The sequence below is a fragment of the Diospyros lotus genome, chromosome 3 (assembly GCF_014633365.1).
Source record: "Diospyros lotus cultivar Yz01 chromosome 3, ASM1463336v1, whole genome shotgun sequence".
NCBI lineage: Eukaryota > Viridiplantae > Streptophyta > Magnoliopsida > Ericales > Ebenaceae > Diospyros > Diospyros lotus.
Window position 1 is genome coordinate 12,452,216 of NC_068340.1, and position 144,179 is coordinate 12,596,394.

Here is a 144,179-nt window from a genome sequence, read left to right on the forward strand (position 1 = left end):
AACTAGTAGTAGTTAGTAGCCTCTTTATGACGACGTTGATGAGCTTGGACCTAACATTTTCGGTAATCAACATCAGCATTGAGTATTGGCAACATTTTGGGGTTTAGCTTTCTTTCTCTCTTTCTTTTTTCGTGTAATTGTATGGCTTGATCTTTTTGTAACTGTATTGAACATATGGAATGAATGTTATATTTTGGGTACTTTAATGTCTCATTCCTTTATCTTTACTCTTGATTGCATATCAATCATAAATATTTCAACCTCTTGCAACTGTTTAATAATTCATCAAATCGAGATAAAAATATCGACTCTTAATTATCATCTCTTTCAAAACCTGATAATTTACATCCTTAGTCAAGCCACACATAGCTGATCATCAGATAACCCCGAGCTATTAATAGCATTTTTATTTATCAATAAACAATTCCAATACATCTTACGAGAACACATCCTGGTATTTCTCTCATTACCTCAAGTGCCTATACCATATATTAACAAGCTCCTTATTTTCTTAAATGATTGTCCTAAAGATTTCTCACAGCTACCGGAACAGCAATCCATAGTCATATCACCAGCTAGTGGCACACCTCGCATTCCAGTTCATTGGAACTTTAACCCCTTACAAGGTATAAACCCTATTGTGTTGTTCTAGATCTTCAGAATATGACCGTCTCCCATGCCATGTGTTATGATGCTTTGCTTAACGAGTCTCCCGTACCTTACCACAAGCCATCCATCAGCCCTTTGCAGTAGGTCCCTAGATCCAGATCTGTTCACTGTGAACCCAACTAGTAGTGTCGTCACGTTGCAAGGGTTCCTTGTCCTGACTCTGCAAGTCACATTGGTTGCACCACTGTCACCTCATCAATTGACGCAACTCATGAGTCATGACTTAGCCATCTTTGGCCTCTCGTTTGATTGAATCCATTGGATCCTTGTTCTACATATCTTATTTCCAAGACACTAAACGATCTTCGAAAATCCTTATCCTTCGATCCTCAACTCATCAGGTAGGCCCTGTCACATCGGACTAATTGACTGCACTCTCACCCTGCAATTAAAACACAATAAAAACAAATCATAATAAAACTTTTATATTTTTTTTTATTTTAGTGAGAGGTTTATACTCGCTAGTGTACGAGTGCAGTTGTAGTCCAAATTTAAATTTATATTTTATGGATGAATCCAGGTCATCCACTGAGAGATTTATTTATGGCAAAAGAAAAAGAATGTCACACACACGCACACGCATTTGGACAAATTGGCAACAAGGTTTTTTATGGTTTTTTTTTAGACAACAGATACTAGAAAATAAAGTAAGGCAGAAATTGAAATAAACATTAAACGTAAAAATATGAATTTGGATAGTGCTTGAGTTAAGACAATTTCAGTACCAACCCGTTGATTCCCAAATTTTAGCATAAAAGATTAGCAACATTAATTTAATTTCAAATATGAGGGTTTGTTATTAAATGCAATTAGAGATGATGATAGTTCTAGTTTAAGCAATCCCCATACATGATATGCGGGATTCTAATTTAAGCAACTACCATAAATCCAATTACAATTAATATACAAAACAACTAAATTAATCATCCGGGTTTGGATATGATAGCGTTTCCAGTTCTAGTAACTCTCATACATGGCATGAAAGCTCTAAGTTAGGCTTACGCTCCAATCCAAACCTAGTGATTTTTTAATAATTAAGACACACTCATACTGAAATTTAAATTAATGTTACTCATTTAAAGCGCAGCTTTCTTTGGGAATCATTGGCGTTGGACACTTTCCTTGCCTTAACCCAAGATTAGATTTAGCTACTCATCTCCATTTATAAATTAATTGACAAGAATTTAAATGACATAATTTGAATAACAGAATTTAAATGACGGGAATTAAAATAGTAGAAACTAACCGGCCATTTAGGCGGTGAACATTTAAATGACAAGAATTAAAATTACAGAAATTTGAAGGCATAAACTAACCGGCCATTTAGGCGATGAAAAATAAAGTAATAATAAATAACATAAGAATTTAAAAGAAGAAAGGAAGAAATAAGATCACAAGAGAAAAAAAAACTAAAGAAAATGAGAGAGAACAAAAGCAATTCTCAAAGAGAGAATTTTAAGGAAATAACTCAACTTTGATTCAAGAATAATAATCACACTTACAAATGCAATCAAGTGAGCTATTTATAGGCCACAAGATGCAATACAAACCACAAAATTTCAATTATTCAATTAGACATAATTATATCTAATGGGCACTCACACACTTAAAGTTAAATGGATTTTAGCTATAATACACACCTAATATTAAATCGATTTTAGTTAAAATACATACCTAATAAAGCACTCATAAAGTTAAATGGATTTTAGCTATAATATCCACCTAATAGTTAAATGGATTTTAGCTAAAAACACACCTAATAAAGCTCTCACATAAAAAAATAAAAATAGATTTCTATAAATTGATTTTTAATCTTCATTAGGATTAAAAATAATCATTGGGCCTTCTCCAAATAATATCTTCCATGGGTTGCTCAAATTGGGCCTTAATTCTTCATGGGCTTGAATTCTTCATGGGTTTAATTTTTCATGGGTTTGATTTCTTCATGGACTTGAATTCTTCATGGACTTGAAGTCTTCATGGCTACAAAAAAAAATAATTTAATGTTATTAATAAATTATATATTATATATATGTATTACACATGGCACATATATATATTAGATTATATTATATATATATATTACATGCATGCATATAATGATGTATATGTATTATATATAATTTTATATATTATTATTATTATTATTATTATTAAATTTTACTTTAAAATTTCATTTCATTCATTTTTCAATTTAAACTGCATATAACCATAAAATATATATTAATATCTAATTTAAGCCATTTTTAAGATCAAAAGAAGGGTATAATTATAACAAAATTTTTACAAAATTAACCACTAATCACTAATTATCCATGATTCGATCATCCTCGATAACACAATTATCCCATCTTTTATTGTAATGATTTTGGCTAATGACCTCAAATTAACAGTCTCTAAATCTCTCGAATCCATAATCATGGTTACCGAGTCAACCTTACACCCGAATCACATCATCGGACCCTAACTTCATTAGCTAGATCATTTTGCTTGTATCAGTTTCCATCAGGCTTCCATTATTTACTGAGAATAGTAGTCGTATACTGAAATAGTGTTTATTTGTGAATAGTACACCAGGTAAGTTTCTAGGAAAGAGAGGTGGGTCACAAATGGACACACTTAAATACCAAGTCTTTCCTTAGCCATAACTTTCCTAGACATGCACTTTCACTACATCACACTTGAATCCAGTAACTTTTGAGACTTCGATTATCCATCCCCAAATCTCTAAATAAATATTTCTAAATCTAGGTTTTTCTAAGCCTCGGGTTCATGGATTCCTGATGATATTTCCTAAGTTTTCTTATAGTTCGCTCTGATACCAATTGTAACCCCCATTTTTTCGGACGCGCTATTACTTGGGACAATTCTGGGATAATAATTTTTTTTCTTTCAAACTTAAATCTAAATCGCATCATTCCTCGTATCCGTCCAAGAATTTCCAATCATTTTCACACATCAAATATGGAAGCAAAGATCGAACCCGAAATCTTAACATTGATCATAAATTAGATCTTACATTATGGGGACATAAAATTCTCAACATGACTTAATACATAACATGAGTTCTCAACTAATAATAACCCTAAATAGGGTTCTACATGTTGTCGAGTTACCTCGATACTCACGCGTTTGCCTCAAAATACGTGCATCACCTTGATTTGCGTGCCAACCTCAAAACACCCTAATCATCATATTTATTTAAATAAGTATTAAAACATATTTTTCCATAATTTCTTGAATTTGCTTTCTATTTTCTTCCATTTTTCCTTCTAAAAATTTAAATAAATACCTTTGGGTCTATTTTCTCCAATCTTTTTTCACAACAATTCATTAAAGTCTAATGACATCAAAGGAACATTACTAGACTTACCTCAAACTTTCATTTATACGTAAAATGAGGCTGGTCGGTGCGAAAACCGAGACAACGAGAATGCCAAATCCAAATCATCATGCAAAAACCCTCGTAAAATAATTTTCTTGATTTTTCTAGAATTTCTGCAGAATTTTTGGATGAATCACCCGCCTGCACGTGCCCACATACGCCTAGGGCAACTTGTGGCGAGTGAAGGCCAGCGCGTGGCCGGCACCCGCTGGTCGTCTTTTCCGATGACGGCGATGCCGGTGTTGCTGGTTTCTTCCACCCCTCGAAAGCCCTCATTCAGTCAATCAACATGGTGCTTCTTGTGCCTCGAAAGGAGCTCGGGAGAGGCTCCGATTTGCTTGCCAAGGGCTTGGCCCGCCGGCCGGCCTCCCAACTCCTGTGAAGCCCGAAACACCATCAAATCTTCACCAAAATGCTTCTAACTTTCCAGAAAGCATGCTTAGGCTATGGGAAACAAAAGGCCTTATTCTCCTTGCCCAATTTGTTCGATAAAGCCCTCGATTTGAAGTGCCATTTCTTAAAATTTTCAGCCTTCATGTACGTCTATTTATAGGCATCTTCAATGCTTCAAATGCCCAATATTAGCCAACCCATGAGCCTTAGAGCATATACCTGCCCTAGATCGACCTTCAAGCGGCCTCAACCAACCAAAAATCCCACTTGTAGACGCGCGACAAACTAGCCAGTTTTCTGGTCGAATTTTCTTTAAATTCTAGCCATCCAAGTGGTCATTGTCAGCTAAGATTTAATCCAAATGCATTCCCGACCATTGCTTGTGGGTTCCCCATGGCCAATTTGGTGAATGGAATGGTTGGTCGGCCATTGTTGCTTTGGATGTTTGTTAAAATTGCACTTTAGCCCCTAAAACTTTGGCTTTCTCACTTTGGCCCATTTTTATGTAGCCCTTAAACTTTCTATAATTGCATTTAAGACCCTGAAGTCCTAAAGCATCCATTTGAGCCCCGAAAATTCTGAGAAAACATCTTTTTGACCCCCCTCTGATAATTTTGGAAAACTGCACTTAGGCCCGAATCTTCGTTTTGGCCTTAATTCCTTTCGTTTCTTCATAAAACTACTGAAGGGTTGTTCATTATGAAAAAACAAAGCCCCCTCAAGCTTCCCTTGACTTCCCGAAAGTCGTCTATAATAATTCAATTTTGTAGCCTAAATAACAGTTGCATTTTAGTTGTACCGAAAATCGTTTTAAATCCAATTTCTTCCAATGCCATAAATCATGCCTCGGAATGCTCGACAAAACCATATCATTTTCCTTAGATATCTCGGCTCCAAGGCACTCCCTACAGTCGATTCGGTACTTATAGTTGTTATCGAATGAATTTTTCGATATTCCAAACTTACTTAAATTACATGGTAATCTCATGAAAATATGGGTTCTTACACGAGCCATCAGATAACCATCCCCAACCCGTAGAAGAACTCCACCTTGAAGGCCTGAGCCTTCGCCTGAAGAAGATCATCAACAACAAACCCACCTGACCAGATCGCTAATAGCATCGGCAACCTCACTTGGCCGAGCCCACAAGGAAACCTCTGCCAAGGTCACGAAGTGCAGCCAATGCGGGAACATTTTATAGCTAAGCAACCATTTTTTTAGGAACTCGCTAATAAAATATGCTTCATTTAATCATGAACAGTTGCTTCCACTTATTACTTATTATCTCTTTACACAGGTACAAACCCAAGTTCTTTTTGTGGCAGTCTTCGAGATCGCTAGGTATATCCCCGTCTTCCAACCAACTTGGTATCACCTCAACCTGCCGTGTATCAAACAGGCGTGGCAAACCTTGGGTCACTCCGGTCTCACTTAACCCAAGTTATCCACAATCTCGACTCACCTAACACTCACGCTAGCAAAAGCAAAAGTTCAAATTGAACCACGGGTAAAACTGACAAAGTATCGAGGTATTCCAATATTCCACATTTTACCAAATATTTAAATACGAGTATTGGCAGGGACCCTGGACCTCGAGTCTAGCTCGGTCCAACCTCAAAGTCGTGCCTTGTAACAAATAGGTACACCGAACCTCGAGCTAGCCTTAGTCCTTCATTAAATCATAATCAGTCTGCCCTGCGCGGGCCTCGGGCACAACCCTATCATTGCTCTAGGCACCTCGAGTCTGCCTTGGCCCTATTGAGCAACGCCTAGTATCAGACAAGGGCACGGGACCTCAGGCCAGCCTTATTCCTCCTTTAAACCATGCTCGGGATCAAGGCCAACATGGTCAGTCCGCCTCACGCGAACCTTGGACATAGCCCCGTTATTGCTCTAGGCGCCTCAACCCTTCCTCGTCCCTATCGAGCCATACCTTGTATCAAACAGGCGCATAGGACCTTGACCTAACCTCAGTTCTTCTTTAAACCATGCTTGGGATCCAGACCAACATGGTCAGTCCGCCTTGCGTGAACATCAGGCACAGCCTCATCATTGCTCTAGGCACCTCAAGCCTGCCTTAGCCCTATCGAGCCACGCCTTGCATCAGATAAGTGCACAGGATCTTGAGCCAGACTCGATTCTCCTTTAAACTGTGCTCGGGATCCAGACCGACATGGTCAATCCTCCCACGTTGACCTCGGGCACAGCCCTGTCATTACTCTAGGCACCTTGAGCCTACCTTAGCCCTATCGAGCCACTCCTTGTATCAAACAGGTGCATAAGACGCCAAGCCAGCCTCAATCCTTTTTAAATTGTGCTCGGGATCCAGACTGACATGGTCAGTCTACCCCGAGCAGACCTCGGGCACAACCTTGTCATTGCTCTAGGCGCCTCCAGCCTGCCTCGACCTTATCGAGCCACCCCTTGTATCAGACAGGAGCACAAGATCTCAAGCCAACCTTGACCCTCCTTTAAACCATGCTCGGGATCCAGAGTAACATGGTTAATCTGCCCCGCGCGGATGTCGGGCACAGCTCCGTCATTGCTCTAGGCACCTTGATCCTGCCTCGGCCCTATTGAGCCATGCCTTGCATTAGACAAGCACACAGGATCTCAAGCCAGCCTTGGTCCTCCTTTAAACCATGCTCGGGATCCAGACTGACATGGTCAATCCCCCCCGCACAGACCTCGGGCACAGCCCTATCTTGCTCTAGGCGCCTCCAGCCTGTCTCGACCCTATCGAGTCGCACCTTATATTAGACAAGCTCAAAGAACCTCGAGCTAGCCTCGGTCCTCCTGTAAACCGTGCTTGGGATCCAAGCCAACATGGTCAGTCCACCCCTCGCGAACGTCGGGCACAACCCCGTCATTGCTCTATGCGCTTCGAGCCTGCCTCGGCCCTATCCAGCCACGCCTTGCATCAAACAAGTGCACAAGATCTCGAGCCAGCCTCGGTCCTCCTTTAAACTGTGCTTGGGATCCAGACAGACATGGTTAATCCCCCCGCAGTGACCTCGGGCACAACCTCGTCATTGCTCTAGGCACCTCGAGCATGCCTCGGCCCTATCGAGCCACGCCTTATATCAGACAGACGCATAAGACCTCAAGATAAGCTCGGTCCTCCTTTAAATTATGCTCGGGATCCAAACCGACATGGTCAGTCTGCCCCACACAAACCTTAGGCAAAGCCCCGTCATTGCTCTAGGCGCCTTCAACCTGCCTCAGCCCTTTCAAGCCACGTCTTGTGTCAGACAGGTGTATAGGACCTCGAGCCAGCTTAAAGTTATGCCTTGTAGCAAACGGGCAAGCTGGATCTCGAGTCTACCTCAGTCCGATCCTAAAGTTGTGTCCTATAGCAAATAGGTATGCCGGACCTTGATCCCAAAGTTGTGCCTTGTAGCAAATAGGGTCACATGACCTCGAGCCTATCTCGATCCGATTCCAAAAAGTACCTTATATCAAGACACGACCAAAAAGGCTAAACGACGCTATCGCCAAAAAGAGCATGCAAGACACAACAGAAAACAAGGTACATAGAAGACACTTACATTTCATTACGAAATTGTATCTGTAGTAATTTTATGTTACACTCGCCTATCGTGCTATAACCGCTACAAGGCACAAATGCCTGAAAGCACGCCCGAAGTAAAAGCAAGGCCAAGCAGCAGTCGCTACAGGACACGCTGTAATATCCTGTATTACATGGTATTGAAAAATAAATAATTTTTGGTTATTTTGAAAAGACCTCGGGTTGTCCGGGAAGCCCGAAAGTCAGTTTCGAAAATTAAATAATAAAATTACCAAATTAGCGATAGAGAGTGCCCCAAGACTTGGATGTCTAGGGAAAAGGGCAAGAGATTGATGAGTGTCTCAAGATGAGTATAATGATGCTGGAAACAATCCGATCGAGAATAATTTTTGAAATAAATTATGTATAAGCTCGAATGGCTGCCAATACTGAATGGTCGTAGGGGACCTCCGAGAAGTTGTGGGGTCCTTAGGGGTGGTCCAATTTTACGAGGAATGCAACCCTGAATTTTTCAGGTGGAATAAAGGTCCTGTTCAGGTGCAGGGATGAAATTAGCATTTTTGAGTAAAGGTTGATTATTAATTTTGGAGAATTAAGGTTTTTGGTGGCTCAAGGGTAATTAAATTTAAGCCTTAGAGGGTCCAAGTACAATTAATAATTCTTCAAAGGCAATTACCCATTTTTTTTAAGTGAGATTATGAGAAATTGGAGGAATTAATGTGTAATTATACATGTATACATATATAGGCGTGAGCTTCTTGAAAGCTTCGTGTCTTTCCTTTGAAAATTTAACAGAGAAAGAGAGAGGCCGAGAAACCAGAGTGAGGCAAAGCATGGAAGAGAAATGGAGAAAGATGGAGAGATCGCGAGAGAGAGAGAGATCAGAGGCGAGAGAGAGGGCTGATTGTGGCTAGCTAGAGGGCCGAGTAGTGACTGGCAGCATTAGCAATGGAACCTAGAGCAACGACGGGCAGCGGCCAACAACAACCATGGTTGAGGCAGAGGCAGCTCATGGTGGTTGAAAGGCGGCTAAAGGCGGTTGTGAGCGATGACCAGGGGTCGTCTTAGCTATCGGAGATGGAGTTGAAGTGGCCATGGCGGTTGCGACAGCTGTTGTTACGTGCACGAGATTGGTCCACAGTGGTGGCTCGCGGCGATCGGTGGACGTGGAGGCACGGTAGTCGGTGGCAGCTAGCGATGGCAGCGGAGCTAGGCCAGGCGGTGGCTAACGATAGCATACGTAGGCAGCTCAAAGAGGAAGAAGAAGGAGAAGGCGGCCGCGAGAAAGGGTGAAGAAGAAGGTGAACAAGAGATGAAGGAAAAATAGAAAAAAGAAAAAGAAAAATAAAAAAAGGAAATTTGGAAAATGGAGAAAAATAGGAAAAAATAGCCAAAAATTCCAAAAAATTGGGAAAATTTTTTGAAAATTAAATGGGGGCTCGATGAGTGTTTCAGAGGCTTGGGAATGGGGTGTGGAGTGCAAGGTGGCATCCTAGGAGACGACGCTAGTGTGGACGTTTGGCCAGATTTTTCCCTTTAGATGGGTTAAGATAATTAATTTATTTCTTTTCAAATTACTCCCATTATGTGAGATAGTGTGGAATAATGTAATGTGAAGAGTTGGTTCGATTATGCCCGTGGTTGGGGTTGGTTGGTAGTTATTGTCGAGTGATTTTGTGGTGTATGGCGAAATTGAAGGCATAGGTTTAATGTTTGATTGTTGGGTTTGTGTGTGGCATCTAAGTTCGACCGGGGAGGTGGTGATCCTAGAAGCGCTTGGAATTCGTGCCAAGGCAGATCAGGCTTTGAGCCAGGTAAGGGATGACCCCAAAGTAGTGGTCTTGCTTGCATTTGTAAGTGTTTCATTATGAATTGCATGTAGTGGTCAACATTTGCATGATATGGGTTCTAGTGTACCTATGGCCAAATGGAGGACTAGTGTTGTGGGAATGGTTGGTCAATGCCTTAACCTAAGGAGGTTATGAGGGCATGGAAGACTACCCGTTTGCATTGCATTTTTGCATTACATGCTCTCTTATGCTTCATTTACTTATGCATTGTACCCTTACTGAGTCTTTATGACTCATGAGGTTTTACCTCATGTTATAGATGTTGCAATTCCAGATGCAAGTAAGGAGGGTTTCAGGAGGCTGATGTGGTGATTAGAGGTGTTGTCGGGTTGTTTGTTATGCATTTATGATGTATACATACTCTTGATTGTGAATGTAAATGCTGTTAAGCGCTAGATGTATCTAGTTGTTGTAATCACCATAGTGTGATAAGTAATTGTGAAATTGCTTGATTTATATGGCTTGGTTGATAAAGCTGAGTCTCGGATCAGGTAAGGATCGAAAGTTACATTCCCATAAATTCTTAATACTCAACGAAGTGTTTGTTATGCTAGCTTTGTGCCTGGGTCACCTTTAGCTTGTTGTGAGACAAGCTGAAGAAAGGTGAAGCTCACTCAGGTTTTGAGTCCTGTTCTGCTGTGTTTCTTTATTTATTTTTGGGACCGATTCCTCGAGTGGAGCGAAGGGAAGGACGAAGCCTAGTGCCCAGCTAGGGCGTTTCCTATTGAAACATAGTCCTACCTTTTAGTGTTTGGTATGTCGGGTGAGTAATCGGTCTATTATTCACGAGTGGCACCTGTAAGTGGGAGCGAGGCGTTACACGCTCTCCTCCTATAATCGTCAGTAACCATTTTTTTCACAAGCCGCTTGGCAAGGGCTAAAACTCTTTTGTACTGCCTAACATCCTGTCCCCAAAGTGGTTGGATTTAGCCGGTACGATAGCTGCTCCTGAAGAAAATCCAAGAAGAACTAGCACCCATGCGATGTCGAGATCTCCCACTTTCAACCTTGGAGGAATCAAACGGTCCCAATTTTTCTAGGCTGGTGATCTTAGCATCAAGGATCGAAGTACTCAGATGCTAGAGCACGGTGCTTTCTCCCGAGGTAAAGTCCTAGAAAACCACATCACATATTCTAGACATGACATGTCTCACCCATTCTAGTACTGCCCTCCCGAGACGTACTTAACCTCAGACCTCTCGGCCCCTGTTGTGCTGATTTTGGCCCCATCCACGACATCGTCGGTAGAAACACCTTTCTCAAATAAGAAACCCCGCTGTGAGCTATCAACCCTATTTCCCTAGTTCCCCAGAACCAGGGCACAAATGAAAGTTGACAGCACGGAAAGGAACTAACGGCTTTCTTCCCCCTTTTATAGGCATAATCGCCCAACGGTCAGAAAATCCTCATCATCTCCTAAAAATTAAATATGGTTAGGCTCCAAAAAATCTTGCCATCAATACAGCCATACCCTCACCTCGAAAACCGAAAGGCTACTCCCATTGTGACCAATAAACTTCTACCACGTGTTAAATAAGACAGCCAGACAATGAAACGCTTCGCAAAAAGAAACGCGTCGAAGGGTCGCCTTATTTATAACCTCAAGTCTCGTGCCACGCGCTTGAGTTCCCCCTAACCACTACAATACCACAGAGTTTGTACTCCAAACACTTTCCCCTGAACTCTAAGACCAGACACAAACCCTAGCACTTAACTTAGGAGCCACTGCGGTAGCATTTAAAGACCTTAACCTGGCTAGGAAAAAGCTTGACATACCAAAATCAGAACAAATGAGAGGTCCTACAAAGAAGAAAAACAATTAAACCTTCCATTTCAATTAACAAGTCAGAAGACGGAAAAAATAGCGGACCGCGATATCATAAGCCTTAATAAAACCGGGTTGCCAGGAAAACTCTTGAAAACCTACATTACTATTAAAAGAAATAGAAAAATCAGCTCGACTCGGCCTGAGGCTCGGCGTCATCGGCAACACCTTCCTTAGCTCAAGCCACATCAATTCCTGAAGTTCCCCTTGAAGTCCCAGCGGCACTCCCTTCTTCAGTCGAATCAACAAGCCAGCTGCCTTCGACCCTCATATAGGGCTTGCAAGGCTGCAGGTCTAGGCCAGGAAAAAAAAAATTCGAACATAGAGTAGGGCTTCCTCGTAGCCCTCCAAATAATCGACTGCAACCTCCAACATCTGAGCCCTGTCAACTTCTACCTTTAGTTGGGTATCCTGGAGTGCTGCTTTCAAATGGGAAACCTGTGCCCTCGAATCTGAAGCTCTGCCCTGGCATCCCTGCGCTAGCGGCCGAGTCGATTTATGACCTCATGACAACGAACCAACGATGCCTCCATCTCTTTCAAGCACTGACTCAAGCCGACCATCACCCTGGTGACTTCATCCCCCACCTCGCTTTCTGCCATCTCTTGAACGCGTGTTATCTCATCTCTATGTGACCGTTTGATAGCAACCATCTCTGTTTGGAACCTGAACTCCAACGCATGGCATTCTGCCAATACCCCAAGAGCCCTATCCTCCACTTGGCGGTACGTCACTTGTTGGTCCCCTAAAGTAAAAGGGTCATACATGCTTGCAGAAGGTGCACCAGCAGATTTCTCAACCCTTCCGGCATCCCTCGAGCGTTTCCCAACCAACGACCTCCTCTCATCGATAGCAAGCCCCTTGGGATGTAACACTAAAATGACACCAGAAGTAGTTGAAAGAATTGGTGCGACGGTAAAAGATACAAGATCAATAACCAAGAAAGTGACATCTACCTCACCGGATCCACTAAAGGCCTTTCTCGTGCCCTTAAAGATAGCCTTTAGCATTTCCCTACTAAGATGGGGAGCCATCTCGCCTCAAGTAACAATCAGAAGGAAAGGACTTAGGAAAGAAACGCGCCTTCGAAGCAAGAAGGAAGAAGTAGCGATGGAAAACCCAGAGGGGGATACACCATTTATACTGTCCCCATACGGCTCGTCTAGAAGAAAGCCAAGCGCCATCAGGCGCTTAGTAACCGCTAGGGCATGCCACTTGTCGCGCATTCAATCTCTCAAGGGAAATCATGAGCCATCGCTCGTACCTACAACACTGTGTCTCCCAAGCATGACACTCCATGTAATACCCAGTATTAAATATTAAGAGAATTTTTGGAAATTATGGGATCAAAATGGAATTTACAATAGTTTCGGGCTTAAGTGCAATATTCAAAACTTAAACAAAAGACGAATGACTAAGTTAGGATGAGCCAATTAAGGTGAAATGGCACAATTGGGCGATATTTGATAAAAATCAAGAGATTCCGAAGAGTTGAAGTCAAAAGCACACAATTAGGAGCGTCCGGGCAAAAGTGCAGATTTTGTAAACTGCCCGAGGGAGGCCGAGATGGCAAGTTTTTCAGAAATTCCAAAGGGAAATGGAAAATACAGAACTTGAGGGCCATTGTGGAAGTATTAGAAAGTCTAGGGGTATCTAAGAAAGGGAGGAAATTCAATTAAAAGAAAGCTGGGGGCTAAAATGCAATTTTTGCAAAATTTCTTAGTGTGAAACCGACCGGCCTCCTGTGGCCGCCGGCAGTCGCTTCTGGGGCATCGAGCAGGTCACCCGGAGGCTCTAGGCTAGCCTCCAGACGATGATGAGCTCGATGGGAGCTTCCATTGGCCGGAAAAGGGTTGGATTTGATCGGAAATGATGGCCAAAAAGATTTCCGATTTGGACGAATCTTTCAAGGGTTATAGCTCTCGATTTTGTGTTTCTCGATTGGTTTAGAGGTTAGATCTGGGCTTAAGGGATAAGGGCGAGCAAGATAGAGTGGTGAATCGGGTAAAAATCGAGTATAAAAAGGGGTTCCCGGCCGAGGGTTTCAAAAACAAAAATGGCCAAAATTTCTTGTGTTTTTGCTTGAATCGAGCTTTAGGGATAAGGGGTTTTTGTTCCTTAGGTCGAGAGGGTCATTTCTAGAGCATTTGGAGTCGATTGGTGTAGGATAAGTGGGTCATTTTGGAGTTGGCCGGAAAATCAGGCTTGTCGATGCCGTGACCTGCAACTGGGTTTTAAACCCACCTTCGGCCACTTTTTCCGATGAGTAAAGGTCCATTGGGGTCGCCTTGAAGAGATATACAAGATCCTGTAGAAATTTGGAGCGTTGGAGGTCGCCGGAGCCGAAGAAGAAGGCCGGAGAAAAAGACTGTGCAACGGCGCGTGGCTCCCACTCGCAGGACCTCGGGGTGGCGCGTGAGGTAGGGTTTTTCTGTGTTTTTAATTTCAGAATTTAGGTAGAATTATTTTAGGAATTATCATGGAAAAATATTTTGTAAAAGTTGATGTTAGGTATTTTTAATGAATTTTTGAAGGTATAAATGCTTGAAAAATAAATAAAAATAGAGAAAATTGTAGAAAAATAGAAACGTTGATTCCAAAGGTCTTGAATGGTGAAATAGGAGTCAATTGGGTCGTTGGAAAAAGGATTACGCGATTTTCAAGGTATGGCACATTTTTCGAGGCAAAATCTGGACTTTTCCGAATTGAGGTGAGTGGTTTGATTCTAGCTTTACCTTGTCTTGGAAGTGTTTTTAAATGCTTGTGGTGAGTTCTAGCGAGCGATTTCGCCCTCCTAGACTTAGATTGTTTTACCAGGCTTTTACTTATGTACACTGTGTCGACATTCGCTGCATTGCATTAACTGATTTACTTTAAAATGTTGGTGCATGGCGTGTGAATTTTCATATCGTTTGGGGTCAAGTTTCTTTGCATTGTTGGGTTCATACGGGGCGGGACGAGGTCTTCTTGGGAATGGGACACGGTTAGTCCTGGTGATCGGGTGACACGGTAGGGCATCCGGGACTGGTAACCGAATGACACGGTAGGGCACCCAGGGATTAAGTATGTCAGGGAAATTTCTCAAGTTTGACGTGACATGCATGTTGTCGTTTAGTATGCCATGCTCATGTGTCTTTCATGCATTATATAAACTGTCTCATGCCTTCACTTAGATGTTTCATCATCTAACTTGGGTTATGCCCCTGGAACATTCAACGTTCCAGTTAGGGACAACTGCGAGGTCAAGGACGAGGCCGGAGAGCCAATAGTGTTTATGTGATAGTCGTTGTATGAACAATCGTACCTCGGTGTTGTAAACATTTTGTAATGATGTTATATGTATGTTGGTAGGAAACATCTTGTGTGTAACACGTGGTAGGCCACGTTATTTTGATGGTTAAGTATTCCGCTGTATTTATAATGTCTCGTTTAGTTATGATTTTGTTATTGTTAACTAAACAAGTAAGACTGGAACTCTCGGGATATATATATATCTGCATGTGAAAATTGTTCTTGAAATCACCGCGGGTGCCGGCTGTAGTTTTGGTGACAAGTGTTTCATCTGCATGTGAAGATTGTGCTCTCAGGCGCCGCGAGTGACGGACTCGAAAAAAAAAAAAACCAGGAATTTCCTTATAGTGACACGCCTGTATAGGGTGGGGTGTTACACTCCATACCCCGAAGTTCCATGTGTTGTATGTTAGAACATTGGGCCGACCATAACCAGAGCATTACTCCCAAAAGCCTATTCAATCCTCGACGAGGGTAGCTCTGTCTTTTCCTCTACCTTTCGAGTTTGGGTAGCAAAAACTAAGTGCGAGCTCTGCTATGACCCAAGTACGTCCCAACAACAGCTCAAAACTATGCCTATACACATTCAAGATAAATCAGTTAGCCACCACACCCAGATATCACCTCGGGCCCTCTCGAGCATAACGCCTCTAATCTCAAAACCATACGCACCACGCGCGCCATGAATCAAAGCATAAAGAGAAATGCTTCGTCACAGAAAGCTAAGCGGGCTCTAGATGCCTTTAGAACCAACATCTATTCAAGTGAGATCGTGCGTCAACTCGGCCATCCATCTCAGCCAGGTCCTAATGACAATCCAACTCTCCAAAACTAGTGTATGCAACAAATTACCCAGACCTCCATTCTCTAGCTCGAATGCTCGTTTCTCAAGCATCCGATTCGGGCGTTGTGGACCTTCCAGGCCCAATCTTGGCCCATCTCCCGGTCCAATCAGGCCCCTCCCTCATGTCCCATCTCTCGACCCAATCAAGCTCATTCCTCATGACCTAATCTCGGCCAGTATCTCAGCCCCATCTTGGCCCTGCGCCAGCCTATAACAACTTTATTGCAACCTATATTGGGTATCCGCGCACCCGCTCCAGATCTCATCCTTATTAATGATGAATCTCATCCACATTAATGAGGGTCCCGTCGACACCATGCCACGGCTTGGGAACCTCCACCGGAGTCGAATACTCAGTCCCATCACTTGCAAACGCACGACGCATGCATGAGCACGTCTCCTTCTCCTATATCAACCATCTCTCTTCATTGCCACTCTTTTACCCTCTTACTCACTCAAGAGTTATAGTGCTTGCAGGTGCCAACCACCCCCCAGACAGACCAGTCGTCAGAGCCCACTCCCTGCCGTTGCGATCCCATCTTCGACCGCTCCCTTTGGTTAAGAAGGAACAATTACCAACTTCAAATTATATTTTAAACCCAAAAAATTCTATAATATTTTCCCCCTAATTCCCTTCTATTTAGAAACTCAATAAATTAAATATTTTCCATTAAATTTCTTAAGTTTGCAAATCATTAATAAATCATAAATAAATTATTTTTCAAAACTTACCTCTTAATTCAACCACGATGATCCTCCTCAATTGTCCCAATCAAAGCTCTCAATCCCCCGGGTTGCTAATTAATCATCAAGGAACCATTTTAACCACAAAAATAAATTTTTATTCTTCTCCAAAATATTGGGATGTTACACCATAACCATTCTTCCTTGCACTTAAACCCTGACCCTTTTAGTCTCATTAGGTTTAATGGTAAGGTCAACTCCCTTTGTAATAGCATACTTAGACACAACCTCTCTAAACTCATCCATACTACAAAAATCATACCCAACTCTTAGTAAGGAATTTCAGTGTTTGGATCATAATGAAGATTTCTATCTCTGCATCAACTTCCTTCACTAGACTCAACCTCATCTTCAAAGTCTCCCTCAGTACCCCTTTTGCTATCAAGATTAGAGTTATTCTCATAAAGTTCACCACCCCCAATTACACCGCTACATATAGTGTTCACAACAAGTTCCCCTTGGAACCCCACACAAATACCTGCTTCATTTAATGATACATCCCATTCCTTTGCATATCTAGTACTCATTTTGTAATCCTTCATCCTCTCTTTAACTGTCCTTAACTCATTATCAACCTCACTGTTAACCCGACAAACCTTTACATCATTATCTTGTAGTCCATCATTATTTTCTTCTTATGAGTTAGTCTTTTCCTTACTATTGTCCCTATTACTATCAGCATTACTTTCCCCAGTGCTTTTCTCTAACCCCTCAAAACTAGATTCTTACGCCCTACTGATAAGTGGCTTAAACATGTTGAATTCTATCATATATTCAATCTATTCCCATTAAATAAATATGCTAAATTGTCATTTATACATGTTTTGTAGGGATTATCCATATTTGAGGTGAGGTATTCGGATATAAGGCAAAAACGAAGGCATATTCAGATACCTGGGGAGGTTATCCGAATACAAGAGACACATTTGGATACCAAAGCCCACATCCATATACAAGACCCATTCAATGAAAGATATCCAAATAGCCTGAGCTAGCTATTCGGATGCATCCCTATTTTAAGGCCATTTCAAAGAATTCACAAGAAGAACATGGTAACACCTGATAGTAAATTCTCACCAAATGATGGGCCGTTTGCGAAAAATGATCCTATAAATACACATCGTTGTTGATTGGAGGGGATATTATTTTTTTGGAGAAATCAAATTTGAGGGTTTTCATCAATATAGAGATAGGAGTAAACAAGAGTTCATATTCTATCGTTTCAGTGTGATCTTCTTACTTATGTTATGTTATTTCATTGTTCTATTAATTATGTTCGTATTTCTATCCTTTATTTCCAGTTATTTAGAGTTTGTGTTTACGATCCAATGCAATATATATACTACTTCAGTTACTGTATCTCTTCATTTTCAATTAAATTATGTTATTTTATCTCCTATGTTTACTTTTACAAATTACAATCCATGTTTTTTTTTTTTTTTTGATTAATCATCCAAGTAACATTTGAAGATGTGTGGCTAAATCCATACTTAGGCTAAGGCAATGATAGTGTCCAATGCCACTGATTTTCCAAGAAAGCCAAACTTCAAATGTGTAAACAGAAGTCTAATTTAAATTGAGTAGTGTTTGTATGTTGAATGTTTGGGCATGGATTGGAGCGTAACCTCAACTTGGAGTCTTCATATCATGTATGGAGGTTACTAGAACTAAAAATGCTATCATATCCAAACTCAAATGAGCAATCTGTATTCATATATTTTGCATGTTAATCACATTTCAATTTATGGTAATTGCTTAACTTAGAATCTCTCATATCATGTATGGAGATTACTAGACCAAAAATTATCATTATCTTGAAATGTATCTAATGGAAAAACCTCAAGCTTAGTTCAGACCTTTGTTACCATTTTTTTTTATCTATTTGGGAAATAATTGGATTGGCACTGAAATTGTCTTGACCTAAGATTACTTATATTCAGTATCAGTTTAATTCATTTATTGAATTTAGATTATTCCAACATATTTTGCTCAACCCAAGTGTTCTGGTACGTTCATTTTCTTCCATAAACAATCTCCTAGTGAATCGACATGGACTTATCCAGAAAATTAAATTGTGCTACACATACACTTGTACACTGGTGAGTATAAACGCTTTACTCCTGTTTTGATGAATAAGTTTGCAAGGTGAGTAGTACAGCACCTACTACCCTTAGTTGTTAAAGGGTTAACCTCATTTTCTATATACTAAACATATACATTCACAATATCACCATCTGTAGTTGTCACACAAAAGTCTATCACACCTTGATTTCCCTCATTCAAAGTGTAATGCTAGACATCACCACCTATAATCCACCCATAGTAAATGGTCAAGTGGTTGGTGTAACCCAACTCTCTGACATGAGTTTGCAATTCAAAAAATGACAGTTTTCTGGGTTTATAGTGTCTACATTTTGAAAGGCACCAACATATCTCTTCACCCCATAATCAATTATAAGAGTACCCCTATGGTTCCACCTTAACCTCACCACCTTTTTAGCCATGTGCAATCACTTTCCAAATGTTCAAATAATATAATAAACAAAAATAAATTCAATCAGGACCAGCAACACACTAAACAAAACCTAATAAATTATTACCCAAAACCATAAATAAACCCTAACCAACATCAAAACTAATGTATAACAAAAACCCCAAAAGAAATTCAAATCTGCAATAAACAAAGAAGAACTTGGTTTTCTTTTTATGAAACAGAGAGATACACATGGAGAGAAAAAATTATAACACAATCAATTTAGCGGTGCTGGTTTTCTTTTCAACTGCGTTTGTTTTCTCTTCATTGATGCTGGTTTTCAAGTTAAAACAAAACAATACAAGATTTACCAAAAATAAGACCAATAAATAGAGAAAAAAGAGAAAAAAAAAACAACATAAATCATGCCTCTTTAAGTTGAATCGAGAATGACATTGAGAAATCACAAATTGACGGTGGTACTAAGTAATCGAGAATCCACAACAGTAAGTGGTATTGAGTAATCGAGAATCGACTACAGCAAGGTAGCAATGATTTTCTTGCATGGAAATGGTGACATTCAACAATCGAAGTTGAAAATTGACAATGGCATCGAACATCGAGCACTAAGCAATCAAAGTTGTGAATTGACAGCGACATCGAGCACTTAGAACCGAGCAATTTGGTAGTATTTGAGCAATCCGAGTTGTGAATCGATGGTGGCACTAGGCATTGAACAACCTGGCTATAAAAGGGATCAATAATAAGGGGATGGTCAGAGAGAATGGGAGTAATTGTAAGCTGCAATGGGGAACAATTATAAGGGCTCGCGAAAGGTATCCTCACCAACGGATAGAAACAATGTGTGTGATTGGACGGGAATGATGTTAAGGGTTTCGATGAGCAATCAGAGTTATAAATAGTGTTTAATTTCATGATAAATTATTTAGCATTTCGGTTACATCAGAGCGCGTGTAACTCATGCGTAACATGTTGCTAGATGAAGTGTGTGATTGCTTTGAAATTGAGTTCAAAGGCATAATAGATTCACTTTAAAGTTGGGGGCAAACAGCTAAAATGGCAAAGTCAGTGGGCATTTTTGTGGGTTAGATTTCAATATTTTTGCAATTTATTTGGTGGATTTTTGCTTTAGATGGTTCTGACTTTTGACAGGCAAAACCAATCATGGGTTCCTATGACCAAAGCTTTTCAATATTTCTAATTTTTATTTTATTAATTATAAAAGGTAAGTTTAATATTAACATTATTAATAATAAGAGGGTGTTATGACAATTTGAGTAAAAGTATAAGAATTAATTTAATAAAAAATAAACTACAAGGGTGGTTGAGCAAAAGGCAAAGATGCGGGTGTGTACGGCGATTTACCAAATTAAAATAAGGAAAAAAAAAAAAAAAGAATATGGCGAGAAAGAGGTGGTTTGAATGACGATCTTTCGTGCTTGGGTGCAAAGGTGAAATCCCTCACCTTTAAGTGTGACTATTCTTATTTTCCCTCTTGGGGGTGAGAGCGGACCGACCTATCCAGAAAGAATAGAGATGATAGGCAACCGGCGATGGAGTCCGCATCAAAAGCTGGATTTCCAATTGGAACCCAGTCAGTTTTGTATTCGGAGCTTCACAAACTTCTCTGTCTGTCGTCAATATCAGTACTCTCCACCCGTTTTCAAAAATCCTGGTATTTTCAGGGTTCGACGTTCTAGTCGCTACAATAAAATTTATTGCTATAACTCCGATGATAACAGAAATAAACAACCGGAAAGAACTGGAATCCAGATTTACCGCGATATTGAGAGGTCAGTGCAATATTTTTCGCTTTTCGTTTTTGTTTTATCTGTTAGTCTTAAATTGAGACTCCTTGAATGTTTCCCGATACCTTTCAATAGTTAGATGGCCCTTTTAGTAAAGATTTTCCTGAGATCGTCTGTAATTATTCCGTTAGTGTAGTGGAATTTATGCTATTCCTCCTAGTTTTTCCTCTTTCTGAAACAGTCAGTCACACAAACAGAGTCTTGCACGTACCTTATGTTATGTTGACGAATTGTGAACTTTGCTTCATTTGCGCGAGGCAACTTAAACGTGGTCGCGTTAAAAAGAATTGTTGTTGTGAATGCCATACATGGTCCTTTCCCCGTCTAATTTATGTTCTTCACTTGCTCTTGCTGTAATTTATCCATCTTTATGCAAGCTGGTAATGAATAATAGAATTTCACTTATTTAGTCTTTAACTTTATTTAAAAGAGAAATGTAACTGAATTTACAATACATTAAGGGAACTAATTTATCTAGAACTCATGACATTAGTTTCAATGAATTTTTGTTGGTTGTCATCTAGTTGATGCAACCTTTCTCCTTTATCTGGGCTTGGAATTGACTATAAATAGGAGGAATATCTTATAAAGAATATAAGGAAAACTTGGTGGGAAACCCTTTAACATGACATAGAATGTAATGGATATGATCACGGATAGAGATGGTTTAGGTCTAGAATTCTTGTAGTTGACCCAGTGTAGTAAATGAGGGGTGATTAAGGAGAGATGAAATGAGTATTATTCAGTTATTCAATGAATGTGGAAAAACGAAATGTTATGTTGGGGCATCTTACTCTAAAGAATATAGGAATTACATTTTGAAAAATAAAAGGAATGTTAGAAGCTTAATGAAACGAATGTACTTCAATATTTTCATTGATTCGAGAGATGCACTATATATACACACAACCCCCTAAAAATTCTTCTAAAATACAGGAATAGATTACAACAATTTAGATAACAACGTATTCCATATTAGAATTCATTTGAACTAGGACTTCCTTATTTGGTTTTGGAACAGTTTTATCCTTTTTTTCCTTTCTCTTCTTAGCTTGAACTTTTCCAATCTTTTCTCATATTAATTATGATGACTCCGTCGTTGAAGACCCCGACCAAGGAAAATAAGGGAGAAGTGTCAAAAAGAAAGGGTACCTGTTGGAGTCATGAAGGAAAACACCACAATCATCTTATAACTGACATCAAGGTTATGTATACAAAACTGAACATCAAGTACTGTCATATACAATGGGATCATACACTCATAACATCTCAAAAGAAAATAACACATGGCCCTCAAAAGAACAAAACATCTACTCAGAGGCACCATGCCAATATCCCCTATGGACCTTCTAACTACAACTGCTTTGTACATGTCTAAACACTAGACTCCATATTGTTAGGCTCCCCCTTCTTCTTTAGATTTGCCTCTACTTGGAATGATGCAAGCACAAATGAGCCACAAGGCCCAATAAGCATAATAGAATAACAGGTAACAAGCCCAATAAGCATAATAGAATAACAGGTAACAAGAATACCAAGGACTGAATCATAGATGATAACAAGTATCCCCGCTCACACATTTACGGAAGAGAGTAACCAAGTCATATGCACCATGACCATGCTACGACATGCACCCACGATATGCTAGAATTAAGCCACAAATGAACATGTATAAAGAATAAGGTGCATGTCCCCACAAGCTTTGTTAAACCACAACCATTTCAAGGGATCGAAGTCCCACATGAGTCTGGCATTACAGCTTACTCGAGCTTCCAGCTTAGCATCGTAAAGGATATATCCCAGCGAATCCTATCCGTAGTGCACGTCAAATATCACATGTTTTCCCAAAACCATGCCATGTATAAGCATAAACATCATGTCCCATAGAACCCATGCATAGGGCCACTTATAAACCACATGCACAGTGCCAAACATAATCTTATAATCATGTTTAAAATGCATAGGATACACTCAAGGATAGGGAAACATGACTTAAGAGGAAGAAAAAAGGCATTTAAGTTTGTAGGAAGTGTTCAGGCCGAAAACTGAAGCAACCGACCGACAGATTCATAGGCAACTGTTGATAGATTGTCCTAAATCAGTTGACAGATAGATCCATAAAACCCCCAGAACCTTTGCTTCTCACACTCGAAACCATGGCAAAAGGGATTGAAACCTTGCCAAGTCATCATCCTAGCGAAAGAGGCATCATTCCCAAGAAAAGTAGGGAGAATAAGTCCCATTGAAAGCGTTTACAAGGAGGTTAACCAAGCGGAAGGAAGTAAATTACAATCATGTAGCTACTTTGCAACTCAAAACCGAGGGTTTTCATAAAATCATTTCAAAGACTGAAATTCAAGTCTTAGCTTCCTTCTTAATCAAGTCCTAGTCCTTCTTTACCTTCAACCTAGCTTATAGGCTGCCATACAAGGAGGATTACATCTCTTTTTAGCCACAAAACAGAGGAAAATAGAGTTTTTAAGCTAAGGATGGCTGGAAATTGAGTTCCTACTATTTAATTTCCTTCCTTGAAAACCCTAGCAACCACAAGAAGAAGAGAAATGGAAGAGAGAAGAACCCTAGAAACTGGAGAGCTTCCCCTGAGTTTCCACCGCCTCAAACTTGCACCACTTCTAGCTTTTTCCCTATATATATATATATATATAGCATTTTGTCTTATTTTTAAATCCCCCATTTCCAGCCCACTTGGCATATTAATTACCTTTATTTATCACTTAACTGTAAATTTGAGGGCATTTACTTTTGCATTTCGGCAACCCCTCCTCAGCCCACCAATTTTGACTTGATTCCTTCCCTTGACCTAACTTTTCCACCCCCTTTGCTTGTTCTTCTTTGACTTGTCAAACCCATTCCCTTTGACTTCCTTAATTCCTCTTTAGTCCTTTAAGCCTCATCTTGCACATATCAAATAATTCGCCAAGTTATTTCTCAGATGATGAGAAATTCCCAGAATAATATTGTCTAAGTAGCTATAACATACTAACGGGACGTTACACTAATCTCATCTCCTTATCTCCTTATCTACCCCATTTACAGCTTAAAATTATTTTTCCTTTTTCTTTATCTTCTCCTACACTCCTTCTCAAACTGGTGAATAGATATCCATCATTCCTAGTTTACCTCGAATGGATTCAAATCCTTGCTTTTGCATTGCCTTTGTAAGAATATTTGCCTCTTGAAACTCAATAGGAATATAAGTAAGACTTATATCTCCTCTATCAATCTCTTGCTTGACAAAATATTAGTAAATAGATATCCTACAAGCAGCCAATCAATTGGAGGTAATTCTAAAGCTGCAAACCAAGTAGTTCAGAGAGGGACCTTAATTCCTAAGGTCACCTTACCAAGTCCATTCCCAGTTAAGCCTCTATCAATGGAGCAAAAAAGGCAACTTGGGTTGTGCTTTAGATGTTGTGGCCCTAGTCATCAATATAAGAGGCAAGTTGCAAATGGAGGGATTAGAAGAAGTAGATGAAGTTGTTGCTGAAGAAATGGAAAATGTAAAGGAAGGGATAGCAGGGGAGGAAGATGGAGAAATCTCCCTACATGCCTTGCAAGGCTGTCCACTGGGTAAGATAATTAAGGTGAAGGGGAATTATGGTGTTAGATCCTAAGATTTGATTGAGGCTATTTAGGGTAGAATTCGAGAATTGAGAGAGAATGGGAGGGAGAGTTAGATTGAAGAGGGAGAATAACAAGAAGAGGGGGAGAATAGAGGGTTTGAGAGAGAGAGAGAGAATAGAAAGTTGGGGGGAAATGGTTCCATTATCATTCACATAACTAATTCTTTAAGTTACAACCTATTTATACGCTTTTCCTTTCAATTATAATGTCTAACTGAAAAGGTACAATCAATTACAACACTAATTGAAGGGTACAACACAACGTATGTATTAATAGCGTAATGACTAGGATACCCCTGGGTTGTGACAATCCCCCTTCCTTAAGAGAGTTCTTGTCCCTAAGAGCTAGCAACGACCGGCAACAATTTAACCAATCCTTGCTTTTATTGTCTCATTTATCCTTCTCTCTTTCTTTCTTTCTTCTTTGCTTTTCCTCATTGAGGAGTTGAAGTGTAGCAGTGTTCGCAGCCTTTGAATGTTCTTCCTCTGCCTTAGTCCTTTCTTCAAATTCAACAACTTGTTTAGAGTACAACTGACTTTTGAGCCCTTTTCTATAATAATTTTTGCAACTTCTTCCTAGTGATCACCTTGCACTCACAGTTTTCTTCTTGGAGAACAACCTCTTTTTCTTCTTTTTCTTCGTCTAATCCTTCCATGTTCAGTAATAGTCTTTTGCATTGGTGGCCTAAACGAAATTTCTCTTCGTATTTATAGTACAATCTTAGCTACTTCCTCTACTGTAGCATCGAATTTTTGACTGCATTAAGATTAGTGTAAACTTGGGGATTTCCTTGGTTCATTCCTATTGTTGTAGTCCCAGGATTGCCTTCCAATTGCTTGTTGGTGGGAGGGTTATTTCTCAGTAGGATTTCATGCTTTTTGAAGATTGTTGCTAGAGCAAACTCTTGTAACCTTGCTTTCTTAGCAACATGCTTTATAGTGATAGGGTGCATCATCTTCACCACGGGCCATAGCTCCTTTGTCATTCCACTAATGAAACTCGATACAAAATAGGATTCGGTTAATGTTGGATGGGAATTAAGCACGAGTGACTTTAATTCCTCAAACTAACTTGATATTCCATAACCAATCTCTCTTGTTTCAACTTGTTAAACTCTTTAACCACATCTGCTATTGATTGTTCTCCAAATTGCTCACAGAAATTTTCCTCAAGCTCCTGCCAGCTACATACATTCCTCATTTGACTCCATCCTTGAAACCAGGTGTTAGCTATGCCATTGAGATATGTTGTTGCCAGGTTTACCTTCTGGTTTTCTGCCCCTTGATAATAGTGAAAGAACATCTACACCTTCTAATCCACCATCTAGGCTTATCTGCTTCAAAAATTGGAATCTCCAATCTAGGCATAGGAGTATGATGGGGGGTAGTATAAGGGCCTCTCACCTGCATGTAGATTAGGGTCTTGTGATGGAATTCTAGCCCCTACAGTGGCTCTTGGGGGGAAATCCATCGGCAAGCTCGTTTGGGGCCTCCTAGAAAACAGATCAAGGACACTATTGATTCTTTGATTTTCATTGGCGATGTCTAGATGAATTTTGGAGAATTCCTCCTCCTTCCATTGAATTAAGCCCTGCACCACCTCCCTAGTCGCAACACTCTCAGCCTTGCCATGACTCACCTCTTCTTGAATTTGGCGTAGCCTGAGTTCCATAGTTTTGAGCCTGACTTCTAATTGCTTCAGTCTTGCCCCTTCCACCATACCTCAACCTGTATACTTTGTATTCACCTTTGACCCACACTGAATTACCACCTCCCAATTCGCAATTGATCGCTAATTAAGTCGACAATTGTTGGGATCAACAATTCACAATTCAGATCTGATTGTTGTGGATTGATGCAACTGTTTGCTAGGATCTGTACTTTCTCCGATCTAATCGCAATCTTTATGATCCATGATCACTTATTTGCTTCCAATTGCACCTTCTCACTCACTTGGATCTTACTCCTATGGCTGAGGATCACCTGCTTTGCGTCGTCTTCAAGGGATCAACTACTCTACTCAGTTACAATGTCTTCAAGTCGGATCAAAATTACTGCTAGGAGTCGCCTATCAACAGTCGCGACTCAAACGGCTTTGATGCTCTAAATCGCTAGAATTAAGGATGAAAATCGCCACTGCTTACCTCGCTGCGATTGATCACTGCAACCATCATTGATTGATCATCACAACAATTGCTTGGTCAGCCTAATCTACAGCCGATGAACGATCGGCTCTGATACCAATTATCAGATCCTAAGATTTGACAAAAGCTATATAGGGTAGAATTCGAGAATTGAGAGAGAATGGGAGGGAGAGTTAGGTTGAAGAGGGAACAAGAAGAGAGGGAGGACAGAGGGTTCGAGAGAGAAAGAGAGAGAGAACATAAAGTTAGAGGGAAAAGATTCAATTATCATTCACATAACTAATTCTCTAGGTTATAGCCTATTTATAGGCTCTTCCTTTCGATTGTAATGTCTAACTGAAAAGTTATACTCGATTACAACACTAATTGAAGGGTATGACATAGCTTATGTATTAATAACATAACGACTAGGATATCCCTAGGGTCGTGACATATGGGAAGAGGAGATTGATGATTTTAATAGATAGTGGCAACACTCGCAGCTTCTTGGATGAAGCCATTGCCATTGAACTGCAATGCCCCACATTGGCCACATTTCCCTTATTAGTTACGGTGGCTAATGTTAACAAGATGTTTAGTAGATTTAAATGTCAAAATTTTAAATGGAAGATGCAAGGGAAGGAGTTCACAGTAGACCTCAGAATTCTGAAATTGGGAGGGTGTGATATAGTCTTTGGGGTAGATTGGATGAGAACAATCAGCCCTCTAGTGTTTGATTTCAACAAACTATAGGTAACATTTGAATGTTTGGGATTTTGAATGATATTTTGTTGTAGACAATGAAGGAGTCTTTGCCCTTCAGGTTTTTAGGTTGGTCTTTGATTGTTTGAACAATTAGGCTCGAGGAAGGTTTCAGACTTTCAGTCTTAAAAATGATGACTAGCATTTTATAATTGTGAATAATTAAATGCAACAATACAAATATGGATGTAAATGGGTCCCCAATTAACCCCATTTACATGTTTTAGTAACTTTTTAAATGAGCCTTGTACTTATATTCCGCAATTATGAATTTTTATCATGTTTTAGTTTCAAATGGGTTAAATGGGGACCCATTTACATCCCCAAACACAACAACAATCATAAGCCTTAGTACCACTAGTTGGGATTGGTTACTTGAAATTCTTGATCTCCAGACATCTCTATCCATTATCATGTACATTTGTCTAGACTTTTGATAAAAGATCTGATGATTTTGATGTTGGCTGTCAGCTACTTAACACAATTCTCCTTTATTTGGGCTTGGGACTAACTGTGAAAAGGAGTAATACATTCAACACTAGAAGGATTGAAGGAAACAACAGAGTAAGTGCAGCAAATTAAGAAAAATGGAAAAAGGCTGTAAGCGATCACTAAGAATACAGCACACCAGTTAAGGGTTGCATTATATGTGCCAAAGATGGCTTTTGATCTGTAAAATTTTTAACATTGCTGTATATTGTTAAGTAGCATTACTGCAGATGTATGGACTTCTAGGAACTTATATGATGAAAGGAATAAATTCCTAAATGCAGATTTAATATTTGATTTCCAAATCCATTTTAAACTAACTTAAAGACCGTGCATAATTTAATTTACTAGCCAAGAACAAATGTTTTCCAGAATTGCAAATGTGGAATATAATTTTCTAAACTGCCCTTTCGTTACTAAATAAAGATCTAAAGACAAAGCCAGCAATGAAAACCTGGGGAAAGCCAGAAAAAATTCATTTGGCTCAAACTAACCATGGATGTGATAGGTTCCTGATGGGCCTTTCTTAAACCTAAAGTAGTAATGTTAATTCACATTTTTATCTTCTCTGAGTTTTCTTTTCTTTAATCTTCTTAATGACAATATTGCCGCCTCTAGTTTTTCACTATTTTATTTGGAACTGACATCATTTAATACTCAAAAGATTATATTTTAGTAATTGATGTCTTAAATCTAATGGAATTACTGTTCCATAATCTTTGTCTTTCTTCATGTTCAAAATGAAAGAATAATGGTTTCTTCATTATTATTTTCAGATTACTTACGGAGAGTGTAAAGCAGTCTCAAGATGCTTGGGGTGGATTAAGAGATTGGAGTGAAGTTGAGGTGTATTTTAGTTTTAACTTTTTCCATCTAGCATTGTACTTTCATTTATGTAAAGCAACCTATTTAGTAATTTTTAGTTTTTATTTTCTATTAGTCATGTCTTTTTTATTTTTTATGTTTGAGCTTTCCATGCTGCAGTCGATTTGAAGATTTCGTTTGGCATCTCTAAACTAATTAATGTGAACTAGGGTTTTGTTAAGGAAGCAAAGCTAGATAATTGACTTGATGAAACATGAATGCCAGAAGACCCAGAACAAGAAAGACTGATTGAAAAAAGAGAAAGGTGTAATGAGGATACTGGGGGATACATAAAGTCATTCTTAAGCTATATAAAGAAGTAATTTTAATTTTTTTTTCCAAGTATATTTGTTTCATTTGTCTTCGTTTCTTTATGAAGTTAAAATTGAGAGTATATTGGAACAATTTGTTACTTTATTGTTTGTGTAAGCAATAAATCTTTACTTTAATTTATTTGCCTGCCTAAAACCCTCCTCATTCTTTATTTTTAATTCCCTCTCATTCTTTCTTCAACCATTCTTCCTTTCCCCACTCTCTTTTCAGTTCACTTTTTGATTCTCCCTTGCTTTATCAACTCTATATATTTCATTATGTTCTTTTTCTACTGCTATCAGCTATCTTATTTCTTCTCTTTCTTTTGTCTTTTCTACCTCTATCTCAAAACAAAGTATTTCTTTTGCCTGTCAAATGCTTTATTGTACTCTCAAAAAGTGCACTCTAAATCAGTTCAGTATGAAAATAAAAGATCCTTTACAAAACATCAATTAAAGTAATATTGAAGGCAAGAAAAGGGGATTGATTTGGCCAAGCTGATATTGGAGTTGCAAGAAGATTATCTTATTTTCTTATGCTTAAGTTATCAAGTACTATTAGGAGTCTCAGTGTAATTGGTCAATATTTTGTAGATTTAAAAGCTATAATTAGGATGTGATTATATCTATGTTATTGTAAATAGGAGATTACCCAATTAGGAAATTTGTTTTCATAGTTAGGTAGGCATCCTATATGTATATATGTATCTACCAATTTAATGAGAATCATTACCATATTTTTCCACATGGTATTAGAGCCTAAGAAACCCCAGGACTCTTTTTTGAGCCTTCATTGCCGATTGCCCTTTTGTTGCTACCAACAACCTACCACCAACAACTTTCATTGTTACCCAGCCTTACCTGCTCCTACAACCATCACTAGCAGCCTTCATTGTCGCGATAGTACCTTATTTATCTTTCTTTTCTTAGCCTTATTGTTTTCTTAGCTCTTCCCATTAACTAGAGATGTCGAGCACCACTGATGAAGTTAGTTTCCATGACACAAGAGAAACACCGGCACCCTTGTTGCTTTAGGCGTTGGGAGAATTGCAACAAATCAATGTTGTCTATTGGTTGGATGGGAGAAATTATCTTAAGTGGTCTAAGTTGATTTGAACCATTTTGAAAGGAAAAGGGAAGATTAGTCATGTTATAGGGACCAGATCAAGGAAGGAAGATCTAGCCTATGCGGCAAGGGATGAAGAAGATTCCATGATCATTACATGGTTGTGGAGTTTGATGGCACCCGAAATCAGTGGCATTGCATGTTTCTATCAACAACAAATGAGGTTTGGGAGTCTATCCAACAAACCTAGTTGAAGGTCAAAGATGTAGCCTAGATCTACGAATTGAAGACCAAAATAGCTGCTGCAAAACAAGGAAACAAAACTGTTATCGAGTATGCCAATTTCCTAAAGGGACTTTGGATTTGGCAAGAGATGGATCATTATCGGGTAGTTGAGATGAAGAACAGTGATGATGCAATCACCTTGAAAGCTTTCATAGACAAAGATTACACCTATGATTTTCTTGCATGTCTCAACGTGGAGTATGATCAAGTGAGGGTTCAAATCCTAGGCAAATATGACTTACCTTCACTTAATGAAGTGATTTCGATTATTCTAGCAGAGGAAAACAGGCGGGGTGTCATGTTGGACTCAAAACTAGTTGAGGCCTCAACAATGGTGGTAAATGGAGGAAGTCATGGGTTTAAGAAGGACCAATTCATTTGAGAATGTGTACTTTCTGCAATAAACCAAGGCATGCTAGGGAGATGTGCTATAAACTACAAGGTAGGCCATTGAGCAAAGAATGGGGAAATAAAGGTGGGCAACAACAGCATTGAAGCCAGGTGCAAGTCAATATGGAAACCCCGCAAGTAGAAGAACAGTCCCATGAACCAAAGGAATTTAACAAGGAGATTGAAAGGCTGCAGTACTTCCTACGTACTCTTGATAAACCCTCATTTTCAAGTACTTGCTCATTGCTACACTCAGGCAAACCTTCAAATTCCCATGCTTTAAATGCCTCTGATATATCCTTTAAAGATTTTTGGATTATTAACTTTGGAACCATTGACCATATGACTCCTTTCTCCTATTTTTTTCACTCATACTCACTTTGTTCTAGCAATCAAAAAATTGCTACAGTTGATGGTTCTTTCACTCCTATTTTTTTCACTCATACTCACTTTGTTCTAGCAATCAAAAAATTGCTACAGTTGATGGTTCTTTGATCATAGTAACTGGAATAGGAGAGACTAAAATTTGTCCTTTCCCGATCTTCAAAAATGTCCTTCATGTGCCTAAACTATCCATCAACCTTCTCTCCGTATCCAAACTATCATGTGATGTCAATTGCAAAGTGATTTTTCTCCCTTCTTGTCGTGTGTTTCAAGAGAAGGACTTGGGACTGATGATTGGACATACTAAGGAACGGGATGGCTTATATTACCTTGAGAAATCTGGAAAAGTACCACTTGGCAGGTGGAAGTAGCCCTTAACAGTGTTCTAAAAATCGGCCTAGGTGGCCCCTAGTCATCGTGATTTTGGCTTAATTGGTCCCCTTATGCGCTGGCCCGGCTAATCGGTGCCGAGTGGCGCCTAATCGGCCACGGCAACCGCTTAGCCGCATGGGCTACCTAGCCCCATGAACCGCCTTGGCCATTTGCTCTCTTTGTTGTGGCGCCTAAGTTGATTTACGATTTTTTCCCCCTTACCCATTCTCTCTCTCGTCTCGCTGTCGCTGCTTGCTCTCTCTGTTACCGTCGCAGCCGACCGTTTCTCGTCACTTTCTCTTTCTGTCTCAGCCTCTCTCGTCACATGCTGCCACCACCGCCTCTTGTGGACAGTGAACTCGTTGTCACCGCCACTTGCTCTCTCTAGTTGCAGCCGCCATCGATGTTGCCATCACCACTTGTAGGAAGATTTGCTCTCTCTTGTTGCCATCGCCGCTTTCCAATAACAAGAAATCCCATAGTCAAGTACCACATAGGTTTTCTCTTACTGTTAGTTTGGATTCTGAAATTTTATTATGGCATAGACGTCTTGGTCATCCTAATTTTTCATACTTGAAACAATTGTACCCTAACTTATCTATGAATAAAGAAAAGTTGGTACTTAAGTGTGATCATTTCATTCTTGCCAAGCAAACCCATAGTACTCATCAACCTAGCCCATATTTTTCTTCTATACCTTTTCATTTGATTCATAGCGATATATGGGGACCGGCTAGAGTACCTAACCTAAATGGTGCAAGATGGTTTATAACCTTCATTAACGACCACACAAGAGTGTGTTGGGTATATCTAATGAAAGAAAAATATGAGGCATGTACAATTTTTCAGAATTTTCATAAACTCATTTTAAATGTCTTTCAGTCCTCTATTTGTATCCTTAGGACTGACAATGGCCGGAAATACTTCTCTCACTCATTCACCCAATATCTTACGACCAATGAGATCTTCCATCAAAGTATTGTCATAGACCAAGGGTATAGCTATAATTAGAAGGTATAATGGCAGAATTGTAATAATCCAGTTGGGGTAATTCAAATGGCGCGTGCATGGGCTGTTTTCCTAACTGTCGCGCCAAGCTATGTAATTCTCCTATAAATACAGATAAGTTGAGGATGGGGAGGCATGTGAGGATTATTCCACAGTTTCCTTTCCCTCTCATTTCTCAATTCACATTTCTCTCGCCCTACTCTTAATCTCTCTCTCAATCTCTCCCTCTAAATTCTTCCCTCCTAAACCATTCCTTCCAGAATTACGGAAGGCAATCCTTCTTTAGAATCCGAGCTTGACAATTGGTATTAGAGCCCGCGACCTGGCAGTAGGGATGGCTAATGGAATGCGAGCAAAGCAGATGGAGGTTAGATTGGATGCGATCGAGTTGGGATTGCGACAACACCAGGAGCAAGTGGATGATAGGTTGGAGACGCTGGAGTTAGGAATTCAGAACGTGCAGGAAGAGATCCACAGAAGTAGATCGGAATACACGGCCGCCTTAGATCGTGCCGTGACCGAAATTCGAGAAGAATTCTTTGGACTCAACCAGCAACTGACGGCAGCTTTGAGCATGTTTTCTTGGCAGCCGAATGTCAGTTTACCAATGGATTTTCCCCCAAGGTCAACGTCGGCACCAATCCTGACTGTACCGGTGAATAGGTTGTGACCTCAGGAACCAACGGAAGTGGGAAAGGGTGCACATCAGAGGTGTTATGGGGGTATCAATTCGGCTCAACCGGGTTTGAGGATGGAAATTCCGGCCTTCGATTGGGACAAACCGAGGTGGTGGATACGCAAATGTGAACTTGTGTTTTATCAACATCGAATCGCAGAAGGTGATAAGATATGTATGGCTGCTTCCTACTTAGATGATGTGGCGGATGCGTGGTTCCAAAATTGGAGTCATGGAAGGTTGGATTTGAGTTGGCCAGAGTTTGTTAACCAATTGTGCAGAAGGTTTGGATAGAAGACCAGATCTGATGTAATTGAGGAGTTTAACAAATTGAAACAGAATGGAACAGTAGAGGAGTACCAAACCAGATTTGAAGAATTGAGGTCCTTACTCTCATTGTCGCAACCTTACCTAGATGAGGAATACTTTGTTTTGAGTTTTATCAGTGGGTTGGAGGAGTTAATTAGACCGACGGTTAAGATGTTGTACCCCACAACAGTGGCACAAGCAGCTGAACAAGCTCGATTACACGAGCTATCGATGGAAACTTTTGCTAGGAGACATAGGTTGTCGTCCAAAAACAGCAGGGAGGATCACACCTACGGGGGGTTATCACAGGGGAAATGATTTCCAAGGGCCGAGAGGAGGACCTACCAGTAAAGTTCCCCAACCTATGACCCAACCAAGAAACCTAACGGTGGACCAAAAGAGACAATTAGGCCTATGTTTCCATTGTGGTGAAAAGTATGGGCAAGGTCACCAGTGTAAGAAACTCCTACTTACTATGGAAGGTTAGGAGGAAGTGGAGGAGGAGGAAGCTGGTGCTGGCGAAAATGAAGAATTGCCTGAGGAAAACGAAGGGGGTGAGATCTCAATGCACGCCTTGCAGGGCCAAGCAGCGAGAAGGGTCATTAAGGTGAAAAAGGGTGGCTCGGAAAAAGAAGATAGTCTTGTTGATAGATAGTGGCAGCACTCATAGTTTCCTAGATGAGACAACAGCCCACAACCTACAGTGTGACCTACAAAGGACTCCCCCTCTGTCAGTCCTAATAGCTGATGGGACCAGAATGGTAAGCCAACTCAGATGTATGGGTTTCAAGTGGCTAATGAGTGAACGAGAATTCTCGGCAAATTTGAGAATACTCAAGTTGGGAGGGTGCCATGTTGTGTTGGGGGTAGACTGGATGAAGACAGTGAGCCCCTTAGTGTTCGATTTTAATACTCTGGAAGTGACCTTTAACTTGGAGGGCCAACAGGTTACTCTACATGGGAGTCAAGAAACGGGGGAGTGTAGGGTTGTCTCAGGGAAACGGATTCAAATGTACCCATTATTGAAGACCTCTTAGACGAATTAACAGGCGCATCCATCTTTTCTAAGCTTGACTTGACCTCCGGATACTACCAAATTCGAATGAACCCGGTCGATTGTCCTAAGACTGCTTTTAAAACCCATCAAGGGCATTATGAATTCTTGGTAATGCCCTTCGGCCTCACCAATGTGCCTGCAACCTTCCAAGCATTGATGAACCACATTTTTGCTCCCTATTTGCGCAAATTCGTTTTGGTTTTTTTCGATGACATCCTCATTTACAGTATTACCTTAGACCAGCATCTATCCCACCTCAAACTAGCATTTCAGATCCTTAGATTCCATAAGCTATATGTGAAAAGGTCTAAATGCTCATTCGCAGAAGGGAAGGTTGAATACTTGGGTCATATCATATCTGGCCAAGGAGTTAATACTGATCCTCACAAAATTGAAGCTATGAAGGCCTGGCCCCAGCCAAAAACCCTGAAGGAACTAAGAGGCTTCCTAGGCCTTACTGGGTATTATAGGCGCTTCATAAAAGGGTATGGTATGGTTAGCAAGCCACTGACCACACTGCTTAAGAAAAATAACTTCGATTGGGGACCGGAAGCAGAGGAAGCGTTTGAATCCCTTAAAGCAGCCATGTCACAAGCCCCAACACTGGCTCTACCCAATTTTTGCAAGGAGTTTATTCTGGAAACGGATGCGTGTTACACCGGTATAGGGGCGGTGCTTAGCCAAGAAGGGCGAACAATGGCCTATCTAAGTCAAACATTGGCCCCAAGACACCAGGGCTTAAGTATATATGACAAGGAGTTGTTGGCAGTTTTAATGGCTGTGGAGAAATGGAGATATTACTTAGAGGGCAAGAAATTCACCATTAAGACAGACCATGAGAGTCTCAAATTCTTAACCCAACAAAGGGTACACAACCAGTTACAAAGAAAGGGAATTACCAAACTCATGGGCTTTGACTTCATCATTTTATACCGCAAGGGAAAGGAAAACAAGGCAGCTGATGCTTTGTCACAGAGAGATGCGCCAGCTGCTTGTCAGGCCATCTCGGCCTTGGTTTCAAATTGGGTGCAAGACATTACCCACAGCTATGACCAGACTCCCTGGATCAAAGAGCTACTTATCAAGCTGTCAGTGCTGGCCACTAATGATCCTAACTACCAATTAAAAGGGGGATTATTGAGGTTCCAAAATAGAGTGGTGATTGGGGAAGACGAATTGTTGAAAAAGAAGATACTTCAGAGCTTGCATGACTCCCCCATCGGTGGACATTCAGGGCTCCATGTGACCTACCGGCAGGTAAGACAACTTTTTTACTGGAAGGGGTTAAAAAGGGATGTAACCAGATTTGTCATGGAATGCACTACTTGTCAACGGTGCAAACATGAACAAATTCCTTATCCAGGCCTCCTTCAACCTTTGGAAATACCTTCACAAGCCTGGGAACTGATTTCAATGGATTTCATTGAAGGCTTACCAAAATCTGAAGGTGCTGACACTCTTTTGGTGGTAGTAGACAAGTTGACTAAATTCAGCTACTTCCTCACGTTGGCTCACCCGTTCATAGCCACTGAAGTCGCAAGGAAACTAATGGATTAAGTATTCAAAATCCATGGGTTGCCTAAGGCGATAGTTTTTGATCGTGATAAGGTATTTACAAGCCAGTTTTGGAAGTCATTATTTCAAGGGCTCGGCATTAAGCTTCATCTTTCTTCTGCTTACCATCCTGAGACAGACGGACAGACTGAAAGAGTCAACCAATGTCTTGAGACTTATCTTAGATGCCTGTGTGTTTCCAAACCAAGAAGTTGGAGTCGATGGGTAGCTCTTGCCCAATGGTGGTATAACACCAACTACCATACCTCACACAAGAGAACTCCTTTCGAAGCTCTGTTTGGGTATCTGCCACCCATCATTCTTGCTGTAATGCACTATTCTCCTCAGGAGACATCCGCCGATCAGTACCTAAAGCATAGACAAGAGGCCCTACTAACTATTAAGCAGGAATTGACCCTAGCAAGTCAACGGATGAAGCAGTTGGTAGATAAGCATCACACAGAGAGACAATTTAAAGGTAAAAAGGTTCCAACAACACCTTTTTCACAAGGGACCAATCTCTAAACTCAGTCCTAAATTCTATGGGCCATTCAAGATCGTGGCAAAGGTAGGTCCTATCGCCTATCGTCTCCAGTTGCCTGAGGGCGTGGGCCTTCATCCAGTGTTCCACGTTTCCCTGCTGAAAAGATCCATTGGACCAGTTGACAGTTCCAGCAGTACACTGTCCCCTTCCCTTGAAGACATCGAGACCAACGCTGAACTAGTGGCAGTGTTGGACAGACGAGTGGTTTACCAGGACTAGGCTCCATTGACTCAAGTATTAGTGCAATGGTCTCACCTCCATCCGGATAACGCCTCATGGGAATATCTCCTTGACCTTCTGCAACGTTTTCCTAGAATGACAAGTCTACTGTAATTTCTTGGGGACAAGAAAGATTTTAAGGGGAGGGAATTGTCATAGACCAAGGGTATAGTTGTAATTAGAAGGTATAATGGCAGAATTGTAATAATCCAGTTGGGGTAATTCAAATGGCACGCGCATGGGCTGTTTTCCTAACTGTCGCGCCAAGCTGTGTAATTCTCCTATAAATATAGATAAGCTGAGGATGGGGAGGCATGTGAGGATTATTCCACAGTACCGAACCATGCCTCTTCAACAAAATGGGATAGCTAAAAGAAAAAATCGCCATTTGCTTGAGGTGGCTAGATTCCTTATGTTCACTAGTTCTATTCCTAACATATAATGGGGGGAGACAGTCCTAATAGCCTCTTATCTAATCAATAGGCTGTCTTCCAAAGTCCTAAAGTACCGAACCCCTTTGCACAACCTAATATCCATTTTTCCCAATGTTCGGATTCTAAACACTCTTCCTCCCAAAGTATTTGGATGTGTGGTATATGTTTATCAAACCATTCCAAATCGAAATAAACTTGAACCAAGGGCATCAAAGTGTATATTCATTGGGTATTCTCCTACCCAAAGAGGGTATAAATGCTTTTGCCCTATATCACAAAAATTCTTAATCTCTTGTGATGTAACTTTTGTGGAGAATGAGTCCTATTACTCAAATACTCCATCACAAATGGAAGACAATCATTGGGATCCTATCGTGTCTATGCCTATTCCATTACCAATCCCTCATTTTATTCCTAATGATAATTCTATTCAAAAGTCTGCAGCTGATCATTCTCAGCCAGCATCTGTTGAGCCTAATTATCCGAATTTATCATCCTCTCAAGAACCCCAAATCCCAGCAGAACCCATGGAAACTGACTTAGGGGAGGACTTGGGCCTGGAAAAGCAAATGAAAGCTTACTTAAGGAGATGTAAACATCCAGCTCCTCAACCTGGCCAATTGTTAGAACCGAGGGAAAGTGCAGCAAATGAAGAAGGAAACAATGCAGTTAACAGTGATTTGAATCTCCCTATTGCTATTAGGAAAGGGGTAAGATCATGTGTGAAGCATCCAATATCAAATTACTTGGCATATTCCAAGTTATCTCCTCAATTCAGGGCTTTCACAACTACTTTAGATGAAACAACTATACCTCGAAATATTCAAGAAGCATTGATCGATCCCAAGTGGAAGGAAGCGATAATGGAGGAAATGAGGGCACTAAAAGACAATCACACATGGGAAATGGTTGATATCTCGAAAAACAAGAAGATTATAGGATGCAAATGGGTATTCACAGTCAAATACAAATCAGATGGGAGTGTGGACAGATATAAGGCAAGGTTGGTTGCCCCAAGGTTTCACTCAAACTTATGGGATAGATTATGAGGAGGCATTTGCACCGGTTGCAAAACTAAATTCAATAAGAGTACTGTTATCTATTGCTGTAAATATGGATTGGGAATTGTTCCAATTTGACATAAAAAATGCGTTCTAAATGGGGAGTTAGAAGAAGAGGTATATATGAGGGTTCCACTCGGATTTGAGAAAGAAGAGGGAAATGGAAAAGTGTGCAAACTACATAGATCTCTCTATGGATTAAAACAGTCTCCAAGGCATGGTTCAAGAAATTCAGCTCTACTCACTAAGTTTGGATATAAACAAGGTGAGGCTGATCATACCCTCTTTATTAAACATGCTGCTAATGGAAAGAAATGTGTTTTGATTGTGTATGTAGATGATATAATTATTACAGGAGATGATACTCTTGAGATTGCAGCCTTGAAACACAAGTTGAAGGATGAATTTGAAGTCAAAGAATTGGGAACAATGAAATACTTCCTTGGAATGGAAGTGGGGCAAGGAGCAAAATCCCAACGAAAATACTCTTGATCTTTTAAAGGAAACATGAATGTTGGGTTGTAAACCTAGATATACTCCCCTAGAAAGAAATTGGAAATATGTGAAAAAAGATGATGATTTATTGGTAGATAAAGAGAGGTATCAAAAGCTAGTTGGAAAGTTGATTTATCTCTCTCTGACCCGACCAGATATAGCTTGTGCAGTTAGCATTGTGAGTCAATTTATGCATGCTTCTACTTAACAACATATGGCAGCAGTATACCACATTTTGAGATATTTAAAAGGAACTCCTGCTAAGGGATTATTATTTCAAAAGAGTGATGAAAGAGGGGTTGAGGGGTTCTCCGATACAGATTGGACTAGATCAGTTATGGATAGTTGGTCAACATCTGGGTTTTGTACTAAATTATGGGGAAACCTAGTCACATGGAGAAGTAAAAAACAATCAGTGGTGGCAAGAAGTAGTGTAGGAGCAGAATTCAGGGCAATAGCCCAAGGTATATGCGAGCTTATTTGGTTGGTAAGGTTAATGGAGGACCTACAAATGCCTCCAACTCAACCAACAAGGCTATACAGTGATAGTAAATCAGCCATATGCATTGTTAATAATCCAGTACAGCATGATAGAATGAAGTATGTCAGGATTGATCGAAATTTCATCCAAAAGGAAATCGGGGAAGGAGGTATAAAGCTAATTTATATTCCTATAGCAGAGCAGGTGGCAGATGTACTAACAAAAGCCAAAGCCATGTCAAGACCTAGTTTTGAGACATTGATTAGCAAGCTAGGAATGAGAGATATCTATTCCTTAACTTGAGGGGGGCTGTTGGAGAGTCCTAGGATTTTAAGGAGTCTTTCCGTGAGAAAGAGTATGAAACAAAAGAGGAGACTAATGAAGATATGGGCCTCGGTTATGGGTTGCTGCATCAAGATAGAGAAGAAGAACTGAAGGGATAAACTTCCTAAAAATCAAGAGAAATTGTAGGAATAGGATTTTGTACATTATCTTGTAAATAACTTCAAATAATGATGTATTCAATTTGCTAAGAAGATATAACATTATCAGCTAGAATTTAGGAGAAGATAGTATAGAAATTCTATATATATTATTCCTTTTCTCGGAAATTCAAGTAAGGAGTTTGATTTCCACAAACTCAGTTGTTAGTTTTAGGTTCCATTCCAAAGGAACCGATTCTGTTCATATTCCAATTTTGGTTTGGAATTGATTTTCAGTCATGTTGGAAAAATCTTTAAATAACCAGATTACTTCAATTTTTTTACTTATCAAATAAATCCAACACAACCGAGTATGATGATTAATGAACGTTACAAACCATTTTTGCTAGTTAGGGTTGTAATTTTAGAGGGGCCCCAAACATCACTATGTACAAAGTAAAAAGGTTTTGAGGCGCAATATGGTTTTGCAACATATGTAGTACGATGACTTTTAGACAAGTAGCGGCTTTCACATTGAAATAGGGAAACATCCATATTTTGAAACAACCTAGGAAATAAATGTTTAAGATACCAAAAACTAGCTGGCTTGAAGATATCTTCCATGGCAAGCTTGTTCACAAGTTTCTCAAATTGAGTTTTATGTAATCCCTTTGTAAGAATATTGGCCACTTGGTTAACTATTGGAATGTAGGGCATACAAATTACTCTATTATCAATTTTTTCCTTGATAAAGTGTTTATCCACCTTTATATGCTTTGTCCTATCATGGAGAACTGGATTATGAGCAATAGAGATTGCAGCTTTATTATCATAGTAAACTTTAGCTGGTAGGGAAGTGGAGACCCTCAAGTTTGATAGAAGCTTCTTTATCCACATGACCTTACAAATACCATTGGCAACTGCACGAAATTCAGCTTCAACACTGTTTCTGGCCACCACATTTTGTTTCTTACTCCTCCAAGTAACAAGATTGCCTCCCACAAAGGTGAAGTACCCTGATGTAGATCTTTTGTCAGTTACACTGCCTGCCCAATCTGCATTTGTATAAGCCTCTTTATGAAGGTGTCCACGTTTTTTAAAAAGTAGACCCTTCCCAGGGATTTCTTTTTAAGTACCACAGAATTCTGTAAGTAGCTTCAAAATGTTGTGAACCAGGTGAGTGCATAAATTGACTTACAACACTTACAACAAAGGCTATGTCTGGTCGAGTATGGGATTGATAGATAAGTCTACCCACAAGCCTTTGATATTTCTCCCTTTCTACCACATTCTTGGCCTCAAACAGGTTGAAGCTTTAAGTTGGATTTAATGGGAGTTTTAGCAACTTTACACTCAAGCATTCTTGTTTCATTGAGTAAGTCCAACATACTTGCGTTGGTTGACAAAGATCCCCTCCTTAGATCTTGCAAACTCCATCCCAAGAAAATACTTTGGAGGACCCAAGTCCTTGATCTCGAACTCATGAGCTAATCTCCTCTTAAGTTCTTCATTCTCTCTCTTGTCATCATTAGTCATTATTATATCATGCACATAGACAATTAAAATTGCTTTCTTATCGTCACTAGCATGTTTGAAGAACAGTGTGTGATCTGCTTGACTCTGAATGTAGCCATAGCTTTTTACCGCCTTTCCAAATCTTTCAAACCATGTTCTTGGAGACTGTTTTAGACCATACAAGGATTTTTTTAAACGACATACCTTGTTTGTTCCAAGACTCTACTCAAATCCTGGTGGGAGATCCATAAACACTTCTTCTTCTAAATCACCATTTAGGAAGGCGTTCTTTACATCAAATTGGTGAAGTGGCCAATCGAAATTCACTGCAAGGGAGAGGAGAACTCGAATGGAGTTTATTTTAGCTCCTGGCGCAAATGTTTCTTGATAGTCGATGCTGTATGTTTGGGTGAATCTCTTAGCAACCAGCCTTGCTTTGTATCTTTCTATGCTCCCATTTGCCTTACATTTTATAGTAAATACCCACTTATAGCCTACCGTTGTTTTGCTTTCTGGTTTGTTCACAATCTCCCAAGTTCCATTCTTTCTAAGAGCAGTCATTTCCTCCTAGACTGCTAACTTCCAATTTGGGTCACCAAGGGCATCCTAAATTGTTCTTGGGACGTGCAGGTTAGAAATATTTGAAAGAAAGGCCTTATGATAATTAGACAATTTTTGGTATGACAGGTATTTGGCAATCGGGTGTTTGGTACAAGATCTCACTCCTTTCCTAGTAGCAATAGAGATATCAAGATCGGACACGTCAAATGAAGAATAATCTGAGCGAGCGAGTTTAGAGTTACCATGAGAAGAAGGAGTACTGTCAGAAGGCCCGTCATTTGAAGACGTCGATTGTTCAATTGTTAGAGGAATATTCAGAGTATTCTTCAGGGTTTGCCTTCTTGTATAAAACTGAAGCTCTGGTTTTGAAATATTTTGATCCGTTTGTAGTAATTCTCCCCTCAGTTCCAATCCCATCATGCTAGGCACCTGTGAACTACACACACCCTGTTCCACAACGTTTGGAACATTTATATTCTTGAGTTGTTTATCAGAGTGGAGGGTAGTACTAAACATGGTAGGATGAGGGTCATAGGGTTTTAAGGAATTATTCTCCTCAACATTAGAATTCTAAAAATTATCCTTTCTCAATATGCTCCCCTTGAAGATGATTTGTGGTTTAGTAAAGTTGAGTTTCGAGGAAAGACACATCCATACTGATATAAGTTTTTTTGGTGACCGGATTAAAGCATTTGTACCCTTTCTTATTTGGTGCATAGCCCAGAAAGACACATTTTTCAGTGGTGGGATCCCATTTGAAACGAAATATTTGAGGAACATAAACGAAACAAGTGCATCCAAAAACTTTTAAGGGTAACTCAGAATATATACGGCATAGAGGAAAGAGTTGTTTTAAACAGTGTAAGGGAGAAATTGTAAAACATGAGTGGGCATACAATTGATGAGATAGCAGTTAAAATTGCATCACTTCAAAGATATTTAGGGACATTCATAGAAAACATGATGGCCTTGGCAACCTCTAGGAGGTGTTGGTTTTTGCGTTCAATAATACCATTTTGTTGGGGAGTTTCTCGGCAAGTGGCTTGATGTAAAATTACTTTTTCTTTTAAAAAATCCCCCAAAGATTCATTAAAATATTCAGTGCTATTATCAGATCGAAGAATATAGATTTTTATGTTAAATTGAGCCTCAATCATATGGAAAAAATCATTGAAAGTTCTAGGCACATCTGATTTTTTTGCAAGTAAGTAAATCCAACAGACTCGAGTATGATCATCAATAAAAGTAACAAACCATTTTTTGGCAGACAAAGTAGAGACCTTAGAAGGGCCCCAAACATCACTGTGTATCAAATAGAATGGTTTTGAAGGACAATAGGGTTTTGGATGAAATTTAACACGATGATCTTTGGATAAATGATAACTCACATTGAGACATAAAAGGATCCACTCCTTTAAACAACGTAGGAAATAAATATTTTAAGTAAGGAAAACTGGGATGACCTAGCCTAAGATGCCATTGCATTATTTGATTAGAAACAGAAGTAGAACTAGTACCACTCAGCCTGTGAGCTTTTTTATTACGCAAGACATCCCCATTCAAATAGTAGAGCCCATTTATTTCTCTAGCACTGCAAATTGTCTTCCTCGAGTTCTGGGCCTGAAAAATGCAATAGGAGTGAAAAAAGATAACGCGATAGTTAGAGTCTTTGGAGAGTTTACTAACAGATAGAAGGTTGCAGGCAAGTTTAGGAACATGGAGTACTGATTGAAGATCAATACTATCAGAGAGTTTAATGAGACCTTTACCTGTAATAGGTGAAAGACTACCATCGGCTATTCTTATCTTTTCATTACCAGCACAAGGAATGATCCATGGAACAGATTGGAACGAACTAGACAAGGCAAAGGAATTTCTACTTGAATAGGCCAATGAACAATTGGGTGTATTCTTCCGCCTTTCGTTGACCCGCAATATGTCGTCCACCAACATTAGCATCAGCAATCACGAGCGTCATATTTTTAGATAGCCCACTTTCACCATTCTTCTTCTTGCCTAACATAACTAGTCTTCGGCTTTCTTCACGTCGAACTTCAGAAAAAGCTTCACTTAGAGACTGGAGTGAATTTCTATCGACGATCCTCCCATGGACTTCATCATACTCAACATTGAGTTCGGCGAGAAACTTAAATACCCGATTAGCATCGACTATTTTCTGATAATGTTTGCAATCTTCTGTGCTCTTCCACTCGTGTGTTGAAGAGATCCAAATCCTGCCATATACGCTTTAAAGAATTAAAGTATATGGTGATAGTATCACTACCTTGTTGAATCTCACCAAACTTCAAGTTGAGCTTGTAGATTTGGGATTGATTCCCCAAATCGGAATACATGGCAGTGATTTCATCCCATAGTTCCTTCGCTATAGAGAAGCACATATAAGTCAAACTTATCTCTTCCTCCATGGAGTTAACAAGTCACGTTATCACCATCGAATTCTCAGCATCCCACATGTCATACAGTGGGTCTTTATTGTCTTGGGGCTAATGTGGCGCCAGTTAAATAGCCAATTTTTCCCCGACCTTGAATGTACATACGAACAAATTGTGACCAACATAGGAAATTAGTACCATTGAGACGAATGGTCATAATTTGTACCGGATGTTAGTCGAAGGAGCTTCGGGAAACTCAAAATTGGTCTTGAGATGATTGGGATTGTTGGGTCGGAGTGACTAAAGATGCAGAGTCGGTCATGACGGCTGAACAATCTGATGGGTATCGCACTGTGTGATGGTAGCAGAACAATCAGAGCTGGACAACCAGATCTGGCAGCTGAACAATCAAATCTGGACAACCCAGTAGTGACCCACGGATTTGGACACTTGGATCTAGGTGCCCAATCTGAACAAGAACTTATCTGGGCGCTTGGATCTGGGCACTTCAGAAGATGGGGAGCGGCTTTGATGCACGAACAGGGGCAGCTCACGAATGGCGACCAGGGATGGCGGTAAACGGTGGATGGGAGCGGATCTGATGTGCGGACAAGGTCGGCTCTGATTTGAGATGTCGAGGCAACAAGAGCAGCGACAGGTCTGACAAAGAGAGGCCGACCTTCGCGAGATGCTAGGAGGCCGCGACCGTTCAATAGGTGGGAATCCCATTGGAGAACAATGACGACCGTGATGGTGGCAGCGACAGGGATGTCGGATTGCAGAGGTTGCGACCGGTGTAAGGGCGGCAGTGGCCTAAGGATGGAGCGATGACTAGTGACTGGTGTAAAGGCGGCGGTAGATCTAGGGTATAGCAAAGGAATAGGAGAAGTTAGAGTTTCATAGTGGACGGCTGTGATTTAATCCCTAATTCCCTCTCTGATACCATATAAACTAGGTTGAGAAAAATATATTTCTCTATTTCTTAAGATACATAATATGTTGATTCTCTTTTCTCTTAATAGAGGAAGAGAATAATACAAAAGGAAATAGGAATATATATAGCTTCTAAAATATACAAAGAATATTTTATATCCAAAAATACTTCTATTTCTACAGTTAGCAATTATGATCTTTTCATTTCCAGGACAAGGAGAATAAGTATCAAATAAGTGGGGTGAACTAATCATATGATTAGATGCACCTGAATCTATAATCCAAGGTGCAGAATTTGAAAAACAAGATAGAGCAATAGGATCACTACTTGTTTGAGCAATTGACACACTAGGAATACCAGATGAGGAAGTGGATTTCAACAATCTTAGAAGATGATCCATCTGCTCCTTGGTGAATGGACTGGTTTCAGCTTCATGCGTAGTAGGGTAGGTACAACCAGGTTTCTTGTTATTCTTGGGTTTCTAGTTTTCTGGTTTCCATGGATAACCCAACAAGTCTCCTGTATATGATGGGATTTATTACAATAATCACACCAAACTTTAGGTTTATCCTGGTAGCTCACTTTGTACACCTTAGTATCAGCAACCATAATCGAAGTTTTAGTGCATATATTTTCAATTTTTTTCCTGAGTGTAACTTGCCTCCGACTTTCTTCCTTTCTAACTTTAGAAAATACTTCACTAAGGGATGGATGCCAAGTATTGTACCTCTGACTTCATCAAACTCAATATTGAGTCCAGCCAGGAACTTGAAAATCTGGTGGTTTTCTACCATCTTCTTATAGTATTTGCTGTCTTTAGGAGATTCATAGTCATTGAATAGGTCTAGATCTTGCCACAGCCTTTTTAGTGAATTGAAATACTTTGCAACAATGTCTCCTCTTTGTCGCATCTCACCTAGTTTGAGGGTCAACTCGTATACTTGGGACTAATTTCCGAAATCCGAGTACATTTAGGTGACATTGTCCCAAAGTTCCCTCGCCATTGCATAGCGCATGTAATTTGCATTAATTTCTTCTTCCATTGAATTCACCAACCATGTTATGAGCATTGAATTTTCTACGTCCCACATGGAATAGGCTAGATCCTTCTCATTAGGATGGTTTGTATCATCAGTTAAATACTCGATCTTGCCACACCAACATATGTACATCCGAACTGATTGAGACTAGCGTAGAAAGTTATCACCATTCAACCTAATGGTGGTAATTTGGATAGGACTAGACTGAGTTTTAGAATTTTTGTGGGTTCCAGGCTAGAGTAGAGGTACAAGATTCAGACGAAATTTCAGACATGGTGAAAACAAGGTTGTGATTGAACAGTTATGGCTCTGATACCATGAACGGAAAAAGGGATTGAATTATTTGTTTACTTGAGTAGGCATCAGTTTATATACGAGTATTCTAGTCCTAGATTAGGAATCTACATTAATACCTAATCTATACAAAAATGAGAAATAACAAGGATAGGAAACTAATAATTTATAATTACACATATTCTTCTTCCTATTAGGTGGAGCTATATTTAGAAACACAGAATAAAGGAGACAGCTAGAGATCTGTACAGATGGAGATTTGGACAACAGTATCATTCTTAATTTCCACAATAACTAACAAAATTTGAAATGGGATGTTTAGTAGTGCAATGATGAGTACCTTTACGAAGAGCTATAAGCTAGTCAAGGTCAGGAATAGTGCAAGACTAATCAGAGGTGGAAGGGCCAACTGGCATGAGGGATGAGTTTAGTGAGGGCTTCATAGGTCTGTCAATGATAGGCTTTGGCAGTGGATCCATATGTCAAGGACACTGCTAATAAGTCTAAAGATTAGGGTGATCAAGGTGAGATGAAGATAAGGGTGGACAAGAAGACGAAAGATCTAGATAGGGAACATGAAAGGGTAGGTTAGACGCATCGACTCAGGCAATGTAGAAGAGGGAGGAAGATAAGGAGAAGACTTGAAAAAGGTAACCTGAGCATAAACAAAGTAGCAAGCCAACTAAGGGGACCAAGTGTAAGTTGATTAACAAAACAAGTACATCCAAAGATATGAGGAGAGAGCGAATATAAGTCAGCTGAGAAAAAGAATGTATGATGAACTTGGTCATTAAAGATAAAGGAGGGTATTTGGTTAATCAATATTCTCGAAAAAAGTTTTAACAACTCCTTGTTATTGCTTGTCCCTAAGAAAGGAGGGGTTGTGCACCTAAAGGATTTTAGGTTGATTAGAGTTATTGGGAGTGTATATAAAAGTTTGACTAAAATGCTATCTTGCAAGTTGAGATTGACTACTCAAAGGTGATATCGAAAATCCCAAAATGCATTTGTAGCAGGCGATAGTTCTTATTAGTAATGGGATATTGTAAAGTTTGTTGGAATTTAACTTTATATTGTAGATAGAATGAGTTCATCCTAAAATGGAGGTCTGGATCAAATGGTTTATTTCATCTATTAGGTTTTTAGTATTAATCAATGGAGTAGAAGAAGGCTTTTTGAAGATTTCATGAGGTCTTATGCAAGATGACCTTTTTCCCTTTCTTTTTCTTAGTTACAAAGGCGCTTAGCCAATTACTTCTTAGTGTAAAGGGCTTAGGTTGAAATCAATGGTTTTGAGGTTGGATTGAGAATTGGTCTTGGATTAAGGCCTTCCATTTGTTGTTTGCAAATGGCATTATAAGTTTTTGAGAAGCTAGTGAGAGGATGTTAGGATTTCTTTGAAGCAGTTTTTGTGTTTTGAGGCTATGTGGGATAATAATTAATCTAAGAGTGAGATTATACTGTAGGATGGGCGTGGTAGCATTCATAGACTAGTGTCACGAGACTCATGACCCCAAGGCTATGATAGTAAATATAATAGTAATAGTAGTGTAATGCAATTACAACGTTGTACCTTAGGTTTCTATTCATAATTGTACCTTTCAGTTGTTATTGTAATTGAAACATAGTAGAGCCTATAAATAGGCTAATGTCGGTTAGAGAATGGGAGTGGTTGAATGATAATTAGATTTATAGACTTCTTTCTCATCAATTCTCTCTTGATTTTCTCCCTGATTTCCCCCCGAAGCTTTCTCTCTTTCTCAGTTCTTTCTAAGTTCTTCCTTTGTTCTTTTGATTTCTCTCTCCCTTTCTGTTCTCTTTCCATCAGTTTCTTCCAACTTCCTCTTAAAACCCTAGGTTAAACCTAGGTTCCTAACAACTTGTTGATTTGTTAGGTTGCAAGGTTGGGCTTTGTTGACTAAATATCCATTGCTTCTCCTGGAATTGGCTTATAGACACAAGGTTGTTAAAGGTAGGTGTTACTAAGAGCTGTGAGGATGTAACAATCATAGAATGGAGGGAGGACCACTATTACTAAGAGTACCCTATCTAGTTTTCCCACCTATGTGTTATCATTATTCGCCTTTCCTACTTCTGTGGCTATTAGGTTGGAGAAGTTAGTGAAAGATTTTGTTTTGGAAGGGTATCCATTATGAGTTCATGTATCACCTAGTTGAGTAGGATAAAGTATGTATTCCTCTAGTTTGTGGGGGATGGGTTTGGAATTAGAAAGTTGACGAAGTTTAAGGATTCTATTTTAGGTGCGTGCCTTTAGAGGTTTGTAAGTGAGGATAGATTTTGGAGAAGGCTTATTCTTACTTAGTATGCATTTCGGTAGAATGGGTGGTCCAGGGATCAAGTACAATTTGTGTATATGGATTATGAAATTGAAGGTACGATTTATCTTTTTAGAGTTTGACAGAGTGACAGTGCTGTTATTGGGTTCCCACAATTCAAGTCTAACTTTCAAGTTTAGGAAATCAATTACTAGACAACTTGTCTTGACATGCTCCAGATTGCTGGAGGATGGGGTAGGGGTGCAGAAATCGGTATGGGATCTGCCAAAAGGATTTTCTTTCTTCTCTTTTTTTTTTTTCCTTCTAAATTTGATCATTGTTTGTGGCTATGGGTTATAAAGGTAGACTGGATTTCCACGGAAGATCTTATGGGGGTTGAGAATTTCTCCCAAAGTGGCTTTTTTTTGTCTGCACAACCTTGCTTGGTTCCATTCTAAACTTTTGATTATCCGGAAAAGCTTCAAGTTGTGAATGATACCTATGAACTTGGGGTGGGCAGGGGGAGCTTAGTAGATGATTTACTTCTAATCTGATCTGCAACTCATGAGATTTAGCATATTGTTTTTCATTTTTGGTGCATAGTGGGTAATGTATGTGCCTTTGGAGTTTTTGAGTTCTTGGGGGAGGGTGCCTGTCTTTATTTTCATGTTCAGATTGGTGGATTATTCTTTTGTGTGTTGTGGTGCATTTTGCATGAGAGAAATAATAGTGCTTTAGGGTATAGACACAAACTTTTGTCTTAAGTGGAACCATTCTGGCTTCCTAATTTTTGTGGATGAGAGAGGTTCTCCTCTTCTCGCAGTCTTTATAACTAGTCTCTTTGTTTTCTTGTACAGGGTTTGCCCCCTTCAGGCATTATCCTTTAATGCATACTGTTAAGGAAAGATTTTGTTTGCATAAAGAAAAGTAATTTCTCGTAGCATGATAACTCAATGTCTGTTTAGTTGTACAACAATCAAGTTTAATATCACTATTTTTTGAAAATGTGTGACGTTTCTTGGGTTTATTTCTTAAATCCTTGAGTTTCTGAGACTAATTGTAACTTAACATATAGGAAACTGTAATTGACATAATACTTGACATGGTAATCTATTTTCTAAATCAATTAGATTTGGAGCAGATGTGCAACTTTATATATATCTATATACATATATATATATATATTTTATTGATTCAGAAACAGTTGGCATACAATGAATTCCCATGAATTTCATTTTGAAGGGTAAATTGCAATTTTAGCAATTGATCCTAACATACACCTCAGCTGCTGGTAGCTTATGGAGATGATGCCCCAGGTCTGTGTTTCACATTTTTCAAAAACTCAAATCTTTAACCTTCAACTTCTAAAGCTTGCTGATTAAAAGTTTTTCCCGGAAGCAGACACTAGTCCTGGGTTTCACATACCAGCAAATGTGATGCATTTATCAGACAAACTAACAATTGCCCAGTGGGGAAAATGTTAATGAGCCATTCCTTTTCTGATATAATCCTTAGTGGTTGGCTTTTTCTTTCTTTCACTTTTTCTCTCTTTTTGGCATTCCTGATACTTGTATTGAACAAATTTTCCATGTGCTTTATCAGGGAGCGTGGGTTCTGAAACCAAAAACCTCAAGACCAAAGTCCGTTGTACATTTTGTTGGTGGTATCTTTGTTGGGGCTGCACCTCAGCTTACCTACAGACTATTTCTTGAGCGCCTTTCAGAAAAGTGAGTGGCTTGGGAGTGATAATTCCTCAACATGTACTTGGTTATTTGTGACTTTCTCAAATATGCATCACATGTTTTTTATGGTGGCTTGTGCGCTTTGGTAATATCTTTCTCCTTGTTTGAACTTTATTTTTTCAGTGTAAAATAAACTGTACACCCCAAAGGTTGGTCATTTTTTAGTTTTGATTATCATTTTTTTCTTTTTCTTTGCCTATTCTTTTGATTCTTTTTTCTTTACTTATTTTTCCATTGATTCTTGGTTTTTTTCTTTGCTCATTCTTCTTATTGTGCAAAAACAAAAAAATCGAGGATTCTTTTTTGCATCTTGTGAAATCAAACAGGTATGCCATGTGTCTTCTGTGTAACTTAAATCCCCAAATTTAAGTTTGACAGGGTACACTTGGGGTTTTACAAAAGTCACGCACAATTCCCTTATTTCCTATATTTTTTAAAAGGAACCCATGCAAAATGAGTGTAAAAATCCAAGGTTTTCTCAAAGCTTTGTCATTTTATGCTTCCTTTTTCATCCAGACTGACAAATCATTTTCAAAATCCAAACATTTTTCTCCTTCATCTTTGTAAATCCTCAAAAAATCCCCTTTCCGTTCTCTCTCTCTCTCTATATATATATATACCCATATATATGTTTATGCATGCCCCACAACAAAAGATAGAAATATATGAAAATCTAGAATTCATGTAGCCGACCCCACATAGTGGGATAAAGGCTGGATATGTTATTGTTGTTGTTATATGCCCCACAACACTCCCCAAACAAAGAATCAAAACAGACTTGCTCCATCACCCAAAAAAAAAGTTGAGCAGATGTGGTTTTGGATTTTGCTTTTTTGAGTTGATATGAAATCTTTGAAATATGAGAGGATTTTTTGGTTATCTCCCTCCTTTGCCACAATATCAGTGATCTCCCACCTCCGGCACCAAATCCGTTCTATTGGTTGCAGGGGCATGGAGAAAGAGAGGATTCTCTTGTTTGCGTGTGTGCACACACACACTTGTTTTAATACTGCTAGTGGATCCCCATTTTATTGTGTATCTCCAATTAGAAAGGCAAGCCAACTGATTTTTTTTTATGATGTAGGGGTATTTTAGTCATTGCAACGCCGTATGCTAGTGGATTTGATCACTTCTTCATTGCAGATGAAGCTCAGTTTAAATTTGATAGATGTCTTCGCTTTCTACATGAAATAGTGAGTCTCACTCTAATCTTTAGAAATATGTTTCTTGCACCATGCCCCCCTCTTTATTTTTTCAATTTCCAAATTACATAGGTAGAAGATCTTCCCACATTTGGCATTGGGCATTCTTTAGGATCTGTCATCCACCTCTTGATAGGTACCTAAAGATTCTTATTATTTCAACCCTTTGTGTGTAACAGATTTTGTCTGCAGTAATTTTCTTAGATCATTGATTATTTGACCAACTGTTAATCAGGATCGAGGTATGCTGTTCAAAGAAATGGAAATGTACTGATGGCATTCAACAATAAGGTACTTCACCACTTGATTTCTGATCTTTCCTGGTCTAAACTGATAATTGATATCAAGAGGAAATTTTGGCTGCACAACTTGATTGCATAGGTGAATAATTAAATTTGTGGAATGCCTTTAAGCAATGCATTTCTTAAATTAATGCAGCAATCTGTTAAATACAAATAACAACATATCCAGCCTTTATCCCACTATGTGGGGTCAGCTACATGAATTTTAGACTTCCATGTATTTCTGTCTTTTGTTATATCTTCATTTAAATTCATACACTCTATATCAAACTTTAATGTCTCTTCCAAAGTCTTCTTGGGTCTGCCTCTACCTCTTTTTTTGACTAATTGTTCCATTTTATCAACTCTGCTCACATGAGCTTCTCTTGCTCTTCTTCTCACATGACCAAACCATCTTAGTCTAGTCTTTCTCATCTTCTCCTCGATTGGCACTACTTCTACCTTATTACGAATAACTTCATTTCTAATTTTATCTTTTCTTGTATGGCCGCACATCTATCTTAACATCCTCATCTCCGCTATGCTCGTCTTTTGTTCATGTTGGTATTTGACTGCCCAACATTCTGAGCCATACAACAAGACTGGTCTTATAGCTGTCCTATAGAATTTTCCTTTTAGTTTTAATGGGATTTTACCATCACATAACACCCCCGATGCATTTCTCTATTTTAGCCAACCTGCCTTAATTCTATATGTAACATTCTCGTTAATTTCTCCATCTTTTTGAATCATTGATCCCAAATATCGAAAATGGTCTTTTTTTTGTAAGATTTGGTCTTCCAATTTTATTATAACATCCTCCACTCTTGCATTCTTACTAAATTTACATTCCATATATTCTGTTTTCTTTCTACTTAATTTAAATCTCTAGATTCTAAATTGTTTCTCCACAACTCAAGCTTAGTGTTCACTCCTTCTTTTGTTTCATCCACCAATACTATATCGTCTGCAAATAGCATACACCATGGCACCTCTGTCTAAATATCTTTAGTGAGTTCATCCATTACTAGGGCAAATAAGTATGGACTTAGTGCAGAACCTTGATCTAGTTCTATTGTAATTTTAAACGGTTCAGTGTCCCCTCCGCATGTTCTGACCCTTGTCTCTGCATCGTGATACATGTCCTTAAGAGCTTGTATATAGGTTATTCGGACTCCTTTCTTCTCTAAAACCCTCCATAATACTTCTCTAGGGACCCTATTATAGGTCTTTTCTAGATCTATAAACACCATATATAGGTCTTTCTAATGATCTCGGTACCTTTCCATTAGGCGCCTCAGTAGATATATAGCTTCCATTGTTGACCTACCAGGCATGAAACCAAACTGATTTTCCGATACCTCTGTTTCTTTTCTGAGCCTTTACTCTATTACTCTATCCCAGAATTTCATGGTATGGCTCATTAACTTAATTCTTCTGTAATTTTCACAGTTTTGAACATCTCATTTGTTCTTGTATATAGGAACCAAAGTATTCTTCCTCCACTCATCTGGCATCTTTTTTGATTTAAGGATCGCGTTAAATAATTTTGTTAGCCAGGAGATGCCCTCTTCTCCTATCATGCTTCTATTAGTATATTATCCGATCCCACCGCCTTATGATTTTTCATCTTTTTTAATACTTGTCTTATTTCATTTGAACTTATGCGTCGATAAAATGTATATCTCACGTCCCCTTCGGAGTTACTAAGATGTCCCAACCTAACTCTTGTGTCGCCACCATCAGTGAACAATTTTGTGAAATACTCCTTCCATCTCTCCTTAATCGCTCCCTCATTCACTAATACATTTTGATTTTCATCTTTTATGCATTTCACTTGATTTAAATCCCTTGTTTTTCTTTCTCTTGCTTTAGCTAATTTATATATATCCCTTTCTCCATCTTTTGTATCCAGTCGTTTATATAGATTATCATATGCTTTTGACCTTGCTTCACTAATAACTCTTTTTGCTTCTTTATAATTTTTTGGATTTTCTTCATTGTTGCACTGATATACAACCTTATAGCAAGTTTTCTTATTTTTAATTTTCAATTGTACCTCTTCATTCCACCACCAAGACTCCTTAAGGTTAGGGGCTCTACCATTTGTCTTTCCAAGGACTACCTTTGCCGTGTTTCTTAGGGCATTAGCCATTTCTCTCCACATTTGGTTTGTCTATCCTTCTCCATTCCATTCCCTTCTACCTTTTAATTTTTCTTTGAAGATTAGTTGTTTCTCCTCTTTTAAATCCGACCACCTGATTCTTGGATTTTGTTTTATGTGATTTTTTCTCGTCCAATTTCTTACTTGGACGTCAAGTACTAGGAATCTATGTTGAGTAGTCAAACACTCTCCCGGTATCACCTTACAATCCCTATAACATAACCGATCCTCTTGTCTCATGAGGAAGTAATCTATTTGGGTGCTTGATATGCCATTTTTATATGTGATTAAGTGTTTGTCCCGTTTTTTGAACCTAGTATTGGTTATGATGAGCTCATATGCCATAGCAAAATCTAGAATAGACTTACCTTCATTATTAATTTTCCCGAATCCATACCCTCCATGTACCTCTCTATAGCCGTTTTCGTCTCTACCCACGTATCCATTTAAGTCACCTCCTTAATCATTCTCTCCTTTTGGTATCATTTGTATGAGTCCCTTTAGATCCTCCCAGAATTTTGCTTTTATCTCCTCACCTAACCTCGCTTGTGGTGCATATGTATTAAAGACATTCATAGTCATTCTTCCTAGACTAACCTTCACCATAATAATCCTATCCCTTATTCTCTTTACATCCACCACTTCATCTACTAAGTTTTTATCCATAATAATCCCCACTCCATTTTTCACTCGATCATTTCCTGTGTATCATATTTTATATCCAGTTTCTGATAAAGTTTTTGCTTTTTTCCCTACCCATCTCGTCTCTTGAAGGCACATAATATTAATCTTTCTCCTAATCATCACATTTACCACTTCCATAGCTTTGCCTGTTAATGTTTCTATGTTCCATGATCCAATCCTTAATCTATGATTTTTTTTTTTGGCCTTGACTTTGAATTTGATTTTGTTTTTGTTTTTTATTTTAGTTTTGGTTTTGATTTTGGACTAGCTTCTTTACCCACATCCGTTTAAGCAAATGCAGGGACCCTTGCTCATTTGTCACTACATCTGGGTACCGATGCAACGACCCTAGCTCACTTGACACTACACGCGGGCAGTGTAGCGCGTCATTATGAAGGGTTACACCTACGCTCAAACGATTTTTCATAATTTGTCTAGAGTTCATGTTTTGGATCTGACTAAGTTTTACGTTGGCTGTCGGCTACCTAACACAACCCTCCTCCTTTATTTGGGCTTGGGACCGGCAGTTGCAACAGTTTGTTAAATGAACGAATGAAATAACCTGTATTAATCCAAATGGAAAAAGAATATAGTTTAGCCATGATTTTTTTTTTTATTGTTCATGAAGCAGTAAAGCCAGGACTCTAAGAAAGCAACTTTGCGTCCTATTTGGTGACTTTGTTGAATCTGTGTTTAAAAGGCTTGTCCAGTTGATTTTATGAATTAGAATTTTTTTTAAGGTTTTGTTTTGTTTTTTTTTTTCAAACGCTTTCACCAAAGTTGGCCAAGTTTTACTGATTTTCAAAATTTTGACCATTTTGGATTGAATCAATAATAATTTTAAATAACTATTTGCCTCGTATTTCCAAAGGGTGTTTCTAGTGCATGAGGTTCACTGTTGCCTGCTTTATGAGGGTTGCGCAAGAATTTTTTTGCATGGACACTTGATATGCTTTTTAAACAGACTTCTTCTACAACTCAAACCCACGACTTCCAGCCACGAAGAAGCAACTTTGTTGTTGCTCCCATGGCTTCCCCTTTATTTTCCTCATTTTCCTAATCTAATATTATCAGTTTTTGTTGATGGACTCTGACATGTTGCCTCAAATTTGACCAATACAAGTTTGTCCAACCATGTACATAGCAGACATGATCTGACACAAACACATATATATGAACTGCAAAATACAGCTGAAGTTACCAAAGATTTTCTTCATTACCCATTCTTCAAAATACAATTCTTTCTTATATTAAAGAAGTTTAGTTCTTTGTAGTTTGTGATGTTTTGAGAGAAACATGTTGTGTCTATTATTCACAATGAGGTACATATATATATACCAATAAGGTACAACTTGGTTAAGCACAAGGTATAACTCTATCTACAACACTACATAGAATATATGTATAATACTAATTCTAACACTCCCCCTTAAGTGGGCGCATATATATCATATGTGCCAAGTTTGGTACAAATGTAGGCAAGTCACGGGCCCCATAACGCCTTGGTAAGAAGATCAGCCAGTTGATCATTAGAGCTAGCAAATAACGTACTAATCTCTCTAGAAATCAATTTTTGTCTCACAAAGTGACAGCCTATCTTTATGTGTTTGATCCATTCATGAAAAACTGGATTAGAGGCAATATGGAGAGTCGCCTAATTATCACAAATAAGTTGCATAGATCTTGAATCTCTAAGTTTCAACTTCATAAGAAGTTACTTGAGCTAAATCAACTCACATGTGGCTAAAGCCATAGCATGATATTTTGTTTCTGCGCTAGATCTAGCCACAACATTCTGCTTTTTACTCTTCTAAGACACCAAATTTCCTCCAATCAGGATACAATAACCCAAGGTAGAGCGCCTATCTATGGGACAACTAGCCCAACTTGCATTAGTATATCCAACAACTTGTTTGTGTCCTTTGTTCTCAAGCGACAAGCCTTTACTAAGAGTACTTTTAATGTATCTCAAGATACGCACTAAAGCGTGCTAGTGACTATCACATGGGGAGTCTAAGAATTGACTTACCACACTAACAACAGAGGAGATGTCTGGTCATGTGATTGTGAGATAATTAAGCTTCCCAACATGTCTCTTATATTGCCAAAGATCCTCCAATGGCTTTCCCTGTCCTAGTACAAGCTTAACATTAGGATCCATAAGAGTATCTATAGGTCGGGAATCAAGCACACCAATCTTTTCCAAAATATCTAAGGCATACTTTCTTTGAGATGCACACACCATGGGCAGATTGAGCTACCTTAATGCCAAGGAAATACTTCAACCTGCCTAAATTATTGGTCTGGAAATAAGAATGCAAATAAGTCTTCAATTGCCCAATACCAACGTCGTCATCTCCTGTAATAATAATATCATCTATGTACACCACCAATAGTATGACTCCACTAGAAGAATGGTGATAGAAAATAGAATGATTAGCTTCACGTCTACTCATACCAAAAGACTGGATGATCGAACTGAAGCGATCAAACCAGCATCAAAGAGATTACTTTAGGCCATACAAGGACTTCTTTAGGTGATATACCAGTCGAGACTCCCCCTGAGCAACAAAACCAGGAGGTTGCTCCATATACACTTTCTCTTGGTGGGTTGTGTTCATAAGGTCATCTCCAAACTACTAGCTAACAGACTGGGTTTGGTGATTCATTCTTTGATTGGTGCCTGCCAAAGTGCCTTTGTTAAGGGCCGACAGATTCTAAATGGAGTACTAATTGCTAACGAGGTGGTGGAAGTGGTGAAATTGGCTAAGATAAAGGCAGCTTTTCTTAAGCTGAATTTTTGTAAGGCATTTGACAATGTAGATTGGGAGTATGTCATGGGGGGTCATGGAAGGTATGGGGTTTGGGTCTAAATGGATTGGTTGGATAAGAAACTGTGCTGAAACAACAGATAATGGTTTTAGTTATTGGTTCTATTGCAGATGGGTTTGATATGGGGCGGGGGCTTTGCCAAGGGGATTCGTTGTCCCCACTTCTGTTCTTAATGGCGACTGAGGGTCTTAACAAGCTGTTCACCCAGGCCTTGGATCTGGATTTGTTTACGGGTGTCCTGGTGGGGTCCCTTCCTATGTAAATCCCTCTTCTCCAATTTGCTGATGATGCGTTAATTTTTTTATCCAGTTGAGTTAGGATGTATCCATGCTCTCAAATAGATTTTGAGATGTTTTGAGCTCATGTCTAGCCTACGTATTATTTTTAAAAAGTCTAGCCTTTCGGCGGTTAATGTTAATCAAGAATGGTTGCTGGAGGCTTCTACGCTGTTGAGGTGCAAAATTGTTTCTTTCCCAATTCCCTATCTGGGTTTCCAACTGGGAATTAACCCAGGGAGGTCTGTGGCTTGGAAGGCAGTCACAGACAGGGTTCAGAGTCAGCTTGCTTCTTGGAAGGCAGGGATTCTATTCATGGCTGGCCGGTTATCACTAATAAAATGGGTTCTTAACCATTTACCAATATATTACATGTCTCTCTTCAAAATTTCTATCGGGGTGGCTAAGCAGATTGCTAATCTATAGAGAAAGTTTTTATGGTCTGAAAATGAGGGGGTGGCTAAAATGGATTTTGCTAGATGGGAATTGGTGAAGTTGCCTAAGAAGCTAGGAGGGCTGGGGGTGGGATCCTTGTTGGCCAAAAACAAAACCTTGCTCTTTAAATGCTATGGAGGATGATTCGTTGGGGGGGGGGGGGCGGGGGGTGGATGAGCTTTGGTGTAAAGTTATTGGGTCTAGGTATAATGGCATCTTCTACGAAATCCATGAAGTGGAGGTTAAGTAGAATTTTAGTTCTTGGTAGAGGGGCATTGTTGGCTCTTTTACCAATAGTAATGAGACTCGATCGGTGGCCATGGAAGGAGTAAAAATCTGCATGGGTAAGGGTGACTTAACTCGGTTTTGGGAAGACATTTAGGTGGGTATCTCTTCCCTTTTGGGCTTGTTCCCATAGCTTTACGCAGTGTCTTTGGATAAAGGGAAGAGGGTGGCAGAGTTGGGGTTTTGGGTGAATAACAAATGCTTTTGGTGACTTAACTGGAGAGGGCTTTTTCTTGAAAGAGAAGAGCCTATCTAAGCTAGGCTGTTTAAGGGTTATTTCCCAAGTCCATTTAGTAAGTGGAAGGGGTGATCGGGTTTTTTGATCATTTGAAGGGACATGTTATTTTTCGTCACACTCATTTAGTGGGAGACTTTGCTCATTGATGTTTGGTTCCAATGTGCCCACTATTAATTTTGTGGCAGCTCGTGTTTGGGGTAGTTTGGCTTCTCCAAAAGTGGAGTTGTTTGTGTGGCTAATCATTTGGGGGAAAATTAACTCAAAAGGACAATTTGGGTAGGAAAGGAATTCTTTCGAGGGACAATCTGCTTTGTGTCTTTTGTGGCTCTGTCCCAGAGTTAGTTGACCACCTCTTCGTCAACTGTGATATAGTCTTGTGCATGTGGTGGTAGATTTTCAGATGGTGGGGCAATGAGTGGGCCTGTTGGAGCTCGGTTGGGGGTTTATTTGACCAGTGGGATTATTTTGCTCGGGGTAAAGGGCAAAGGAAGGTATGGAAGTCTCTTTTATATGCAGCGTTATGGATGGTGTGGTTGGAGCGGAATAGGTTAGTTTTCAAGGATCAGGAGCCAGATGCGGTTGTTTTCTTTAACGTGGTGATAGCTAGGTTCATGGCTTGGGTCAAGGCTGTGGAGCCATCTTTCCCCTACTTTGTGGACTAGGTCATTATGTCTACTTCTGCTCTTGATCGATAAGTTCCTTTCTCTTCTAGGCTAGTTTGGTTATGAAGTCAGTTTTTGGGTTGGCATGGTCTCCCTAATGGTTGGTGTGGGGGGAGGGGGGGCTGATGGATTGTATGGATTTCTCTTGTTCCAGGTCATTGGTGGGTGGGTCAGGTGTTTCCTGAGAATTGTTGTATATCTATTTTGGTTTCTTAATAACATATCTGTGCTTACTTATTAAAAAAAAAAAAAATCCAATTGATAAAGAGGCCATTGCTGAATAGTGGCTAGCGGCTATAGCAAGAAAAGCACGAACAAAAGCAATCTTAGTTACGGGAGAGAATGTATCACCATGATCTAGGCTAAAAAATTGAGTATAGCCTTTAGCAACTAATCAAGCCTTCAGATGATCAATAGAACCATGCAGATCAACCTTAATTGTAGACACCCATCGACAACCAATAGTAGACTTCCTCGGAGGGAGAGGAAGGAGATTCCATGTCTCATTAGCCAACAAGACAGACTTCTCCTCATCCATAGCATGTCTCCCCAAGGTGAGAAAGAGCTTTAGTATCTGTCTTAGGGATAGAAACAGACGAAAGAGCAAAGACAAAAGCAGAATAAATAGATGACAAACGATGATAGCTCACAAAAGTATAAATGGGATGAGGATTGCTAGTGGAATGTGTATAAATGACTAGTTGCACATACACAAAAGTATAAATGAGCATCATTGATTTCCTAATCTATCAGTGCACAGGCATCTATGTCATCTCAGGTTTAAGGACTAATTGCACATACACAACTAACATTGAATCATTGACCCGTGAGTAAGGACTCATGTGATTCGATGTTAATAGTCTCGTTCAGTGAACTCTTTCATGCAACGAGCACTCACTCATCTTCCTTCCATATCTCATATAGAATGGCGTGAGACTCACTGACCTTTATCTTCAACATTTCATACTGAACAAGGAGGAAGACGATGTGCTAGTCTTTACGAGTTGCTATTATCCACATTAGGAACTCTATAGGTAGGAACTTGTTTATAGCATAATTGTTGGAAGAAGATAAGGAATAGCAAAAGGCTCGGGATTGCAATTAAGGTAATCGGATAATTCAGTTCAAAAGATAAGAAAGAATGAGGATAATTCGGTCTCAAGTTATCCTAATTTTTGTTGATCAAATCTGAAAAATAGATAGCTAAAGTGTTGTAATCTACTCCTATAAAATAGGAGAATGGTTAGGAGATCTTTTAAAAGATTTTTTAGGATTGTGTATATATATCTCACAGATCAATGAATTATACATGTTGGTGTGATTCCATAATTTTTCTACGTAGTTTCTTCATGGTATTAGAGCCACGGTTTGTGGTACCTGATAGCTAGTGTTCTATTTTGTATAGGACTCAAGCTCACGCAATGGCTGAGAATCCAACACCAAGCGAGATTTCCACCACCAATCTTCTTCCAATAAAGAATAATCATGTTCCAATTACTCCAACAGCTCTTGGTAGCCATTCACTCCAAATCACTCTACACAAGCTGAATGGAACCAACTTCCGACAGTGGTCCCAATTAGTTATGCTGGTAGTTCGAGGGAAGGGTAAAGTAGGCTATCTAACAGGAGATATTGCAAAGCCAAGCCCTGAGTTAACAACTTATGGCGTATGGGAGGCAAAGAATGACATTGTTATGGCCTGGTTAGTCAACTCCATGGAATCTAAGATTGGAAGAACATATTTATTCTACAAGACAACTAGTGAGATCTGGAAGGCTGTCCAAGAGATCTATTTTGACCTTGAAAACATAGACCAAAGTTTTCAAATCCGGTCTGTCATCTGAACCACAAGGCAAGGTACTAACTCAATCATTGAGTATTATAACACTTTAACTAAATTATGGAAGGAGATGGACATTTTCTGTGAGATTACATCGGAGTGTCTTGCAGGTGGAAGAAAGTATGACAAGATGGTGGAGAAAGAAAGAGTTTTTGACTTCTTTCATGGTCTAAACGCTAATTTAGATGAAGTAAGAGGCAGATTATTTGGGACTGAGCCCTTTCCATCAGTGAGAGTTAGCTGGGTGTTCCTAATGGAAGACAAATTTGAAACCTACCTTGTTTTCAAAAGGTTTCATCAAATGGTCCAAAATGTTTTTCAATCATCTATTCATATACTGAGATTTGATAATGACCAAGAGTACTTCTCCAGTGAATTCAATCAGTACTTAAATGAGCATGGTATTATTCACCAAAGCTCATGTCCCTACAATGCTCAACAAAATGGGATAGCTGAAAGAAAGAACTGGCATCTACTTGAGACAGCAAGTGCCCTAATGTTTACTCAATTAGTTCCAAATGTCTATTGGGGAGACATTGCCTTTACAACAGCTTATCTCATCAATAGACTCCCTTCAAAAATTCTAGAGTTCAAAACTTCCTCGAATGTCTTTCTTGAATCCTTTCCTCACCATACTAGAGTTTTAAATTCTCTTCCACCTAAGGTTTTTGGATGTACTATTTTTGTACACAAAAATTAGCTTACTCGATCCAAATTGGACCCAAAAGCACTCAAGTGCATATTTGTTGGATGCTCTCCTACTCAGCAAGGATATAAGTGCTATAACCCCACTAACCGAAAATTTATTGTGCCTTGTGATGTCTCTTTCATCAAGCATCTACCTTTTTTTCAAGACAACCCTCTGCAAGGAAATACCTCCACAACAGAAGATTTTTGGAGTACAATTATGCCTGTACCGGATTCTTCCTCTCCTACTCCACTCATTGCTCCTTTACCAACCCGTCCTTAATCCTGAAACATCCCATATCAATCTTGAATATAGTTCAGATTCTATTCCTCTAGCCCTAAACCATCAAGGGGGAGAGAAAGAGAACACCAAAATTCAAGAAGATGATTAGGTCCAAAATAAACCATCACTAATGGTTTATTCTAGAAGGCCTCGTGATCCTTAACTAACCAAATCATCTAATTCGGAGATAAGTCCAGAAAATGTGGCTGCAAGAGATGCTGAGGCACATAACAAATTGGAAGATGGAAAAGAGGATGATTTAGGTATTCCAACTACCCTAAGAAAAGGTGTGAGATCCTGCACAACATCCTATCTCATATTTTCTCAGATACTCAAGATTATCTCCTTAATACAGACCATTTACTGTCAGTCTTGATAGTGTGGCTATTCTTAGAGATATCTATCAGGCACTACAAGATGAAGAGTGGAAGGTAGTAGTTTTGGGAGAAATGAAAGCTTTAGAAACGAATGATACTTGGGAAGTTATGGAGCTACTAGAGGGAAAGAAAGCAATAGGTAGCAAGTGGGTGTTTACTATGAAGTATAAATCTAATGGGAGTATTGACAGGTACAAAACAAGACTTGTAGCTCAAGGATTCACTCAAACTCAGGTCTTGGAGTACGAGGTGCTGTAGTGGCTAAACTAAATTCCGTTCGGGTTTTATTATCCTTGGTAGTAAATCTTGATTGGAGACTACATCAATTGGATATCAAAAATGCTTTCTTGAATAGTGACCTGGAAGAGGAAATCTATGAGAATACCACCAAGTTTTGAGGAAGATAACACAAGAGGAAAAGTACGCAAGTTAAAGAAATCACTATACGGTCTTAAACAATCTCATAGAGCATGGTTTAAGAGATTTATTGATACCCTACACAAGCTTGGATACAAGCACGGATAGGCATATCACATTCTTTTCACAAAGGTTGAAGTTGATGGAAGGAGAACAATTTTGATAGTTTATGTAGATGATATCATCATCACGGGAGACAACAACCAAGAAATTGAGAAGTTAAAGCATCAACTGAGACAAGCATTCGAGGTAAAAGAGTTAGGGGAATTAAGATACTTCCTTGGATTGGAAGTGGCAAGAAGCAAGGAGGGTATTTTCATATCTCAAAGAAAATACACCCTAGATTTGCTAAGGGAAACAGACAAACTAGGGTGTAAACCGACAAGTACCCTCTTAGAGTCTAATTGGAAGAATAAAAAAGAGAAAGAAGAATATCAGGTTGACAAAGGAAGGTATCAACACTTGGTAAGGAAGCTTATCTATCTATTTCACACAAGATCAGATATTGCCTATGTTGTGAGCATCATCAGCCAATTCATGCACTTACCAACTAAAAGACATCTTAAAGCAACTTACCATATCCTTAGGTATCTCAAAGGAACACCTAGGGTTGTTGTTAAAGAAAAATTAGGATAGAGAAATTATTGGCTATGCAGATTTTGATTGGGTAGGTTCTATTGAGGATAGTAGATCCATATCGGGGTATTGTACCAAGCTGTAGGGAAACTTAGTAACTTGGAGGAGCAAGAAACAAGAAGTTGTTGCTCGTAGCAGTGTAGAAGTTGAGTATCGAGCCATTGCACAAGGGATTTGTGAGATAATATGGATAGAACGACTAATGAAAGATCTTTCCATGCCTATATCATCTCCTAAACTACTATACAGAAATAGCAAATCAACTATCAACATTGTAAATATTCCAGTGCAGCATGACTGGATGAAGCATGTCAAAATTGACAGGCATTTTGTCAAGCAAGAGATGGAAGAAGGAGACATAAGACTCACTTATGTTCCTACTGAAGAACAAGAAGCAGATATGTTAACTGAAGCAATGCAAAAACAAAGTTTTGAATCACTTAAGAGGCAAGCCGGGAATGATTGGGAATGATTGACATCTATTCCTCAGTTTGAAAGGGAGCGTTGGAAGAAGATAAGGAATAACAAAAGGCTCGGGATTGCAGTTAAGGTAATCGGATAATTTTGTCCAAAAGATAAGAAAGAATGAGGTCAAGTTATCCTAATTCTTGTTGATCTAAATCTGAAAAATAGATACCTAAAGTGTTGTAATCTACTCCTATAAAATATGAGAATAGTTAGGAGATTTTTTAGGATTTTTGTGTATATATATCTCACAGGTCAATGAATTATACATGGTGGTGTGATTTCATAATTTTTCTGCCTAGTTTCTTCAATAACGAATTGTGGATTAACTGTCACTCATATCTGTAACTCTTAAGGATGGTATCCACTTCTTATTATATTAATGGATATATGCTTTTAATTTAAACCATATTGCAATTTAAATTAAAACATAAACTTGCCATTTTATTGATAATTAAAGAATTACAAGATTGAGTCTTTTTGTGTCACTAAGAACTGGTTTTAAGGGCTCATATCCAACAAGTAACATTTCTCTTTCAGCCTCATTCTCACGGCTCTATACAATGTCTTTTGATAAAGGAAAGCGGGTGGCAAAGTTGGGGTTCTACTTGAATAACGAATGGTTTTGGTGTCTTAACTGGAGGAGGCTGCTATGTAAAAAGGAAGAGTCTGCTAGAGCTGAGTTGCTGAGGGCTATTTCTCAAGTTCATCTAGTAAAAGGAAGGGGGGATAGGGTTTTTTGGTCATTTGAGGGGATTGGGGAGAATTGGGGAAATTGAGTGGGAGGAACAGAGATAATTGAGAGGGAATAGACGAGAGAGAGAAATAGGTGGGAGAGATGTATATTGATATTAATCTTTGATGCTTTAGGGGCGTGGTATGGTATTAATGTGTTTATATATTGATCCGACTCCTACTAATGGCGCCAATTATTACAATTATAGGTCCATGAAAATTCCCCCTCCTTTCAGTAGCTTCTTATCCTCAAGAAGGTCAAAGTAGTCCCGCCACCTTAGGGAACTACTTGAGCATGTTAGGGAGGTACTCCCAAGTGCTATTTTTTGGGTGAAGATTGGACCATCTCACCAAGACTTGTGTCAAAGGGGCTCCTTGTCAGTATATGATCCTTTTGTCAAGGATTTCCACAAGTTCTGTAGCCTCAGTAGGGTCCGGAAGTAAGGGAGGCAAGGTTGTGCTCACTGGGTTAGCTCCTATTGACTTCTTCAATAAGGACACATGAAACATCGGGTGTATTTGGGAGTTTGGGGGTAGTTGAAGCTTGTAAGCTACCTTACCATATATTGGGATAGGGCCCATAATACCTTAGACTGAGCTTGGAGTGCTACCCTGGGGCTAAAGCCTTTAGATGAGCCTGTCTTAGTCTCAGGTAGACTTCTTCTCCTTCTACAAACTCTCTGTCACTCCTCTTTCTATCTGCAAATTGCTTGGTCTTGTTCTGAGCATTAGCTAATTCCCCTTGTAGAACCTTGAGCACTTGTTGTCTCTGCTGTAGATAGGAGTTCACCGTGGCTATTGTGGTTTCTTCTGAAATTGTAGGCAGTAGAGGAGGGTTATACCCATATAAAGTCTCGAAAAGGGTCATCTTGATAGAGTTGTGACGACAAGTGTTGTACCATCATTGAGCCAATGATAACCATCGGTGCCACCCCTTGGCTGTAGGCAGCATAGGCATCTCAGGTTGGTCTCCAAGCATTGGTTCACTCATTTAGTTTGACCATCGGACTCAAGGTGATAGGCTGAGGACATATCTAGCTTGGCTCCCAGATTCTTGAACGACTTTTTCCAAAAAAGACTGGTAAACACCCTGTCTCTATCTGATACGATGGATTGGGGCACTCCATGCAATTGTACCACCTTGTCTAGAAATGAGCGTGCTACCTCCTAAGCGGTGAAAAGGTGGGTCAACCCGATAAAGTGAGAGAATTTAGTAAGCCCATCCACCACAACCAAAATGCAATCCTTCCCCTTCGACTTTGGGAGCCCTTCCACAAAGTCCATAGATATGTGCGTAGGTACAAGGAGTGGTTGCAATGGCTGAGGGGTGGCTATTGTTTCTGTCTTGCACCTCCTACATGTATCACTCTACAGCATATACTCTACTATCTATTGTCACAGGCTAGGGGTAATCTTGTAATCAGTATATGATTAGTGGGAGGGAGTATACGATTGTATTTAGAGGCTTTGTCACGACCCACTCCCACCTGCTGGCTGCCACTCGTGAATAATTGATCGGATTGTTCACCCATAAAGCCATTAATGAAGGGATGGGATATGTTGCAATGAGAAACGCCTTAGGTGGGCACTAGGCTTCACCTTTCCCTTCGCTCCACTCAAGGATTCGAAAATAAAATACCTGAGAAAACCCAACGGAAAGAATCCAAAATCCTGAGTGAGTGTCATCCTTTTTTAGCTCAAACCAAATACAAGCCAATGACAACTTGCCCAGAACCCCACAATGACGACGTTGGCATCTTGCTCCATTACTTGAGACTTACGGCCACCTCGCGAAAGGGTCGAAATTACCTTCATTTAAAAATACTTTGGGTCTCAATTTTAGCTTCACAAAATAGCCCAAGCCTTGATTCATAAAGAAAATATTACAGCTTGGCCCCCCACCGTGAACCCATTTTCTTTCCCAAAATCCATAGAAAATTTTGGGTTAAATCTCCTCTTTGAAGAACTTTCCAAACTTTTTTGTAGCCAACAATTTCAAAATAACCCATCGATTGTCCCCAATTTCAAGGAAAATACTCACTTATATTATTTTTCCAAAATTTGGAATTTTTGCTAAATTGCCCAAAATAGCGCTTTTCCATAAATTTCCCCTAGGGGTCCGAAATTATCCCAGAAATGACCAAAAATATCAAAATTTTGGCCGGCGGAGCTAGCTAATGTGCTGGGGCCCCACATTGGGCCTAGCCGCGTACTGGTCGTGCCCACCCGTGCGCCAGTGCGCCAACTCGCGCGACCACGCCCACTGCGCATCTTCCTTCATTTTTTTTTTCTTTTTTCTTTTGCTTTTGCTTTGGGCTTTAGCCTAGATTTTTCAGAATTTATACACAATAAACATACTTCAAAAATCTCCGTGGTTTCCACAAAATAAGGTTTACACAATCCTCATGATGTTTAAACAACATACATCAAAATAAAGATACAAATCCATGTTTTTAAGCCTCAACAAGCCATGAACTATCAATACAAATTTCTTGGAGCCATCTTCATGGATCAAGAATGCTTTAACCCTCCAAGACTCCTTTCCCCTTTTGAGTTGCCACATCTATATAAGAGACAAAACTCTCATGAGGCAAAGTTCAATAAGGGTGCAATGCAAAGTGAATATGAGCTTAAATATTCATGAAATGCAAGATTATGCATGGTATGGATAGTCTTCTTTGCCCTAGCAACCCTCCTTGGTTGGGGCAACAACCTACCATTTTCCTCCCAATGTTCTAGTCATCCTTATGGCCAAAGGTCCCACTAGTACACAAAGATGCATGTATGCTTGCAATCACCATGAAAACTCATAACAATTACTTACAATGCATGTATGGCCACCCTCCCATAGGACCATCCCTTAACTTGAGTTCTTTGATGCTTTCTAAAAGCTTCCAAGGACTTCTTCTCCTTCTTTCCTCTCCAATTTTTCTTCTAACTTGGGAAAGCTTGAACTTAAAATTCTCTTTTCAATTTATATCATCTTCCAACTCTTAATTCATGTCAAGTTTCAAGACTAAATATTGGCCATTGATTTGCTTTTTAAGAGACTAAATCTACACCCTACAATACTAGCACAATCCATGTCCTTTGGAAAGATTTAATCCTAGGCTTTGATTTAACTTTATGAAAGATAATCCCAACCTTCTTAACTAGCACAATCCATGTGCCATTAAAATATTTAATCTCAACCTTTGATTGAAAAAAAAATAAAATGGAGATCAAATCTCCACCATACAAAGAAACACAATCCATGCCAACTTCAAGATTCAATTTTTGGCCATTGGATCTTCTTTATCTTGACACATCTTGGCCCTTGATTTCAATCCATGCAAGACTAAATCTTGTCCCTTGGATCATTCCCAACTTACTTGATCCTAGCCCTTGATTTTTCCTTTTCTCCAAGGCTAAATCTCAACCATTAGATCTATTTTTGTCTTCTAGCCAAAATTATTAATTTTCCAAGATTAATTTAATTTGACTATTTTCACAACCCATCACTTGAGAGACATAAATCATTTTATTTTGCATTTAAACAATTCTCCCATTTTCACCCATTAATGAGAGACTAATTTCGTTTCATTTGGATTTTTTTTAATCCCCATAATGATGACTCTCATAAATGCTAGAATGACCATTTTTCCTTTTCTTTTGCATTTAAATAATTCTCACATTTTCACCCATTAATGAGAGACTAATTTAATTTCATTTAGAATTTCTTTAATCTCTATAATCATGACTCTCATAAATCCTAGAATGACTATTTTTCCTTTTCTTTTTTGAATTAATTGAATTGTTCCATTCTCTTGGATAAGAGTTTGCCAAGTGTCACACTTAGACATTAACTTGGCCTCCAAGTTTTAATTTGAACCATGCATTAATTCTCTAATTTCTCCATAAATTCAAGAGAAAATTTCACACGTAGAAATCCCATAATGGAATTATTTTCTAAATTACCAATTTACCCTTAATGGAAATATTATCCATTTTACTAAATTGCCCCTTCCTAAGGCACCTTTAGTTCCATTCATCCATTTTTCTCCTCAAGGGCATTTTTGGAAATTCTCATAAATCTCCATTCCTATTTTATTCTTTATTATTTTACAACTCTCATAACATCATGTGTTACAGGCTCTGTGTAGGAGATTAGAGCTAAGGGCACATGACCACTTGAGCCGCTCTTCTAGAAACTACAATAACTGCCTCTTATATAAATAAGAGAATACCAACGAGAATGGGGATCATGTGAGGATTTTCCATTGATCTTTTCCCTCTTAATTCTCTCTCTCTCCCTCTCTCCTTTTCCCTCCAAATTCTCTTCTCTCCTTTTCTTTCTTTCTCGCTCGTTCTCGGTTCTTCAAATTACCGAAGAATCTATCAGTCAGATTGGAGGTCTGACATTTGGTATCAGAGCCGGTGACTTGGAAGTTGTAGAGATGGCAGAAAGAACATGGGTGAAGTAGATGGAATCGCGAATGGATGCTCTGGAAGGGGGAATTTGCCAATATTAGGATCAGGTAGAGGATCGCTTGGATCCCTTAGAATTGGGCCTCAAGAACGCGAACGAGGAGATTAATCGGATCATGGATCGGGCAACGAACGGACTCCGGGAGGAGATTGCTGGATTAAGCTAGTAATTCAATTGGCAATTGAGTGTTGGCTTGAGCTCCTTTGCTCGACAACCTCAAACTAGCCTTCCTACTGACTTTCCCCACAGGGCCTCATCAACGCCAATTCTGACATCGCCATGGGTGAGGCAGAGGCCTAACGATTCAGGGGAGACAAGGGAACGAGTGGAAGTAGAAGAGAACAACCCAAACCATGGGATCAGGGGTAACCAGTTCACCATTCCGGGCTGAGGATGGACATTCCCCTGTTCGAGAAGGACCGACCTTGTTAGTGGATTCGACAGTGTGAAAGGGTGATCTACTAGTACTGGGTGGCAAAGAGAGATAAGGTGAACACGGTGGCCGCTTACTTGGATGATGTCGCAAACACTTGGTTCTAGAACTAGAGCTGAGGGAGGACAGAGTGGAGTTGGTCGGAGTTTGTTAATGGCCTCTGCAATAGGTTTGGAGAGAAGACAAGGATTGACATCATTGAGAAGTTCAATAAGTTGAAACAAAGGGGAACGATGGAGGAGTATCAGGGTAGATTTGAGGAGCTTCGATCCTTGCTTTCTCTTGCATACCCCTCATTGGATGAAGACTATTTTGTGTCCAGCTTCATTAGTGGGATGGACGATCTAATTCGAATGACCAATAGTAAAAATGCTTTATCCATCAGTTTGACAAGCTGTCGAGCAAGCTCGCCTTCATGAACTATACCTTCGCTAAGAGGCATAGGCTAACCTCCAAAGGCAATAAAGAGGAGACTCCCTACGGCAAAATGAGCAGAGGGATTAGCCAGCCCTAGCAAAGGAATGGATCAATGGGAAGGAACCCCCCTTGCCCCAACCCCAGCCAAGGCCTTGAATATAGATAAGAAGAGACAGTTGGGCTTTGCTTTAAGTGTGGGGAGAAGTATGGTCAGGGGCTTCAATGTAAGAGGCTATTGTTGACTATGAAATGCCAAGGGGAAGAAGAGGATGAGGAAGAACAAAGGGAACCCGTTGAAGGCGAAGAGGGTTGAAATATCAATGCACACCTTGCAAGGCCAGGCCTCGGGAATCGTACTAAAGGTGAAGGGGGTAGTGTGAAAGAGGAAGCTTGTAGTCCGTATTAACAACGACAATACTCACAGTTTCCTAGACAAGGAAACAACCATTGTCCTCCAATGCAACTTACAAGAGACTCCTCCCCTATCGGTCTTGATAGTTAATGGGAGTAGAATGGTGAGCCAATTCAAGTGTGTGGAGTTTAAATGGGCATGAATTTTCTGCTAATTTGCGATTCCTAATGCTGGGGGCATGTCACATTGTGCTGGGGGTTGATTGGATGCGAACTATCAGTCCCTTATATTTGACTTCAATACCTTAGAAGTCACGTTTGATGGGGGTGGTTAGAAGGTGACTTTGGTGGGATGCTAGGAAGTAGGGGAGTGCAAGGTTGTAACAGGAAAAAGGTTTCAAAGGTTGTTGGAGCATGGGGGCACCTTAATAGGGCAGCTATAGTCCCTATATGCCTGGGAGATAGAGGAAGAGGAGGAGAATGTTGCAAGCCAATAGGGGAGAGGAGGGCAGACACCAACGACCACTCAAGTACATCCACATTGCCCAATTCACACACTTTTAATGGAGTTTGAGGATTTATTTGCCACACCTTCCACCCTTCTCCCTCCTAGATTTCTTGATCCCTCCATCCATCTCAAACCAAACAGTGAACCCATTAACCTCAGAGCCTATAGATATTCTCCTGTCCAAAAGGCTGAAATCGAGAAATTGATCAAGGAAATGTTAGCCAAATCCTTAATCCAACCAAGCCAAAGCCCATTTTTTCCCCCCGGTTCTTTTAGTCAAGAAAAATGATGGTTCATGGAGGTTCTGCATTGACTACAGGTAGCTCAACTTCATAACCATCAAGAATAGGTTCTCCATTCCCATTATTGGGGACCTCCTAGATGAACTAGCTAGAGCCTTTGTTTTTTCCAAATTGGACCTCACCTCAGGGTACCACCAAATTAGAATGAACCCTAAGGACAACCCTAACAAATGCACCTACAACCTTCTAAGCTCTCATGAACCACATCTTTGCTCCCTACCTTCGGAAGTTTGTGCAGGTATTCTTTGATGACATTCTAGTTTACAACACAAACCTAGACCAACACCTCATCCATCTAAGGAAGGCCTTTGAAATCCTCAAGCACCATCAACTCTATGTGAAAAGGTCCAAATGTGCATTTGCAGAGGCTAGAGTGGAGTATTTCGGCCATATCATCTCTGGCTAGGGGGTGAGCACTGATCCCCAAAAGATTGTAGCTATGCAATAGTGGCCAGCACCTAAGAGTTTGGAGGAGTTAAGAGGGTTCCTGGGGCTCACAAGCTACTATCAAAGGTTTATTAGAGTGTACAAGATGATTATTAAGCCCCTCACCAGCCTGCTGAAGAGGAACAACTTCCAATGGAGTATAGAGGCTGAGAATGCCTTCAAGTCACTCAAGGAGGCCATGACTAAGGCTCCCATCCTTGCCTTGCCAGATTTCTCTAAGGAGTTTGTGTTAGAAACAGATGCGTGTGACATGAGAATAGAAGTAGTCGTAATTCAAGGAGGTAGGCCAATAGCCTATCTAAGTCATGCCTTGGCCCCCAGGAATCTTGGCCTCAGCATCCATGACAAGGAGTTGCTGGTTGTCTTAATGGCTACGAAGAAGTGGAGATATTACTTGGAGGGTAGGCCATTCACAATCAAGACAGACCATGGGAGTCTGAAATTCCTATCACAGTAGAGGGCTCCCAATCAACTACAAAGGAAGAGAATTACTAAGCTCATGGGATTTGACTACGTGATCCAATACAAAAAAGGGAAAGGAGAATCTGGTGACCAATGCTTTTTTAAGAAGAGAGGCAAAGGGGAGTTGTCACCCAATTTCATCTTTAGTGCCGGATTGGGTGCAGGGCATAGCCAATAGCTATGAGCAAACCAGTTGGATCAAGGAGATTCTAACCCGCTTATCTATACAACCTCAAGTTGACCAGGGGTATGTTCTAAAGGGGGGACTACTTAGGTACAATGGCAAGGTGGTGGTCGGAGAGGATGAGCGACTAAGGAAGCAGATCCTATAGTCCCTACATGACTCCCCCATTGGGGGCACTCAGGGTTGAATGTAACCTTCCATTGAGTTAGGCAGCTATTCCATTGGCTAGGGCTCAAGAAGGATGTAATGAGGTATGTTCTAAAGTGCAGTACCTGCCAAGGATGCAAGCACGAGCAAGTGCCCCACCCGGGCCTTCTCCAACCCTTGGAGATACCCTCTCAAGCGTGGGAGTAGGTGACCATTGACTTCATCGATAGACTGACCAAGTCAAAAGGTTTTGACACCATTTTGGTGGCGGTGGATAAGGTGACCAAGTTTAGCTACTTTATTGCCTTAGCACATCCTTTCACTACTACAGAGGTGGCCAAGAGACTAATGGATAATGTGTTCAAGCTACATGGGTTACTAGGAGCCATGATCTCGGATAGGGACAAAGTCTTTACCAATCAATTCTAGAAGACCTTAGTTCAAGGGCTGGGGATAGGATTGCGTTTGTCATCAGCCTATCACTCGGAAACAAACACGCAAACGGAACGGGTGAATCAATGCTTAGAGACATACCTAAGGTATCTGTGCTTAAACAAGCAAAGGAGTTGGAATCGATGGTTAGCTTTGGCGCAATGGTGGTACAACACCAATTTTCACACTACCCACAAGAGAACTCCCTTTGAAGCCCTGTTTGGATACCAACCCCCTATCATCGTTGCCATCATGCATTACTCCCCATCTGAGACCATGGCAGACCAGTACTTGTAGGTCAGACACGAGGCCCTACAGGTGACTAAGAAAGAGCTTACCATGGCCCAGCAATGAATGAAGCAAATGGTGGATAAACACCATATCGATAAGGCTTTTGAGGTAGGGGAAGAAGTCTATCTGAAGGTGAAGAGATTCCAGCAACATCTTTTCGTTAAGGGCCCTGCCTCAAAACTTAGTCCTAAGTACGGTGGGGCCATTCAACATTATGGAGAAGATGGGTACTGTGGTCTAGGTAGTGGGCACTACAGATAGGATAAGCCAACAAGTACTGGAGATGGTGGAAGACCCCATAGTAGAAGTGGAGCCCAAGGCAATCTTGTACTGGAGGGTGATTTACCAAGACACCATACCTCTTACACAGGTCTCAGTGCAGTGGACCCATCTGCACCCCGACAACACTACCTGGGAATACCTCCCAGACCTTCTCCAGCAGTATCTCAGGGTGGCCAGCCTACTCTGATTTCTTGGCGACAAGAAATACTTCAAGGGGAGAGGGGTTATCACAGGCCAGGGGTAATCTTGTAATCAGTATATGATTAGTGGGAGGGAGTATACGATTGTATTTAGAGGTTGTGTGTAGGAGATTAGAGCCAAGGGCACATGGCCACTTGAGCTGCTCTTCTAGAAACTGTAATAACTGCCTTTCATATAAATAAGAGAATACCAACGAGGATGGGGATCATGTGAGGATTTTCCACTAATCTTTTCCCTCCTAATTCTCTCAATTCTCTCTCCCTTCCTCCTTTTTCCCTCCAAATTCTCTTCTCTCCTCTTTCTTTCCCGCTTATTCTCGGTTCTTCAAATTACCAAAGAACCTATCAGTCAGATCAGAGATTTGACACCCACTTCCTCAATAGTGGCCAGTAGAATAGTTGCTTGACCCTTTGGTAAGTATTCTGCATTTCAAAATGGCCCCCAAGTGGGGATCCATGGAGGGTGTCCAAGATCTTCCTCTTTAGGGCCTCATTATTCCCAGTGACTAACCTTCCCTGGTACCTCAACACTCCATTCTTGATAGTAAACCCCGGTCTAGTGGTAAGACGTAGAATGAGTTGTTCCATAATTCCCTTTGTCCACTCATCCTGTTCATAGCTAGCACTAACCTCCTGATACTAGTTAGGGACAACCGCTGTGATAGAGGTCACCATTGCTTCTTCGGTGCATTTGGATAAGGCATCAATTGCCTTATTCTCTTTTCCCTTCTGGTATTGGATGACATCCCATCAATCTTGTCATCCCCTTCTTCTGGAGATGTGTGTGTAGCCTCTGTTGTAGGAGGAATTTTAGGCTCTCATGATCTGTTTTTATGATGAATTGCCCCCCTTCCAAGTATTGTTGCCATTTATCCATTGCACTCAGAACTGCCAGCAATTCCTTATCCTACACACTAAGTCCCTGATGCCTTGGGCTTAGGGCTTGGCTAATAAAAGCCAATGGTCTTTCCTCCTATGATAGAACTACTCCCACTCCTATACTACTGCCATCAGTCTCCAAAGTGGATGGTTTAGAGAAATCTAGGAGTCCCAAGGTAGGTACTTCACTCATCGCTTTTTTGAGCTGTTTAAAGGCCTCTTCTACCTTCTCATCCCATCTAAACCCCTTTCCCTTTAGTAAATTAGTCAAAGGCCTGCTAATCACACCATATTCTTTCACAAATCTCCTATAGTATCCCGTCAAGCCCAAGAATCTCTTCAGGGCCTATACTGATGTAGGCCTCGGCCATGTAAGCATAGCAGCCACCTTCTTAGGGTCAGTGCTCATTCTTGCACTAGATATTACATGCCCCAAGTATTTTGCTCTTGGCTCAGCAAAGACACACTTAGACCTCTTGATAAACAATTGATTGAATCTCAGGACCTTTCAGGCAATTTTTAGGTGTTATTGGAACGAGGGACTATAAATAAGGATATCATCAAAAAAGACTAGTACGAATTTGCGAAGGTAGGGTTCAAAAATGTGATTCATTAAGGTCTGAAATGTGACAGGGGCATTTGTTAAGACGCAGATGTTGGGTTATGGAAGTCCTTGGGAGATGGCCTTGGTCTGGTTTGGCCACTTAAAAATTGACCCAGAATTGGTCTTGGGGGCTCGTGTGTTGGTGATGGCACCATTCGTAGTGCTTATAAGATTAAGTGGCTGCCTTGATTAACAGCTATGGCTTTTAGCTCGAGTGGTAAGCGCTTGAGTCCTGCGGTTCTACTAGTATCAGAGTAGGTCACGGGTTCGAGTCACTGCGAACGCAATTCGAGGGAGGGGGGGGGGATTGTTGAGATGGCTTTGCTCTGGTTTGGCCACTCGAAAGTTGACCTAGAATTGGTCTAGCGCTTATAGGATTAAGTGGCTGACTCGGTTAACAACCATGGCTTTTAGCTCGAGTGATAAGCACTTGGGTCCTGGGGTTCTACTGAAGGGCATTACCAAAAATTTGTAATGCCCTTGATGAGTGGTGAAAGTTGTTTTGGATTTGTCATCAGGGTTCATTCAGATCTGATGATACCCTGATCTCAGGTCTAGTTTAGTGAATACCACATGTTTAAGTTCATCAAGAAGGTCTTCTATTATAGGAATTGGAAATTTTTTCTTTATTGTATGAGAATTGAACCGGTGGTAATCAATGCAAAAACACCAGCTCCCATCCTTCTTTTTTACTAGAAGTATGGGTGAGGCATAGGGGCTTTGACTTGGTCAAATGATTGACTCTGTCAGCATGTCCTGATCACCTTTTCAATTTCAACTTTTTGTTTAGGGGGATACCGATAAGCTTGGATGTTAATGGGTTTAGTATTGGGTTTTAGGACGATGGAGTGATCAATGTCTATGGGGAGGCAGTGATTGGGGTTCCTTAAATAGGTCCTTAAACTCAAACAAAAGTTTATTAAGGGAATCTAATTCATGTACCTTCCATGGTTGCTGGTTGGTGGTCTCCCCAGCTTCCTCCTACTCTGCCTCTCCTTCTGCATGCTCCACTACATGGATTAAAAAAAAGTTGAGTCACCTGAGTCCATTTAGACTTAAGAGTTTTCTGTAGCTCCCTCCCGGTTTTCATCTTATAGGTTCTTGTCTCTGGACTTCCACCTTTTTCAAACGTGACTTCCATTTTATTGAAGTCAAGCTGTTAGAGCTGACTCCCTTCTTCTAGTCCACTTCAAGGATTATGTCACATCCCCGTAACTTCAGCAACCTTAGATCTGCGTCAAATGCTTCCCCATGCATTTCCTAATAAAATCCTTCACACGCAGACCGACACAACACTTTGCGACTGTTTGCTATAGTCATAGACAATGGATGAGTCCCTGTCAATTCACACCTCACCCTCTTAGTTGTCCCTTCATCAAGGAAGCTATGTGTAGTTTCGCTGTTAATCAAAACCATTAATCGGTGGTCCTGCACCTTCCCATCTACCCGTATGATCTTGCTGTTAGCAAGACCTCTGAGGGCATGGAGTGATATCTCCACATTTTCTTCTCCTTCCCCATTACCCTGAGTGAGTGCTCCACCATCATTTTCCTCCATCTCTTCTCCTTTCAACAATAGAAGCTACCTCCAGCATTGGTGTCTTAGGGCATATCGATCCCCACAACAGAAGCATAGACCTGACTTCTTCCTCTGCTTTGCGAGTTTCCCAATGTTTATAAGTACGATAAAAAGTGCAAAGGAATGACCCCCTCTTGTGCCCCCTTGGCTAGTTCTTCCTCTTCCCCTTCCTACCTCCCTACTCCCTATCTGGATCATTCCAGAATTCATGGTCCTTATTTGCCACCTCTACTTCTTCATTAACGCCTCCATTGTTAGCTTCTGTAGCCTTGCACACTCCACGACTTGCTTTATAGTTTTAGGCTATTGCATTTTAACAGTTGTCCTCAATTCTTCACTTAGCCCACACATGAAGCTAGGGACAAAATGCCCCTCGGTCATATGCGGATTCAGAATTAGCATAAGGGATTTAAGCTCCTCAAACTTCAATTGGTAAGATTGCACTGTCCCCTCCTGCCGGAGCTTGTTAAATTCCTCTACTATGTCCATCATGTTTCTGTCACTGAACCTCTTCACATAAATCCTCCATGAATTCCGCCCACCAGTAGCCCTCTTTAGATCCTATCCATCCCTAAAACCATGCATCCCCTCATCATTCAGGTAGGCAGCGGTGAGAGTCACCCGTTGTTGTTCAAGCACATGGTAGAAGCTGAACATTCTCTCACACCTACGCACCCACCATCTTGGATTCACCTCATCAAACATAGGGATCTCCAATTTAGGGAATGGAAAACCAAGCTAATGGGGAGCAACATGAGTTCCCAGCCTCCTCTCCATCGTATTCTCCCTTACCACTACCGGATCCATAGAGAAAATAGATGAGAGAGAGAGAGAGAGGCAGATGAGATGTATATTGATATTGATCTTCGATGCTTTAGGGGCACAGTATCAATGTGTTTATATATTGATCTAGCTCCTACTAATGGCGCCAAGGCCCACTTGATTATCAATTACATGAGTTGTTTAAATTTAAAATTTAGGCCTAACTGCCTAACTACTTTTTCCGCCTAAACAATCAATTAACCACAATTCCCCCAATTATTACAATTGTAGGTCCGTGACAGGTTCTTTTTCAACCCTCTCTTTTCATGAGAGGTTTTGTTCATTGTTGTTTGAATTCAATGTTCCCTTAGTCAATTATGTGGCCACTCGTGTTTGGGGTAGTTTGGCTCCTCCAAAGGTGGAGTTGTTTGTGTGGCTCTGGTCATTTGGGGAAAAATTAACACCAAGGATAATTTGGGCAGGAAAGGGATTCTGTAGGAGGATGATCTACTTTGTGTGTTTTGCGGCTTCATTTCGAAATAACCACCTCTTCATTTCACTGTGAGACAACCTTGTGTTTGTGGCAGCAAATTTTTAGGTGGTGGGGTTATGTGTGTGTTTGTCTGAGCTCGGTTGGGGGGCTATTTGATCAGTGGGATTTTTTGCTCGGGGTAAAGTGCAAAGGAAGATTTGGAAGTCTCTTTTGTATGTGGTGCTATGGATGGTGTGGCTAGAGCGAAACATGTTAGGGCTGTTGTGGTTGATCTCTTTAACTTGGTGCTGGCCAGGATAGTGGCTTGGGTTAAGGCAATGGAGCCATCTTTCCCTTTTTCAACGGACTAGGTCATCATGTTTGCTTCGGCTCTTGGCCGATAAGTTTCTCTCACTCTTCTAGGCTAGTTGGTTATGAAGTTTGATTGGGTTTGCTCAGTCTTTCCTAATTGCTGGAATTGGGGGGGGGGGGGGGGGGGTAATTGTTTTTCTGGGCTTATGTATGTTTTTTTGGTTTGTTGGTGGGTGGGGCCAGTGTTTTTTTCTAATGTTTGTTGTTCTGCTCTTTTGATTTCATCTATAACATATCAGTCCTCACTTATTTCACAAAAAAGAAAAAAGCATTACACATAATCCAGTTCAACATGATAGTACAAAACATGTTGAAGTGGATAGGCATTTCATAAAGGAGAAGCTAGACAGTGGACTGATTTGCACCCTGTTTGTACCTACTGGAGATCAACTAGCAGACATTCTTACAAAAGGGTTACCTGGTCCTGTGTGTCAAAGACTGCTAAGCAAGATTGGAATGCAAGATATTCACTCACAATCTTGAGGGGCAGTGTTAGAAGATACTGAGATTCCTATATATATTTGGAGATTGATATACATGATCAGTGTTTCTATATTTTCATCATAAAATCTTTCTTCTAGAAGATCCTATCTTGGCTGTATATTTGTGAATATTCCCTCAACCAGTTTTAGGAAACTTCCAATTATGGAAGATAAGTTTGTATATATTCTTGTAAACCTACAATGAGTAAGATTTTTTGGATTTCTCGGCTACCTTTGACAATGGTGGATGTTGTAGGAGTGATGATGATTTGTCATCCTGTTTCATTTTTCCCAGGAAGCAAGCATGGCTATCCCACTATTCTCGCCAGTTCTTGTCCCAATGGCTCAGAGCATTGGACCACTTCTGTCACAGATTACATCATCACCAACTGTCCGCCTTGGGGTGAGAATCTATTTCCTACTTAAGTTGAATTTGTAGTTAAAATAGGCATTATACAGCATTGATTTCTGTAAGCATTTGTTAGAAAATTACAGTAGAGATGATGAATGGTGATTTTGTTAGTTGCGAAAAAGGTTTGAAGATAATAAAGAGATCTCTAAATGTCAACCAAATAAAATCATCTCTTTTATACATGTGCAGTTACTAATGAAGAAAAAGAAAACTGAGTTATTTGTTACAGAAATAATATTGCAGTTGAAAAGAAGAGAAAAATAATAGACAAAGGATTGTAGGAATAGAAAGAGAAAGGGTTGTTTTTGAATGATTTGACTCCAACCCTACACCCATATTTATGCTATTTATTATCTTGTAAAAGGGAAGATTACGTTAGGATTCTTTCAAGATTACAAAAATTACAATAAAGTTATAGCTCTTAATCATCACAATTCTAGTTATCAATCTATACAAGATTATAGCTGTCAACAGTCCCCCTCAAGATGGTATATTAATTTGTCTTTTTCCCATCTTGTATACGATAGGTTGAAAAATGTTTGAGACCTTTAGTACATATGTTAACCAATCAATGTTCTGAATAACAGAAGGTATATATAGCTAGAAAGCTTCTAACTTATTCTCAATGAAGTGGCTTTCTATCTCAATATGCATATTCTTTATACTGAACAGAGTTGCTTGCAATGTTGATCACAACCTTGTTAAGCTACAGAAATTCTCAAATATAATGAGCCATTACTATATTCTACTGTAATACTGAGTCTAGCATAGCCTGCTTATTGCTTCTCCAAGTCAACAATTACCCCCATTAGCTTAAGCACATCATTAGCTCTAATTCATAATCTTAAACAAATCTTAACCAATTTCCACAAAATTTATATTCTTGAATCCTCTCATTATGCTCTAAAATATATATGAAATGCAGATAATCAACACTTCATTTAGTCCCACAGAATCAAGCTCAAAGTCAATTGCTTACCTGGATCAATCAATCTACTTCAAAAATTGATGCAACAGTTGACTCTTGGATCAATTGTTGGCTCTGGCAATGCACTTCCTTGGACGGTCAAGTTCCATAGTTGACTGGTTAGCTGTCTAGTCCACTAGTGGAGTTGACCCTACAGACCACTTCCTCCTATAGCCAACCTCCTGAAGTCGATTGGAGGTCAACTGTCAACCCTTATTCCATTATTGGATTTGTGGGTCTTTAAATGAGACATGGGGTGTGACACACCAAGATTGTCACATTTTTTTTTTCCAAAATCATATTATTTTAATAAAAATTTACTGCAAAAGTAACAGTACCAATTTGAAATTAATTACCAAAATAGTATCAGCCATGGCACACGAGCAGGGGTGCTTACATGGCAGGAGCAAAGCATTAACTCACTCCATGAGTAAGTTTATTGTTTCCATCAATAAACACACTTACCAAGTGCGTTTATTGTGTCCCACACAACTTAGAAATGTTCGTTGAGTGTGGGAAACAATTTTCATTTGGTGTTTCCATCAATTATTGTTACCAACACAAAAAACTTAGAAATGCTCTATAGTGTGGAGAACAAGAAACACACGTGATGTGGAATGGGATTGTGATATGCATGAATATAATGGGTAAGGTTTCCTCAAACAATTCAGGAAGTAAGGTGTTGGTGTTTTTAAGAATAAATTCAGCATTTAAAAGCCACAAAGTGACAGAAACCAAACTGAAAGTAAATTGAGAAAAAATGATAGTGCGGCTTCCCTCTAGAGCTTTTGTGGTCTGGGTCATCTCAAATGCTAAATTTAAAGTACGAGGGGTCTTCATAAAATTAAACCTAAACCATAGGGGGTCTAGGTGAAATTTATCCTACTCTTTTTTAATGTCAGTAGTAGTTTGACCTAACAGAACAAGCTATTTTAAAAGAATCTAATCCATGGGGGCATCAAATGCTAAATGTAAACTGTGAGAAAATAATTATGAGAAAAAACCTAAGAGACTAATCTCTCTTAGCTTGTTATTTATAATAAGCATAATGGGCCTTAAACCTATGGGCTTAATCTAATTACAAAAATAAAACACACATATAATAACTATAATATATACTAATAATTCTAACACTCCCCCTCAAGCTGAAGCATAGATATCATATGCACCAAACTTGTTACAAATATATTCCACTCGAGCACCCTTTAAAGATTTGGTGAAGACATCTGCAAGTTGATCATTGGAATTAACAAACTCTGTAACAATAATACCTTCAACCAGCTTTTCTCTAACAAAGTGACAGTCGATTTCAATATGCTTAGTCCGCTCATGGAACACTGGATTAGAAGCAATGTGTAAGGCAGCTTAATTATCACAAATAAGCTTCATAGGAGACACTTCACAAAACTTGAGTTCCTGCAGAAGTTGTTTAAGCTAGATGAGTTCACAAGTTGCATTAGCCATAGCCCGATACTCTACCTCTGCACTAGATCTAGCTACTACATTTTGTTTCTTACTTTTCCAAGAAACTAGATTTCCTCCCACAAGAACACAATACCTAGAAGTTGATCGGTAATCAGAAGGAGATCCTGCCCAATCTGCATCTACATAACAACAAATATTTGTGTGTCCCTTATTCTCATAAAGTAGCCCTTTACCTGGTGCTCTTTTGATATATCTCAGAATCCGGATAACAGCATCCCAATGAGAATTACATGGAGAACTAAGAAATTAGCTAACTACACTCACGGCAAAAGCAATGTCAGGACAAGTGACTATAAGATAGTTCAACTTGCCTACCAGTCTCCTATATCTTCCAGGTCTGAATAAAGCTCCCCTTGTCCCGGTAAGAGCCGGATGTTCGGATCCATTAGGGTGTCAACTGGTTTGCAATTCACCATACCAATTTCTTCTAAGATGTCAAGTGCATACATTGAGATACCATCTCCTGATTGAGCAACTTCAATACCCAAGAAATACCGAAGTCGACCTAGGTCTTTGGTCTGAAAGTGCTGATGTAGATGTTCCTTCAGCTTCTGTATTCCAACCCGATCACTCCCTGTGATAACAATGTCATCGACATAAAGAACAAGGTAGATACATAAGGAAGAAGAATGGCGATAGAAAATCGAATGATCAGCCTTACTTCGAGTGAGACCAAAGGCTTGAACCACAGTGCTGAACCTGCCAAACCACGCCCGTGGAGATTGTTTCAAACCATAGAGAAATTTATTGAGTTTGCAGACTACATTGGACCCCCCCTGTACAACAAAACCAGGTGGTTGCTCCATATATACCTCTTCTTGCAATTCACCATGAAGAAAGGCATTTTTAATATCAAGCTGATAAAGTGGCCAATGACACGTAGCAGCTAGAGAGAGAAAGAGGTGAACAAAGGCCATTTTCATAACAGGAGAGAAAGTATTGCTGTAATCCAGCCCATAGATCTGTGTAAAACCTTTGGCAACCAAGCAGGCCTTAAGACGTTCCACCTGGCCATCAGGACTCACTTTGGGAGTGAATACCCAAGGGTAACCAACGAGAGTCTTTCCTGGTGGTAAAGACACCAAATCCCAAATACCATTTGAATGTAAGGCGTCAATCTCATCTAACATAGCCTGGCGCCAACCAGGATGGGACAAAGCTTCACCTGTAGTTTTAGGAATGGAAACAGAGGAAAGGCTCGAAACAAATGCACTATAAGAAGGAGACAAACAGTCATAGCATAAAAAGTTATAAATAGGATGGGGATTACAAGTAGACTGTGTACATTTGCGAAGAGCAACAGGGAGATTGTCGGGCTCAGGATCTGGGGCTGGAGGGACCACAGACGGAGAGAGCAAGTCAGGAGAGTCCTGGGCTGGAGGAATGCTGGCATCGGTAGCAGGATAAGGACGACGGTGATATGTAAGAAGTGGAGGAGCCGTGGTAGGTAGACCAGAAAACGGTAGGGTAGGCGCCACAGAGGAGACAGATGGACCCGAAGGGGACAACGGAAGAAAAGAAAAAGGAATAGGCAAAACCTGGTGAAGACTCTGTGAATCAGGTTAAGCAACTGAAAAAAAGATTGATGTTCAAAGAATGTGACATCAACAGACAAAAAATAGCGATGTAGCTCAGGAGAGTAACACTTATAGCCCTTTTGCAACTGGGAATAGTTGAGGAAGATACACTTGAAAGATTTTGCAGCAAGTTTATCCTATCTAGGTGAAAAAGAATGCACAAAACAGATACATCCAAAAACACAAAGAGGAACAGAATAAAGTGATTGTGTAGGGAACAAAAGGGAATGAGGAATTTGCTCCTGTAACGCTGAAGATGGCATGCGATTGATTAGATAACATGTAGTTAGAACAGCATCGCCCCAAAATTTGGTGGGAAGATTGGCATGTAAAAGGAGTGTCCATGCAGTCTCAATAAGATGGCGATTCTTACGCTCAGCAACCCTATTTTGTTGAGGTGTGTAAGGACAAGAAGATTGATGCAGGATGCTATTAGTAGTCATAAAGGTAGTAAATGCAGAAGAAAAATACTCAGGGGCATTATCACTACGGAAGGCACGTATAGAAACTCCAAACTATGTTTTTATTTCAGCAATAAATGTCTGAAAAATAGAAAATAACTCGAACCGACTCTTCATAAGAAACAACCAAGTGCAACGAAAAAAGTCATCAATGAAAATAACGAAATATGAAAACCCAAGAGTAGAATTGATGCGACTGGGCCCCCATCCATCAGAGTGCACAAGGGAAAAGAGAGCCTCAGCCCTATTATTAACCCAACGAGAAAAAGAATGATGAGCGTGTTTACCACGCTGACACGACTCACAATTAAACATGGACAATGACGACAATCTAAGAACTAATTTCTTCAGTTTGGAGAGGTTGGGATGATCGAGACGATAATGAAGAAGATCTGGGGAAGCGGCACTGGTGCAAGCTACCGGCAAACTAGGCACAACAACATGATAGTGACCCTGTGACTCACGCCCGACGCCAATCGTCTGCCTCGTACCCTGGTCCTGAACACAAACAGAGGTAGGAGTAAAGATAACAAAATAGTTAAGGGTTTTGGTAAGTTGGCTAATTGAAATCAAATTAAAAGGACTATCAGGAACATATAAAACATAATTTAATGAGAAAGACGAGGTGGGTGTGATTTGACCGATTCCTTTAACTGTAGTTTTGGTGCCATCAGCCAAGGTAACAGTAGGTAAGGTATCAGAATAGGTAAGTGAAGAGAAAAGAAATTTATTACCACACATATGGACATAGGTGCCAGAATCTATAATCCAAGGTCTAATAGATGAGCCTTGAGCAACACAAGCACCGAGATTACTAGGATGAGACGGCTGGTTAGCTTGAAACTTTAAGAAGGCATTATACTCAGCTGCAGACATAGGTACTAATTGCGAACCTGGTGGAGATTGAGCAAGAGTAGGATCTCTCTGAAATACATGAGCTACACTGGTAGATGATACAGGCGGAGTAGCTGACTGACCATGTTTCTTCCAGCATTTGTTCTCAAGATGACCTAGTTTCTTACAAAAGGTACACTGTGGATGTGAGCGACTATTATTGCGTTCTCTATTTCCTTCTACAGTTGAAGCTTGAGATACAACATGAAGATTCAGCTGGAAGAACAACATGAGAAGAAGAGGACATACCATGTACACCTGTCATATTCAACAACCTTTTGAAAGAGTCCTTCATGGTAGGGCTAGCGGAGCTGGTCAAGATTTGGTGCCTGATGGCGTCAAACTCTGGTTTCAGACCAAAGAGAGCAATAACCATAAAAAACTTCTCTCGTTGAGCAATCTGTTCGATGCGGGTCGTAGTGAGAGGAAGAAGAGCATCAAATTCTTGCATGAGAGCCCGAACCTACCCCAAATAAGATTCCATGGACGACTCTTGCTTGAGATTCTTGATATTAGAAACCACAGTGTACAGACATTGGATGTCATTTGTATAACACTTTTTAGCTTCCTTCCACACATCAACACAAGTTTCAAAGGGGCGAAAGAGTTGCATGATGGAAGGATCAATAGACTGCCATAAGAGGCTACATAACTGGGCATCAACTTGTTCCCATCTAGCCCGATTCGCTTCTGGCACACTTTCAACCTTTGTGGTAAGATGATCCGCTTGGCCTTGCCTTTTGAACCACATTTTGATAGAGGCTGCCCATGAGAGATAATTGGCCGACCTTATCAACTTGACAGTGGTAATATTGGTTGTCCCAAGATTGGAGACAGTAAAGGATTGAGAGGTGGTAGGGGCAACAGGTGCCAAAGCGGGAATAGCACCGGCACAAACGGCGTAACTGAAATTAGACATGGCGAGGGTTTCGGCACTAGAAGTGGCTTGAGGAGTCGTCGACGATCAGATCTAGAGAAGCTGGAAAAAAGCGGCCGGCAGATGCGCTGTCACGCGCCAGCGCGTGGAGACAGAGGCAGCAATCAGCGGTGGCGCGTGGGTGGTCCAGCGGCGGCGAGTCTTCGGCGGTCGGCCGATCTTGGGGCGGCGAACCTGATGGTGGTGGCAGTGTTATTCAATGGTGGCTGGACAATGGGTTTTTGGTATTGGGCAGTGATGGTTAGGGTTTGATGACTAGGGTTTTGGTTGCTGAAATAAAAAAAAAAAAAAATACACAATGGGGCTAGGGTTTTTCTTTTCACCGGTGTCTCTGATACCATGTGAGAAAATAATTATGAGAAAAAACTTAAGAGACTAGCCTCTTTTAGCTTGTTATTTATAATAAGCATAATGGGCCTTAAACCTATGGCTTTAATCTAATTACAAAAACAAAACACACACACATAATAACTATAATATATACTAATAATTCTAACATAAACCACAAAGGGTCTCTGTAAAAATGACCCAAACCATAGGGGATTTGGGTGGAATTTGCCCAACAATGATATATTAGAGCTGTATCACCATCAACTTTTCCTTGTGGGTTCTATCTTTTGGCTATGCTCTGTAGGGATATAAAATGAGGTACCCCTTAGAAAAGGTGAGCCATGGTTTTAGGTAAAGATGCTATGATTACTACATGGAAAATTTGGCAATGAACTGTCAGCAATGATGTGGCTCAACAGAAGCTTCTGCCTCTTGGGACTGTTTAGCTACAATATTTAGAAGAAACAACTGTAAATGCACCAAATTTGGGGAAATATTCAAGCACCTAAAAGTGCCATCCCTCTCAAAAGTAAATCTAATTTTAAATCGGATCATATGTGCAATGGTTAGAGCATCATATCACTTTTATATTTAAATGAAACCAGTAACTTCAAATTATGTCTCCATAGACCCATATCAATCACTAGGGCTTATTCTAGTGCAGTTCCAGAGATGGGAAAATTAATTTTTGCTTAAGTTTGCTTTGTGTTAGTGAGGATTGTATGCACATCCCATCAGAATTTCTTACAATCTATAATCATTTCGAAGATCCTTCCCTCAATTTTCTTGATTTTAATATGATTATTCAAGATTGGATAGGTTTGGATGGCATATGGATTAATTTCAATAGGTGTCTGGTAGGTGTAAAATCTATTCATTTGCATAGAGTGGACCTTTTTTCTTCTCCTCTTTTTCTAGTAGACTTGCAGCTATTACATTCTATGCGTAACTGATTTTTCTCTTCATGATACAAATACAGGCAGAGATGACTATGAAACAATTAGAGAACCTTAGCCCTCCCATGATGAAACAAGTTCTTCCTCTAATTGAGCAACTTCCTCCTTTGTACATGGACTTGGTCAATGGAAGGGAAAATTTTTCCCCAAAGCCAGAAGAAACACGACGACTAGTATGCTTTGCTGAACCTTCAGCTTTGATTATATTTAACTGATCACTATTATATTTCTATGAATGTTCCAGTAACCTTTTTCATAATGCACATGTTTCTGTCATTAATAATTTTAGTCAGGCTGCTTAGGGAAATCACTAATAATTTTAATCATATTGCCTAAGTTTTCTTTTGGTAATAATTTTAATCATGCTGTTTCAGATTCTATGACTAGGCTCAATTTATTAGGAAAGCAAACTTATTGTATGAAAATAGATCTTGACTTTGTAAATTTAGGTAAACATTTTCCTTGGTTTTTTAAATTTCTGAATGTTGAGGGATGAATGCATTGCAAATTTGACATGAGATTTAATGTTATGGTCTGTCCTGTTCTGGATGCACATTGATGGATATATTTGGATTTCTTTTTTCAATAAACAAAGAAAGAACAGCTTGTTCAACTAATTTTGCAAATTCCAGAGCTGATACAAGTTCAAGTGTTCTAGTGTGATTCCTCTAGCATATAGACTAGTCAAATTACCAATAGTGGTCTAGTGATCTGTTCCCCAAATCATAAGCATTACACTTGTGCTTATCCATTTTGGCATCCTTCATCTTGCCAAACCAGTCGTGATAGGAAATATAATTTATCTTTGATTTTCTTGACTTGTTTTAATTTTGATCTAGAATTTGGATTTCAGCTCATTAGTTTTGGAAAGAATTGATAGATTTTAGCCTTACTTGTAGTATGATTTGTTTAGGAAGTCAATTTATCTTTAGCCTATAAACACAGGCTTGATGGGTGTAATCAAAGGGGATTGAGTTTGGAATTCCAATTGAGATTTTCTTCCTGCTGAATTCTTTCCCTCTCTGCCTACCCTTTTTCTTCTTCTCCAATTCTCTTCTCTCTTTCTCCAATTTTGTGCAACTTCTCTTTATTGTCCTGCATCAGTGCTCTCGTCATTCAAGAAAAAAAGATCAGAATGGATTGCCTTATTGGACATGATTCTTACCCATTGGACTCCCTTTTAAGGCATGGAAGCAGATTTCTCCTCCTTCCTCCCCATGGACTTCCTCTGGAATGCCTTCTTCCTCCGCAACTTCTTCTTCCACTTCCTTTTCCTCATCAGACCCTTCCATGTTCAACAACTATCTCTTACATTAGTGCCCGAAGCTATATTTATCCCCACATCTGTAACATAACCCCAATTGTCTCCTCTATTCCATTTTATGGGCACTGTTGTTGGGCTAGGATTTAGGTGTTGCATGATTAGGTCCTGTGAGCATAGGCCTAAAGTTTCCTCCTGCCTGCTGTCCAGTTGAAAGGCTTGGCCTATACAAGGGTTTGTGCTTCTTAAAAATGGCCTCCAACATAAGTTCCTGTAATCATGCCTTTTCAGCCGCCTGCCTCACTGATGTGGGCATCATTATCTTTCACCATCGATCTTAATTCCTCCTTCAATCCACTAATAAAGCTGGATACCAAGTACTGTTTTGTCAACCTTGGTTGCATAGTACATACTATGGACCTTAACTCCTCAAATTTCGCTTGATACTCCACCACTAATCCTTCTTGTTTTAATTTGCTAAACTCCTCGATTACATCAATCATGCTTCTTTCTCCAAATTGTTCACACAACTCTTCTACAAACTCTGCCAAATTCACATCATTTCCCTCATCTTGGATCCAACCTTGATACTAAGAATCGGCCATATCATTCAAATAGGCTACAGCCAAATTTACCCTCTGCTCTTTGAACACCCAATAGAATTGAAAGAACCTTTCACAACGTCGGATCCACCACCTTGGTTTCACCCCATCAAACATTGGAATTTCTAATCATGGCATAGGTGTGTGGTTACTAGTATGAGGGTGGAAACTCCTTACCTAAACTTTTGGTTTCATAGTCGGTTTTCCCTTTATATTATGAATTCTGTTGGATCTAGGGAGGCTACCCTGGTGTGGCAAAATTGGGTCGGTATTAGTTCGTGGAGGAAAATTCTGGGACAACCAGAATTGGGGCAATGAGGATAGCTTATGGAGCATATTGTTAAGTCTCTGACCATATTGCTCCATGGTTTCCTTGTTCTTCTCCGACTTGCCACGTAAAGTCTCTCTTACAATTGCCATATCTTCCCTACTCTAAATCATCGCTTCCTATGTTTGCAACATCCCAAACTTTAAGGCTTCCATCCTGACCTCCAGTTGCTTCATCCAAGTGCCCTTTACCATCCGTCACTATCCAACAATCGCAACTTGCAACCAATGATCGGTCGAATCGCAATTCCCGCGCTGAAATGTGTCGGAATTGCTGTCAATAGCAATTGTCGACCTTTGCCAATCTCCACAATGGATTCCCGCCGACTACCCCACAGTTGTTGGTGTTAGTGCCCTAATGCTAGATTTAGACATCTAGTATGAGTATTGGGCCTAATGATATAATCTTGCTTGTTATTTAAATGGTCATATCTTCATTCATAGCTCTCCATTTATATATGAATGAATCCCTTGATATCCTGATAATCTTTATTCTTAAGTTGTTAAGAATATGTGACAAAAATCTATAACACATGATTTCTTAAAGGTATTCCTAGTCCTAAGATTTCTCTGAATGGGACTAAGATTAATCGATTACGGACTAGCACATGGGTTACTACCTTTGATTAGTATGAGATACTAATGATAAAAGATGGTGAGTCACATGCCATATTGTATGAGATGTAGATAGTAGACATGTGAGTAGAATGTGACGCCTATAACAGCTCACATGGCTGAGAGGATTAATGATCTGTTACTGACTTTCGATTGTGTATCTGGTCCTTTGATCGAAAGCGACAGAGTTATCTTGTACATTGATGTCGGGGATTTACTAGTCGAGCGAAACCATCCGATCTGAAAGATGGGGATGCTCTCTGAGTGGTGTAAGGAGACAGATGCTCGCTGATGAGATTCATTGTCCTCCATCAAATGGAGGTGAACATCTTATGCGATCTTAGTCAATTGGTGATTGTAGAAATCCTTTACCAAAGTGCGCATGATCAGAAATGAGTTTACAATGTTGGAAGAGTTCTAGTGTGTCATCTCGATCACCCCAAACTGGATCTTGCATAGTTATCAAGTGTGAGTATAGTCGGTTCATGGTTCTCACGCAGTCAAGATGCTAGTCAATGGAAAGACTATAGTGCACAATAATCGAGAGTCCTAATAGGTTTACAAGAAGCTTTGACTTCATTGTCATTACAGTTGTCCTGAGTCCTGGCCAAAGGATACTCAAGATCTTTAAGGATGCTTTGGAGAGATGCAAAGATCCTCTTAATAGATCGAAGTGTTTGATCAGCGTCAAGAGTTAACATGTCCTGATTGCTACATGGCTGTGAACCTAAGTCACACCCTAAGTAGGTAATGCACTGGATTAGTGAATCTGAGCTGGTTGACTGTACTTCCACCATTAAGAGTTAATGGTTGATAAAAACATTATTAAGAGTTAATGAGGTTTTTAGCAGGATATTAAATATGAAAAATATTCTCAATTTGTAATTAATTCTTGTATAATATTTATGTCTATAATTGTTACACATGTATTATAAAGAATTAATTAATTAATTTAATAAAGTCTGTCACGGCCATCCCTAAGCAGCATCATTTTTAATTTTTCCATGCATTGTTATTCTTCTGTTTTTATTATCTACCTTTTTGGGGTTTATTGTAATTTCCAACACTAGTTGTTAGCTAAAGATTCCCCACGTGGGAATGAGCTGGAATAGGACAAAACTTATGGTTATAGCCGTTAGGAAGGGAGGATCCCCTGTGGACACGGCCTCCAGCTATATCAGCTCCGAGGCTACCCTGAGAAAGGCATCGAATATGAATATTGCATTCTATTTTCCATCTATTTTCTAGCTCTTCTCTCCCTCTCATAACTCTTTCTCTCTATTTCTCTCTCTCTCTCCCTCCCAATTCTCTGTTCTCAACGATATCATTACTCCTTTAATACTCGTGTTAAAGGAGTTTCCCTATTGTCAACTACGGCCGTGACATTAATTGGTATCAGAGCCCCAAATTCTTGGCCAACACTTGTAGTGTCTAGAGCAATGGCAGATGGTACTCGCATGAAGAGCCTGGAAACACAGCTTCAACAAGTCAACTCGACAGTGGCGGATTTTCAGAACCGAACCGAACAACTGGAACTGGGAGCTACCTGGAATCATGAGGCTATCATAGCCATGGACCGCAAGCTGGAGAGTTCCATGGAAGGATTGGAGCGAAGGTTGGATTCTTCAATTGCGAGAGTACGAGACGAACTGGGAGCCCAAATGCAGCAGTTCATGATGATGTTTACTCACCAGAATTTGGTAAGGATATCACCGGACTTCCTTCCTAGGGAGAGAAATGAGCCCATTATGCAAGGACATAGAATGGATCGGGGAATTGGGACATCCGAACTTGAGATAAACCCGGAAGAAGAGTTAGAAAGGATGTTGGGGAGGGACAGAGTAGAACCTCCCAATCATCATCAACCGAGGTATCCAATGCCTCGGATGGAGATTCCGACATTTGAGGGAGTTAATCCGCGTTGGTGGATGAGAAAATGTGAGAGGTTGTTTGACTGGTACAACATACCGCAGGCACAATGGGTGCCACTGGCCACTGCTTATTTCAATGAAACAGTGGATGCATGGTTCCAAGGGTGCCTTAGTGTAAGAAGGGAGCATACATGGGATAAGTTCTCTGAGAAGTTGTGCGAGAGGTTTGGGGAAAGAAGCATGAGGGATACCATAGAGGAATTCAACAAACTCAAGCAAGTAGGAAGTGTTGAATCCTATTTGCAAAGGTTTGAGGAGTTAAGGTCATTCATGATTCGCCACAACCCCCACCTCTCGGAAGCTTATTTTGTATCAAGCTTCATGAGTGGCCTTAGCGAAGAGTTGTGGCCAATGGTGAAAATGATGAGGCCAAGAACAGTGGAACAAGCTTCGAAGAGTGCTTGTTTGCAAGAAACTTTGGTGGAGGCGATGATGAAGAAACAAAATCATCAGCAGAGAGGAATGGTTCTGGGCACCTCTAATGTTGGGGGAAAGAACTACAACAGGGAAGTGATGAAGGGAAAACTCGTGGGAGGATCGAACTCAGCTCCATATGGGGAACAATTGAGAGAACAAAGGAGGTTAGCAGGCCTCTGTTTTTGTTATGGAGACAAATACCACCCGGGACATTAGTGTAGAAGATAAATCCTTCTACTAGAGGGGGATGAAGAAGAAGAAGATCAAGGGGGGACTGGGGAATTAAACCCTGAGGATGACAACAGGGGGGGATAATGGAGAAATTTCCATTCATGCTCTGAAGGGGGTAGCTAATAATAAGATTATGAAGGTGGAAGGCCGATCGAATGGGTGTAACTTGATGATTCTTATCGACAGTGAGAGTACCCATGGCTTTCTAGATGAAAGCACAGCCCACGAGACTTGAATGCCCACTCACTGGGACCCCCCTTGAGTGTGGCAGTGGCGAATGGGGATAGGGTGTTGAGTAGGTCGGCTTGTAATGGTTTTAGCTGGGAAATGCAAGGTGAAATGTTTGAGGCGAATCTAAGACTCCTACAACTCGGAGGCTGTGATGTTGTCCTAGGGGTGGATAGGATGAAAGGGGTGAGCCCCATAAGCTTTGATTTTAACAGGATGGAGGTCTCTTTCAAGAAAGAAGGGAGAAGGATGACTCTGACAGGAGGAAAGGAATCGGGTAGCTATAACATGATCAGTGGGAGAAGGCTGCGGAGATTATTCACAGGGAGGTGGAACCAACTGGCACACTTATTCTCCATAGTGGCCATCGAGGAGGATAGAGGAGGAAAGGAGGTGCACGGGGAAGTGTTACTAACAGTTAGCTCCCCTCGCCAACAAATTGACCAAGTATCATACTCGAACCTTCTTAATACATTTTTGTTAGAATATGAGGATCTGTTCTTAGAACCGTTCGCTCTTCCCCCTACTCGAGTTCAAGACCACACAATCGACCGTTTGTTCTTCCCCCTACCCGAGTTCAAGACCACACAATCGACCTAAAACCTAACACTAAACCTATTAATATCCAGTCTTACCGTTACCTTCTTGCCCAAAAGAATGAAATCGAAAGAATGGTCAAGGAAATGTTTCAACAATCCATAATCCGTCCCAGCCAAAGCCCTTTTGCTTCTCCAGTTTTATTAGTGAAAAAGAAGGATGGAACATAGTGGTTTTGTGTGGATTACCGCCAACTAAACGCCTCAACTGTCAAAGATAAGTTTCCCATACCACTTGTTGAGGATCTTCTAGATGAATTACACAATGCCCAATTCTTTTCTAAGCTTGACCTTTGTTCGGGCTATCACCAGATTCGAATGAAACCGGAGGACATCCCTAAAACAGCCTTTAGAACCCACCATGGGCATTTTGAATTCTTAGTGATGCCTTTTGGACTCACCAATGCACCGGCCACCTTTCAATCACTCATGAACCGTATATTCGAGCCTGACCTTCGCAAGTTCATACTCGTATTCTTTGACGATATCCTAATCTATAGTCCCACCTTTGATCAACACCTATCTCACCTAAAGACCACTTTTGATATCCTCAAATCTAACCAACTTTTTATTAAGAAATTTAAGTGTGCTTTTGGTCAAGGGCAAGTGGAATATTTAGGCCACATCATATACAATGGAGAAGTTAGCATAGACCCGAGGAAATTAGAGGCTATGGTATCCTGGTCAAGACCCAATTCAATAAAGGCTCTAAGGGGATTTTTGGGCTTGATTGGGTACTACTGGCGATTTGTGAAGGGATATGGAGCCATTAGCAAGCCATTGACGCAATTACTAAAGAAGGGAGGGTTTGAATGGGGGCGATCTGCGGAGGAAGCATTTGTTAAATTAAAAGAAGCTATGAGTAAGGTGCCAGCCTTAGGGTTACTGGACTTTAGCAAACCATTCATCCTAGAGACAGATGCAAGTGGCACGGGTATTGGAGCAGTGTTAGCTCAAGAAGGGAGACCACTGGCTTTCTTGAGTCAAGCCTTAAGCCCCAAGCATTAGGGGCTCAATATATATGAAAAGGAGTTTATAGCTGTTTTGATGGCGGTTGACAAATGGAGGCATTACCTGGAGGCGGGTAAATTCATCATTAAAACCGATCATGAAAGCCTAAAGTTCTTGTTACAACAGAAACTTCACACCCAGCTGCAAAAGAAAGGAATGTCTAAACTAATGGGGCTGGATTACACCATACAATATCGAAAAGGGAAGGAAAATAGAGTGGCGGACGCGCTATCAAGGTGCCATGAAGAGGGAAGTGTTGCAGCCATATCTCAGGTGGTGCCGGAGTGGTACAATGAGGTGATTGATAGCTATGAAGGGGATGAAAAGATAAAGGGATATTAGAAAAGCTAACGGTGGGAACACAGGAGGAGGGAGAATATACGTTTAAGCGGGGGATTGTTGAGACATGATGGAAGATTGGTGATTGGGAATAATATTGAACTCAAGAAAAAGATCATGCAATCCTTGCATGAATCACCGCTAAGAGGGCATTCCGGTATGCAGAACACTTATGTACGGGTTAAGAGGGTATTCCATTGGCCAGGGATGAAAGCTGAAATTCGAAGATATGTGTTGTCTTGTGATACTTGTAAGAGGTGTAAGTCTGAGAACATAGCCTACTCGGGGTTGCTGCAGCCATTACCCATCCCTAATCAAGCCTGGACTAGCGTGTCAATGGATTTTGTGGAAGGCCTATCGAGATCAGAGGGAAGGGATAGTATGCTGGTAGTGGTGGACCAGTTGACCAAGTTCGCTCACTTCATAGGGCTAACTCATCTGTATACCGCTCAGGATGTAGCCAGGGCCTTCCTTGATCGAGTGGTAAAGTTGCATGGGACTCCCAAGTACATTATCTTAGATCAGGATCGGATCTTCACAAGTTTAATGTGGCAGGAACTCATGAAGGCATTGGGAACTAAGTTAAGCATGTCCACAACCTACCACCCCCAATCAAAAGGTCAAACGGAGAGGGTAAATCAAAGTTTAGAAACCTACTTGAGGTGTGTTTGCCTCTTACAACCCAAGAGTGGCATCGATGGTTGTCCCTAGCCCAATGGTGGTATAACACTAACCATCATTCTTCTATTAAAATGTCACCATTTGAAGCCTTATTTGGGTACCAACCGCCAACTTTACCGGCTGTAGAAGGGGAATCCAATGTAGCAACGGTAGAAGAATACCTTCAGCAACGAAGATAGGTCACTCAACAGCTTAAGTAAGAGTTGGTGTTAGCTAGGAACAAGATGAAGCAAGCAGCCGATCGAAAGAGAAGTGAAGGGGAGGTTGCGGTATGAGACAATGTGTATTTGAGGCTGCAGTACTCCCATCTCAAGTCCATCACTAAGGGGAAGGTGACTAAGCTTAGTCCCAAATATTTTGGCCCTTTCACCATAGAAGCCAACATAGGACAAGTGGCCTACCGTCTGAAGTTACCGGAAGGGACCCAAATTCATCCAGTCTTTCATGTCTCTCTTCTCAAGAAATATGTTGGAAGCCAACCAGTGAGCAAGGCCCTCCCTACATTCCCTAAAGAAGCTACCGGGGTGGTGGAACCAGAGACTATACTCGAGAGGAGAGTGGTGTACAAACAGGGGGCTCTGCTCATTCAGGTACTGGTCAAGTGGCGAGGCAACACTTCGGATTGCAGCACCTGGAGTACTTACCGGATCTCCTAAGACAATTTCCCCGCACAGCCAATCTCCTTAGCATTTCTTGAGGATAAGAAATCGGTTGAGGGAAGGGGGGAATTGTCACGACCATCCCTAAGCAACAACATTTTTAATTTTTCCTTGCATTGTTATTCTTCTGTTTTTACTGTCTACCTTTTTGGGGTTTATTGTAATTTCCAGCACCAGTTGTTAGCTAAAGATTCCCCACGTGGGAATAAGACAACTTATGGTTATAGCCGTTAGGAAGGGAGGATCCCCTGCGGACGTGGCCTTCAGCTATATCAGCTCCAAGGCTTCCTTGAGAAAGGCATCGAATATGAATATTGCATTCTGTTTTCCATCTATTTTCTAGCTCTTCTCTCCCTCTCAGAACTCTCTCTCTATTTCTCTATCTCTCTCCCTCCCAATTCTCTATTCTCAACGATATCATTACTCCTTTAATACTCGTGTCAAAGGAGTTTCCCTATTGTCACCTACGGGCGTGACAAAGTCAAAATTAGCTTCTTGGAGAAGCCAATTCAGCAAGGAGGCAATTTCAAATTGAAAGAAAGAAGGGACATTGAGGGGAGCAGGTTGTAGGTGCATGTTTGCAAGAGATAAATCAATTGAGGGGAGAAAAGTTCCCCCCCCCCCCCCCCGCTCGGTAGACAATAGGAATTACTACTTGGAATGCATCATTCCTAATGCCTAGACGGTAGGAATTACTTACAATGGGCCCAACTCATGAAGACCTTCCTCAAAGGCCGAGGGAAGATTGACCACTTGACTGCCCCCCCCCCCCCTCCCTTCCTTCCAATGGTCTCGGATCCCACATTCACAGCATGGGACATTGAAGACTCTTTGATCATGTCTTGGCTATAGAGTGTCATGCAGTCTAAGGTTAGTAAGAATTACATATTTTTAACTTCAGCAAAGGAGATTTGGGAGACAGTGAGGCAAACCTATTCTAAGGTCCAAGATGCCTCAGTTATTTTTGAAATTAAGACCAAGATTAGTGGCACTAAACAGGGCACTTTAACTGTAACAGAATACTATAATATGATGAAAGGCTTATGGCTAGAACTCGATCACTATCAAGACATCAAAATGGTGTGCTGTGAGGATGCTGCCACCCTCAATTGGATTCTTGAGCGAGATAGGATTGTAGAGTTTCTAGTAGGCCTAAATCCAGAATATGATCAGGTGAGAGTTCAAGTTCTTAGTAAGGAGAAACTACCTACTCTTAATGAAGTGTTTGCCATTGTTAGAAGTGAAGAAAATCGAAGGGTAGCTATGTTCAATGAACCCAATATAGAAAGTTCTGCTATGATGTCTAGTAACAAAGAAGGGGCAAGTTTTAGAGCAGGAAAATTAGAGGTTCAAATGAAGAACTCAGGCTGCGAAGGGTTGTGGTGTACCTACTGCAAGAAACCTAGGCACGCTAGGGATACATGCATCAAACTCCATGGGAAGGATGTTGTTTTGAGTAGGATGGGAGGATTCAAGAATCTAACTCCCAAGAACCAGGCTTATATCTCAAGCAAGGAGCAAGAGGAAGTTGGATCCACTGATAAGATAGATTGCATTAGATCTTATCTTAATCTATTGAATGCATAAGAGATTAATAAACTCAAGAGCTTCTTGAGGATAATTCAGGATGGGACTTGCTCTCTTGCTCAACAAGGTAAATGCCTACATTCTAGTTCTTTTTTTATCTCTAAAACTGATAGGAATAACATGTGGATCCTAGATTCGGGAGCCACTAATCATATAACCCCTAACTTAAATATTTTTGACACATGTAAACCTCTTGAAACCTCTAAACAGATAACCATTGCCAATGGAACCTCAGTTCCCATCATTGGATAGGGCAATGTTGACCTTAGCCCTATCTTATCTATCAAACAGGTACTTTATGTACCTAACTTGGCTACCAACTTTATCTTTATTCATCAACTTACTAAGGAGTTAAATTGTCGTGTTATTTTTTGTCCTCATATGTGTGAATTTCAAGATATGGACACGGGAAAGATGATTGGTATGGCTGAGGAACACAATGGACTGTTCTTAAAAAGGGAGAGTGGTCCTAAAGAGAGTCAACAAAAGGTTGCTTGTTCATCCCAATCAAACTCCAACCTTGCCAACATTTGGCTCCATCATTATAGGCTAGGTCACCCTCCTTTTGTTCTGTTAAAAAGTATGTCCACTCTAATGTTTGGGACCATCCAAGATCCCCAACTGTTCTAGGGCAAGGTGGTTTATTTCTTTTATAGATGATTGTACTTGCATGTGTTGGATCTTTCTATTAAAAGATAAAGCTGCCATTGGAACTGTCTTACCCTACTTTTGTTAAATAATTTCCACTCAATTAAGCACTCCCATACAAAAGTTTCTTACTGATAATGCAAGAGATTATTTCAACAATCACTTGCATCATTTTTTTCAACAAGAGGGGATTGTTCATGAGTCTTCCTGCATAGATACTCCACAACAAAATGGAGTAGCTGAAAGGAAGATGAGGCATCTCCTTAATGTTGCCAGAGCACTTCTCCACCATCACCATGTTCTTAAAAATTTATGGGGAGAAGCTGTTCTAACAGTAGCTTATGTGATTAAAAGGGTTACATCTAAAGTTTTAAATAACTAGTGTCCTTCTATTGTCTGTCCTCTTTCTTCCTAGACCTAAGTTTGCATACTCCCCTTCTTCTCCGATTGTTTGGTTGTGTGCTTTGTTCACATTCCTAAAATTTACTGAGACAAACTCGATCCTAGAGCTCTTAGGTGTGTCTTCCTTGGTTATTCTTCTACTCAAAAGGGCTACAAATATTACAAACCTTCCTCTCAGAAATTTTATGTCTCCAAAGATGTCATGTTTGTTGAATCTCAGTCCTTTTTTAGTCCTCCTTAGGTTGGTCCCCAGGGAGAGATAGGAGAATATGGTGACCAAAGCTCTAGGGATGTCTTTCCTGACTTAGGATCAGCACCAACCGACTCCAGTGAACTTGTTGACATTGATCAATCTCCTCAGCGTACCTCCTCTCCTATTTCCCCTACTTCCTCTCCTATCTCTCCCCAGCCCACAAACTGCAATGAGCAAGCAGCTCAACTGCTACCATCCCTGGTTAGGTTTAAGGGCTCTCCTTATGTATTCAAAAGAAGACAGCCCATTGTGGATCCTCAGCCTACATCAACATCAAGCCTTAGCCCGGGTATGGAATTCACTCAACTATTGGTTTTAACCCTTTCTAGCCCTATTCCTAATGATTTGGACCTACCAATTGTTATAAAAAAAGGGGTCAAAAGCTGTACACAACATCCCTTGTCCAATTACCTTTCCTACCATCATCTCTCCCAAAACCATAAAAGCTTCCTAACATCATTGGATACTGTTACGGTTAAAGGAGCTTATCAGCTAGAAGATAAGGAGCATCAGTTAATGATAAGAAGATAAAGAAGAAGATAAGGAAGCATGAAGCCTAAGAGGATAAATCAAGTTTAAGTTTTAATATTTTGTATAAATCTATAAATTATAGAAGATTGTTTTAATCTAGTTCCTACTTGTTAGGCTGTTATCCATTCCTAGTTTTTAGGAGATTTATTAGCATACTCCTTGTATATATAGGGTTTCATATGCATGGAATAAATAAGAGAGGATTTCTATTCTTCCTAAGCTCTCTCTCAACATGGTATCAGAGCCTGCTTTCTAGGAAATTCTATTTAGGCCTTCATTGCCGATTTTTTCCCTGCTTCGACTGTTAGTGCCATTCCGTTTCTTGAAGTGATCTAAGTCAGTTGTGGCTTTTTTCTTCACCCAATAGAGTTGTTTCTTTCACCTGTTTTTCCCTTCATCCGTTTGGTCCATCACCCGATGAGTAAGTCCAAGATCTCCTTAAGATGTCTATCGTCTCCAACACCAATCCTACATCAAAGGCAATTGAAACAAGCAGCCCTTCAAAAGCCCCATTCACTGGATCTAGCAGCCCAAGTAATGGGGGAGAACTATAAAATCTCCAGGCGGCCTACCGGTTGAATGGGAGAAACTACCTAAAGTGGTCCCAGCTTATCCAGACCTTTCTCAAAGATAAAGGTAAGATAAGTCATCTCTTAGGGACCAGCCCTAAAGAAGGAGATCCCATGTTTGCTGCATGGGATGAGGAGGATTCTCTAGTTATGTCTTAGCTTTGGAATTTGATGGTACCCGAGAAAAGTGATACGGTGATGTTTTTAACAATCGCTAAGGATATTTGGGATGCTGTCAACCTCACATATTCTAAAGTGAAGGATGCAACACAGATATATGAGGTCCGGACTAAGATTGTAGGAACCAAACAAGAGTTAAGATATGTTACTGAGTACTCTAATGTGCTGCAAACTCTATGGCAAGAATTAGATCATTATCAATGCCTAAAGATTAAATGCAGTGAAGATGCAGTCTTACATAAAAGATTTGTGGAAAATGAGAGAACCTATGACTTCTTGGCAGGTCTTAATATGGAGTTTGATGCAGTTAGGGTTCAAATACTTGGCAAAGAGGATACACCTTCCCTAAATAAGGTAATCTCTCTAATTCGGGCTGAAGAAGGGAGAAGATGAGTAATGCTAGACACTGCTCCTATATAAAAGTCAGCATTAATAGCATTGAGAGGTCCTAACCGGGGTCCTAAAGAGGAAAGGAAGGCTGCTGGGGATAAGACTTCCAGCAATAGAGATTCTCGAGACTCTCTATGGTGTACCTTTTGCAAGAAACCAAGGCATACCATAGAGAGATGCTGGAAGTTACATGGAAAACCATCTAAAGGAGGACAACTTTGGGGCCAAAATCAAGCTTATATGGCCAACAGTCACCAACAGGCAGAGCACAAGCAAGGGGAACATAAGGAGCAGGCAGATGGCTTGGATTTCAACCGGGCAGAAATTGAAAAGCTAAGAAACTTTCTAGACTCTCTTGACAAGAAAGAAAAAGGTATCTATTCTCTTGCACTTACAGGTATGTCCTCTCATTCTCTTACCCCACATGCTTCGGGAATAACCCAATCTAATTCTTGGATTCTTGATTCCAAGGCAACAGATCACATGACCCATTTATCCCATTGTTTCATTACCTATAGCCCTTGTTCAAGCTCTAAAAGGATAACCCTGGCAGATGGCTCCTTGACCACTGTTGCTAGCCAAGGAGATATTATCCTTAATAACCATCTAACTCTCAAGGATGTTCTCCATGTTCCTAAACTTTTCACCAACCTCATCTCCATTCAAAAGCTTACCCTAGACAATAATTGCAGTGTTAATTTTTCTTCTACTTGTTATGAAATTCAGGGACAAGGGTTGAAGAAGAGGATTGGGCTTGCTAAAGCTAGGGCTGGCCTATACTACTTTGATGGATCAAATGGGGAGGAAAACAAGGGCAAGGTGAATCTTGTGTCTTGTTTGGTGCAATCTAATAAGGGCCAGATCTGGTTACATCACCATCGTCTTGGTCACCTTTCATTTTTTACTCTTAGAGTTATGTTTCCATCTTTGTTTAGGAGTTGTGATATTCGAGACTTTCATTGTCCTATTTGTGAATTTGCTAAACATAAAAGGGTGTCTTACCCTTCATCCAATAAACGAACCTCTAGTCCATTCTCTCTTATCCATAGTGATGTTTGGGGCCCTGCACCTATTCCTAATCTTTTTGAGGCACGGTGGTTCATAATATTTGTGGATGATTGCACTAGGGTAATGTGGTTGTTTTTTATGAAAAACAAATCTGAAGTGAGCACTATTTTTCCTTTCTTCTATAACATGATTAGTACTCAATTTGGAGTGCCAATCAAGAGGCTAAGGATTGATAATGCCAAAGATTTTTTCAATCAATCCCTCGCACAATTTTTTCAACAAAAATGAATTATTCATGAATCATCTTGTCCATATACACCCCAACAAAATGGGGTGGTTGAGCAGAAAAATGGACATCTATTGGCTGTGACTAGGGCACTACTTTTTTACCATAATGTTCCAAAAAATTATTGGGGAGAGACTGTTCTAACAACCACTACCCTTATTAATAGACTGTCATCTCAAAACTCTTGGATCCTATAGCCTTCTTCAACTCTTAAGCAACTATTTTCCTGATTTACATATATCTAGCTGCTGGAAACCAAAAATATTTGAGTGTGTCTCCTTTGTGCATGTTCACAACCCTCATAGAGGCAAATTAGATCCCCGCACTCTGAAATGCATTTTTATTGGATATTCCTCCAGCCAAAAGGGCTATAAGTGTTACCACCCTCCTTCCAAAAGATTCTTAGTCTCTGCTGATGTCACTTTTGTGGAAAATTCTCCCTATTTTGATCATTCTCATGACAGCCAACAAGCTATCGAGGGAGATCCAGTCTATCTTTACCTAATATAGATCCTTCACCTCAAACTACCTCCTCACCAGGTCCGGTTACTACAGAGGATGCACCAGACAAGGCTCTAGAGGAAACCTCACCGAGTACTCCTCCCCTGTAGGTCTACTCAAGGCGATAGAAGCTGGCTGCTAGCCCAGTGTAGATCCAAGAATCTAATTCCTCTCCTGCACCTGTTACCCGCATTGACACCAGCAGCTCTCTTGTGGCACCAGCAGGTAGCAATTCTATCACTTTTATTGACTCCACTGCATCTATAATTGAATATCTTACACCTCAGAGTGATCCTACCTTTTCCCCCAGTGATCTGGAATGGCCTATAGCCCTCAGAAAAGGCACCAGGACCTGCACTCAACATCCTTTACACCTGGTCCTATCCTACTCCAAACTGTCTACCCAACACAAAACCTTCCTAACCAGCCTACATACCATTCCAATTCCTCACCATTTTTCCGAAGCAATAAGGGATGAGAATTGTAGGAATGTCATGGAAGTCAAGATGGCAGCCCTTGAGAAAAACAACACTTGGGAGCTAGTTCAATTACCCAAAGGAAAACAACCGGTAGGATGCAAGTGGGTGTATATAGTCAAATACAAATCCGATGGGATCAGGATCCTAGACCGGTATAAGGCAAGGCTAGTAGCAAAAGGATACACCCAAGTGTATGGCATTGACTATCTAGACACCTTTGTCCCAATTGCAAAGCTAAATATAGTGAGAGTTCTCCTATCTCTAACTGCTAACCTAGTCTGGCCATTAATGCAATATGATGTAAAAAAATGCCTTCTTGCATGGAGACCTAGAAGAGGAAGTTTACATGGACTTACTACTGGGCTAGGGTACAGATACTCGCGGGCAGGTAGTGTGCAAACTGAAACAAGCATTGTATGGCCTTAAACAATCTCCTAGGGCCTGGTTTGGCTGGTTTACCCATGTGATGCTTACCTTAGGGTATAAACAAAGTCAAGTAGACCATACCCTCTTCATCCATCACTCGGCCACAGGGGGAGTAACAGTCCTATTAGTATATGTGGATGATATTGTTGTGACCGAAAATGATGAAAAAAGTATGACTAGACTAATTGAATGCCTAATTAAAGAGTTTGAAATTAAAGACTTGGGGAGATTGAAATACTTCTTGGGCATAGAAGTTGCACACTCAAAAGAGGGCATCTTTATTTCTCAACAAAAGTATATTATGGACTTGCTAACAGAAACCAGACTACTCGGTTGTAAGGCTACTACTACTCCGATTGAATTCGACCACAAATTGGGGTAGGTTCCAAAAGATAAAGAGGTTGATAAAGAATCCTACCAAAGGCTATTAGGGAAACTAATTTATCTAGCTCACACTCGGTCAGATATTGCATATGTGGTGGGGGTGGTCAGTTAATTCATGCATAGTCCAAAAGAAACTCACCTTAGAGCAGTTTTTAGAATATTCCATTACTTGAAAGGGACACTAGGGAAAGGCATTATGTTCAAAAGGGGAAGGAGTATGATACTCGAAGCCTATACTGATGCAGATTATGCAGGGTCAATGGTGGACAGGAGATCTACATCCGGCTATTGTACCTTTCTAGGGGGTAATCTTGTAACTTGGAGAAGCAAAAAACAAAGTGTGGTGGCCTGGTCAAGTGCAGAGGCAGAGTTCAGATCCATGGCATTAGAGGTATGTGAGTTACTTTGGTTGAAAATTTGGTTAGATGATTTGAAGATCACTTTGGTGGAACCTATGAGACTATAATGTGATAACAAATCAGCAATAAGTATTGCTCACAATTTGGTGCAACATGATAGAACCAAGCATGTTGAGGTGAACCAACACTTCATTAAGGAAAAATTGGATAGTGGTCTAATATGTACTCTATATATATCATCTTGTGAACAACTTGCAGATATTCTCACTAAAGGGTTGCCTACAGTCGTGTATCAAAAGTTGACTAGCAAGCTTGGAATGGACGATATCCATTCTCAATCTTGAGGGGGAGTGTTACGGTTAAAGGAGCTTATCAACTAGAAGATAAGGAACGCTGGTTAATGATAGGAAGATAAGGAAGCATGAAGCCTAAGAGGATAAATCAAGTTTAAGTTTTAATATTTTGTATAAATCTGTAAATTATAGAAGATTGTTGCAATCTAGTTCCTACTTATTAGGCTGTTATCCATTCCTAGTTTTTAGGAGATTTATTAGCATACTTCTTGTATATATAGGGTTTCATACGCATAGAATAAATAAGAGATGGTTTCTATTCGTCCTAAAGTCTCTCTCAACAGATACTATTATTATTCCTAAGTCAATTGATGAAGCTCTAAAAGACCAGAACTAGAAGCAAGCTATGCTAGAGGAGATGGAAACTCTAAATAAAAACCAGACATGGGAGTTGGTGCCTAAACCTAAGGGAGTCACCCCAGTAAGCTACAAGTGGATCTTCAATTTGAAATACAAGACTGATGGAACTTTGGAGAGGTATAAAGGAAGACTGGTGGCCAATGGCTATACTCAGTCCTATGACATAGATTATCTTGAGACTTTGGCCCCCGTGGAAAAGATTACCACGGTGAGGATCCTTATATCACTAGCAGCTCATTTCGAGTGAACGCTGCAATAACTAGACGTGAAGAATGCCTTCTTACATGGAGATTTGGAGGAGGAAGTGTTCATGGACTTGCCTCCTGGATTTCAGAAAGGAGATGCAGGGAAAGTGTGCAGACTTAAGAAAGCTTTGTATGGGCTCAAGCAATCCCCATGAGCCTAGTTTGGCAAATTTTCTATGGCCATGAAGTCTATGGAATACTACCAAAGTAGAGGAGATCATACCTTCTTCATCAAACATTCAGGAGAAAAGGTCATAGCTTTGCTAGTGTATGTAGATGATATAGTGGTTACTAGAAATGATGAAGAATAGTAGATTCTCAAGAAAAAATTAGCTAAAGAATTTGAAATTAAAGACCTTGGGATCCTCAAATACTTTTTGGGAATATGAGCCAACATACCCATGGAACCTAACATTAAACTGCTGGAAAATCCTAATGGTCAAACAATGGATAAGGGAAGGTTCCAAAGGCTAGTTGGCCGGTTGATATACCTCTCTCATACTAGGCCTGACATAGCTTTTGTTGTCATCTTGGTAAGCCAGTTCATCAACAACCCAACCGAGGAGCATATGCAAGGAGTAAGGAGGATTTTGAGCTATCTAAAAGCCACACTAAGTAAGGGCATCTTGTTTAAAATAGGGGTTGAATTGAATATTAAAGAGTTCACGAATGCAGACCATGGAGGGTCACTAATTGATAGGAGATCTACAACTAGATATTGTGTGTTTTTAGGAGGAAATCTTGTGTCTTAGAGTAGTAAAAAGCAAGGCATTGTGGCACGATCTAGTGTAGAGGCAGAATTTAGGGCTATGGCCCTTATTTTATGCGAGTTTTTGTGGCTACGGATTGTCCTATAGGATTTGAAAATCAAGATTCAAGGTCTTATTGAGCTATTTTGTGATAATTAGTTAGCTATTAGGATTGTCCATAATCCTGTTCAGCATGACAAGACAAAGCATATAGAAATAGACCAACACTTCATAAAGGAGAGTTGGATGCAGGCCTAATTCATATTCCCTATGTGTCATATGAAAATCAAGTGGCTAATGCACTAACTAAAGGGCTGGTTGCCAAAAGATTTGAAAAACTAATAGGCAAGCTGGGAATGATAGACATTCATCACTAGGTTGAGGGGGAGTGTTGGTTATTGAAGGAAAATCAAGAAAGAAATCTGATTTAGATGTCTCCGAATTTGGAATAGGATATTTCCTAATTCAAACTTAGAAAACTTTCTTAAGAATGTTCATATATATCTTTTCCTTGTTTGTATTCTTTCCTTCTTGGTATTAGGTTAGTTTCCTTTTGTTGTATCTCCTCTCCTCTATAAGAGGATGTGATCATGTACATACGAGAATAAGGAAGAATTATTCTAAATCATACAGTTTGTTTTCTACACACACTAAGGGAAAATACAAACAAGAAACAATTACAACGAATGCCCTTGGGTCTGGTTGATAGTGTTTTAGGTTTCTTTTCTTTTGTTTGGTGAGGGACAGAGAATGTAAACAACAGCGCATATATGCATTGCATGGAGGCAGATTTGCTATGCATCTATTCCACATCACATTGTACCTACTATTCATTTTTATTCAGTTACTCAATTGTATCTACAAAACTCAGAGTTATCATAATTTTTTTTATTTAATCATAATAAATAAAAATCATACTATAGAATTATTATATGTTCTACAAAAATTTATATCTCTTAAAGAGATATATTTAATCATAATAAATTTTTTTATTCATTATGACACTACAATAACAACATATCCAGCATTTATCCCACTATGTGAGGTCGGCTACATGAATTCTAGACTTTCATGTATTTCTATCTTTTGTCATATCTTCATTGAGATCCATACACTTCATATCAAACTTTAATGTCTCCCTCAAACTCTTCTTAGGTCTGCCTCTATCTCTTTTTTTGATTAATTGTTCCATTTCATCAATTCTCCTCACAGGAGCGTCTCTTGGTCTCCTTCTCACATGACCAAACCATCTTAGTCTAGTCTCTCTCATCTTCTCCTCTATTGGCACTACTCCTATCTTATTACGAATAACTTCATTTCTAATTTTATCTTTTCCTGTATGGCCGCACATCCATCTTAACATGCTCATCTCCGCTACATTCGTCTTTTGCTCGTGTTGGTATTTGACTGCCCAACATTCTAAGTCGTACAACAAAACTGGTCTTATAGCTATCCTATAGAATTTTCCTTTCAATTTTAATGGGATTTTACCATCACATAACACCCCCGATGCATTTCTCCATTTTAGCCAACCTGCCTTAATTCTATGTGTGACATCCTCGTGAATTTCTCCATCTTTTTGAATCACTGATCCCAAATATCGAAAATGGTCTTTTCTTTGTAAGATTTGATCTTTCAATTTTATTATAACATCTTTCACTCTTGCATTCTTACTAAATTTACATTCCATATATTCTGTTTTCTTTCTGCTTAATTTAAATCCCTTAGATTCTAAATTGTTTCTCCATAACTCAAGCTTAGTGTTCACTCCTTCTTTTGTTTCATCCACCAACACTATGTTGTTTGCAAATAGCATACACCATGGCACCTCTGTCTGAATATCTTTAGTGAGTTCATCCATTACTAAAGCAAATAAGTATGGATTTAGTGCAGAACCTTGATGCAATCCTATTGTAATTTTAAACGGTTCAGTATCCCCTCCGCATGTTCTGACCCTTGTCTCTGCACCATGATACATGTCCTTAAGGGCTTGTATATAGGTTATTCGGACTCCTTTCTTCTCTAATACTCTCCATAATACTTCTCTAGGGACCCTATCATAGGTCTTTTCTAGATCTATAAACACCATATGTAGGTCCTTCTGATGATCCCGATACCTTTCCATTAGGCGCCTCAGTAGATATATAGCTTCCATTGTTGATCTACCGAGCATGAAACCAAACTGATTTTCTGAGACCTCTGTTTCTTTTCTGAGCCTCTGCTCTATTACTCTCTCCCAGAGTTTCATGGTATATCTCATTAACTTAATTCCTCTGTAATTTTCACAGTTTTGAACATCTCCTTTGTTCTTATATATAGGAACCAAAGTATTCTTCCTCCACTCATCTGGCATCTTTTTTTATTTAAGAATCGCGTTAAATAATTTCGTTAGCCAGGAGATACCCTCTTCTCCCATGCATTTCCATGTTTCTATTGGTATATTATCCGGTCCCACCGCCTTATGATTTTTCATCTTTTTTAATACTTGTTTTATTTCATTTGGACTTATACGTCGATAAAATGTATAGCTCACGTTCCCTTTGGAGTTACTAAGATGTCCCAACCTAACTCTTGTGTCGCCATCATCATTGAATAATTTTGTGAAATACTCCTTCCATCTCTCCTTAATCGCTCCCTCATTCACTAATACATTTTGATTTTCATCTTTTATGCATTTTACTTGATTTAAATCTCTTGTTTTTCTTTCTCTTGCTTTAGCTAATTTATATATATCCATTTCTCCATCTTTTGTATCAAGTCGTTTATATAGATTCTCGTATGCTTTTGACCTTGCTTCACTAACAGCTTTTTTTGCTGCCTTTTTTGATTCTTTATAATTTTTTTGATTTTCTTCATTGTTGCACTGATATACAGCCTTATAGCAATTTTTCTTATTTTTAATTTTCAATTGCACTTCTTCATTCCACCACCAAGACTCCTTAAGGTTAGGGGCTCTACCATTTGTCTCTCCAAGCACTACCTTTGCTCTGTTTCTTAGGACATTAGCCATTTCTCTCCACATTTGGTTTGTCTGTCCTTCTCCATTCCATTCTCTTCTACCCCTTAATTTTTCTTTGAAGATTAGTTGTTTCTCCCCTTTTAAATCCCACCACCTGATTCTTGGATTTTGTTTTATGTGATTTTTTTCTCTTCCAATTTCTTACTTGGACGTCAAGTACTAGAAGTCTATGTTGAGTAGTCAAACACTCTCCCGGTATCACCTTACAATCCCTACAATATATATACACATTATATATTGTAGAATTATTATATGTTTATATATATACACATAGGGATGGCAATTGCAACTGAAACTGCGGGGAACCAAACCGAAACCGAACCAGTCAACGCGGTTAAAAATCGTTTGACTGGGTAATGGTTTGGTTCGGGGAAAAACCGAACACTGTTTCAATGGGTATGGTTTGGTTATGGTTTTCACTAAAACCAAACCAAAACCCGAACCGAAATCGAACCGAATGGTGGGTAACCGAATCGAACCGAATATATATATAATATATTATATATATAATATAATATGTATATATAATATATATTATATACAACCCCGCCCACCTGAGCCCAGCCCAGCCGAGCCTAGCCCACCCTAGCCCAATTGCCTTGCTTGCAAACCCTTATCCCCTTCTCTTCTCCTTCCTCTCTCGACCTCACTCTCACTCTCTCACCCTCGCTGCCTCTCGCTCTCTGCCTTTCGCTTGTCCGCGCGCCCTCGCCCTTGCTCTCTGCATCTCTCTTGCTCTCGCTCGCCCTCGCTGGATCTCTCTTACTCTCGCTAGGGCTCAGCCCCTGCTCTCGCTTGCCCTCGATCTCTCTCACCCTTTCTGCCTCCTTTCTCTTGCTCCTCTGCGCGAGCTCGCCAGTCGCCCTTGCTCTCTGTATCTCTCTTGCTCTCACTCGCCCTCACTAGATCTCTCTTGCTCTCGCTAGGACTCAGCCCCTCTTGCTCTCGCTCGCCCTCAATCTCTCTCACCCTCGCTACCTCTCGCTCTCTGTCTCATATCTCTTCATATTAATTTATTTTTTATATTTATAATTTTGTTAGATGGAGTTGGCTCATTCATTTCAGATGGATATGCATCAATTTACGAAGAATATATTAATGTTGTTCATGAAGGTATTAACTTTCGTAGCTAATTTTTTTTAGCTTAAATACAATTTAGTTATGCACATATTAATTTATTGATCTTAACAATTGTAGGTTTGGAAATGTGATTTTATATCCAATAAGTTTTGTAACTTTATGCAAGAATAAGGTAACTTTATTAGAATTTATCTTTGTTTGTTATGAAATTATCAAAAAAATTTATGAATGTTATTTGTCTTTGTTTGTTGATATGGATTAAACTAAAAAAATCATGGTTAAACCGAAATCGAACCGAAACTAAATGGTTTGGTTATGGTTTTAAAATTTTAAAACCAAATGGGTAATGGTTTGGTTTTGGTTTTAGTAATTTAAATTTGATTTGGTTATGGTTTTGGCAAAAATCGAAACCAAACCGAACCATTGCCAACCCTATATACACATTATATATATACACATATATTTGATTAACTCAAATATGTATTTAAGTAAAAACATCATGTTGTCAAAGACATGTCAGGTATTTTTCTTAAAGAATTAAATCTGAAAAATATATAATAAGAGAAATAAAATGAATACATAATAAAATTGTACAAACAGGTTAATTGTATACAAATAGTATAGAAACAACATACAAGTTGATATATGTTGTTGCCGAGATACAAAAATCAAAACTTATTTGTCTTAGGAAGCTCAAGATAGGACTAGCAAAGCTCAGTTAGAAGATAAAGTGATGCCTGTGCTAGAGAGTGGCACCAGAAAGAGTTTGAAGTTGCTCAAGGGATAACTTAATTCATTATCTGGGAGAACAAAGGTGTGAGCGGGGCAAAACTCGATCTGCTGTTTGGGAGAGCAGAAATAAGGCCCCAGAAGTTACCCCGAGGAAGTCATCCGAAGGGTCTTCGGGAAGAAAGGGACCCGAAGGGTCTTTAAGTAGTGTTCGTTCTATCCTTGTTTATGATCAAATAATGTTTTGCCACCGCAGACTAGGACATCCTAGTTTTCAATATCTTAAACACTTGTTTCCAAGTTTGTTCAAAAATATGAATGTTTCATATTTTAATGTGAAAGTTGCTATTTGTCTAAAAATCGTCATACTACGTATGTTGCAAAACCACATTTTGCTTCAAAACCATTTTACTTGGTTCATAGTGATGTTTGGGGACTCTTTAAAGTCATCACTGTAGCTGGAAAAAAATAGTTTGTAACATTTATTGATGATCATACACGATTGTATGGGATTTACTTGAGTAAAAAATCTGAAGTAACAAGGTTATTTAAAGATTTTTTTAACATGATTGAAAATCAATTCGAAACAAAAATTGGGATATACTTCATTCTAATAATGTAATGAAATATTTCAATGAAGGATTGGGAATTTTTTTAAAGGAAAAAGGAATCCAACATCAATCCACTTGCGAGAAACTCCTGAACAAAATGGAATTGCTAAACAAAAAAACAAGTATTTACTTGAAGTTGCTTATGTTATTATGTTTTCAACAAATGTTCCAAAATACTTATAGGGTGAGGCTATTTTGACAGCATCTTACGTGATTAATAGGATGCCTAATTGGATCTTGAAATACACAACACCATTGGACTTTTAAAAAAGTCCTTTCCAGAATCTAGAATACAATTGAGTCTCCCACTTAAGGTATTTGGATGCATGGTTTTTGTACACATACCTGCTAAATTCAGCTCCAAAGTAGACCCCAGGGAAGGAAAATGCATTTTTACCAGATATGCACCAAATAAAAAAGGGTACAAATGCTACAATCCAAAAACAAAAAAACAAAAAAAATGCATGTTAGCATGGATGTGACCTTTGTTGAAAATGGATTGTTTTTAAAAGTTCTCTTCAGAGGGAGTAAGAGAAAGAGGAAGATAATTTTTGGAATGAAGTGTCTCTACCCAACACAATTCCAAAACAAACTTCAACAAATCCGATTTTAAATAATGAAATGCAAAGTAATCATAGTTTAACTTTGCCAAGCATAATTAATTTACATTCAGGGGGAGAAACACTACAACAAAGAAATCTGAATTCTAAGTTTCAGGTTTATACTAGATGAAAAAATCACACAAAAGAAAGGGACCTCCCTATCACACTAGCGCAAGGCCAATCCGAATCTCAGGGTGATGGGCTCAGGAGTCTTCCAAGTATTTCCTCAATTCCAACTCCTATTTCTTAATCCCTGATTCCACTCCTAATGAGCTTTTAGATCTTGATATTCCGATAGCTCTTAGAAAAGGTGTTCATTCTTGTACCAATCATCCCATTCAAAATACTTGTCCTATGAAAATCTCTCTAATAACCATGGAGCCTTTACCTTTAAGATCTCTCACCTATTTGTTTCAAAAAGCATATAGGAAGCTCTAAACAATCAGAATTGAAAATTTACAGTTTGGAAGCTCTAGACAATCAGAATTGAAAATTTACAGTTTGGAAAAGATGAATGCTCTAAGGAAAAAGGGTACTTGGGAGATAGTTGAGTTGCCAAGGGACAAGAAAACTGTGAGGGTATGTGGATCAAAAGCCTGTTGGAAGAATTGAAAGTATCTAACTCACTCCCATGAAAGTGTATTCCATTGCCCACAACCCAGTTCTTCACGACAGAACCAAACACATGGAAGTTGACAAACACTTCATCAAAGAAAGGCTTGACAACAAACTGATTTGTATGCCCTACATCTCAACTAGTGATCAAATCACGAATGTCCTCACAAAGGGGCTGCAAATTCGACAAGCTGATAAACAAGCTGGCCATGGAAGATATCTTCAAACCAGCTTGAGGGAAAATGTGAAAAATTAGGAAGATTTGGCTATCAATATTATCGAATCTTTAGCTTTCTTATTTGCTTTTTGTTACTAAATATAGCTTAGTCAACCTTTGTATTTTGGGAAATAGAATATGCATTGCTGTAATTTGCAGTAATTAGCTGTATAGATACTATTCTAGTAGATTCCTATTCTTGTGTAGTTTCTTAATTTATTATGTTTCCTAATCTAGAAATAGGCTGCACATATATAAATGGATGTTATAAAATAATACAGAGTCGTTCTCTTATATAAACACAATGGTATTTTAAGAATTTTGATAAAACTAAATGCCTTCTCGGTGGTGTTGTGTCCTTGTGCTCTGACATTGATCCTTAAATACCATATAATTATTCCTGTTTGTTATTTTTTTACATATATTTTTTGGGTTTTGAACATTTCTTGTCACTTAGTTCATGGTAATTTGTAAATTCCAGATAAAGTCGTACTATGGGGTTTCCAGGAATCTTCTAGTAAAGTTCAAAGAAGATACAATTGATGAAACTCCAGCATTAGCTCAGGTGCTTAGTGATTCCGCCATTAGCTCAATGCTGGATCTGTCAATTCGGTATTTGCCAGGGGATCATGGGCTCCCTTTGCATCAGGTAAATTTTTTGCAGATTTAGAATGAACCTCCTCTAGTGCCTCACGTTTTTATTTTTTTATGGTCATATTCTGGACTTCCCATAGCCTTCTATAGTACTTCTATATTTACCATATTCTTGTCAAAGTTGGCCTGTTCGTCTTTTAACTCTTGTCATACTCTGAACTATTTTGGGAATGGTATATAGCTGAAATTCTTGCAAATTTACAGCACATAGTGCTTTCTGCATCTCACAGTGTTATACCAATACATACCTGAGTGTTACTACTTTCCTGAACATAATATGGCATATGATGTCATCATCTGGCAAAGTCCCAGCACAAGAATCATCATGATGTCAAACAAACTCCACATGCCATTAGATTGTGGGATAGGAGTGAATTTCAGGAAAAATAAATACATATGGTAGGTAACAGGGTCAAGTCTAGAATCATGCTTATTTAGATTCATGCTCAAATGAATACTCGTTTTGCCTGATATATGGGCCTCTGAGAAAGACTGTTGTTTTAAATTATGGATTTCGTGATGCAAATGTGATATCAAATTCCAAAGATGAAACAAGCAATCTACTGTTTATTATGCACAGGCATTGCCAGATGTTCCTCCAGGAATTGCAGATACTGTTAACAGGGGAGGGGAATTTTTGGCAAACTTGACTGCAGGCACCCCATGGGAGACTGTTGCAAAAGAGGTAGGCAGCACATTAGGCGTAGATGGGGTGGTCCTCCGTGCAGATATATCAAAGGATATAGACCTACTTGTGGATGTGATCACATCTTGGATGGATTCAAATGCAATGAAATTGAAAGCATTAAGAAGCTAAAGAAGAAGGGAATGTGTACATAAGCGCTTAATTGTCATATTTGACGACTACTAGAACTTGGTTCATTGTTGGTGCAACTGTCCGCGGACATGATCATGTATCTTCTGTATCATAGTTTATGTAAGATCTTACATTGCAGGACATGTAAACTTGACTGGAACAGTCACAATTACCGAAAAAAGAAAAGGAAAATGTCATGTTCTTCTCGTTCTGATCCTTTCTGCACTCTCAAAAGGAACTTTAGAAGTTAATTAATTGTTGGCCAATTTCATGGTGATTTTGGAAATGACCACTCCCATCCCATCCCATCCCAGGTAAACTGATACATTCACTTGGAACCCAGCCAGGAATAGTTTGCCGTTTGAATTGTCTACTTATTGCAGCTGTGCTGTGCCAGAGAATAGTTGGCTTTAATTCCCTTGTTAGCAAGCTGGATTCAGTTTCACTAATTAATGACATCACGTTATCAATGTCACTTGTAAAGGATAGACTAAGACTACCAAATTAAATGATTTTGTGGTATCATTTAAAGTAGTAGTTTCAGCTATATCATATAAAAATAATGTCACATCACGTGTATAAATGAATTGGACGTCTCGTTAGCCGTTTCAAGTAGTATTATTTTGCCGGAATCAAAATTTATTTTTTTCGATGTATAATGTTATTCATCTAGACTAGACATGCATCTCTAGTCTAGATGTATATTTTTTTATTATTTAATGAAAATGTGTATATTTAGATTAAAAATCTATTTTCAATTTAGATGAATAACAGTACTCTTTTCTGATGGATGAAATCAAGATACATAATGTTTGGCACCAAAGACTTTTAGGAGCCTTTATTTCCAATCATTTCCACATTGGCCTGATAGATTTGGATATGAATTTTTTTTGTTTTGATTCGAATAGGATTTGAACTCATTTTAAAATTAAATATATAATATATAAGATATATTATATATAGAAAACAAATAAAAATAATTAAAAGAGATTTTGCCAGCTTATTTATTGTGGTCAAGCCATCTTAAAGCTATTTGTTATTGTTTCTTATCTCAATTTCATCTTACTCAAAATTCAAACTCTTAAGCATCCTCTCTCACAAATCTATTGTTATTGTTTCTCATCTCAAATTTATCTAATTTAAATTTTAAATTCTAATATATTGTGCATGCTCTCTCTCTCTCTTTTAATCTATAATTTATAATGTTTTGTTCTATAATCAGTTATCTCTCTTTATTTTTCTGTGATTATGAGGTTCTCTTTGTAAAGATCTGGAAAAAATATATAATAATAATAATAATAATAATAATAATAATAATAATAATAATAATAATAATAATAATTTAATTTTGAAAAAAATAATAAATAAATAAAATAATATATATATATAAAAGAAAAAAATATAAAAAGAAAAGGGGGAGGGGCGCAGGCAACCCCTGAAAAATCTGCTATCTCTTTCTCTTTTTCTCTCTTGCTCTCTCTCGAATTTTTGCTGATTACTCACGATCCGACCAGTTGATCTTTGATCCAACTTCATTTTCACCATTTAAAAGCCCCCAATCTACAAGAAGGTAAGCGTTTTAATTTAATCTTGATGGTTTTTTCTTACTGTTTTGGGGGGCGGGGTGTATTGGGGCGCGATGTGGGTTTGGCCGGTTGTTTAAAGTCAAATCTACGGAGATCTGACCGTTGGATTTGTTTGGTTTTGGGATATGATGGTCGGAATGCTCGAGGGTATCGGATGGCAGTCTCAAATCATCGAAAATCTCGGCCACGATGGCCGGCAGTGACTGGCAATGAGCTTTATTTTTTGCTGAAAACTAAACCCTATATCTATGAAAATCTAGCCATCTGATTTTTGTTATTTTTGAGTATGTTGGTCGCCTAGGTGCTATGCACCTCGTGGTAGCCTCCAATCGTCGGAAAAATGATCGGCGTTCGGCGATGGCCAGATTTCGTCCTTATTTTGGTCGAGAATTAATTCTTAAATCTATTAAAATCTAACCATCTGATGGCTCTCATTTTGAGATATGTCGGTGTTCATGTCGAGGGCTTCGATTCGGTATGTTGGTTGGCCATGTTTCGCCATCCAACTGCGACAGATTGTCGAGAAGAAATAAAAAAAAAAAAGAAAAAGGAAAAAGATGGCTTTTGGGGTTGGGCAGGTCGAGTAAGGTTTGGCCTAAGATAGTGGGGTCCGATTGGGTTATAGAATGACCCAATGTGTTGGGTATGGTTTGACCCAGTTGTGGCAGCCCTTAGGGTGGCCCACTCAGCTTGTTTTCCCCTCTTATCGTTTGTCCGTGGATCTAGAATGACTTGGTTAGGTTTGTCCTACTCAGGATATCGACGTCAATCTAATTTGGGTTCTCCTTAAGTCTCTTGGAATTGGCGATGTGACTGGTGAGTCACTTTGTTGATCGGAGTTCTAAGGATGAAACCCTATTAGATGATTCGAGGCCGAGCAAGACTGACCCTGGGTACGTTCTAGGCTAGCCTATGATGATGACTTGGGTTTATCCCGAATTCTGATTTCTGATAGATTCATTTTATTCTGAGGTTAGTACATTACAAATCATTTCTTTTAAACCATTTATTAAATCACTAATTAATTAATTATTATGTTTTTAAAAATTTATCAATTGAGTTATAAATATAAATATATATGTATTTTGAAAAAAAGAAACTTTAAAAATATTATCTATATTAAAATAAAACTAATTTATGGGTGAATATAAAAATATATATATATATTATTTTTATTGCAACCTATAAGTGGGTATGTAGTTCCACTATACACTTACATATAACATGTAAGGCGGGACATGATGATATAGTCGATGGCTAAGTTCAACGAATTTCATGGCGCCAAATTCAAATATTGTGTGGACCAAGGTATAAAATAACCGATTCAAGATGTTAGGCAATGGTTAGGATTTTCGGTAATTTTTTTTACGTCGCTATTTTTATTACCCAAATGTGACCACCCCATTCTATTTATTGTAGGCTTGGATTCCTAGGACTTTGCTCGATCTTCTCCCCAGATTCGGACTTGAGTTATCATTTCCCAAGCAAGTAGACAAGATATGTTATATTTACCTTATTTTATGCACGTATATATATATTATTCCATGCATAACTTGTATATGATTTTTATATGCGAATCATAGAAAAACACTTTTAAATGCTTCTAAATTGCATGAGATATTTCCATCCTACTGGGAGAGACATAAGTAGAAAAATATCCTAACTGATTTATTGTCTTGAGAATGAGAAATATTGAATGAAATGGTGTATTTTAGGCACCGCATGAATTGATAAATGGTTATGATTTGTGCATTAAGTAGGGTATCATTTGTATTACTATTAGAGGACTATCTATTAGATTTCCTGGTAACTTACAGCAAGAAAAGATCATGGTATTGTGAGGCTTAGCATGCCAAGGTCATGAGAGACACGGATAGTATGTTTCAACACTGCTATCACTTGGGCTATGATGGTATTGTAGTGTGATGACGATGTATGTGCCAGTATATATACTTGTGTGCATGTGTGTATAGGCATTAGGCCAGATTCTACTAGTGTGTCCTCAGATTCAGTGCATGCATCGCATATAAAAAGTATAGAAGACTTAGGTGGTTAGGTGAGCAACTTATGGGGGTTGTTTCTAGGCACCTACTTTTCTTACACTATGTTTTCCTTTGAACTTCAAATTATTTAAACTTATAGTACATATTCTCATTTTTCATACTGCTATTATGTTATTGTATCCATGATGATTATCCTAGCATTTTTATTGCATACTCTCCTAGTGGGCATGACATACCTTATACTCGCGAGTCCACAAGACTCACCCATTTTTTTAAAAATATTTTCAAGAGATTCTTCTTTTGAATATTGGTCCAGCAGATCTCTTGGTATAATGTCAGAGCCCTTTTGATTCCTGATGTAATATAGGATACTCTGTGGAGACGCACATGTACTGTCGAGTCTATTCTTTTGTATTTTATTTTTGTGGTACATAATTGTGCCAAAGGCCCGAGATATGAGACTATATATATATTTATGACAGCAGGATGATAGATATTCATATTTTTGTTCAGCTACTATATATGAGATATTGAAATATTTTTGTGAAAAGTTGATATGGTATTTTACTCCGTGTTCTATATTTTGTCAGTAGTATTAATACTTTTAGCAAATTGAGATAAAAAAAAGACTTACTAGTCCACAGTGGGGCCGTTGGGCCTAGGGATTAGTGCCGGTCATGACTATTTAGAATCCGGGTCGTGACGCTCTTTCTCTTTATATATTGAAGAAAATTGCATTAATTGCCTTTAAGAGTTGCCTTAATTACCAAAAAATATCACTCACATTTAAAAAATTGCAAACACAACCCCCTATTGTTAAAAATTAGAGCAAATTGACATTCTTACCCCTTTTCTCTCCTTTCTTTTACTATTCTCTCTCTATCTCTTCCCTCTTTCACAAAATGTATTTTTAATTGAACAATATTTTTTTAATTACAAAAATATTTTAATTTAAAAATATGTAATTACATTTGAAGAATGATATATGAAATGAGCAAAAGTAAAGAGGAAAAAAAATAAATTGGAAGGGAAAAAACTAATCAATACTATTAAGCTATGGTTACAAGTATTTATACCAATACATTGGAACTACTATGTACAAGTTACTTATATTATGTATTAGGTATAGTTATTTCTTATAACACATTTAATACAAACTAATATGAATTACTCTTTCTCAAGCAAGTGCATAAATATCATACCCGTCTAGTTTAGAATAAATATATGTAATCCTTGAACCTTGAAAAGGCTTAGAATAAATATATATAATCCTTGAACCTTGAAAAGGCTTAGTAAACAAATTGACTAGTTGAACCATATATAGTCCAAACAAATATTGTAGAAATCTCACCAAAAACTAAGTCTGTATTCTCTTTACTTTTTAATTTTTAATTTGAATTTTGAATTAATTTTCAATTTTCTATTTGGCTAGTCTATTTTTAGAAAATTAAAAATGCGTTCTCTTTTTTATTTGAAAAAATTATTTTTCAAAACAGAAAATTAGAAAACGTGTTTTTTTTTTTAAATTTTGAAAATAATTTTTTAATGATATTTTATTCAATAAATTTGATTATTCAGTAAATTAAAAATAATTAATATTAATATATTATTAAAAAATATATACATTTCAAAGTTAATGAATTTTGTAATATTTTTTTCTATTATAATAATAAAATATGAATAAATAAATAAATAAATAAATATATTTTGAGTTTAAAGTTTGTTTTGAATGAAAACACTCAAAATAACTTTTTGTTATTTTAAGTTTTTTTTATATTTTTTTTTTATTTTCAAAAATACATTTTTAAAAATAGTAAAGAGAACACGTTTTCATTATTTTAGAAAATCGAAAACTAGAAATGACTTGAAAACTGCAAAGAGAACGCAGCCTAATTTTTCTTAATTTCTTGTACAAACTGATAGTATATTTTAATATGCTTGGCCTTTTCATAAAAAACAAGATTAGAGGCGATATGAAAAACAATTTGATTGTCACAGGTTGAATACCAAAGTGCGGCTCTTTAAGAAATTTCAATCAAATCAACTCACATGTAGCTAATGTTGTGACTGTATACTCAGCTTAGTAACAACTTGTTGCTTTTTACTCTTAAGAAACCAAATTACCTCTAAGTCACAATAACTAGAAATGGATTCTCTATCAAGTTGACAGTGAAGGATTACCAAGAATGGGGTGAATTGTGTGTTTTGACTAATTTTTACAAATAATGAAAGTATTTTGAACTATGATGCGGTAAATGTATTTGATAAACTCATTTTTCTTAAATTATAAACAGATGCAGCAGTGAATAGACTATGCATATAGCAAAAAAGATTTTTCTTAAAGATATTTTAAAGAACATTTAATCATATGATGTATATGAAAATATTGATATGTGAATGTATGTATTTAACAAAAAGATTTAAGAAATCTTTTTGTATATAGAAGAAACAGTTTGAAATACATCAAATTATATGCATATTTAAGAATACATGGATAGATTTGAAAAGCTTTTTAATTATGTAATAAAAAACAGATGCATAGAAAACTTTTATACAAGATATCAAAACTAAAAATAGAAATGCTTAACGATGATCTAAATAAACTAAGTATGCATTGTAATATACAAATATATATATATATTAAGATGATTCCAATCAAAAATGCATTTTGATGATAACTAAATGTTAGTTCCAAATGATGGCAAATATATCCAAAGAAGGGGGGTGAATTAGGATTAGGGTAAATTCTTCGATAGATTAAAGACCTATTGTTTGCAGAACACTATATTTCGAAATATCAAGTAGTTTGTTTCGAAATCAACCTTTCTGTTAAGTATGTTTCGAAACCTAAGTGAGTATGTTTCAAAACGAACCTTTCTATTAAGGATGTTTCAAAACCTAAATGCGTATGTTTCAAAACATTCCTCTCTGTTTTGCTTATTTTGAAACTTTTAGCTTTTGAAAACGTTTCTTTTGAAAGAATAAATAATGAGGATAAGCAAGTAAGATAGTAAAGCAATTGCACAAGAGATTTATAGTGATTCGACACCCCGTCTAGTCCATTACCTTCAAGCTTACCCACTTGAAGGATTTTCAAACACAATCACTTTCACTAGTGATCAACCACAACAAAAGTTTTACCGTGGTTCACCTTAAAACCTTGTACAAGATGAATTTTTATGGCTTAACTCAAACCTTACACCACAATGAGTTTTATGGCTAAACTCAAACCTTGCAATCAACAACAAAATAAATAAAACTTATCTTTTACAACCCAACAGTTTTGATGTAATGAAATACCTTACCAAATGGTTGTACAAATCTCTTGGTATGAGGTGAGGAGAGCTTAAAAGAATGAGACGTCAGTTTCAGTTTGCTTATCCTTTTCACACCACAATGCACATCATAGATTGATTGAATGGATCTTCTTTGAGAGCTTGTCACAAAGATTTGGTTCACTTGTACTTGTGTATGTCTCTTGTAAGTGTGTTCTTGAGTGTATACTTGTAAGTAGTATTTCTTGTCTTCAAAGAACTGATATATATATATATATCAAAGAGATAGAGATTTGGTTAATTATAATTGTTAGAGACAAGATGATAAAGTGGGTTTCGAAACACACTTTATAGGTTTCGAAACAGCATACTTTTATACTGAGGTTTTGAAACATACATCACATGTTTCGAAACATCCAACCTTTACAGCTGGTTATGCAGTTAGAGACAGAATGAGTAGGAGACAATGCTTTAAACTCAAAAATGATTTTGTTTTATTCTCCACTTTCAAATTTTGAAATTGAAACATCAGAGTATGGAGATTAAGTCAAAGAACCTTTTAAACAGATTTTGGATGAAAAGAAGTTAAAAAGCAAAAGCATGTTAGTTTTTCAAATATTCTGCTGACAAAGTCAGATGTTTCGAAACATGATATGAAGGTTTCAAAACATACTTCAAAAACATATATCAAAACATATGCAACACAGATTTTAAATGCTCTGTTGACATAAATGACAGAGATTTCGAAACATATTATATAGGTTTTGAAACATATGCTTAGATTTCAAAAAGGTTTCGAAATATAGCATATAAACTTAGCAAACATTGAAACCTTATCAAAAGACATTTTGAAACATATTTAGAAACATGGCAGAATGATGTTTCGAAACATGGAACCTTAGTTTCGAAACATGATGCGTGAATTTTGGGTTTTTCAAATATTTGAACATTCGGGCCAAACACTATTCGTGTATGTTTCGAAATATGAAAACTTTATTTCGAAATATGAGATTCACATAAAGATTTTTCATTCTAAGATAAGTTTTTCATCAAACACATTTTCTCATATATCAAAAAATATGATACAACACTAAAAACTATGCAATGAGCTAAATATATGAATGAAAGACATATGCAAGTAGATGAAATGAGGAGCTATTAAGAACATAAATAACAGAAGCAACCACCATAAACACAACACTTTTAGAGTGGTTTAGCCAACTGACTTAGTCCACTATCTTAGTTCATCACTAAGGATTTTTTGAAAATATCCACTAAGGATATTAGCTTTTAGGGCTAAGCTCTAACCCAAACACAGTTTTTACGGGCTTAACTGAAACCTCCACTTTTACTAGCTAAGTAGGAACCCCAGTCTTCACTTTTAATCGGGTTAAGTAAGAACCCCCTCTTTTCACAAGCTAAGTAATAACACCTATACATGAGGCTTTTTTAACACTTGGCTCAACCACAACCAAGACATTGATTTTCAAGGTGCAAGCATAACCTTTACAAGTTTCACAATACATGTGAAAGGATTTTTCAAGTGAAAAATATAAGATGTATAATGATACCATTTTTCTCTTGGACAAAAAAGAGTTCAAAAGAATAAATGAATAAAACACTCAACTCACTTCTACATAATCTGATCTAGAAAGATATACAAGTAATCTCACTTGATAATAGCTTGGAGTGAAGGAAGAATAAATATGAAGCACTATCACTCAAGTAGCGAGCATTTGCTCAACTCGATTTGGCTAGCTATGTTATGGATAAGATTTGGCTTGCAATGCTTTCACAATAGTTCTAGGCTTATTCATTGATCAACTATCTTAATAGCAACGACCTCTTTGAAGCTCTTGGCCTTTTATAGAAGTTTGAGATTTGAGAATTGGCATAGAAACTTGCACACACTCACAGCTTCTTTGATTTGACCAATAATAGTCAAATTTGTTATAATCATATGCATATTATAAAGATAAGCATTTAACACACTTGCATAAATAGATTTTATCATTTTTTTTATAAGAAAACACATTTAGAGACATTGAAATAAGCAAATAAAGCTCTAACGGTCAAAACTATCATCTTTTAGCTTTTTGAGTAACGATTATAAAATTTGAAATCAGATACCAATTATTCGACTAAGTCGTAGAGATACTCAATTAATGAGGAGCACACTTGATTAGACAATTCATGTAATCGATTAAATAAAAGCCTCACTCAAGTATGACAAAGTATTGCTCGATTGACTCTCAAGCCATAGAGACTTTTCATTAAACGCTCGACTACCAGGCTAAGCTTACTTGACTAACAAAAGTATATGTATACTTGAGTATAGATAATTGATGCTCGATTAAAATTAAACACAAAGGCTTAGGCAGATTTCAACCAATATTTACTCTATTAAACATATAGATAATTGATTATAAAAATACATTAGTCGATTGAGAGAAAAAATATACTCGACTAAGGAGATATTTGGAGTTTTGATAATAGAAAGATACTCAATTGAAAATATTCCTTACTCGATTTATTTTTGAAATACAGAGAGCATGTAAAAATTACTTGAGTAGAAAATCTTAATAATCGATTGAAAGAAGCCTTTGTTAAAGCACATAATTGACTAATTTGAAAAACACACAAAACAATACTCAACTAAAAATATACTCAGACTTTAATAGCTATCAAGATACCTGATTATAGAGATACCATACTCAATTGTAACTTTAATAAATAAGATTTTGTATAACATATACTCGAGTAGGTTTTTATGATAATTAAATACTTGACTTTATTCAAAATTATGCTGAGCAGTACTCAATTGATTTCAAAGAAGCATATTTTTTATTGAAGGCAAGTGTAGAAACTTTATAAGATTGTTTGAATACTTTGCCTTCAAAAGTTTTAAAAATATATATACTTCGTTTACAAAAGGCTTTTATAGTTAAGCCGAATTTTTAAAATATTTTCTCAAACATATAACATCAAGTTCAATTAACATAAAACTATATTTTTCTATTTTGAAGTATATAGGAATATATGAGCCTGAAGTTCTAAAATTTAAAGGAAAATATATTTATAAACTTTATACTCCTTTATCAATTAAAACCGGTACTAAGCTACTTTTGAAAGAAATATATAACTATATGAGTATGAGGTTTTTCAATATATATAAAAGGATTTATATAAAATGTTTTGAATATCATCAACAAACCAAATTTACTTAAAATATAATTTTTAAAATTATTTTCTGCATAAATCAAAACACAAATTTCTCAACAAATAGTTGTTCAATCATCATCTACATAACTAGTCACACGTGTATAACATTTATCCTCAAGTAATAAACCTTTACCATACAAACTCTTCATATATTCAAAAATACCACCAAAGTCTACCAGTGACCATCACAAAGAGAATCCAAAAACTGGCTAACCATACTAACAACAAATGTAATATCTAATCTAGTCACTGTAATAAAATTTAGCTACCCATCCAATCTCCTATAACACCCTAGATCATGAATAGGCTCCCTTATCCTATTTACAATTTTGTTGAGTTATCATTGTTTATCTTCTAGAAAAAGTTTGGGAATGACTTTGATATGTTAAGAGAAAATGAGAAGGAATAGAGGAAGTAATGGGGAAAGAGACAGCGGGAACCAAAGAAGAAAAAAAAGGAATAGTAAAAACCTCATTGAGAGATTAGGAAGAAGGAAAAGAATAAGAAATAACGAAAGGACTAAACTCAAAGAAAGCAACGTTAAGACAAAGGAAAATACCAATTGAAATTGAGAGAAAAACATTTATACCCCTTTTGAAGTCAAGAATATCCCAAGGAAACACATTTAAGATATCAAGGTGATAGTTTATCCTTTCCTAGAGATAAAAGATAAAAAAAAACAAGTGGAACTAAACCTACAAAAAAGAAGAGGATATAAGGGTTCATGAGGAAAAAGTAGAGTGTGAGAAATATGTCTATTAATAATAATACAAGGCATCCAATTAATTAGGTATCAAGAAGTCAAAAGATCAGCATCCTAGAAAAGAATAGTTTCACGTATAAACTAAATAGGTGCGAGACATCTTAATGAAATGAAGATTTTTATGTTCTCCTACCCCATTTTGTTGTGAAGTATACGGATAAGAAGTTTGATGAAGAATGCCTTGAAAAGACAAAAAATGTTGAAAAGACTTGAAGAATATTCATTTGCATTATCATTTTGAATTATACAAATAGAACAATCAAATTGAGTCTTAATCTCATTATAAAATGAAGTCAGCAAAGACAACAAAGTTCAATCCTTCATCAAATACAACCATGTACAACAAGAATAATCATCAATAAAGGTAACAAAGTAAGAAAAAGCTTGTTTAGATTTAAATTGACTTGGACCACAAATATTAGAATGTATAAGAGAAAAAGAAGAATCAAATCTTTTATTAATTCAATTATAAAACAAAGAGTGTACATGTAACACCCCTATTTTTTTTTTAAACATAAAAGCACTAAAAACACGTATACAGGGTGTTAAAGGAATCCTGAGATAGGGAAGCTAGGATCAAACCTGAAGTGTTTAGGATTCCCATGAGTTTATTGTAAATCACATACCTAGACATGCCTTCAAAGCACTTACCAAACATTCCTATGGCACCTTAAGAGCAACATTCACATATAGCTTACAACACAACCATAGTATACAAGCCTTGTACATACTTCGATGTAAGTAACTTAGCTACTATTTACAATACAACATTTAAATTACAACTCATACAACAATTTCGAAAATATAAATTCTAAACGTCTACCACCTTCTTGCCCTTTCCTACACTTGAACTTGGGGTACCTAGCACGTCAAGTATACCTAGAACGTTGAATATTTCAGAGATATGAAACACCCAAGTTAGATAATTACATCTAACTGAGATGGTTCACGAAAGAAAATACATGTGTACAAATGCAATATGTCAAATGCCATGAAGTCCGTCCCCTTTGTGGAAGCCCTAGCCAAGATGTTGCAATCATCCCTGCATCAACATGTCCAAACACATCAACACCATGTTGACCCACAAGCTTGCCACAACCACAAATGTTATGATGCATGGAAAATAGAAAAAATATGCTTGGGATAAAGGAAACATGAGATATGAGTCACAAACCACACACAAATGAAGTCAAGAATGTCCAAGATGTAACAAAAACATGAAAGAATCACTCACCTTTTAAGTTTCACCTAACATCATACTGTTCACGACTCATCAGGACTGATTTTCTGCCAAAATACGAATTTTCGTAAATCAAACATTCAACATTTTTACATAGGGACATGCTAATTGAAGTAAGGAAGGAAATTAAAAAGTTGCAAGGAAAATAAAGCCTCACGCGCCCGCATGCGCAGCCCCTTGCCAGTGCGTGAGGTGCACGCATCACCCTTAAACTTTGGGTAACTTCTATTTTTTGGCCTTTTCTCCTTCATTTTTGCTCCATTTCAACTTCCATTTTCTCCTATAGCTCTCTCTCTCTCTCTCTCTCTATTTTCTACAAGAATATAAACTTAGATTGAGCTTACCTCATAGTTTTCGCAGGTTTGGCGCGTTTTTTGGTGAAAACCCAAAAATTTAAGCAAAGCAGTTTTCACCTTTGATTTTAGCAGTCTCCTAATTTTTTTTTTTTCCCAGAATACTTCTCTCAGAAACTCTCTCCCAAAGTATCCTCGCTTCCTTCCTTTTCAAATTCTTTAAAACCTTCCCCTAAGCCTTTATTTATAGAACTCCTAGGTGAATCATCTTGTGCCATGTGTCACCTTGAGATTTGAGCCCATCATTGCTTTCGTCACTTGTTAAGCCACTTGGACCTTTGGGATGTGTGCACGGCCAATAATTTTATGACACCTAAGCACCTTCATTATGACTTCCCATGTGCAATCAATCAAAAGCTTCTGAATATGCATCCTCATCATGATTTCCCATGTGCAACCAATCAAAAGCTTCCAAATACGCACTCTCATCATGACTTCCCATGTGTAACCAATCAAGAGCTTTCAAATATTATGCCAACTCATGCCTTGGTTTGCGTGCCTAATCATTACCTTTCAAATGGCCTATAGCTTGATGCCAAGTGTCCCGCTAATTTTCATGCCAACTTACACCTTGGATTATGTGCCTTATCTTTAACTAACTATTCATTCTTCCAATTCATTACTCTAATGGTTTAGTTTTGTGGTTTTAAGAATTACACATTGGCCCGAGCTTTCTCGAAAATGGCACTTTCACCCAAATTTGGAAATTATACATTTTCTTCAATATTTCCATTGCCATTGAATATTTCGAGTGCATGCGCTTTTAAAAAAAAATCTCAGGTGTTACATTGTACATGTTTGCCCAATTGGCAAGATTCACAATCTAAAGACTATAATGAGGACAAAGATAGGACTATTTGCTTTAGTAAAGACAAATAAGGATTGCCCAACCTACAATAGATTGATAAATTTATGGTTGTAGTAATAGTACAAATAAAGGGCAAAGAGAGATTTAAAGACCTTTAGATTCATGTCTATGTCAATCATTTTTGTATTATTTCAATCTTACACCAAGACAAAATTGGAATCAAAGATAACGCAATTGTTGAGAAATTTGTTAATTGTTAGAGTTTTGAATTGATGAGTAAATAGGATAATTTTTGTAAATGATGATGATCAAAACAGTTTGTTAAAGTTAATATATGATTGTAAAAATATAATCGAGTAATATATATAGATCAATCGAGTAAATTAAGTTTCTTAATCGAGTACAAATCCATTTTACTCGAGTAATGTAGTGATATCTTATTAGGTAAGAAAATTGGTTCTTATAATCAAGTAAAATGTCTCATGTAATTGAGTAATCTTCTAATCTAATTCTTTTATTCAAGTAAAAATCTTATATATTCAAGTAATGGTCTTGGGCCATCCGGGCCCAATCTGGGGCCTCTCTCTCGGCCCAGTCTGGCCCATCCCTCATAACCACCTCTCGGCCCACCTCTCGTCCTAGTCTGGCCCATCACTCATGGCCCAATCTAAGCCCACCTCTCGGCCCAATCTGACCCATCCCTCATGACCCGATCTCACCCCCATCCTGGCCCTGCACCAGCCTGCAGCAACATCATTGCAACCTCTATTGCGTATCTGCACGCTAGCCCCAGATCCCATCCTTATTAATGACGGATTCCATCCACATTAATGAAGGTCCCATCGACACCATACTATTGCCTGGGAACCTCCACCAGTGCCGGATACTCAGTCTCATCACGTGCAAACGCACGACGCATGCAAGAGAACGTCTCCTCCTCCTATATCAACCAGCTCTTTTCAAATCCAAGGTATGTTCTACTCTTTTACCTGCTGATACACTATCATGTCTTTACTCTCTTACTCACTCGAGCATCGGAGTGCTTGTAGGTGACAACCGCCCCCCAGACGGACCCGTCGCCGGAGCCCGCTCCCTATCGCTGCGATCCCGTCTCCGACTGCTCCCTTTGGTTAGGAAGAAACATTTGGAGCACAGGACCTTGAGCCAGACTCGGTTCTTCTTTAAACTGTGCTCAGGACCCAGACCAACATGGTCAGTTCCCCCCGCGAGGACCTCGGGCCAGCCCCGTCATTGTTCTAGGGCCTCGAGCCTGCCTCTGCCCTATCAAGCCACGCCTTGTATCTGACAAGCACACAAGATCTCAAGCCAACCTCGGTCCAACATTAAAGTCGTGCCTTGTATCAGACAAGCACATCGTGCCTTATATAAGATATAGGGTCAGGAATACTAAGAGGCGTTATTGCCAAAAAGAACATGCAAGACAAAAAACAAGGTACCCAAAAGACATCTACATTTCATTATGAAACTTATATATGATTACAAGATTCAGATCTGTAGTAATTTTATGTTACACTTGCCTATCACGTTACAACTGCTACAAGGCACTAACGCCTAAAAGCAAGCCCGAAGTAAAAGCAAGGCCAAGCAGCAGTCGCTGCGAGTTGCGCTCCCCCTATAATCATTAGTAACAACTTTCCCCACATGCCGCTTGGCAAAGGTTTAACCTTTTTTTATACCACTGGACATTCTGTCCCCAATAAAGGGCTTGGATTCTATCGTTCACGTAGCTGCTCCCGAAGAAAATCTAGGAAGGCTTAGCGCTTGTACGAGGTGAAGATCTACCACTTTTAACCTGGGAGCAGTCGAGGGACCCCCAGTGTCCAGCTTGACGATGCCGGCAACAAACATCGAAATAGTCAGACGCAAGGGCACGGTGCTCCCTCTTGGAGGCAAACTCCAAGAAAGCCACATCACCCATTCTAGATACACCGTGCCTCACCCATCTTAGTACTTCTTTTGCCTAAGCACACTCAACTTCAAACCTCTCGACCCCCACTACACTGATTTCAGCCCCATCCATGATGCCACCGGCAGAAGCACCCATTTCTAATAAAGAACCCCCATTGTAGACCATCGTCCTCATTTCCCCAACTTCCGAGAGCCAGGGCACAAAATGAACGGTAACACTTGCAGAAACAAAGGGCTTCCCTCCCCTATTTTATAAGCATGGTCACCTAACAGTCAAAAGGCCTTCACCGTTTCCCAAAAATCAATATGATCAGACTTCAAAAATCGTGCCATCAATACGATCATACCTTTGCCTCGAAAATTGAAAGGTTGCCCCCACCATAGCCAATCAACCCTCTCCACATGCTAAAAAGGAAACCCTGATGAAACACCTCGCAAAAAGCAGTGCACCTGACACTGCCATCGAAACACTGCCTCATTTATAACCTTAAATCCCGAGCCACATACACAATTCCCTCGCACTCCTACAAAACCACGGAGCTGAGTTGACAAACTCTTCTTCTCCAAGCCCTAAGACCAGGCACCGACCCCAGCGCTGGGATCGCCGTGGTAGCCCCTAAGGGCCCTGACCTGGCCAGGAAAATCATGTACAAGTTATGCATAGAACAATATATATACGTGCATAAAATAAGGTAAACATAATATATCCTGTCTACTCGCCTGGGAAATTGTAACGCCCCGCTCCCACCTACGGGTGTTACTCACGAATAGCCAACTTACTATTCACATGCTAGGGCAAAGATGAAGAGACGGTTACGTTTCAACAGGAAACAACCTATGTGGGAACTAGGCTTTGCCCTCTCTTCGTTCCGTTCGAGGGTCCGAGAATTATCAAAACGACCTATTAAAACCCGAAACCTCGTAATCGTCATCCCTTCTCAAGCTCTTTAATGAAGAGCTTAGGGTGACCTCCCAGGATCGAAAGAAAATAAGCTATAACTCTCTAGCTTCACATAAATCATGGCATAACGCCTTAATTATAAGAAAATAATTTTTTCCTTTCTTTGCCCCAACCATTAACCCATTTATCTCACATTCAATTCCTTTGGAAAATATTTGGATTAATATTTCTTTGGAAAAATTTAAATAAATTTTCCTCATAAATCTCCATCAAATTTCCCCTTTAATTATTTCAAAAAATTCCATAATTTTCCAACCATTAGGAAATTAATTTTTGAAATACAAACCTCAAGGCATCCTCATCCAATTTCCAAAATTTAAGGAGAATACTCCATTATTTAATTTTTCAAAATATAGAAAATTTTCCCTCAATTGCCTCAAATTTATATTAATTTAATAATTAATTTAGAGGCTAAATACTCATTTATTTATTTATTTAAATATAAATTATTTCAGAATTTCCAAAATAATATCATATATTTAAACAAACAGAAATTAAATTAAAATAAAAAAAAGGGAAAACAAAATAACCAACAGCAGTAGGGGGTGTGCGGCAGTTGGCCGCGCCCCCCCCCCAGTGCGGGGCCGCGCGCGCCTGCCGCGGGCACTGGCCGCGCGGCCATGCGCGCAGGCCGCGCGCGCGGCCTGGCCGCCCGCGCGCACCAGCTGCGCCCCTGGCCAGCACACTGCCATAACCCCTCCTTTTTTTTTTTTCTTTTTTTTTTTTGAATTGAAACCCCACATTTCTAGAATACTTTCTCATTCCAAGGGGCTTCCAAAACATTCAAGTTTGCCCCCTTTCACCCATATTTAGCCTTCATTACACATTAACAAAATAAATACAACACTTAAGCATAAAATACATAAACACTACTACTCTTGCTTTCTTCCTTGCTTTCAACACTTAACCTTGCAAATCTCCCTTCCTTCTTGCACATGAGATACCTACATGGTGAGGATAAAAACCTCATGAGCTATTAAGCTCAATAAGGGTGCAATGACAATAGTATGAACATGAAAATAAATGTGATGCCAATGCATGTATGCAACATGGTTAGGGCTTCCACATCCTCACAACCACCTTGGTTTGAGGCTTTAATCTACCCTACCCCACTCAACCTCATGGCCATAGGTCCTAGAACACACAACATGCCAATGCACACATAGGATTCATGCATCATACTTACAACTTGCAAGCCACCATCCCATGGGGCTATCCCTTACCTCTATTCTTTTAGATCTTCTACAATCTTTAACTTCAAGAGAGCTTCAACAACTTGACTTGGCAAGACTTCACTTGCTTCCATCCCCTAAAGAAGTAAAAGAAATAACCTTGATCTTTAAAAAATCTAATCCTTGAAGATAAGAAGACCAAGAAGTAAGAAGACTTAGATTTCTTTACAAAAACCAAAGAGTTTACCTCTAGGCTCTTTCTTCTTCTTCTTCTTCTTCTTCTTCTTCTTCAAATGACCAAAGGGAAGACTTGTCTTCCTACCTTGCCAATATATAGATTTTCTCCCTCTTTCAAGAATGGATCCTAACCTTTGGATCTTTGTGGGTTTAAGAGAAATAATCCTAGCCTTCCATTACAAGCACAATCCATGTGCTTTGGAGATTTTTAATCTCACCCATCCATTCTAATCATTTAAAATTTACTTCCATTTATGTTGGCAATCCATGCCAACTTTCAAGACTAATTTATGACCCTTGGATCAATTTCCCAATCCAAGGCCAAGTCTCCACCCTTGGATCATCTTGGTCTTCCATTCCAAAATTAGTCATTTTCCTCATTTATTTAATTTGACTAATTTCACCCCATCACATGAGTGATCACTTGAGAGACATATATATTTTCTTTCCCATTTAATTTAATGTGACTATTTTCCATAATCAATGCTTGACTATTTACAATTTCTTTTGCATTTTCTTTAAATGTAATTTAATTATGCCTCCCATTAATTGCAAGAATGACCATATTTCAATTTCTTTTGAAATTAATTTAAATTTCTATTTACATAATTGGAACAATTTCACCCATCAATAATATATATCAATTGTAAGGCAACTTTCCAATTAATTGCCATTTATTTTAAATGAGATAATTTTCACCCATCAACCATGAAAATTTTCAAAATTCAAATTTGAATTTCTTTTCCCAACATCATCATCACCATCATTAATGGCTTGAGTGACTATTAACCTTTTCTTTTTAATTTAAAATAATCACTCTTATCTCTTCCATTTTACTTGGACAAGAAAATGCCAAGTGTCACTCCATGCCACAACCTTGGCTTTCAAGACTTAATCTAAACTATCCATGTGGCATTTCCACATTAACCCACTATTTTAGGGAAAATCCATTGTTTTACTCGTATTTTTCCCTATTTCCATAATTTAATTCCATTATAGAATTACTCCAAAATTACCAAAATACCCTTTGTAAATTTTCAATCCCATTTATCTCCACATAATCCAAAATGGGAACTAATTCACTTCCATACTTAATTCCACCTAGAAATTATTTCCAATTTACCAAATTACCCTTTATTGGACTTCACTATCCAAATTACCAAAATACCCCTCTTATAGGGCACCCTCAATCTCAAGGATCCAACACCTTCTCAAGGGAATTTTTGGAATTTTCTCACTTTCTTTCTCATTCTTTTAACACCTGTAACACCGGGTGTTACAGAAATGATAACTCAAGTCCGAGTCTGGGGAGAAGATCGAGCAAAATCCTAGGAATTCAAGCCTACAATAAATAGAATAGGGTGGTCACATTTGGGTAATAGAAGTAATGACTTAATAAAAATTATCGAAAATCTTAACCATTGCCTAACACCCTGAATCGGTTATTTTATACCTTGGCCCGCACAATATTTGAATTTGGCGCCATGGAATTCGTCGAGCTTAGCCATCGACTACATCATCATGCCTCGGCTCGCATGCTATGCGTAATTATATAGTGGAACTACACACCCACTTATAGGCTACGATAAAAAAATAATATATATATTTCTATATTCCTCATAAACTAGTTTTCTTTTAATATAGATAATATTTTTAAAATTTCTCTTTTTCAAAATACATATATATTTATATTTATAATTCAATTGATAACTTTTTAAAACATATTAATTAATTAATTAGTGATTTAATAAATGACTTAAAAAGAAATGACTTGCAATGTACTAGCCTCAAAATAAAATGAATCCATCAGAAATCAGGATTCAGGATAAACTCAAGTCATCATCATAGGCTAGTTTAGAACGCACTCGGGGTCAATCTTGTTCGGCCTCGAGTCATCTAATAGGGCTTTGTCCTTAAAACTCCGACCAACAAAATGACTCGCCAGTCACATCGCCAATTCGAAGAGACCTAAGGAGAACCCAAATTAAACAGACGTCGATATCCTAAGTAGGACCCACCTAACCAAGTCATCCTAGGTTCATGAACAAGCCACAAGAAGGGAAAACAAATCGAGTGGGCCAGCCCAAGGGCTGCCACAACTAGGTCAAACCATGCCTAACGCATTGGGTCATTCTATAACCCAATCAGGCCCCGTCATCCTAGGCCAAAACCTTATTCGAACTGCCCAACCCCAAAAGCCCTTTTTTCTTTTTTTTTTCTTTTTTTCTTTTTTTTTTCTTTTTTTCTTTTTTTTTTCTTTCTTCTCGACAATCTGCTGCCGTCCGCAGGCGAAACATGGTTGACCAACATACCGAATCGAAGCCCTCGCCATGAACATCAACATAACTCAAAATGAGAGCCATCGGACGGTTAGATCTTAGCAGATCTAGATTTTAATTTTCGGCCAACATAAAGACGAAATCTGGTCATCGCCGACCGCCGGCCATTTTTTCAACGATCGTAGGCTACCATGAGGTGTGCAGCACCTAGGCGACCATCATACCCGAACATAACAAAGATCGGACAGCTAGATCTTCATAGATCTAAGATTAAATTTCGACCAAAAAGAACAAAACCCACTGCCAACATTGCTGGCCGCCGTGGCCAGCGATTTCTGGCAATCCAAGACCGCCATCCAACCCCCTCGAGAAATCCGACCAACATATCCCAAACCCAACAAAATTCAACGGTCAAATCTCCGTAGATCTGACCTTAAACAACTAGCCAAAAACCTAACCGCGTATATATATACATACCTCCCACGAAACAATAGAAAATCAACAAAGATCAAACCCAAAACACTTACCTCCTTGAAGATCGGGGGCGCTTTGATGGTGAAAATGAGATCGGATCGGCGATCGAACGGTTGGATCGCAAGAACTAGCAAGATCCGAAAGAGAGCGAGAGAGAAAAAGAGAAAGAAAGAGAGAGAGAGAGAGAGAGAGAGAGAGAGAGATAGTAGATTTTCTAAGGGGGCCTGCCTGCGCGCCTCCCCCTTTTCTTTTTATATTTCTTTTTTTATTTATTATTATTTTTATTTCATTTATTTATTTTTATTTTTTTAGAATTAAATTATTAATACTATTATTTATCATTATTATTATTATCATTTTTTATTTATTTATTTTTTCTAGATCTTTACAATCTCTTTGTATACCTAAGAGAAGAGCCTGTACCCTTGTTCATCCTATATCTTCTCTTGCTTTCTTTATTCACATTTCTATTTTGATTGTGTAAAGGTTAAGCCTAATCTTAGGAAAATATATTGGTTGTGGCTGATCCTATTTAAAAGTTATTGGTTGTAAAGGTTTATAACTGAGTCTATTTTAAAAGCTACCATTGTAACTTAGTTGGACAAAATCCTTAGTAGTAACCATTGTATATCCTGTGTGTTATATTCTTTTAGTTTGTTTTTTACTTTAAGTTTTAAGTTACTTAAATTTTTTTTAAGGGTAAAAAACTTAATTCACCCCTCTCTTAAGTTAACAAGGTTTCACACCAACAATCAAGAGATTTAGTTAAACGACTAACATAGATTAAAATATAAGGACATTGAGATATATGCAAGACTAAACTAAGAATAATGAAGGCAATGGATTAGCTTAACTTATACTTGTAGGAATGACCTTAGAACCATCAACCATAGTAATAGAAGACAGCATATTAGAAGACTCAATATGAAAAAACAAAAATTTATTACTAGAAATATGTTCAAAGGTTATTGGATCAAGAATCCAAAGACTAAGCAAGGAATGACATACACAAGTAGAAGGAAAAGAATTTGCTATTGGAAAAGCTTGTGCAGCTAAGTCTAGAGAAGTATATGCATGCTTAATTGCTTGGAATTGGAAAAATTCATCTAATTCCTCCTAAAAAAATAAGCCAAGAAACAACAATAGACCCTAAGATGACACATTGTCCAATTGAAACTAAGGTGGAAACAAATCAAGAAGATACAGTTAAGGGAGAGCAAAAGTTCGGTTTACTCAAACTAACCGAATTGAACCGACCAAACTTGTCGATTCAATTCAGTTTTTTTTTTCTTGCATCAATTTGGTTCAGTTAATTTTTCTCAAAAGTTCGATTTTCAATTTTTGGTTGGTTGGAAGAACCAAATTAACCGAATTGACCAAACTTTAAAACAATGTTGTTTTAATGTTATAAAACAATGTCGTTTTCTTCAATTTTATGTGTTTTCTATTGGTTACTTTGATTTTTTTTATTTTTTTGCATTTCTTCGCTTTAATCAATTCAGTTTGGTTTATACAGTTTGGGTTCATTTTTTTCAATTATCAGTTAGTTCAATTTTTCAAGTTAATCAATCAATTCAATTCAATTTTGCTCCTCCGTTTGATTTAATCGGTCAGTGGATTTGAATCGATTCAATAACAAAACCGACCATTTGCACACCCCTAGATATAATCCTAAACAAGATTTGATGATTGAATTACATCAAATCTACTCTAATTTTCTAGATTTACCCTTTAATAACTCTGATATCATGAAGAATGATGTACAAAATTGAAAGCAAAATAAGATAGGAAAAAAAGAAATGGAAGGGAAAAGAATTAATCAATTTCTATTAAGTTAGATTACAAGTATTTATACCAATATATTATAATTGCTATGTAAAAGGTACAACTATTTTATGCAACACACTTAATACAAATTAATATGAATTTTTAACAACATTATTACAAAAATGTACAAAAAGGCATTTTTCAATTTTTTTCTAAATCATTATATAAAAACTAATTGTTTATATAAAAATAAATTTTCAATTCTTTCAAATATTTAGATGTAAATTAAATGTACATATATAAAATTTTCTTTTTCTTTGTTAACCATAGATGTAATATTTTCAAAAACATATTTCAAAATTAGTAATTAATTTTAAATTATACTAAAAATTTATGAAATAAAGATTGTTGAAGCCCATCATAACCATAATGGGGTTTAGAGCAAACCTTGCACCCCCCCCCCCCCCCCCCAAAAAAAAAAAAAGAGAGAATAATAGAGACTTGAAGGCTTCAAAATAAACTTTGCAAAGAATCAAAAGGTTTAATTCTCTACAAATCAACCCCATTGATAGAGTTGGAGTTTTATCTGCACATCTTTGTGGACCTCGAAATGGTTTAATACAAACAAAAAAAAAAAAAAGTTGATTTGTAATTGGCGGCGACAAAAGTTGACAGAGCTCGAGGCGATGGCATGAGAATTGCTTGCAGTGGCCATGAAGGTTTCTTGCAATGGTGACAATAAATAATGATAATGCCAAACAATAGAGAAATGCAAAAAATAGAGTAGATATTAGGAAGAGGGGTAATATTGTGAGATAATTTATGATTTTCAGCATATCAAGAAGCATTTAAATACACGGGATTTAAAGTATTAAGAAAGACTTTATAGTAGAGTCTTTTTGTTTTCTAATATAGCATTAATTCTCTAGGACTCTTTTTGTATTCCAAAACTATTGTAAATGCCTTGATTAGCCTTTATGATTGTTTGGCTCTATATAAAGAGAAAAGAAATGAGAAGCCATATGAGATTTAGTTTCAAAAAAAAAAAAAAAAAGTTGCAACTCTATAATATTATCCAGCATTTGTGGTTCTCTCAAAAGTTTTATTTTTTAAAACCACTATACTTCCGCATGCACCGACAAATTTTGATATCAGAGCCAACATCCCAATTCCAGTTTCAAAATGACCTCAAATCCTCTATCTACATCAAGCATATGTTCTCCTACTCTCAAAGCCAAGTTCCCATCTTTGAGGGTGAAAACTATAGATATTGGAGTGATCAAATGATGTTCTTCTTCATCTCTCAAGATTTGTGGGAATTGATTGAAGAGGATTATGAAGAACCACCAGCTGCAGGCTCGAATACAACTTGGACTGCAGATAATCAAACCAAATACAAGAAGAATACAAAGAAGAACATCCTAGCCTTGAGATATCTACATCAGGGCGTAAGCAAGTCCATCTACCCTTGCATCTACAGAATCACAAAGGCCAAAGTTGCTTGGGAAACATTGAAGAAAGAGTTCCAAGGTAACAACAAGGTTGTTTCCATAAGGTTGCAATCACTTTGGAAAAGTTTTGACACCTTATCCATGAAGGATTCCAAAATCAATAAAGGAGTTCTTTTCAAGGGTTTCTAAGATTGTGAATCAAATCAGAGGCTATGGAGATTAGATAGGAAAAAAGAAGGTTATGGAGAAGATTCTTAGGAGTTTACCTCCTAAATTTGATCATGTAGCAGTTGCCATTGAAGAATCCGAAGGCTTATCAAAGATCACTATGTTTGATCTTAGCGGTTCTTTAGAAACACACGAAGAAAGGATCAAGAAGTCTTCAAGTCAGTCCTTGGAGCAGGCTTTTCAATCCAAGGTGAATCTAAAAATGAAGGATCAAGAGAAGAAGGGAGGCTAATTTTAGAAAGGAAGAGTCTTAGAAAGTCAAGGTAGAGGCTGTGGAAAAGGCCATGGACATGGAAGAGGCTTTCAGCCTCAAAAACAGAACAACCAATGCCCTTATTGCATCATTTGCAAGAAGACCAATCATGTAGCTGTCGATTGTTACCACAAATGCAAAGAGTGTCGAATGCCTAACCACTCTCAAAGGGATTGCTGACATCAAAACGCTGAGAAATTTGAGGCCAATTTCTCTGAGAATAATGAAGAACAGGTTTTTTTTACACCTGTTTAAGTACATAAAGCATGGAGGACAAAGTATGGTTCCTAGATAGCAGGTGTAGTAATCACATGACAGGGAATAATGAGCTCTTTGTCAAGATTGATGAGAGCATCTTAAATTCTATCATCTTTAGAGATGGTAAGGCAGAAAGAATTAAGGGAAAAGGAGTCATTGTTGTCCATACTTAATCGAGAGAGAAAAGGTATATTCATGATGTACTTTACATTCCAAATTTGTCTCACAATCTCTTAAGTGTTGGACAGCTTGTTCAAAATGATTATCAAATTCATTTTGATAACAATGAGTGCAAGGTTATTGATAAGAAGAAGAATATGGTCATAGAAAAAATTGAAATGGCCAAAAACAAGGTGTTTCCACTTACAATGTCATATTCTAATGACATGGTTCTCAAGCAAGAAGACATGGCGATCTATTAAATCATCACGGCATGGTTCAATTCAAATTGAATAAGCAACAAGAGTATGTCACTAAATATTTCAAAAAAACCTAACCTAATTCCCAAAACTTACGGTGGCTTTACTCATCTAGCCACATGCGAACTTTTCTTTAGATTCGCTCCGATACCAATTGTAACATCCCAAATTTCTTGAGCGTGTTATAACTTAGGATTTCGGGAATATAAAAATTTTTCATATCACAATCGCTGTCACACATCACACAATATCCCAAAAATCCTAATTTTCACCTTCTCAGCTTAACAAACCCAATAATTGAATAACTAAGACAGGTGTTAAAATTTCAAATGCAGAAGCTAGATCGAACCTGATATGGTTCACAACCATAATGATTTATTTATCATAAATAAAATCGCTCAAGACATCTACAAAATGTATTACATGGACATCATCTCTTGCAAGTGATAACTGAACGCCTTAAACATAGGTTCACATATAAATAAAGATATTCTAAACATGCTACAAACAATAAATTAAGCTTATTCTTCCGCTACCTCCTTTCCCTTTGTGTTGCTTGTCGAACCTGGAACGTTTGAATATTCCAGGGACATAGTCTAATTAGAAGATGAATCTTCTAATGAGAAACTCCAAAACAGTTTATATCAATGCATGATCAGATATAAAATGTATGAGAAGACAACGAGAACTACTCTGAAGTGCCTCGTGAACACGTTATTCTCCTCCAACGAGAGCTTTCTCAATGGCGCAGGCATAGCGCCTCTCGGGTGGTCCCTAACCATGTCACTTCGGCCCGACCTCATAACACTCATACAAGCACCACATCCGTTGTTTCTTAAACTCACGGTCTTCCCCACAAGAGATTTCTCGATGGCGCACGCATAGCGCCTCTCGCGAGATATCCGATTTTTGCCCTCGGCCAACAACAAATAGGTACAATAGTATGGCCACACGAATTTTATAAATGCAACAGTTAAAAAGTCAATAGCATAGATTTTTTAGAAAAATACATTTCATATATGCAACATGATTTCACGTAAAAGAATAACAAAAGTTTACGTATAAGAACTTCACGAAACACGTCTCATGTAATAGAAGTCTCTCATAAGAGAATAAAAAATAAGATTTAGAGTATAGGAGTTTCACCTTGTTGGTTTATCTCTTGGACAGTATAATTTCACAGCAAACGACTTAGGTTTCTACAGAAAACACACGTTTTGGTAAACCCAACCTCAAATATTTTTACATAGAGTTGAGGGGCATTAAAGTAGGGGCATAACTTGAAAATTTCATGGAAAAATGACCTCTCACACGCCCTCAGGCGCCCCGGGAAGGTGGCCCACGCACCTTCACACGTAGCCACTTCCGGCGCGTGTATCTCACGCGCTGCCTACCAGATTTGGACAACATTGCGTCGTTTTCGCATTTCAGCCATATCTCCCTCGTTTTAACTCTGATTCGACCCCTGTTTGAACCTACGCGACCCTCTCTTCCCCTTCTACAGGATTATAGAAAAAAAATGACTTACCTTACTTTTTTTCTGACTGATTTTGGCAAATTCCGACGAAGGCTCATAACTCCGACAAGGCTCGTTCTCCTCGGCTTCTCCTTCGATTTCTTCCCACCTTCTTGCCGAACTTCCTCCTCTCTCCCTAGAGAAAGCTCCTCCTCTTAGAGTGCCTCAACTCTCAAACTTTCTTAGAATGATTTGAGAACAACTCATGGTGCCTATTTATAGATTTCTTCAACCAATCACATTATGCCACTTGTCATAATCTAAGCCATGGACTCCAAAGACTCAAAGATATAATTGAATGGCTTTTGAAATCCAAAGGTAGAATGAATTTAACTTTTGAAATCTAAGCTAATTCTCCCAACTTCTCCCAAATAACATTTTGGCCCTTATTTCAAGTCCTCAACTTTAATATTTTACCACATAGGCTCTTAATTTTATCCTTATTTCGTTTGGATAATTCTCTAATTACAATTACACCCTCAAACATCAAATTTATTGAAATACTTAAAATCTCAAAATTAATAACTCAAAATTACTCGATATGTACGATTTTCCAAAGCCCCTTACCATCATTCGGCTATTTTAGGCTTAGCTTAACCAAAAAATCGTCCCTGATTTAATTTCTTTCAGCGTCATAAATCTCGCCTTGAGACGCTCGTCAAAAATATACCTTTTTCCTTAGGTATCTAAGCTCTAGGGCACTCCCTACGACTGATTTGGTCACTTATTTCCATTTCAAACATATTTTTTGGTATTTTAAACTCACTTAAAATACTTGGCATCTTCACAAAAATATGGGATATTATAGAGGGGATACAAAGGCACCTTACAGTAAGTTGCAACCCACAGTAGAATGGAGTGGCTGAAAGAAGGAATAGAACGATCATGGAGATGGCTAGAAGCATGCTAAAAGGAAAAGGACTGCCTAACAGCTTATGGGTTGAAGCTGTGCACACAACAACTTATATCTTGAATTGTTCCCCTATAAAATCAATCCCAAATAAAACTCCCTATGAAGCATGGAGTGGGAGAAAACCAAATGTAAGTAATTTGAAAGTATTTGGCTGCCCTGCTTATTCCCTTAATAAATCTCCTAACAAGGATAAGTTTGATGAAAAAGGAGAAAAATTGTTATTTGTTGGATATAGTGATGAATCCAAGGGAAATAGATTGTTAAATCCCCAAACTAACAAGTTGATTGTTGCAAGAGATGCTATATTTGATGAAATGGCAGTGTGGCAATAGAGTTCCAGCTCTCAAAACTCAATTAAAATGACTGACTCTGGTCCTGCTGAAAGTACAAAGATTGAATAGGCACATCAGACACAAAATCCAACAAATACAAAAGTTGGAAGTACTTTTGGAAGACAGGTTTTAGGTTTTAGAGCCACAAGTTTAGTAGAATCTTCATCTCCAACCCCTAATTTAAGAAGATCAGGTAGAATTAGAAAACCTCCTGAAAGGTATGGTGATTTCAAGAGTTATTCAAAAAATGAAAATGCAAAATTTGCTCTTTTTTCTTATGAGCCACAAAAATTCGAAGAAGCAGTAAAAGAAGACAAGTGGCTAAAGGCAATGGATGAAAAGATTGCAATAATAGAAAAGAATATAACATGGAAGCTAGTTGACCTTACTAACGGAAAGGAAGTGATTGGCTTGAAATGGGTCTTTAAGACCAAGTATAATGAAGATAGAAGCATGTAGAAAAATAAAGCAAGAATTGTTGCAAAAGGGTATGTCCAGTAGCCCAGTGTGGATTTTAATGAAACTTTTGCACCAATGGCACACATTGAAACTATCAGAATGGTACTAGCCATAGTAGCCCAATTAGAGTTGTAGGTTTATCAACTAGATGTGAAGTTAGCTTTCCTTAATGGGGAGCTTGAAGAGGAAGTCTATGTGGAGCAGCCTTTAGGCTATGAGCTGAAGGGTAAAGAAAAAAAAGTTTATAGGCTGAGGAAGGCTTTATATGGCCTTAAACAAGCTCCTCTAGCTTGGAACAATAGGATAGATTCCTAGTTTCAGCAAAGTGGTTTCCATAGAAGTCCGAATGAGCCATCACTTTAAGTGAAATGGAGTGGACAAAATTTTATGGTGATATGTTTATATGTAGATGATATGATCTACATGGGAAATAATGTAAAGTTACTTGTTGATTTTAAGCAGTCAATGATACATGAATTCGAAATGATTGACTTGGGTGTTATGAAGTATTTTCTTGGCATACAGGTGAAGCAAGGAAAAGGGGAGTTTTTCATTTTCCAAGAAAAATACACCCTTGATATTCTAAGAAAGTTTTAGATGCTGAATTCGAAATCTATATCCACTCCTATGGCATTGAATGAGAAGCTGAAGGTTGATGATGGGTCCAAGAAGGTAGATGAAGGGTTGTATAGAAATCTAATTGGTTCTTTGTTATATTTGACCCACACTAGGTTAGATATTATGCAAGCCGTAAGTATGCTATCCAGATTTATGAGTAGCCCAAGCACATTACATTATTCTATAGCAAAAAGGGTGCTGAGATATTTTAATGGAACCAAGAAACTTGGACTTAGGTATAATAAAGAATCAGAGTATTTTTTAAATGAATTCACTGACAGTGACTGGACAAGATCCTTGAAAAATAGAAAGAACACTTCGGCTTTTGTGTTTCTCTTGGGAAGTAACATTATTTCGTGAAGTTCAAGGAAGCAACAAACTATTGCATTATCATCAACAAAGGCCGAGTATACTACAGCTACGGAAGCAGCTTGTAAAGCTATTTGGTTGAGAAAGTTGCTTGTTGACCTAGGCCAGAAGCAAAAGATGCCTACGGTAATTTGTTGCGATAATATGTCAGCTATTGCTATGACAAAAAATCATGTTTTTCAAGCTTGGACTCATCATATTGAATTCAAACATCACTACATTCGAGATTTAGTACATAATGGTGAAATTCAATTGAAGTTTGTGAGTACAAATGAACAGGCAGCAAACATGCTCACCAAAGTAATCAGTTTAGAAAAGTTCGAGAAGTTGAAAGCTCAATTGAAAATCACAAATTAAGAGGGGAATTTGTGAGATAATTTATGATTTTCAGCATATCCAAAAGTATTTAAATACACAACATTTAAAGTGTTAAGAAAGACTTTATAGTAGAGTCTTTTTGTTTTCCAATATAGCATTTATAGCATTAATTCTCTAGGAGTCTCTTTGTATTCCAAAACTGTTGTAAATGCCTTGATTAGCCTTTATAATTGTTTGGCTCTATATAAAGAGAAGAGAAATAAAAAGCCATATGAGATTTAGTTAAAAAAAAAATTACAGTTCTGTAATATTATCCAATATTTATAATTCTCTAAAAAAATTATTTTTTAAAACCACACTTCCGCATTCACCAACAAATATTTGGTGGATCACAGTGGTTGGAACTTGGATAAGCAAAGGGTTGGGAAAGGAGAAAGGAAGAAAACAAAGAGGGGGAGAAAGAAAGATGATAGGAAGAGAAATTTTTGAAATATAATGGCATTTCAATTATTTTTTTAATATTTAACTAATGCTAACAACCACTACAAGAGAAATAGGGACATGCTATTAAATTTTGAGATTATTCATTGTAAATTTACTACTCAAATGTCAGATATACTACTTATAATTATCTTAAAATCTTAGGGAGTATAAAACATATTTTTTCCTATATATTGACTATTGTGATAGTGAGCCTGTCAACCAATCCAACTAGATCTACATCGAGTTTGATTATGACTTATTATGGGTATGCTAATAAATATATTCAATTATTCAAACCCAATGCTAAATCCAATTTTGAATATAAGAAACATAAACAATTCAAATATAAATCTATTAATTTAGAACTTACTAAAATTCATTTAGGAGGGCCTACTTCCATATAGTAAACGACG

The 144,179-nt window shown here is 38.6% G+C and overlaps 2 protein-coding genes across 2 annotated transcripts in view; one reads left to right on the top strand and one right to left on the bottom strand.

Moving 5' to 3' along the window:
- Nucleotides 1-20,459: 20,459 nt before the first annotated feature.
- LOC127798321 (uncharacterized) lies at nt 20,460-114,305 on the top strand. Its single transcript, XM_052331815.1, has 10 exons — nt 20,460-20,818; nt 28,628-28,697; nt 50,399-50,523; nt 51,623-51,731; nt 51,813-51,876; nt 51,976-52,031; nt 79,405-79,512; nt 87,152-87,301; nt 113,091-113,258; nt 113,844-114,305. Exons 1-10 carry the CDS (start codon nt 20,562-20,564, stop codon nt 114,078-114,080), a joined length of 1,344 nt encoding a protein of 447 aa, XP_052187775.1. The 5' UTR covers nt 20,460-20,561; the 3' UTR covers nt 114,081-114,305.
- Nucleotides 114,306-144,088: 29,783 nt separating this feature from the next.
- The window catches only part of LOC127797685 (DNA repair RAD52-like protein 2, chloroplastic), an 11,629-nt gene continuing 11,538 nt past the window's right edge, over nt 144,089-144,179 (bottom strand). The window contains exon 5 of the mRNA XM_052330788.1: nt 144,089-144,179. This exon is cut by the window's right edge and continues 289 nt beyond it. The gene's annotated coding sequence lies outside the window, so the exon portion shown is untranslated.

Coding starts and splice junctions, on each gene's coding strand:
- LOC127798321 (XM_052331815.1), top strand. CDS start 20,562: ATGATAGGCAACCGGCGATGGAGTCCGCATCAAAAGCTGGATTTCCAA. Junction 51,877..51,975: donor TGTCATCCACCTCTTGATAG/GTACCTAAAGAT, acceptor ACTGTTAATCAG/GATCGAGGTATGCTGTTCAA. Junction 113,259..113,843: donor ATGGGCTCCCTTTGCATCAG/GTAAATTTTTTG, acceptor TATTATGCACAG/GCATTGCCAGATGTTCCTCC.